The 133,076-nt window shown below is 34.0% G+C and overlaps 13 protein-coding genes across 19 annotated transcripts; 9 read left to right on the plus strand and 4 right to left on the minus strand.

The window, feature by feature from the left end:
- Positions 1–13,509: 13,509 nt before the first annotated feature.
- LOC104894898 (probable indole-3-acetic acid-amido synthetase GH3.1) lies at positions 13,510–19,210 on the plus strand. Its single transcript, XM_010681261.4, has 4 exons — positions 13,510–13,949; positions 15,426–15,527; positions 17,320–18,126; positions 18,442–19,210. The coding sequence occupies exons 1-4, from the start codon at positions 13,666–13,668 to the stop codon at positions 19,007–19,009; spliced, it is 1,761 nt and encodes a 586-aa protein (XP_010679563.1). The 5' UTR covers positions 13,510–13,665; the 3' UTR covers positions 19,010–19,210.
- A 1,760-nt stretch (positions 19,211–20,970) lies between these two features.
- LOC125499068 (LRR receptor-like serine/threonine-protein kinase SIK1) lies at positions 20,971–23,081 on the plus strand. Its single transcript, XM_048647488.2, has one exon. The coding sequence runs from the start codon at positions 21,046–21,048 to the stop codon at positions 22,033–22,035; it is 990 nt and encodes a 329-aa protein (XP_048503445.1). The 5' UTR covers positions 20,971–21,045; the 3' UTR covers positions 22,036–23,081.
- A 5,521-nt stretch (positions 23,082–28,602) lies between these two features.
- On the plus strand, positions 28,603–37,860 carry LOC104894899 (E3 ubiquitin-protein ligase APD2). Of its 4 annotated transcripts, XR_008969789.1 has the most exons (5): positions 28,603–28,956; positions 29,204–29,298; positions 30,778–31,083; positions 35,437–35,503; positions 37,251–37,265. XR_008969789.1 is itself a non-coding variant. In XM_048646254.2 (3 exons), exons 1-3 carry the CDS (start codon positions 36,971–36,973, stop codon positions 37,731–37,733), a joined length of 561 nt encoding a protein of 186 aa, XP_048502211.1. In that variant the 5' UTR covers positions 35,527–36,970; the 3' UTR covers positions 37,734–37,860. The 4 variants fall into 4 exon arrangements, 1 of the variants encoding a protein (XP_048502211.1); XR_008969787.1 differs by lacking the exons at positions 30,778–31,083; positions 35,437–35,503; positions 37,251–37,265 and adding an exon at positions 29,833–30,191 and having other exon boundaries at positions 28,607–28,956; XR_008969788.1 differs by lacking the exons at positions 30,778–31,083; positions 35,437–35,503; positions 37,251–37,265 and adding an exon at positions 29,853–30,191 and having other exon boundaries at positions 28,607–28,956.
- Positions 37,861–46,778: 8,918 nt separating this feature from the next.
- LOC104894900 (metal transporter Nramp3.2) lies at positions 46,779–51,079 on the plus strand. The gene is made up of 4 exons (XM_010681263.4): positions 46,779–47,450; positions 49,059–49,195; positions 49,308–49,960; positions 50,404–51,079. Exons 1-4 carry the CDS (start codon positions 46,903–46,905, stop codon positions 50,623–50,625), a joined length of 1,560 nt encoding a protein of 519 aa, XP_010679565.2. The 5' UTR covers positions 46,779–46,902; the 3' UTR covers positions 50,626–51,079.
- A 1,454-nt stretch (positions 51,080–52,533) lies between these two features.
- Positions 52,534–62,196, plus strand: LOC104894901 (FRIGIDA-like protein 3). Of its 2 annotated transcripts, XM_048646252.2 has the most exons (5): positions 52,534–52,737; positions 58,775–58,889; positions 59,857–60,948; positions 61,157–61,317; positions 61,467–62,196. In XM_048646252.2, the coding sequence occupies exons 2-5, from the start codon at positions 58,880–58,882 to the stop codon at positions 61,923–61,925; spliced, it is 1,722 nt and encodes a 573-aa protein (XP_048502209.1). In that variant the 5' UTR covers positions 52,534–52,737; positions 58,775–58,879; the 3' UTR covers positions 61,926–62,196. The 2 variants fall into 2 exon arrangements, with proteins under 2 accessions (XP_048502209.1, XP_010679566.1); XM_010681264.4 differs by lacking the exon at positions 58,775–58,889 and having other exon boundaries at positions 52,535–52,737.
- A 1,633-nt stretch (positions 62,197–63,829) lies between these two features.
- Positions 63,830–70,496, plus strand: LOC104894902 (aspartic proteinase 36). Its single transcript, XM_010681265.4, has 12 exons — positions 63,830–64,269; positions 64,354–64,474; positions 65,958–66,385; positions 66,477–66,633; positions 67,171–67,253; positions 67,343–67,439; positions 67,599–67,671; positions 67,798–68,013; positions 68,989–69,113; positions 69,406–69,507; positions 69,593–69,690; positions 70,068–70,496. Exons 1-12 carry the CDS (start codon positions 64,034–64,036, stop codon positions 70,243–70,245), a joined length of 1,914 nt encoding a protein of 637 aa, XP_010679567.1. The 5' UTR covers positions 63,830–64,033; the 3' UTR covers positions 70,246–70,496.
- Positions 70,497–71,807: 1,311 nt separating this feature from the next.
- LOC104894904 (U-box domain-containing protein 4) lies at positions 71,808–75,365 on the plus strand. 3 transcript variants are annotated; one of them, XM_010681266.4, is made up of 3 exons: positions 71,808–72,250; positions 73,235–74,332; positions 74,864–75,365. In XM_010681266.4, exons 2-3 carry the CDS (start codon positions 73,439–73,441, stop codon positions 74,924–74,926), a joined length of 957 nt encoding a protein of 318 aa, XP_010679568.1. In that variant the 5' UTR covers positions 71,808–72,250; positions 73,235–73,438; the 3' UTR covers positions 74,927–75,365. The 3 variants fall into 3 exon arrangements, with proteins under 3 accessions (XP_010679568.1, XP_019105580.1, XP_019105581.1); XM_019250035.3 differs by having other exon boundaries at positions 73,331–74,332; XM_019250036.3 differs by having other exon boundaries at positions 71,808–72,231; positions 73,331–74,332.
- An 830-nt stretch (positions 75,366–76,195) lies between these two features.
- Positions 76,196–77,974, minus strand: LOC104894905 (peamaclein). Its single transcript, XM_010681268.4, has 2 exons — positions 77,680–77,974; positions 76,196–76,712 (listed from the first exon to the last, which is right to left on the minus strand). The coding sequence occupies exons 1-2, from the start codon at positions 77,780–77,782 to the stop codon at positions 76,528–76,530; spliced, it is 288 nt and encodes a 95-aa protein (XP_010679570.1). The 5' UTR covers positions 77,783–77,974; the 3' UTR covers positions 76,196–76,527.
- A 4,491-nt stretch (positions 77,975–82,465) lies between these two features.
- Positions 82,466–90,248, minus strand: LOC104894906 (hypothetical protein). Its single transcript, XM_019250037.3, has 10 exons — positions 90,017–90,248; positions 88,369–88,435; positions 86,912–87,165; positions 86,348–86,678; positions 85,090–85,746; positions 84,265–84,705; positions 83,732–83,926; positions 83,564–83,620; positions 83,245–83,442; positions 82,466–82,890 (listed from the first exon to the last, which is right to left on the minus strand). Exons 1-9 carry the CDS (start codon positions 90,034–90,036, stop codon positions 83,296–83,298), a joined length of 2,169 nt encoding a protein of 722 aa, XP_019105582.1. The 5' UTR covers positions 90,037–90,248; the 3' UTR covers positions 82,466–82,890; positions 83,245–83,295.
- A 13,544-nt stretch (positions 90,249–103,792) lies between these two features.
- On the minus strand, positions 103,793–106,317 carry LOC104894907 (uncharacterized). Its single transcript, XM_010681271.4, has 2 exons — positions 105,550–106,317; positions 103,793–104,079 (listed from the first exon to the last, which is right to left on the minus strand). Exons 1-2 carry the CDS (start codon positions 106,213–106,215, stop codon positions 104,002–104,004), a joined length of 744 nt encoding a protein of 247 aa, XP_010679573.1. The 5' UTR covers positions 106,216–106,317; the 3' UTR covers positions 103,793–104,001.
- A 12,952-nt stretch (positions 106,318–119,269) lies between these two features.
- LOC104894908 (upstream activation factor subunit UAF30) lies at positions 119,270–122,726 on the plus strand. The gene is made up of 2 exons (XM_010681272.4): positions 119,270–119,745; positions 122,294–122,726. The coding sequence occupies exons 1-2, from the start codon at positions 119,437–119,439 to the stop codon at positions 122,408–122,410; spliced, it is 426 nt and encodes a 141-aa protein (XP_010679574.1). The 5' UTR covers positions 119,270–119,436; the 3' UTR covers positions 122,411–122,726.
- A 3,674-nt stretch (positions 122,727–126,400) lies between these two features.
- Positions 126,401–127,026, minus strand: LOC125498916 (uncharacterized). Its single transcript, XM_048647246.1, has 2 exons — positions 126,973–127,026; positions 126,401–126,829 (listed from the first exon to the last, which is right to left on the minus strand). Exons 1-2 carry the CDS (start codon positions 127,024–127,026, stop codon positions 126,401–126,403), a joined length of 483 nt encoding a protein of 160 aa, XP_048503203.1.
- Positions 127,027–130,452: 3,426 nt separating this feature from the next.
- LOC104894909 (uncharacterized) lies at positions 130,453–132,674 on the plus strand. Its single transcript, XM_010681273.3, has one exon. The coding sequence runs from the start codon at positions 130,594–130,596 to the stop codon at positions 132,292–132,294; it is 1,701 nt and encodes a 566-aa protein (XP_010679575.1). The 5' UTR covers positions 130,453–130,593; the 3' UTR covers positions 132,295–132,674.
- The last annotated feature ends 402 nt before the right edge of the window (positions 132,675–133,076 follow it).

Raw genomic sequence — 133,076 nt, forward strand, 5'->3', positions numbered from 1 at the left:
CCTGTTCATTCACTGCTCTTTTGCTCATAGCATTTGGTCTTGGTGGCTTGAAATCTGGAACCTTCATTGGGTACTACCTTCAGACTTGCAAAAAATGTTCCTTCAATGGTCTCCACCGCTCAAGGGAGTCTTCATCAAGAAAATCTGGCTCTCCATTTTTTCAATAATTATGTGGTCAATTTGGAAGGAAAGAAATGCGAGGATCTTCCAAAACTCCTCTTCATCCTTAGACCATCTAAAGGAGCTTGTGATTCTTCGTCTTAGTTGGTGGATCAAAGGATGGGGAGATCCCTTCCCTTACAATGTGGAAGAAATCTGGAGAAATCCGAATTGCTTACATTGGACCCCCTCCAATGCCCGCCACCTTCAAATCCCCCCTCCTATGGCATGGTCTCCTCCCCCCTCAAATGCTTTAAAATGGAATGTCGACGCCTCCTTTCATCCCTATCTACAGAAATCGGCAATTGGTGGGGTCCTTAGAGACTCTTTTGGGAATTTCAAATGTATCTTCTCCTCCCCTATCCCTACCATGGAGATAAATTTGGCAGAAATTTTCGCCATCCATCGAGCAATTCAGATTACAGTAAGTTGCAGCATTTTGAAAAACCACCAACTGATAATTGAATCCGACTCATGGAATGCGGTCAAATGGTGCAATAGCAAATTTGGAGGTCCATGGAACATCCATTTTATCCTCAATTTCATCCGCTCATATATGTCATCAGGGGTAGTTTCCTCAATCTCACACCAAAAACGAGCTTCGAACTCAGTGGCAGATTGTCTGGCAAAGCAAGGGCTTAATAGAGCCGATAATTTCATTGCATGGCTATAGTATCTTTAGGGTCCCTTCCCAAAATTTGTAAGATGGTTGTCCAGTAAAACCATCACTCCTCTAGTGCCAGTAGTGCACCTGAAAACCTTACTGTAATATTGATGTAAATCCTACTGTATTGTGCTGAATTTTGGAATTTATGGAATTACCGAATTATCAAAAAAAAAAAAACTTTATTAAGATAAAAATTGGTGGGAGAGATATGGAGAGAATTATTATAAAGAAGGTTTTGGTAAAATTGCAAAATACTCCCTCCGTCCCAATTTATTTGCTACAAGCACTTTTTCACAAAGACCAAGGAGGGAGTGGGGACCATTGACATAAATGGAATTAACAAAGAAGCAAATAGGTAAATTGTGGGACCTATGTATTATATATGGAAACATTTACAAAATCAAGAAGGGAGTGATGGCAAATTTGTAAATAAAGTGTGGGACCTATGTACTATATATGGAAATATTTGCAAATGTAGCAAATAAATTGAGACATCCCTAAATGACAAAATGTAGCAAATAAATTGGGACGGAGGGAGTAACCTTTATTATAAAAGAACCATATATGTGGAACATTTTTTAACTTTTTTTTTCTATATGTTTTTTTGAACCTAAGGTATGCAATTAGGCTGGTCCCCTTGGACTACAATATTTTGGAGCAGTCTATATGGTGTAAATTCTCATTTTAAATCTCTAGTTTCCTTGACCTAAAACCCCCCTCTCTATATATAGCTTGCCCATAAAATGCATATATAATTGTTTGCCTGAATAAAAGGTATATAATTGTAAATCTTTGGTAGGTTGACATTTTTTAATAAAGACTAATGTAAATTGTATCATGTGAAACTTATTTGAAGCAAGACTTTAGACAAGAATACAAAAATTGACAGCTTCATTTAGCACTTCAAGAATGATTCGCAGTGTCTGGCCTCATGAATGCCGGCATACTGAATCCAGTAACAGTAAGCAGTACTAAACACTAGCCTTTGCTACGTACGTAAATATGGACTGTAATGCAATATGTGAACTCCAAAAGCAAATTTAATGGATGATTTCAAATATGGAATCATCAATTACTTTTATTATTTCTTCATTTTTGCACCTCAATCATGATCTTCTATTGATTTTTTACAAATTATTTATTTATTCTCATAAATGATCTACGATTTTGGATCTTCACATTCACCCTTCTCACTTCTCACTTTGTTCGTCTATCAATCAGTAGGTCGGTGAGCCCTGCATGGGCTTTCTCCTATTGCGAAGTGTGTCTAACTTGCTAGTTGCTTATTACTTTTTTATTTTCCTGTGTTTTGCGTTAAATAATAACCAAGTCACTTGGACGATTTGATTTTGGCTCTCTCTCTCCTTTTTTTTCTCTTCTATATACGAATATATATAAAATATGCTTGCTTTTTTTTTCTTGCCTTTACAGAAGGACTAATATAACTGATGACATGTTCTATATCACAAAGAAAATGTCATCAAATCCTCGTGTAACAAAGTTTTCTTTTAAAAGAAACTTAGTGAAGTGAAACTTCTTTTTCATACAGTTACCATTTCATTTAATAAAACACGCATGTTTTATAGAAATTTGCTTTGATCACAATAATATCTTACATTATGACAAATAAGAATTTAGCAAATACCGTGACATTATATTCGTCTTACAAATTATTTTCATATATAATATCTTTTTTTTACAATTTTTATCAAGAAGAAGAATTGAGATTAATTAAATGTCAAAGTTCGTTCCTAATTCATTGTACCACATCTTAGTGGTATGCATGCCTTTTTTCTTTCTTAATTTTTCACTTTTACTTTTGTGCTCCTTTACCTCCGGCGCTTTGAATGTACATCTCCAACTAACCATGACATGCACAAGTTAATTGGAGTAGTTATAATTGTCATACCTAATAAGCCTATCACTTTCAGTTAATGTATTTATACTCTTGCTCTACTAAATTGTCATTAAGGGCGGCATAAGTTTAGTTAGTAGGAGACCATAAATAAGTATCAAAGTTATTTTATAGAAGTAATCATGTAGCCAAAGATAATTTTTTTCAACCAAGCTACTTCTTACAATTCAAATGCTACATAGTATAGCTATATTTTATGTAGTTTGAAGTTTGAAAAACTAGTTAATATGTTATCTTATGACTGAAAGAATCTTTTGAAAGTTGCTAGCATTATACATATACCTATATGGCTATATTAATCTAAGTTTTTGGTCAAGTTGTCTAGATTGATTAGTTGGATAATGGATAATACAGTCCACTTACGTGATTACAAAAATGTCGATAAATGGAATATTTCTCAACTCTATGATGTTAGCATGATTCATGCTGCAAAATTAACTAGCGACTAAAATGATTTCAAAGTTGTAACTTGCAAGGAACAATTAACCTCCGTTCTCCGGTGTATTTGTGGTATGTGGACACAAGTAGAAGCTTTCGTGCTAGCTCGGATAAGTTAGCCAATAGTTTACCTTTTTCAATAATAACTTTACGAGCTTATTATACAATATCTTCAATATTTCTACCATGTTTTATTTTGCAAAGCCTATTTGATACACCTAGAGGTGGGCATGGGCCGGGCCGACACGCGTGCCAGCCCGACCCGACACGAGCATGCTCGAGCCCGACATGGCCCGTTGTCTCTGCTATGTGCGCCGCTGACCTGTCACGGTCAAGAAATTTTATTTCAGGCCGCACCGACACGAGTCTGCCTAGATGGCCCGCGGGCCCGACACTCATTTCCTTTGTTTTTTAGCCTTAAACTGCCAAAAATCCAAGAAAAAACAACATAAATCAAGGGTCAGCCCGCAGGAGGCACGAGACCGGCCCGCAGGCCCATGGACAAAATCTGAAAATTTCAGGTCCAGCTCTGCCCGTCATTTCCCTAAGCCCGCGGGCCGAGCTCGTGAGCAAGTCCGACCCGGCCTATGTCCAGGTCTTCATACACTCGAGGGACCATACACACCCCATTTCGCATGTATTATAATCCCAAAGCTATATTTGCTCATTTGAAGCATTATAGCGTGCAAAAGAAATACACTTAGGCATGCGGGTATACTCTTTTCTTTTAGAAATCCTTCCCCCAAGTCTATTAGAAAAAAAGGTTAAATACCTAATTGTTAGATATGTAAGTATAAGATTAAGAAAATGGTGAGTTTCACATATAATACATCTACAAAAAAATGCCTCATAAAATATCAAGTTCTAAAATTTGATTATCTAATAGCTCACTATTTTATCCATTTTCTTATCAATTCCTAGTCCTAATTTGAAGGCAAAAATCATAATTGTGGCTTTGGAAAGAGAACAAAGTTACCCGACTTTATCTAATCAGTATAATGGAGTAATTGACGATCATTGTTCAAATTTCGATGTGTAATATCATATGCTCTTTTTATTTCAGTTGTTCAAAAAGATGAAAGATAATAATGTTTTGGGAAACAATGACAAATACTCAAAATTCAATTTATAGATTGTTGAACAATTAAAAATACTCAAAAAAACAAATCACAAACGAATCTTTCAGATTGTTAAACAATGACAAATACTCAAAATTCGTGATTATTATTTATTTAATACAAAAAAGATTTAGGTATCGTTTGGTTGCACTTGGGAAGTTGATCTTCCCTTGATTTTTCACTTCCCATGAAATTTCACTTCCTAGGAAGTAAACAAAATTGTTTGGTAGGCTATGGGAAGATAGAATTCCCAGGACATTGCTTGAGTAACCCACCGGGTAGACTACCCGCTACTAATAGACAATTAAAATATTAGCATTTAAGTCTAGTTGGATTCCACTGTCATAATTACCACAACCTTATATTATGGGGTGGGTAGTCTACCCGGTGGGTTAACCAAATTTTTTCCGAATTCCCATGGGAAGTGACACTTACCTAGGGGGAACTAGGTAAGCAACTTCCCCCATTGTGTGAGAAGTAGAACTTCCTAGGAAGTGCAAATTCCCATGATTTTGCCAACCAAACAATTTCATATATTTCTACTTCCTAGGAATTTGCACCTCCCATGATTTGTTTTGTCAACCAAACAAGACCTTAATTTCCTATGTATACTTACCTTGTGTTTAATATCGAAATTCGCTCTTATAGCTAGGCAAGATTTATAAGATTTAAGATGATCATATTAACAAAATGTTGATATTAACTTTGACGCAGACATATTCTTAAAATTTATTCACTTGGTAACTACCCATAATTATCATTATTGGTTAGAAAACTCATAACTGTCATTGTTTATAAATTTAGAGTGTCTATGTCAAGTAAAAAGCAAAAGAAAAAGAAAAGCATAGTAACTCACTTTGGATAGTGAGGTCATTCTATAAAGAAAATATGTATTCCTACAAGTTAACATGAAAGTAAAATTATTTTAGCCTTTTAAAGGCAAACATTACTTTACGTAGTGAAGATGATGCTGGTTAAAACTTGAAAGTATGGGTAATAAAAAGCTTATCCAACTAACAAAGATCGTCCTTGTGTTGGAACTTCAAATGTGGTTCTTCGATCAGTCAATTTCGATTTTCAGGTTCAATGTTTTTAATCGTAATTTGGTCCTAGTTGGGTCCAAAGTCATGTCACAGACTTACAGTACTTTGTCCCGAAACATTAAACACATTCTGTGCTGCCTTACTGTTCTATCAACAAAAAAGCTCACTAGTCGCTACTACAACTTTTGCATGGGCTTTATATCGCACAAAAAAGGGGGAAACTTTGGAAAATATAATTATTTGCAGTGGCAGAGTCAGGATTCTCAAAGTGGGGGGACAAAATTTGACCGTCAAACATTCGGAAAAAAAATATGTAAAAAAAAACAATACAACACAAATTGTTTAATTTTTTTAAAGATAAAGTGTCGAAGATCGGGTTGTTTTCCCTTAGCCTTGGACTTGTTAGAATTAGGTGAATATGAATCACTTGACATTTCCTATTAAATTGGTAAACATTTATCAATTACATATCAAAGTATTCCTCTTCAAACCAAATTATTCAATATTTCAATTATAAATCAACTCATATTTATAATTTCCTAATTAGAAATTTCAAATTGCAAACTAACAATTTCCCAAAACATGAGTTCATGACCAATTCCATTATTCCAATTTCCAAACCAATAACAATTCAACAAATCAATCAACAACCATAAATGATAAATCCACAATCACAAATATCATAATTCAGTAATTCACAACCAAACAATGTAAATTGTAAATATAAAATATTACCTTAAATTAAAACTTAGGGTTAGTTAAGAAATAAGAAAACTTACAAACATAAACTGACTGAACAATGTAACAAATAGGTGTCTTGTCGGGAGGCCGGCGAGTCGGCGTCGGCGAGTGACGGTGCGCCGCTTCGCTTCAGCAGTTCAGCCCGTTGCAAGTCGCAACTCTTCGCTTCGCTTCGACGCTTCCTGTTCGACTGTTCGTGAATTCGTTCCTCACCAATCACCACTCGTCGTCGTCGGCTCCGACGAGTCGACGACTGTGAATCTGCATTCGACGGTCGGCGTGAATCTCCGCCTTCTCCGGTCGACCGTCGGTACGCCGTCCGGCCGTCGACAACTTAGGGTTTCTACTTTCTCTTTCTTCCTCAAAGACTCAGTCTCTCTCTCTCCTCTTATTTCTTAAGCGCTTCTTTTCTTTCTTTCAAAAAATTCACGCGTTCCACTCTGACTGCAGCGTGTTTTTTTTTAAAATTTTTTTTTTTTTTTAAAGAAATTATTTTTTTAAAGTGGGGGGACATCTGTCCCCATGTCCCCCCAGCTGGCTCCGCCACTGATTATTTGGGTAGTCTTTCAATTGCAATCTCACTAATTTTTTTTGATTGCCATCGGTTCACAGCCGACAACATCTGAGTCCGATCCGGATCGCACACCTGGCGTTGGTGGGTGAGTCTCCCAATAAGAGTTTCTGCATACGGTGAGGTTGGAACTCGAGACCTCTCTTAAGCGACATCAAGTTGTTTACTACTTGAGCCAACTCTAATCTCACTAACTTTATGTGACTTTATTAGGATATATTGTTTGCACTTTGCACTGGAAGTATAGTAGTATACGATAGTATTCTTTGGGGAAAGAAAACAACTAACATTAAAGACAATATGGCAATCAATTTTGATAAAGTTTATGGATCATAAATTTAGAGCTGAATTGTTTTTTTTTTTTTTTCGTCATATCTATGTACATTCGTAGAGAAAGGCTTGGTAACCAACGGTTTGAGTCCAAAAAAGATTCAAACACCCAAAATAAAACACAATGGTACCATTATAAGCTGACATTGGTATCAAATTGTTATCAGGACTGGTACCAAGGTATCAATATTTTCGGAGAATGGTACCATTATAACCTAGCATTGGTACCAAGCAAATGTCAACCACACGCGCGTGAAATCTTCCAACGCATAAAATGACCAAATTACCCCCGTTTGAGTCCCCTAAGAGACTCAAACAGTTGGTTGCCAAGATAAGCTCTACATTCGTATGATTGTATCCTATTGTAGATTATGGAATTCTATCATGTACCAAATACGTACATGTGGATATAAGTAAGAAAGAATGAGCGACGCGGCATCGTGATAATCAGTTTTGATGAAAAGAGGATTTGCTACAATTTTACTTTAACGGTCAGTTTGGTAGTCGTTAATAAATTGCAATATTGGAAATGAATTTTAAGTGTAATTTTATTAGGTAATCACCCTTAAAATTTCTATGTGGAGGCATTTTTTCTCCATAGGCAAGTAATTTCACCCCCTAAACTTGTGTTTTTGTCTCCAAGGGAAAACAATTTTCATTACCACTCATACCACCTACAAGGTGGTAGTGGATGGGAATGAAAATTCGAGAAGGAAAATGGACACTTTAAGATAAATTAACATTACAATGGGAATGAACAATGATTTTCTTCACAAATTTACACACAAATTTATTCCTATTACCACCATTTATAACCAACTACAAAACCGGCCGAGGTTAGCTCATGCACTTGTTGCTCTATTTGGTTCGAATGAGATTATTGGGAATATGACAACTTTCAGTTCTATACTAGTTCTTAGGCACGGGCTATGCCCCGGGTAAGTAACATATTCATTTATTAATATAATATTTTATAATAATAACACTAAGTACAACTTAGCCTAGTGATTAAAACTTTAGTATATGTTACTTGAGGTCTTGGGTTCAAACCCTATACTTTGCAAAGAAAGAAATCTATTCTAATACCAAAGAAAAGAAAGAAATCTACTTATAAAGTTATAATATATAATACCGTGATACAAATTTTAAGGTTTAGTTGACGTTCCAGCTCTACAAAATTTTAGCAAAGATTTTAAATTTTTTAAGCTTATGATTGTAATCCTCTTCAATTAGCCTTTCCTTAGGCTGTGGAGATTTCCTTCTCCTCTATAGGAGTTGTAAGTATGGTTTTTTTAATTTTAGGTATGAGAAATTATTCTCATTGGTTGAAGTTTGAGACTCAACATAAAGGTATTGAAATCTGGTATGCGGTTAACATGGATCAATCAATAATGCTCTTCCCAAACTATGTAAGATTGATAGACTTCCTCATCAATAGCTGCTTGATTCAGCAAATACAAGGGGGCTGCGCTGTATTATTCGATCTGGTTCATTATACTTTTTCCGAAGACGAATTTGATTTAACCTTGTTTAGCTGTATCTTGTTTTTCTTTAATATCTATTTTACATGCCATTTGATATTCAATTAATGAAATTTCTCTTTAAAATTATAATTCCCTTATTATTATTTTTTACTCATCATCCTCAATTCCATTCATCCTTGTGTTGACTCAACATCCTTCATATTTTTCTCCTTGCATTAATTAACACATCAATAATAATATGGCATCTACTACCTTCTCCTATCAACCATGGTCATCTAGGAAGTCGAATCTTCCAAAATTTCACCTCCCCCTCATTCTAATGACTATCACCCACCCAACGCTATTAGCTAGTAATATTCTAAACAAAACTGTTAACGAAATTTGTTTTTAAAAAAATTGGAGAAACATATAACAAAATTTGCAGGTAAAGATCCCGATCATCAATGGCTAGAAGGAAATTTGAGAAAAGATGGAGGAAGAATAGAGGGAAGAGAAGTAGGAGTAGAGAAGAAACAGCATGAGAAAAGAAAATTTTAAAATAAACTAGAAAGATTTTGAAGGATTTTAGGTGTTTGGTTTTGAAATATTAAAATAATTGGAGAATAGTATGTTTTGAGCTTAATTTTGGAAAATTTTACATGGTGAATTTTTGAAATCTGGATTACACAACATGATCCTATGGTATTATTTTACAAAAAAAAAGTGACATTAATAACTATTTCCATCCATTTTTGAGGTTATATTAATTTTTAACCCTTTATTCAAATTTAAACTTCTTTTTTAAAAAACCTAAACTATCCAACCCCCCCGCCCCACCCCTTCCTCTGTTCCCATCCCAGCCCCACCCCTGCCTTGTTCCCACCCCAACCCAACCCGTTCCTCTGTTCCCACCACAACCCCGCCCCCGAAACTACCCCCCATCCAACACCACCCCCATGCATCTTCTCCCCCACCCCCGAAACCACCCCACAGTCGAAACTGTCACCTCTCATCCCCCTCCCTACCCACTAAATCAACCCCTTCTCTCTCTTTATCTCTCTCAAAATTTAAAAGCAACATAAAAGTTTTAGGGGTGGGGGAGGGGTGACAGTGAATGGGGAAGTGGTTTCGGGAGTCGGGGAGGGGGATGTGTGGTAATGGCTAGGGGGATGGTTTTGGGGGTCGGGGAGAGGAAGGGGTGTCAGGAAGAGAGGGTGTGGCTGCATTAGCTACGAAGGGAGGAGGGAAGATGGGGCCAGGGTGGCAGCAGGGGAGGGGGCTGGTAGAGGTGACAAATGGGTCGGATCATATTCGTGTCAACTTTGTGTTCGTGTTACATTGGGGTACATGTGTCGGATTGGGTACGAGTCCATTAGATTTTGGATCGTATTTGTCGGGTTAAAGCAGGTCGGATTAGATCAGCTCGGTTAAATTGGGTGTTCAATCTCGCAAACATATAAAACACATATAAGACTAGTGAGAGTAGTTTAAATAATTAATGGCAAAAGGCTAAATCATTTATAGCATTTGATGACAATTTTTCCTCAAATTTGTGTAAAAATTAACTAATATGACAGCTTTTCGGATCAGGTTCGTGTTAAATTTCAGGTCGGGTCACTTATTGATCAGGTATACTCAGGTTCGTGTCATGTTCAAATCTATTTTACTTTCGGGTTCGGGTCGGATTATTTCGATTTTATTCGGGTGGGAGCGGGTCTCAAGTCGGTCACTAGTACGGGTCTATTTTGCCGACTATAGGGATGGGATGTGGTTTAAATTAGTTTTTTAAAAAAAAAAGTTAATTAAGTATTTATTAATTAGATTTATGTGTCTTGAAAATTGATTAACTACAAAATTGGATGGGAAAGGTTATTAATGTCAATTTTCTTTGTAAAACAGTACCATAGCGTCGTGTTGTGTAATCCGTATTTCAAGAATTCACCATGTAAAATTTTCTAAAACTAAGGGCCACCACGTAGAATTTCCCAAACAAGCCCAAGAAACTTGTCAATTTCAATCATTTTAACCACTTGAAATTTTATTTTAAATTTCCTCCCTACACTCAAATTCATTCTAACATTTAAACATTTTAGCACCTTTAATTTTAGGCACCTAAAATATTTCCCCAAACATACCCATGGAACTTGAGACTTAACTCGTAAAACAACAATGTGTCACATGACAATGACCCACCCTATATCCGAATTGAAATTCAATTCCCATGTTTATCAAACGAGTTTAAAAAACTAGTATAAAATTCAATTCCTATGTTTTCCAAACCAATTCGAGAAAATGAAATTATAATTATTGAAATAAAATTCGAATTTTCAAACACTACTTAAATAAATTAATTTCAGTTCAGTTTAGTCGATAAAAAAAAAACTACAAAATGGACGGAACTTTAATGTTGACTCCTGTTGAGAAAGAAAAGACAGAATTCAAAGAGAATTTGTAGTGTACAAAATACACATGCAAAATGACCTCGTAATAGCTACAATACTATGCGTGTCTCTTGTGCCGTTTACGCCGGCAAGCCGTCGTTATCACGGTCAGCAACCTCTTCCAAAGGTCTCCTTATTCTTATCCTCTGAATTCTGATACCTCCGTGGTCCACCCAATAACCGGTATACCCGACAAGATCACTCCTTACTTGACCTCTTCAAGGGTCCCACATGTCCCCTAACCTTGTACCTACTATGGCCCATGTGTCCCCCTTTTAGCCCTACCATCTCTGCTGCAAATCTGTTTCAAACAAAAATTTCATCATCACTACTAATCTCTTCTAGGAACATAAGCAAGAACATTGAATAAAAAAACAAGGGATTTTAGTTAGACACTCAATACTTAAGGTCAACATTTTGATTTTTTTTGGGATTTATGGAAGATTCTTACCTAGCTAGATAATGTTCAATTGTTAATTATACATGGTTTTAGACATTGGTATCTAACATTGATTTTAGACATTGATCTTAATTTTCAATGCTTTATTTGTTTAAACATTGTTGACAAATATGTTATTGCACATTCATTGTGCATTTGGGGTCATTTCAAATAGTCTTCATATTATTCTAGTCTTCTAGATTTGATACATTGGTATTCTATATGCATTTGGGTCTTTGGCATTTCAATTATATATTTTTACAAAAAAATGGCATTGGAAATTGAAAATTCAATCATAAATAACAAGTTCTAAAAACATTTACATGCATCGTCATTGAAACTATTTGCTTGATTGTCAATTATTTGATAGTCATATATAAGACATGTTCGGTATCGTTTTTTATTTCGAATATTTAAAAAAACTAAAAAAAATTATGGAAAACAAAATCATGTGGTTTCTTTTTTTTGTTGTTGTCAATGTGAAAAAAATGTCATTCTTAGTATGAGTATGACTCATTTCAAATTCATTATATCTATTATATTATATGACTTTTATATTCATGAAAACAACTACTGAAAAACCGAAAATAATCCTGAACAAATGTGTTTAAGTTTGAAGTTGGTTGCAATTAATGGCTATAAAGAAATCACTAACTTAATTTAGCGACCAATTGTTGCATGTAGTTTTAAATTTGTTCCACGATTAGCCGATCACTAATATCACAATTTCTTACACCATGTTCTACATATTCTCATTATGATTCTAAAATTCCAAATAATTTAGCTGTTGTTGCTGGCGATATAGCTCTTTTAACGTGTTTGAAAGAGATCAAAGTTGCAAAACAATCAAGGATGATTAAATTTTTCAACCAAATTAAATATCACCAATTAATGAATTTCTCATTTTGTATTATCTTTGTTTCTTTTGAATCTATAGAGTTCAACCCTGAACTCTTATAATTTGCGATGCACACCTTTATCTTCAATTAAGAATAACTATAAACTATAAATAGTTGATAATTTAAAATTTTATGTTGAGACAAATCTAACATTAAGATCACGCATGAGTACATGACAATGTACTCCCTCCGTCATTTTTTAAATATCTTGTCATTCACTATTCAAGAGATAATTAATGCGACAAAAATTATTATTATATAGTAATCGTGGCAATCCATATCTGCGAAAAATATCATCATGTGATTTTTCAGTAGATTCTTGTCAATGTATATTTTTATAATTTTCATTATAAATACAAAAAAAATATTAATAATTAAAACAATACTCTGCATAGAACCTATATAAAATACAAATAAAAGATCTTTGAAGAACGAAACGTAAGTACAAAGTTAGTTAACGGAAAAGAGTATTACCAAATAGATTGTCTTGTAAGAGGCCGTCTACTTTTAAATTAAAATTAGACAATTATAAGCCCAATATTAAAAAGAAAATTAGTCCAATAATAACTAGGTTAATTTCTTTCGATAACTAGTTTAATCTATTTTGTAACTAAATCTACTTTTATATTAAAATGAGACCGTCTCTCAGGGCCGTTCCTGATAATTTTTGGGCCCTAGGCGGATCTAAAAATAAAGGCCCCTATATGAGTCGATCCTAATATTTTATAGGTCATATAATTAAAACCTTCGTACCTAAAACTATAATCTATATTTTGTTAATGATACCAATAAAAAATAAGCACATAATATTATTAAAAATTGCACAAAAATAGCACAAATTTCACTAAATATTCAAAAATTTTATCAATTTTTATTTAATTGGTCATAGTTAATTTCTTTTTTTGGGCCCCACACGATTGTGGGCCCTGGGCGGTGGCACTCCTTGCCTACCCTCAGAACCGGCCCTGCCGTCTCTTTTAATAACTTTTTATTACCTAATACCAAATCACCATACCACATAGTCTTCATTGACCACTATTGTGATTTGTAAATTGTAATAATAACTCTAATCAGACCATCATAAATTCATAAGAAGTCACCAATAATCCAATATGATATATTATTATATGTGCATGTTTATATAAATTGGACGTATTTGCCAAGAGTCACAAGTCATAAGTTACTTGTCCCTCTTCTTTGTGGCAACTTTAGACGTGTACCATGACGTCCCATGCCTACGTTAATATCTTCCCGGGACCCCGCTCTTCTATATAAACCATCTATTCTCCCATGCTCACTTCAACAACTACATACAAAAACTTCCCTTACTAAGCTACTCAAAATTAAACAAAAAAAACTTGCTTAAAACTGCAATATTATTATCCATTCTACACTTCTCATCTTACCATTTTTTCATCCTCCACCATTTTTAGTACTTACGATGGCGAAGAGAGAGAAAGACCTAACGGCGTTACAATTTATAGACGACGTGACGAGCCAATGTGATGAGGTACAAAGGAAGGTTTTGGCTCAGATTTTGAGCCGAAACGCAGAAACGGAGTACTTAAAACGACATGGAATGAAAGGGTGTATTGATCCTGAAACATTTAAGAATAATGTTCCTGTTGTGACGTACGAGGATATTCAGCCTGATATCCAACGTATTGCTAATGGGGATTTTTCCCCTATTCTTTGTGCTCAACCAATTACCGAATTTCTCACTAGGTAAATTTTTACTACTATCAACAATTTTTTTTTCTTCGTTCTTATTTGTTCTTCCTCGTTTTCGACTTTTCGTATTAGGAAATTACTTCTCATTGTTACTATTAGCTAAGTATTTCCTTTTATGGCCAATATATATTTCTCCATTTTATATCCTCAAATTATCTGAAGTTAGTGATTGCTGCGTTTATACTTAGTTCATATATAACCGTAGAAATAAATGTTTATATTGCTTAATTGTGCACCTTCAGCCCTATAAATGTAGTTATGTGTATTATTTGTCAATCCTATAAATGATTAAATGTATATATTATATATACATGTAAATATGTAATCATCAAGTTTTATGATTTTTTTTTTGGGTGCAACGGTTACGATACCATAATTTATAAAGTATAACCTATAAATAAGAAAAAATCAAATGACATAAAATAAATGGCAAAACGATATGAAATTAATGTCATATTTGTATGATCTATGTCATTTTTGTTGAATTATATGTCATTAAGTGTGTTAACACAATAAATTATAGTATAACATCTTATTGTCCAATATGCAACTCTTTTAGGTGATGCATCATTATTAGCTTTAAACTTTGGGTAATGTTATATGTAGCCCTTAGGGCTACATATAAGCATTAAATACATTTCTTTAAATAGAAACAGTTTAAGAATTCAAGACACATTTTCACATCAACTGAGGTAATAAATGCTTGATTCAATATTTTATTTCCATTTTAAGCACCTTATATGTAGCCCTAAGGGCTACATATATCATTTTCCTTAAACTTTATCCACTAACTTACTTTTAGTAATTTTTCAAAAGAACATGTGTTTTATTTTTATTTTTTGAAAAAAAAGGTCACATTCACGAATTTTGAGTGTTTTACTCTCATATGATGCTCTTACGTTGTTTCTGCACTTACATGTCCAACGAAAACGTGGAATTTGAATTTTTAAGTAAACGTCCGTGTGACCGTGTGGTCCAATAACACGCTTTATAATTTGCACCACATAGTCACAAACTTACAATAATTTAGTGATTTGACTTGCGTTAATCAACGCAATAAAAGGGCTTAGATTAGACAAGCTCGTAAATGATCACCTCTAATATAAAAGCATGGTGTGACCAATTGGTTAAATTATTCCTAATTACTATTTTCTACTTCTCAAAACATAGTTTTTATTTTTATTTTTATTTTGGGGAGTCAAATTTTAAAATTTTTGACCAAATATTCTCATTTGTATATAACAAAATATACTAATATAATATCTTGCTAGATTCGCATGTGTACATCTATAATATTAACTTTTTTATATTTTTGTACTAATTCGAAATAGAAGATATCATAGATCAAATGTGTTTTTCGAAAACTGTGTAAAAAAAAAATATAATATATTTTGGGATGTAGAGACTAGAGAGTAGAGAGTAGTAAATAAAAAGGTTTGATTTGTAATAATGGTGATGATTATGTTGCAGCTCGGGAACTTCAGCAGGTGAGAGAAAGTTGATGCCAACAACTGCTGAGGAAATGGATAGGAGGCAGCTGCTTTACAGCCTTCTTATGCCTGTTATGAACCAGTAAGTTGTTTTTCTCTTTTGCTTTTGATTATCAGAAAAATATCTCCTATCACCATTCGATATTTTATGGAGTAAAACCAAAATTTATTTTAACTAATCAATATTTTTTAATGGAAATTACCCTACTTTTTCGAGGTTGTAAATACATTTTTGCATTGTCAGTTGTCACAAAATTTCATAAAATAACAATTGTATGAAAATTATTCAAATTACAAAATTACAATTGCTTAAGTATTGTTCGTAGAGTACGTAAATTATAGATAAACAACTTTAATCTGATACTTTGTACTTTTCATTGACTTGTCAAAATAGAAAATTGTAGAATTTTATTTCATTAAGCTAAAAGCTCCATATTTTTAACGAATTATAAGAAAGTTGCACTAATATAGTAATATATGTGGTATATTATCACAAACCTTTTACTTTTTACCTTTACCTGTCTACTATTTTACTTTCTGTTTTACGGAAAGAGTTCAATTTATAAAGAGATTCAATGCATGTACTACTTTATTGTACTTCAATAATTCACGTGAACCATTACCATCTTATCTTTTACTTTGACCCTTTCGGAGTTTCGGTGCTTAATTCTACCTCTTTGTTTGTTCGCTTTCGTTTTATTCCCTGGTTATGTAATGGACCCGTAAGGTGACGAGTTCGGATCTTTTAGAGTTTTAGTGGTAAAATTGTGATTATTTTCTATATTTTTTAAATTTATTATTGTCACAAATAATTTTACTACTTCCATTTTTCAGTTAAAATAAAAAATTAGATATATTTCGATCTTACTCTTCTTTGTTTTCTCCACATTACATCAACCCTTTTCGAAAGTAAGAAAATGTAAAGATTAGGCTACGTAAAAATGTCTTAAGTTTCTAGAATTGGAACAAACTAAAGGATAAGGTTTGACACCGAATTGAATCTCTTTGTAAAATTGAATTATTTCTAGAATGTCTAAAAATATGTTTCTAGAAATAGTAGGACTAAATATTTGACACCGTACAAATTAAAGGATAAGTCCAAATATTCAGTCCCACTATTGGTTACTTAAAAATAAAGAGTTTGTTTTGTAAGAGACTGTCTACTTTTAAATTAAAATTAGGTAATCGTAGGTTCAATATTAAAAAGAAAATTAGCCCAATAGTGACTAGGTTAATTTCTTTTGATGACTAGTTTAATCCATTTAGTGACTAGGTCTACTTTTATATTAAAACTAGTTATTAGGCCCATGCTATGCCCCGGGTAAGAAAAAAATTCATTTATTAATATAATACTTTATGATAATAACACTAAATACAACTTAGGTATCGTTTGGTTGCATTTGGGAAGTTGATCTTCTCTTGATTTTTCACTTCCCATGAAATTTTACTTCCTAGGAAGTAAACAAAATTGTTTGGTTGGCTCTGAGAAGATGGAATTCCCATGGGAAGTGACACTTACCTAGGGGGAACTAGGTAAGCAACTTCCCCCATTGTGTGGGAAGTAGAACTTCCTAGGAAATGCAAATTCCCATGATTTTGCCAACCAAACACCTTCATATACTTCTACTTCCTAGGAATTTGCACTTCTCATGATTTGTTTTGTCAACCAAACAAGGCCTTAGCCTAGTGGTTAGAACTTTAGTACATGAACTAAAACTCCCTAGGAAGAGTGCCACGTGGCACAGTTTCATGTTTTCGCACGCCTTTTAATATATTTGTATAGATTAGACCATTTCCTTTAATAATTTTTGAAAAAAAAAGTGCATGCGGATTCTCCCAAGTCTCTAATTATATGGTTATATTTTGTACAACAGATACTTACCAGGCCTAGACAAAGGAAAGGGCCTCTACTTCTTATTCATCAAGGCGGAAACAAAAACTCCAGGAGGTCTAGTAGCTCGTCCAGTTCTTACAAGCTACTACAAGAGTAGCCACTTTAAAAACCGACCTTATGATCCATACAATGTTTATACTAGCCCTAATGAGGCCGTACTTTGCCCTGATTCTTTTCAATCCATGTACACTCAAATGTTATGTGGACTCTACGAACGCCATCAAGTCCTCCGTGTAGGGGCTGTTTTCGCCTCCGGCCTCCTTCGTGCAATCCGGTTCCTCCAAGTCCACTACTCCGACCTCTGCCACGACATCGCCACCGGAACCTTAAGCCCTAAGATTACGCACTCGAGCCTACGTGATTGCATGGCTAAGATCATTAGGCAAGACACGGAGCTAGCCGAGTTTATTAATCATGCATGCAAGGGTGAGGATTGGGAGGGGATTATTAAAAGGATTTGGCCCAATACTAAGTACTTAGAGGTTATTGTGACTGGTGCTATGGCCCAATATATACCTACATTGGACTATTATAGTGGTGGCCTACCTAAGGTATGTACTATGTATGCTTCCTCTGAGTGTTTTTTTGGGCTCAATTTGGACCCAATGTGTGCCCCATCTGAGGTCACGTACACTATCTTGCCCAACATGGCGTATTTCGAGTTCATCCCTCTAGACGACTCGGTTGGTTTGACTCGTAACTCGGTGCCTCGCCTTGTCAACTTGGCTGATGTGGAGGTTGGAAAGGATTACGAGCTCGTTGTCACCACCCAGTCGGGATTATACAGGTAATTAATCGTAACAAAACTATTACGATATTTAAAGTTACTTAAATACCCTTTTTATCGTCAAGTATCTAACAGCTTGATAAATGAATATATATTCAATAAAAACAAGTATCAAAGATGTTAATTACTTTTTCCGTTATGAAATAAGTGACATGCTTCTTTTAAAAACTCTCACGTAAAAATGAGAAGTATTTTACACTTTTACTTATTTCAGAATGGATGAAGTATTAGAAATAGAAATTACAAATTTTAGCCCACCTCAATAAATTCTTACGAAGATGAAAATAATTGAAAATTCGATTTTTGTTTGTATAGGTACCGAGTTGGGGACGTGCTACATGTGACAGGATATTACAACTCGGCCCCACAATTCAAGTTTGTTAGGAGAAAGAATGTGCTACTTAGTATAGACTCGGATAAAACAGACGAGTCAGAGTTACAAAATGCGATTGAGAGAGCATCTATTTTGTTACAACCCTTTAACACAAGCATTGTTGAGTACACTAGTTATGCTGACACCAAAACAATTCCAGGACATTATGTCATTTATTGTGAACTTCTAATGAAAGACCCCACAAATGGGCCGGGTAATGATGTATTGGGCCAGTGTTGTCTAGCAATGGAAGAGGCCCTTAACTCGGTTTATCGACAATGTCGGGTTGCGGATCGGTCAATTGGGCCGCTTGAGATCCGAGTTGTGAAGAATGGAACATTTGAGGAGTTGATGGACTATGCAATATCAAGAGGAGCATCTATTAACCAGTATAAAGTGCCTAGGTGTGTCAATGTTATGCCCATTGTGGAGTTATTGGACTCTAGAGTAGTGTCGGCCCATTTTAGCCCTTCATTACCTCATTGGAGCCCACAACGAGGCTCGCTTTGAGCCCAATAACTGCATAATAGAAAAATCATCACACATTCACACTATGTCTTGTGTTTTGATGGGTGGAATAGAAATTTCTGAATAAGAATAGTAGTACTAGTCAGTGACTCATACAAGTAGTAGATTATCTTTATACTTATGTTCACAATTATTTCTCCTTAAAATCTCGTTTCAATATATATATGTGCATTGTTATTCAAACGTCTAATGAAGCAAATATGTTAAATTCTGTAATATATCACAAATTTTAAAGGTTCTATTAATTGGATGTCATAGTATAATACATCATTTTTCAAAATTTTATCAACTAAACTAGGTTATATCTTTAACGTAAAGTTGTTGTCATAACTTCTAGCTCTACATCCTAGACGGCGGTTCATATCTTAGTCAATATTTATTAGGTGAGACATATCTATAATAACTTATCCTAATGATCAAACGTGGTCTACCTCTCAAGTTTCAACAATCTACTAGTAAACTATTCACGTACGTATTATTCGAGAAAACATATCACATTCCAAAATAAAGTTGTATAAAGCAATACCCTTAACAAAACTAATATAAATCTAATATAATATTATTTTTTCGACGACACAAAAAGTATAGTACGTATATATATGAACCACCATCAATTACTTAGATGACTTCGATACTAACTTCTTAGTTGAAAGAATCCAATACCTACAATTCCGAGGTATACGAACCACATGATAAATTTCAGATTATATAGTATTCCTAATTTCCTACTAGTAGATTAGTGCCAGTACCCTATTTCTAGCCTAGAGGTATGTGTTTCCACTAAACTTGTTTTTTGAGCTCCCTAGTTGTATAAATATATGCATGAATCTTTGATCATTTACACATCCCATTTTTATCCATCCCATTTCTTGTATATCTTAATCATGTTACACTTAAAGAATTATCTTTTTTTTTTATATTACAATCTTGGTTAACACATATTGTCCCTCTTTAATAGAATCCTGCCATCCCATAGACAAAGAAGCATTACTTAGTTTCAAGCATAGCATCACTCAAGACCCATTAGAACTACTCGGCACATGGCTACCCACCACCAACTGCTGCACGGCGTGGGAGGGCGTTGGTTGCCACCCGGCCAACGGTCGAGTAGTTAACGTCTCTCGCTCCGGCTTTCAAACAGGGGATGGTTGGCTTTATGATGCCTCCATGTCAGGTAGTCTTTCCCCTTTCCTTGGCAACCTTACCTATCTCCAACTCCTTGATCTTAGTATTCTTAAGGAACTAAGTGGTCCAATTCCTTCTCAATTAGGTAAATTATCATATTTGACCCATCTTTATTTAAACAATAATAAACTAAATGGTTCAATACCCACTTCTTTTAGTCACCTCATTAAGCTACAAACCCTTTATCTTGGTCAAAATAACCTCTCCGGAATCTTACCCAACTCTCTTTTTCAATCATTAACATCACTTTCACAACTTATTATATCAGGAAATCAACTTTTTGGTCCAATACCATATTCAATTGTTAATATGACTTCACTTACTTGGCTAGACCTTAAGGACAACGAACTTTCGGGTACTATCCCAAAAGATTTGGGCAATTTAATGAGTCTTACAGATTTGGTTTTGTCAAATAACCAAATTGGAGGAAGTTTACCTTATTCTATAGGTAAACTCTCCAAATTACAAAATCTATTGCTTGACAATAACAAACTAAGGGCCTGTTCTCCCCAGCTTATTTTCAGTTCAGTTCAGTTCAGTTCAATTCAGTTCAGTTCAGTTCAGATCAGTTCAGTTCAGTTCAGACCAGTTCAGTTCAGTTCAGCTCTTGACAATACTTTTACTCTCACATATCACTATTCATTTCAGTTCAGTTCAATTCAGTTCAGTTCAGTTCAGATCAGTTCAGTTCAGATCAGTTCAGTTCAGTTCATTTCAGTTCAGTTCAATTCAGTTCAATTCAGTTCAGTTCAGCTGTTTTTTGCCGAAGAGAACATGCCCTAAAGGGCTCAATTCCATCATCAATTGGTCAGCTTGTTTTTTTGGAAAGTTTAATGATGAATAACAATAAACTAACTGGTATTTTACCAGATTCCCTTGGTAATCTTCTTAAAATCAATAAAATCTTCTTAGGGGGAAATATGATCACAGGACATATTCCTTCAAGTTTAGGACGTCTAACTACATTAGGAAACTTGGACTTACAAGACAACCAATTTATAGGACTCGTACCGGCGAGTTTAGGCAATCTCAGCCTCATGGGATTGAGTCTTTCCAGGAATAAACTTGTTGGCCCGCTTCCTCCTCAAATTGCTCAAATTCAAGGATTGAATTACCTAGATTTATCATATAATCCACTTGAATTAGGGCAAATACCAAATTGGTTAGCCAAAATTAATCTCTTTTCACTAAGGTTAGTCAACACTAGAATCAAGGGAAATTTACCTCAATGGCTATCTTCATCATCAATAGGTACACTTGACCTATCGTGTAATGAACTTAAAGGTACATTACCTACATGGTTAGGTAACATGAGCATATTATGGTCCCTTAACTTATCTAATAATGGATTTTACTCTACCATCCCTAATGAATTCAAAAATTTGTCTTTGCAATCCGTTGATCTTCACTCAAACAACTTCTCAGGCCCTTTGGAATTTCTTTTTGATCTTCCAAGGGCGAAATATTATTACTTGGACGTGTCAGGTAACGCGTTTACAGGTCCGATTGACAAAGATATTGGTAGCAAGCTTGCCATGGAACCAATTACTTCCTTAATATTGTCAAATAATCCATTGGGAGGGAGGATACCTGAGTCAATTGGGAACTTGACTCGATTGCAAGTGTTAGAATTAGCGGAAAACCAAATTTTAGGGACAATTCCTAAGAAGGTGTTGAATTTGGAAAAATTGGAAGAATTTGATGTCTCAAGGAATAGATTATATGGGGAAATTCCACCCCATAAGGCTAACATTCCTACTTCTTCATTTTTAGGTAATTCTGATCTTTGTGGGACTCCATTACCTCCTTGTAAACATTTATAGTTAGCTCAGAAGCTTTGTTATTGATTCCATTATCTCCTTGAAATTCGGTTTTCAGTTATGTAATAAATAAAAATGATTTAATAAGAAATAATATGTTGATTGTTTATCATGCGAGAAATGGATTGTATTTGTATTACCTAATCTGTCTTTGTTCTCGTTTTCCTCATACTCGTTACAAGGAGATTGCTACATCTACCCACTGGGTAAACTACCCATTAGAAATAGACAATTAAAAAATAAATAATTATATTGAGTTGGACTCTATTTATTATTAATGTCTATCTCTAGTGAATAGATTATCCGGTGGGTTGACAAAGTTTTTTCCATATTACAAGGACGCATATATTAGTGGCATGTTGTGGTCCTTGTGGAGTAGATTACAAATGTTACATTATAGTTGTATTACATAGTTTGATTGATAATTCACAAATGAGACAATATTATGAGATATTGGACTAGTTAGATCCAGCATGGGATGCAGGAGTAGAGCTTTTTTTTTTTTTTTTTTTTGGTGAACAACCAAGGTATCCACCGCGATAGCAGTGACTAATCCCCTCGCCCCGGGTGCTCCACTTAAGGGTAAAGGCTGGCCAAGAATCTCTTTCCATTCCCAAAGGTTGAGGATCGAACCCCCGACCAATTGGTTAAGGGACAAAGTGAACAACCACTATGCCAAGACCACTTGGTTTCAGGAGTAGAGCTTTGCTACTACATATATACTTCCTTCGTACTTTAACAATTTCAATGTTTTCTATTTTGGGATTTCGTTATTAATCAAGATTCATTGAGAATATCTACTTCTTACCCATGTCATTGTACATTATTTGTCTCTCTCACATTTTTAATTTTCCTTTTTTAAAAAATATATATGATTTGTCCAAAATATTCATGTTGATAAATTAAGAACAGAAGAAGTATAATACTTAAATGCTGAAATTCAACAAAATAGGGTAACTTTAGCATTTCACAATGGAGTTGATGAACATCTATTAACGAGGATAAAGTGCTTAGGTGTGTGGTGTGTCATGTACTCATATCTCATATGTGACTTTAAAATTGAATGCCATCTCCGTTGTTGTTACTGGACACTTGGTATAATCTTGGCCCATTCTAGGCCTTCTTTTCTAGTTGAAGCTTACATTGTGGCCAGCTTATTGAGTATTGACCGTTCGTGGACACCATTTCGAACTCAACCTGTCTTGGTCTTTGTTTTTCAAAAATGACACAACACTAGTATATAAATATATAATCACAACACATAATACTGATAAACATTACAAATTTTATCATACATTTAGGTGTATCGTGAGCATGGTATACCCATGCACGATTATTTTTATGTTCGTCATCTAAATGAGCAAAATATAGTAAAAAATTAGAGTTTTAAATGAGAAAAAAGTACACCCAAATGTGCAATAAATGAACTCCTTATTTGACATTCGTTTTGCCGTTAACTTTTATAGTGAAAAATACTATGGAGTGGAATTGTGGAGTCTAGATTTGATTGTAGAATGAGTCGAAAATAATTAATAAAGTAAAAAAAATACACTTTCTAACTACTAGGAAGTCATGTACTCTTAGTAAGTATTGACTACTTGTTCAAGCAATTACATCAGGAGGAGAATTCTCATCCTCTTTTCAAGTTCAACTTTATTAGAAGCATAGATTACTATCATATTGTAGATCCAAAACAAACTAAAAGATGTATAAGGGGATAGCGACTTCTTAAATCTTAAGTGTAATATCTCCATATAAATTCAGACGCTAAAAGCGCGAATTCTTGTTGTGACGCCACATATCGATTGTCGCCTCATTATATATACATATTTTTAGTAAATGATAAAATAAAATTATATAGGAGGCCTTAAATCTGTGACCTCTTACTTATAACAAAATTTCAAGCCCAAATTATACATCATTTTTATAATACTAAATAACCAGATGCGTCGTTCTGGTCCAACAACTAATTTTTAGTTTCTAAGATGATAAGTTTCGAAGAATCTCATGTAATGGATCAGGGAAAGAAAAAAAATGAAATGATATAAATAAAACAAATAAAGTGAAAGTCTGGTAGAATACATATTACAGATCTTTTTGTCTATTAAAGTGTTGTGAAGAGTAATAACTTTAGAATAATGGCTAAAGCTACATTTCTATTAGTTTCCACCTTCAACTATTGAATCCAATACACCTTTATGTAATTGATCAAATTGTAAGTTGTTTTATATATTTGATTGGTAAGGAAATTGTTGTTTCACTACTCAATTATTATATAACTTCCAAATTAGCTAGTTTTCACTTTAAACTATATAATCTATTTTACACTTTTATATAGATGATGATAATATAAGTTGTTTATAAATATAAATGACAAAGCAATTGTTGCAATTTATATTGTACACTTACGGTCCGTTTGATAGTTGGTCATAAATGGTGGTAATGGGAATGAATTTGTGTGTAAATTTGTGAAAAATATCATTGTCCATTCCCATGGTAATGCTAATTTATCATAAAATGTCCACTTTCCTTCTTGAATTTTCATTCCCATCCAATACCACCTTGTAGGTGGTAATGAGTGGTAATGAAAATTGCTTCCCTTTGGATCCAAAAACACAAGTTTAGGGGTGAAATTGCTTGCCCATGGAGAAAAAATGCCTCCCCATAGAGATTTTAAGGATGCTTCCCTAATAAAATTACACTTAAAATTCATTCCCATTACCGTAATTTATTAACGACTACCAAACGGGCCGTTAGGTGTACTATACACCCAAGAGTAATTCTTTCCTAATTACTTATTTGCAGTATTCTCAATGAGCAAAAAATGAGAAATGAGTAAAAAAAATACCATCGAGTATATGATACATTTAGATATACTCCTACGACATAAGCTCTGAGCAACAGTTAAGTCTTCGTGATTAATACTCCCTCTGCGCTATTGGTATTGTCCCTTTATTTTATCAGTCCAAATTCAATCCATTATTAACCATGTTCTCTATTTTCTACACTCATCTTAAATGTGCAAAACAGCAATGCCACAATGAAATTAAGATGAAACAAGTAGCTGTAACAATTATAGCAATATCATTATAAGCCACGACTTTAATGCAAATGCTTGTATTACTTACGTTTTTCTTTTTAACTAAAACTCAATTGCCAAACATGAACTTTGACAATTTCAACAACTGATTTTGTCAAAAACATTCTAATTAAACAACTACTTTAGATATTAATTGCTAACAACTACTAGTAGACAACTAGTAGTTAGCCCCAACATATATAGCTACTGGAATAGCTAGTTTTACTAAACACATCTTAAATCTCCCAATACACAAAAATCAACAAACTAAAATAATGGTGAAGACATAAATTTATTTATCAAACATGACCGCCATAATCAAACCCCAATTATAAATCAACCAAACTAGACCGGATTTCATTGATCCCATCGTGTGTTCACCTAGGGGTGACAATGAAACGAGACAACTTGCGAACTACTCGAGATCAACTCGGTCAAAACTCGGTCAAAGTTCAACTCAAGCGAGCTCGAATCGAACTTGAGCTCGACTCAAGATTTTGGTGAGTCGAGTTAAAGCAACTCATACTCAACTCGAAAACTCGTGAGAAGCTCGAATACCCAATTATCAATATCAAAATACCTAAATTTAACAGTTTTCTACCTTATTATTGCTTATTACATGAGAAACTTGCAAACTACTCAAAATCTACAAGGTCAAAGCTCGACTCGGTAAATGCTCGACTCAGTCAAAGCTTGGCCAAACTCGATCAAAACTCAACTCGAATGAACTCATACTCGACGCAAAATGCTAACGAGTCGAGTCAAGCTTGCTAGCTCAAACTCAAACTCGACTCGCATCATTGCCACCCCTATTCAGTATCCACCACCTACATTATAAGGCACCATACCCATTACACCTAAAAAATCAATGCAGCATTACCCACACTAATAATTTAGTGTTCTTTATTTTATATATTTTTGCAACAATAATTATGTAATACTCAAAAAAACAAAAAAATCATGATAGGATTCCCCTCAAAAATTCAATTCCCCTAAAGAAAATAACACAACAAAGAATTAATTGAAAAAGTGGGGCCAATTGCCAAGGCCCCCTCCCTGGATAAGGAGAATCCAATAATATATAGCCATAAACCATGTTAATCCCAAACCTACCATTCTCATCAAATGCAAAACTGTATGAAAATTCTCTTCTTAAGTCTTAACCACCCGCCAATATACCGCCTTACAACATTTTAAAAAAAATTATCAACTACCAGTCTCCCTCTTCCCCTCATTAGTGGTGTCAAAACAGGTTAGTAAACAGGTTCTGGGTATACCCACGGCGAACCAGGTCATACCCGGACAGGTCAGGATTCTGATTGTCAGTGCCCCGGGTCATGACTGGTCAGGTTTTGTTCAACTGGGTCGAACATATTTGAATCATTAGATTCCCGGGTGCCGAACAGGTCTGAACGTTTCGTTTACAGGTCGATTCATTCTCGGGTATAATTGCCCTTTGACATTTTTTAGTCGGGTTTGCGAAGATCGTATTTAGGTTCCATGTGCGGTTGAGTTAAGTGAAATATACTCGGGTTGAATTAGTAATGATCTTACTCATCTTAGTTCGATCATTGTGAAACATCGGGTCCATTCGCTGTTGAACGCCAATTCAACTCCGGGTAACTCCTGATCGGATCATCTTGATTTTGTTATGTATTTGTTATTGAATCATATTAATAAAAGTATTAAGATCGATATATATAATATATATAATATATATAATATATATAATATTATATAATATATATATATATAATACATAGTGTGTGTGCGATAAATATAAGGATGACAACGAAAAATAAATAAAAACACTATATTGATTACCGTGATGTTTAATGTAGTCTTTAGTCAACTCTTATTTATCAACTGCGTAAAACGACTCTAATGAGTAAAGGAGTAGAACGACTATTCATATGTTTTAATATATATATTATAACCAACGACAATATAACGAGTATACGACCAATTCCAAACTTTATATAAATGATTTATTATTATAAGCATTATGATTGATATATAAGTTTGTAAATAGCTATGATGGTAATGAGAACAATACTACAAATAAACATCAAATGAAAATGATAATAGTTAAACATAAGAACATGTAACAAGTAACAACCATAAGTTAAGTAAAATAGTTAATCATAACTTATTAAACAAGTAAAATATAGTTTAATACTAGTATAAGATTAACAACAATAACATTCCCTTGTCTTTTAAGCTATAATATTATTTAAGTTAATTGTTTTTATGTTATACTATAGTTTAATACTAATATAATATTTGTGGTCTTCTCTTAACTTTGTATATATATGTAAATGAATCGTATTAATAAAAGTATTAAGATCAACATATACATACATATGTGTGCGTGCGATTAATATGTGGATAATAACGAAAAACCAATAAAAACACTATATTGATTATCGTGATGTTAGTGTATTCTCTTAGTCAACTCTTATTTCGACTAATCAACTGCGTAAAACCACCCTAATGAGTAAAGGAGTAGAGACGACTCTTCATATGTTTTAATATTATATATCATAATTCATAACCAACGTCAATAATAACGAGTACAAGATCAGTTCCAAATTTCATATAAAGGATTTATTATTATAGTAATACAAATACGAAGAGGAATAATAGCAATAACAATAACAATAACAATAACAATAACAATAAATAGTATAACAAATGATAATCATACATTCATAGATTTACAACGAGGTTGATATGACTATATGAGGTCTACCGCCTACGTGATTATAACGCAGGTTCATATGTTGCACAATACTAATAATAGTAAATTATATCCCTATATCATTACCCCATATAAAAGCTAACTATAACTTATTAAAAGTAACATCAATAAGTTAATTGCTAAAAAGTACTTACTAGTTACTAAATATAGTATTTATGGTATTCTCTTAACTTTGTATATATATATGTGACTATAAAGAAACTATTTTATCAGTAGGCTTAAATGTATTAGGACGATTATAATATTGGAACCATTATAGCGAATACGTGATTGATTATTTGATTATTAACGAGTATGAGGAGCATCGACTCTTAATATGCTCTAATAACTTAACTACGGATAACATAATGAGAATTATATATTAACAACAAATATACGATCAATTACTAGATTTATATAAAATATAAATGACTCGATTATGGTACGCATTACGATTTGAAATAATAATAATAAAATCACATGATAACTATAATAATAATAATAATAATAATAATAAATAAATAATAATAATAATAATACTAATACTAATACTAATACTAATACTAATACTAATAATAATAATAAAATCACAACCGTTAGATCTTGTTGATCTTGTTGATCCAATGGCCGAAAATGGTTCAATCCCCCCTTATTTTCAGAAACCCTAATCTCTCATCTCTTTATCTCACAACCGTTAGATCTAATCCAACGGTTTAAAACAACACTAAAACCACCCTATAAAAGCCAAACCCTAAATGAAAACCTAAACCTCTTACCTCTCCTCTCTCAATTCATCAGAAACGGCGCCTCTCTCAAACTCTCTTCTCTCAGTCTCTTCTCTCTCTCACTCTCTAGTCTCTTCTCTCTCTCGATCTCTAGTCTCTTCTCTCTCATCATTCATCAACTATTCAACTCTCATTTGTTAGTTTTCTCGCCGGATCTCGCTGCTCACTCTATCGTCTTTAAAGAAAACTTGCCGGAAAACTTCTCGCCTGAAAAAGAAAAAGAAAACTTGCCGGAAAATCGTAGACTGTAGAGATCTTGCCGGAAAACATAAAAACTTAAGCCGGTGTTTCTCTCTCATCCTTCTACTATTTTTTCTGAGGTTTGTTTCATTTTCATATTTTTTTATCATTTTTATTTTAGTTAACATGTCTAATTTCTGTTAGGTTTTATCTTTTTTGATTTTAGTAAACATGTCTAATTTTTTAATCTATTTTATGTTAGTTAAAATGTCTATTTTTTTTGTATTTATATCAGTATTTATTTTAGTTAAAATGTCTATTTTTTTTGTATTTATATCAGTATTTATTTTAGTTAAAATGTCTAATTCATCAACTCTCATTTGTTAGGTTTCTTGCTGGAACTTGCTCGCTCACTTTAGTCTCTTGCTCTCATCGGAAAACTTGCTTTTTGCCCTTTTTTTCTCTCCTACTGTTTTTCTGAGGTTTGATTCATTCCCATTTTTTTTTCTTTTTTATTTTAGTTAACATGTCTACTATCTTTTTTATTTTAGTTAACATGTCTAATTTTTTTTATTTTAGTTAACATATCTAATTTTTTGTATAGTATATCAGTTCTTTTTTGATTTCTAGAATATTATCTTTTTTTATATTATCAGTTTCTAGCATAGTATATCTGTTTCTATATTATCAGTTTCTAGTATAGTATATCAGTTCTTTTTTTATTTCTAGCATATTATCTTCTTTTTTTATTTCTAGCATATTATCTTTTTTTATATTATCAGTTTCTAGCATAGTATATTTGTTTCTATATTATCAGTTTCTAGCATAGTATATCTGTTCTTTTTTTATTTCTAGCATATTATCTTTTTTTTATATTATCAGTTTCTAGCATAGTATATCTGTTTCTATATTATCAGTTTCTAGCATAGTATATCTGTTCTTTTTTTATTTCTAGCATATTATCTTTTTTTATACTATCAGTTTCTAGCATAGTATATCTGTTTCTATATTATCAGTTTCTAGCATAGTATATCAGTTGCTGCTTGTGGGCTGCTGTTGCTGATGCTTGAGTCCTGCTGCTTGTGGGCTGCTGCTGCTGCTTGAGTCTGCTGCTGCTTGTGGGCTGCTTGAGTCTGCTGCTGCTTGTGGGCTGCTTGAGTCTGCTGCTGCTGCTGCTTGAGTCTGCTGCTGCTGCTGCTGCTTGAGTCTGCTGCTGCTGTTGCTGCTTGAGTCTGCTGCTGCTGTTGCTTGAGTCCTGCTGCTGCTTGAGTCTGTTGCTTGCTTTGTTAATTCTGCTTGAAGTTTTTTGTAAATTTGTATGATAGTGACATAGATATTCTATTTTGATTTAATTTATAATATTATTTTATCTCGATTCAATTGCCTAATTTCGTTCTTCAATCAAAGTATCAAACAAGCTAAATTCTTAATTATATGTTGCGCTATAGTTAAATTATAGTATTTTATGGAAGCATTTACATTATGCAAAGCAACAAGTAAATTAATAAGACGATATTAGTAAGTAGTAAGAAACTAATAGTCGAAAAGAGATCAAATAATCATATCTACAGACCACAGTTAAAAAACTGACTTGTAGACAGTTGTAGTATACTTCAAACATTTGGATAACCGAAAAAGATATTTACTAAAATTACATTAAAGGTTTGGATATAAAAAAATGTTAAAATAATGTTGACATTGTGACTTTAATATATAACATCAATATATGTCAAAGTAAAACAATGTACACAAATAATTCAAAAATAAATAAAAACCAATACATGATATTGAAAGTGTAACCTTTAAATAATCAAATTGAATGTAATTTAATTTTTATTTAATTAATTATTAAATGTAAGCAAATTTATAAATTAACATATTTAAATAATTTTGTAGATAGAAAAAAAATTGAATTTTTATAATATCTTGTTGATTATGGTCGGGTTCGGGTTTGAAAGCAGGTCTGTCTGAACAGGTCAGGATATAATCTTGCCGGGTGCCGGTCAGGTCTGGGTAATCCCAGGTCAGGTTTCGGTCAGGTCTGGAGACTGACACTCCCAGGTCGAACCAGGTTCAAGTCAGGTCAGAATCAGGTTGACCCAGCGGTCAGATCTGTTTCTGACACCACTACCCCTCATTCTACATCTTTCTATTTCTCTCTATTTCTCTCTCCTTAATCTTCTCGACATAACCTCAAATGACTCCACCAATGGGCTAAAACTTAACGCAAAGCTTGGAGAAATAAATCTACTCATCTTCTTTTTCAGGTATATATAAAGATCTCAACTTTTTTTAGATTCTAATTAATTATCCATTTTTTCTTGTCTTAATTACATATATATTGCGTTTTTATGTTTTGAAAATAATAAATTGTTCTGCTTCTATACACTTATACAGTTATACAGTTGTACAGCAGTATAGCTACTATATAAATAGTTGCGCCATTTCTATTTTTTTTGCATTATTTACATTTTACATTTAATTATTTTTGGTGATTTATATTTTAGAAAAAACATGAGTATGTGAGTCTTGTTAGATTTGTGTTGATGTAAATTTTTTTAAAATAAATTTTTTATAATTTTTATTTATTGATAATTATAATATTTTCTATCAAAGATGTTAATGGTTGAAATCATACATCGACATACGTAAAAGTTAGAAACAGTGCAACTATTTTAAACAGAGAATGAAAATATTTGTAATGAATGAGCAGTGATTAAACTATTCGATAGATAAGAATGTTTGGTGTGGAAAGCTGTGCAAAGATTCACACATTTTGTATTACCCAGTATATTTCTTATTACAAGCAAGAAAGCGGCTAGGTAACTATATATATATACATAGTAAAGAAAGATAAGGAAACCTAATTAAATGACAAGGCTGTAGGCCCAAAGGATAGACAGGGAGAGAGAGCAGTACAAATATATACATTGGGCCTGATTATATAGGAGACCTCTTTTAGAGAAAGTATTAAGATGAAATTCTGAGTCTTTCCTCCGATCAGCTTGTTCTGTTATTTTAGGTTTCGCTCTGTAAGCAATGTGTAATTGCTTGATTGGTCTCCCTCCCTAAATTGAAATGGAAAAAACTGAAAAAATGATGTTTGTTTTCAAGCACATGCCACAGGCCCTTGCTTGCTTAATTAATAATAGAGTATCAATTACACAGACAGTGCCACAGTGGAAATGTGGAATGAAAAACTGTGGGAAGACTAAAACGTACGTGCAAGTTACAAATAAAATAGTAAAAGAAACTTACTGACAAAGTAAATTAAAGCAAGTTGAGTACGAGGAGGGTGGACTAAGATTTAAGAATACTACTACTTGCATCACACATGAATCAAAATTTGGAGCGTGAAATGCAATTAGATCTTTTTTTTTAGTTTTAGGGGGATTCAGATTAATTCATTCGTTTTTTTTAATGGTTACTAGCAATTTAAGTATGTGATGCGTGCCTCTTTTTTTAAAATACAAATTCTACTTTTTTTGGACATTAGCAAAGGTAAAATTTGAATATTAGACATACTTTTTTTTTTGGCTAACTAGATTTCGTTGGTTAAGCCTATATCACTTAGGGTGTGCTCTCTTCACCTTAATAAATTAAGTTTCAGGTCCAATAAGTTCAGATAAGTTTCAATCAGGTCCAATCAGGGCAATAAGTTCCAATCAGGTTTAATAAGGTCCAATAAGTTCCAATGAGGTGCAATAAGTTCCAATCGAATCTAATAAGGTCCAATAAGTTCCAATTAAGTCTAATCAGGTCCAATAAGTTCCAATTAAGTCTAATCAGGTCCAATAAGTTTCAATAAGGTCCAAATAGTCAATGATCAATAAATATTTATATTAATTTATTATTCATATCACTATTAGTTGATTATGATATTATTAAAATTTTAATTAAAGTACAACAATGATTATATCATATAAATACTTGTATTATTGTCTATTATTTAATTAAAAGTTTGTATTATTGTCTATTATTTTATTATTCATATTACTATTAGTTGATTATGTTATTATTAATTTTTTTGAATTAAAGTAGCACAATGTATAGTATTATACTTGTATTATTGTCTATTATTTATTATTCATATTACTATTAACAAGACTATTAGATATATTAGTGGTGAAAGTTTAGATAGGCAAGTATATAAATAGTATATTTTTTTGGTTAAATTATTTATTGTAAGAGATAATTAATAAATAAATACTTTTTAAAGGGTAATTTTTAATAATTATTATTTCATAATAAATTTTGAGAGGTAATACGTTTGGGGTAATATTTATGTTATAACTCATCAATAATTTTGTCTAATAAGGTCAAATAAGTTCCAATTAGGTCCAATAAGGTCTAATAAGTTCCAATCAGGTCCAATAAGGTTTAATAAGTTTCAATAAGGTTTAATAAGTTCCAATCAGGTCAATAAGTTTCAATCAGGTCAAATAAATTCCAATAAGGTTCGATCAGGTCCAATAAGTTAAATCAGGTCTAATAAGTTCAATTCAGGTCCAATAAGTTCAATTTAGGTCCAATATGATATTTCTATTTTGGAAAATTAAACTGCCAACTTTAAATCATTTATGACATCGATTGATGCATAATTTTTTCATAAATTCACAATTTATTTTCATTTTAGGTAGTGTATTTATGTCTTATGTGCATGTTTAAAAACTATATATAGCATATATTTTTTTTATAAGTAAAATAATCATATGTATCTTTATTAGATTTGTCATATGTAAATTCATAATATTAACTCATGAGTAGTAAATATGTTGAAATGGGGGAATGAACTCATGAGTGATGCCTCATAAGTCATATTGTCATAACCACATTATTATTCTTGAGTGACTATGAAGTTAAAACATTGATTGGCAAATTGAATCATTGAATGTTATAAGTATACAGATATGTATGGGCCCTAAATATACTTATATTTTATCCTCTTTGTTACGGCGTTTACCAAGGGCCCAAATTAAAGACAAGAGTGGAAAAATTATTATTTGCTGCCAAACAAGAAAATCAATTATTAAACATGGTTGCTAAATAAAACATCATGTGTGCATACTAGATACGGTTTTCCTAAGCAAAATTTTACTTGTTAATTACTTCCTTCATTTTCTTTATTTACTCACCTTTAACCTTTAAGGGCGAAATCAAATTTGGCTAAGGTCTTAAGAAGGGAGGCCAAATATATTTTCTTTTTAATATTATTACATTTGGAGGGGATATTTTACTAAAATTCTTAATTTTCTTTTATTTGAGCTTTTTATCTATTACAGATACGGTTGGGCATAGTAACAGATCCATGATTCTTATATAGGGTAGGCCAAACTTAATGTAATAATTTTGTTTCAAAAGTTATATACTAGGTCACTTATTTTTTTAGTGAATAAGAAGGGACAAGACCCAATAACAAAATGGTCACTCATAACTAAAGTATTTATATATATCTTTTTTTTGTTATAACATAAATAATACTCATTCAGTATGAAAAGGTAGATATGATTAGAGACATGGGTTATTTTCCGATTGAGTAAATAGATATAATAAGGAAATAATAGGATACATTTATTTGAGTGAGAGAGTGGGTGACCTTAACGTTTTAGTAGTGGGACGATTATCATGTATTAAGATAATAAAAACATTATACTGAACATTAAAGTGATAAAAATAATATTAAGTGACAAATGAAACTGAATAGTATGAAGAGTATTATGATATAAAGGTGTACTAAAAAAAAGTATTTACTAACTGTAACGGACATTGTTCTATACTACTATTATGTAATGATAATATGTTCATGCTTGGAAATTTTATTATTCCTATAGCAATTAAGTACTACTCTAAGAACTAAAGATAATGACAGAAATTATTAGGAAATGAAAACCAAATAGGAGATCATGTTAAGCAATCATAGTTAAGCCAAAATAAAAGGAAAGAGAAAAAAAAAAGCCTAAACTACAAACAAGAGAGAGCCAACGCTGAAAACAAGAAAGCAAAAAAAGCACAAATTGATTCAGTCCGCTGAATCGAACACGCAACCCTCTGGACATTTACCATGCGCTTGTAGCCTTGTACCATCAACTCTAACAAACTTTATAGTGCTCAAATTTTCCAAATATTATCCTTAACACGTTTCTAGGTTAGTAGGAGCCATGACTCTTCTAGGCCCCTTAATAACGTCACCCTTGTCACCTGACTTTCGGAGAAGAAATATAGATGAAATACAAAAGTATGAAAAAGAAATTGAAAAGGTGGAGAGGAAAATTGAAAAGTATTTTTATAATTACTTACAATTATACGATTTTATTATGTTTTATTTTGAAACATTAAGCACTCCTATTGTAATAGATTAGTAGTTTAACTCTCATATTTCATTTCAAAGATCATGTGTTCGAATTCTAGTAATTACACATATATATTTGTATAGATAAAGATATAAATTTTGACTCTTAATTTTTTCAAAATATATAAATAAATTAATTAGATTCCTCATTAGAATTGTATCTAAAATTATTTTAATTATACTATATTGTTCTAATTATAATGTGTGTATAATGAAACAAAGGAGCATTCTATGTAGTACATTTACGATGGTCTCTTTCAAATGTTTCCAGCATAATACTTCGACTGTGACCAAAATCGAAGCAAGCACAAGAAGTTATGTTGGAGTGGTCTATTGAGGTAAGTTTCCTCACCTTGGCAATATCTTCCCCTTAAATGTGGTAGGAATTTGGACAAGTTGCCCTCTAAAGTCTAATATGAAGTAGAAAATATCTATTATAAGATTTTTATGTTTTTTTTTTCTAGTGCAAGAAAGGGTACAAAGCCCTGAACTAAATTACATAACTAAGAAATAACAACTTGCGGCATGAATGTATGATAAAAATCTACTTTAGAATCTTGTTTAATTTCGAAGGCACGCCTTCAATTATGTCACATTAAATGATTAACCCATATAATCATGTCACACTTGAGAATGTTGTTACTTGTTAGACAAGAGATTTGCGGTCTGTCAAATAGGCTCACTTTTTTTTTTTTGGAAAAGTTAGACCGAAATATTATTTCACATCAAACTCTGCCAAAGTAAGAATACTTTGGGGTAACAGAACCATACAAACAACTGAACAAGTTCATTACTTCTACTTGTATTTCATCTTGTCACTAAATGGGCTACAGTGTTCTCGATTCTTTTCACATGAGCAAAAAAATTATTTTTCAGAATGCATGGGTAATACATTTTGAACTTAAGTAATATATTAAGAATTATTGTCAGCCAAAGAAAATAATTTCAACCTTTTACAAATCAAAATAGAAAATAGTTTTTCTCGCAACTCAACACAGTCCTTATCTTCCTTTTTGATTTATAGGAAAAATAGTTTCTCTAACTTTGGAACTAATTTCATTAAATATAAGATTCGATATTTTTTCAATCAAACACAAATAAATTATATTTAATTTAACGTATAATGTTGCTCATGAATAACATGAACACATTTTGTGTAATTTTTTTTTGTGAGAATGGTGGAAACAAGAAAACAAGACAACAATAAAATTAAATGAGAATGGTGGTGAATCCAAACAAGTTCGAGCACTATCATTCGCTAAAGTGTGCGCAGTATGAACTTGTTCACGATTTACTTTCAAAATAGGGCACCATTGAAATTCTCTTGCAAGCAAAATAATGTACGTATACACGAGTTGAGCCATGTAAGACTGCAGTTTACGACTATACGCACGTGATGTGCGCGTATCTTTTTAATTAGATACATGAATATTATGGAATGATATACACATGAATGATTATATATGCATATCAATTTTAATATATAAACATCATAATTCGTAGGAAACATGCATTACATGATTATGCACATGTGACATACCATAGAAATTTACACAAGGTGAAAAATTACTCCTATTTACTTGGGACTCCAACCAGTGTGACATAAAGGTTATCGGTTCAAATCTCGTCCACCCTTCCTTTTTAAGTGAAATATCTAGCGCCAGGTATGAGGGAGGCCTGTGTTGCATTATTACTTTAAGCCCAAAAGGCTCTTGTGTGAAGGAGCATGATAGAGTATAAAAACTATTCCTTAGCCTCAACTAATAGCTTAAGTTTCTTAACTCGTAACTTCACACCAATATGAAATGATTTATATAAGTAAAACCCAAAAGAAGTATTACACACAATTTGTTGCTAAAGTTTCCATGTCTCCCCATTTTCTGATGACCAGGACTATGGCATGTGCTGTTTGCTTCATCTACTTTTTTGTGATCCGCTTGATTGCATATTTTGCAATTTTAGGTAAATACCAAAAACCTTGTGTACGATATTAATTTACATTATATTGTACTCATATGTCTGTTGAGAGAAATTAATTATTATGTTTCAAGTTTCAACCTTGTTATTGCAATAAAATTTTGGCAGCATTGCTAGTAATCATAGCTCTCATAGCCCTCAAGTGTCTAGGAGAATGGAGACTGACACATCCAGATGAAGAAGAAGGTGAAAGTAGACCTTTGATCTCCCAATGTAACTCTAGTAAGATAGTAACAGCTAGCTATGGAGCATGCCAAGAAGATCCCGAGTTCGAAAATTGCAGCAGTAGTAGTAGCAGTAGCAGTAGCAGCAGCAGCAGCAAGTGTTCAACATTATATGATGTTAAAATTTGTATCATATGCTATGATGAGCAGAGGAATTGCTTCTTTGTGCCGTGTGGTCATTGTGCTACTTGTTTTGTGTGTGCTCAAAGGTACGGTCTTTTTTTTATTCTTCCTTGTTACTTCTTTCTAGTTAAAAGAATGTCATCTAACTATGTAGATATCTTGCAGGATATTCCATGAGGAAAATAGAAACTGTCCAGTATGCCGAAGATACATTGGCAAAATTAGAAGATTGATCGAATTTTAGTATGATAATTCCATGTATTATGTCCATTTTTGATTTATACCCATGTTAGTAAATAATTTAGAAGCGTTATATCAATTGGCTTGTTACAATGATTAAGTAATATCGAGTGATGAGTGTATTATCGGTTTCCTTTGCATCCCCAGCACACATGATAGACGTCCAGCAATACTCACCCACCCATGACGCATGAGGAGTCGAACTTGGGATCTCTGATAAGTTTAAATGTCCAAAATCACTTATAGTATGTTTAAATAGGGGATTTTGTGTTGGAACATCTATAGGGTGATGGGTTTTATAAGCTCATATGATTCTATACTGGAAGAGGATAGAAGAGGAGGAGGTCTAGTATGTTAAAGGTTAGAATACGCAAAGTTACGTGGTATAGATCAAGCAAAACAGAAGATCAGTCACGGGTCGCGACCTGGGGGCCGTCGCGGGTCGCAACACTTGTCGCGGGTCGCAACCAATGCATTGTTGCGACTCGCGATCTGTATCGCGAGTCATGACATGTTTCCTATTTGGAACGTGAATCGTTGCGTGGACATTTTATAACCGTTGTATTGTGTACGTTATCCTTTTAATGACGATTAAGGACTCTTAATCAAAGGATTAAAGGGAGATTAAGGCACAATAACAACTCTAAACTATGAAGGTGATATTTATATATGACCTTTGTCATTCTTACGAGGGGGTGGAAAAGAAAATCAGTTTTTCATATTCCTAACTACTTGCTTTGCTTGAGAGAAACCTTGCTAATTTCTTTTTAGTGTTCTTCACAAACTTCAAATACAAAGTTCTTGTTGATTCACATAGAAGATCATCTTGTGAATTGTTTTCTCCATTGTATCTCATTAGTTATTTCGTGGTAACCCGGTGATCCAGATGGGCAAAATTAAATTAATAGGAAAGCGTAGTTTTCGTGCCTTGAAGTGGTATATCCGATTCCTTGTTTGATCATACTTCTAACATTTTGGAGGGAAAGGAAGAGATGCGAAAGTTGGATACAACATGCAGGAAGGGAAGGGAAGGGAATGGAAGGATCCATTTCATCTTCTCTCTAAACAAACCAAATCCTTCCAATGTTGGAAAAATAGAAAGAAAAAAAATCTAGTTGTCTCTTTCCTATCTCTCCTTTCCTCTCCTCCCGGCTTCCTTTTCCTCAGTCGTTGGTATCCAAACATGGTATTAAGTCGGGAGTCTCCCTAACAATAAACTAAGTTACCTTAATTTGTTGTGAACGATAGGTTATAGGTTCGAATTCTCCCTCCTCTTTGTTGTACTTTTACTGACTTCGTGGCTCATATGGATAAAAAAATTTAAGTATTTAAGTTTTTCTTTTCTTATAGAAAAGCAAATTCACAAGGAAATAATGTATGGTCAATGGTGCCGAATTAGATAATGCTTTAACCATGGATACAAGACCTAAATATATTAGGGCGAAATTTTTTAATTACATAATATTCAAAAATGTGATGAAAACTTAAAGTTAAGAAGGACCCAGTTAGGACACTAGATCTAGCGAATCTGGGTCTGAGTCTGAAAAATCTAGACCCAACGCATCTGGGGCGGGTCTGGGTCTGTAAAAAGTAAAACGGGTCTAGGTCACCCCTAATTTCGGCTATCCCGGACTCAAGGGAGATGAATCGAGATTCCCCATCATTGTCGGAGGAATTTCCTTTCCTTCGCATGGGATCCGCCGAGTTTCGGGAGCTGGCGGACACACTTCGGGAACCCCCATTAATGGAGGATTCGGTACGCCGCGAGGAGCTGGAAAGCTTCCTTCACAAGTGGTCGAGCATGGGTTCGAACTAGACCTGCATCATTGCCATCCCTACTAGTAGTGACGCGCGTCTGACGCGTCAAAATTTGTCATCAATATTGTTGTTGAGCTGATGCACGCGTGGCACAAGGAGTTTTGTTCTCCCATATTTTGCACCTCAAAACTTGACGTTTTGAATTATTGCCAGCCAAATTTGAGAAGTTTTTTGTGAGCTCTTTCCTTCTCCTTTTACATGATTTGATCTATATTTTGGGTCATAGAATGCCCAAACATGAATTGAGTCATTCTACGACCCAATTCAAAACATGAAAAATCCATGGATGGAATGCAAAGTTTTTTTTGACTTTGATGGATTACCCAATTTCATAGCCAATTCTAACATGAGTAGGCATGTTCTAAGCCAAATTTGTATTGGACTGGGCTAGCCCTCATGTCGGTTCCATCAATGATCCTGGCCAATATTAGTTATTAAATTATTATCATGAAAAATGTCAAAATCAGAACCATTTTGAACATGTTGACATATATTAACAAAAATAATACTAGTATCTTTATTCTATATGGGAAGAGGGGTAGGACACCAAAATATTAGAAACCCATTTTACCCTCATTACATCTCTCTTCTAACTACTTTATTTAATTAAAAAAAACCTACCTAATTAATTTAAAAAAATAAAAAAAGAAATTACAAAAAGAAAACCATCAACAATTCAAATATCTCTAATTTACTCGATATAATTAACAATTAATTTAATTTTCTATGTTCCCTAAAAAAAATTAATTTCCTACCTATTTTTGCACGCATCGCGTGCATATAAAAACTAGTATTTTTTACTAAAAGTATTACTTCATTTAGAAAAAAGGTTTTTTTTTGAGGGGATAGAAAAAAGGTAATAATATACAATCAAAATATATAACTTGATCATATGTATTATATTATGACAATTAATGATGTTTGCGCAAAAATTGAACAAAGCTCTATTATCCTTCTTCCTTTCCCATGGAAAAAATAAAGAAAGAGAAAAAAAAGTGTGAGGTAAGTGAGGAAAAAGTGTGATGTAAGTGAGGAATCGTGGGCTTGGCACAGGGCATCAATGGACAGTTGACAACGAAGTATATTTAACTTGTGGTGATCTTCAACACTTGGCGCCTTCTGTCCCCTCACTTTCGTTCTTCTTTCCTTTTCTTGGACTCAATCTTCTCCAAGCTCTTACACAAAATCAAAGAATAAAAAAACAGCCAATATGATTCCTTTCTTCCCAAATTTTGCCGGAACATCTTTTTCAGTAGAATGAAATCTTTCTAGTAATTGGAGTAAAAAAGACTGCTATTGTATGAAGAAAAAGTAAGCGGTTTAAAATAAACAAGCATCACCTTCAAATACTAACCACAAGGCATAACTCTAGTCATCTCTACTCTTATACTTCCTCCGTTTCTTTTTACTTGCAACAGTTTGACTTTTACACTATTCACTAACTCTACTTAATTTATGTTTGGTGATTTATAGTTAAGGAAAAACATATTCATGTGGGATCTTGTTAGATTCGTCTGAATGTATATTTTTTCGAATATATACTTTTTATAATTCTTATTTATCGGTAATTAAACTTATTGATGGTTGAAATTATGTATTGGCAAGCGTGAAAGTCAAATTGTTGCAAGTAAAAAGAAACAAAGAAAGTATATCTTTATTGTCATCATTAGGAATGGCAACGGGTCGGACTTGGACCGGATTATGCATAATCCGACTCCGACCCTACAGAAAGTCGGATTTTAAGTCCGAGTCCGACTCCGAGATCCGACTTTGAAAATCTGAATCCGACCCGACCTAAAATCCGAATATCCGACCCGACTTAAAATTCGGACATCCGACTTAAAATCCGAACATCCGACTCCGAACCTGATCAGACTTATTTTTCTTCCAATTGTTTAATCATTTTTTCTGTGGGAAAAGCCTATATAATACAACTGGATGAAAGCTGAAGTCAAATTATATATAAATAATACATTACATAAATAAGAAAAAAGGATTGATTGACTCAAAGTCGGAGTCGGATGTCGGATTATTTTATGAGATCCGACTCCGACCCTCCTCCGACTCGAAGTCGGATTTTTTAAATGGAGTCGGAGTCGGATTACTTTTTTGTCGGAGTCAACTCGGATTTTTTCTTTCGGATCGGAGCGGACTAGGGTCGGATTCGGATTGGATTGCCATCCCTAGTCATCATCTTTGTATAGCATTGTATTCTTATACTAGGCTACGACATTAGTGTAATTTTTTTGGGGGTCCTCTTTCGGGATCTCTAATCTGCTCTCGCATAAGAGTCGTTCTTTCATAAATTCAGTAAGTCTTAAATCCACCACACCAAGATTTGAACCTTGATCTCACATGTGAGAGATAGGGAGTCATAACATTAGACCCAATAGTTCTTAATACGATATTAGTGTACATGCTCAACTTAATTTATTGGTAAATAGAGATACAGTGTAGGAAAAAGGAGCGTATAATTAAAAAAAATTAATACTTCCATATTTTACTTGCAACTTTTGGCTTTAAACTATTTATGTTCTTATTTTGACCGGAAATTTATGAACAAAATATACAATAAATTTTAGCATGTGAGGTGTTAATGGATTTATCTCAACATATTTACAAGATTTTAATTTTTTTTTTGAAACTTCGCAAATAATATAATTAGAGATATTAATGATCGAAACCATAGACATGCGTAAAAGGCGAAACATTGTAAGTAAAAAGAAGGAGAACGTATAATAATAGTAAGACTATTTCTTTTAAATGAAAGTATTCAAACTAATTTAAAACAAATGAAAATGCAAAATTTTCATGCTATTTTTGGAATGAGGAAATATATTTAAACTTTTACAAAACATTAGATGAGTATGAAATTTAATTCTCACCTTTCCTTACCTTGAGGGGTCTACTGACTAGTGACTACTATACTGAAAGATATACTTCACCATACTCGATATTTGATAGGTACTCTACCATAAATCTCAATATGTTAAAAATATGAGAAAATAATTTGAACATATGTTATTATGTTGAGTCGTTGACTTAATTTAACGTTGTTATCTTTATCTCAATTCTTCTCATCTCCTCAACACAGAAACATATGTGGCTTGTATAAACTTGATTTTAGCTGTGAAATAAATTATAAGAAAATCTCATAGGAATTTATTATGATCTAAATAACAAGATTATCCGCAACCCAAACCGTATTTGAAATTATTATCCCCTTCTAATATGCAATTTACATGCCACATATGATGAGGACATTATGACAATATTTTCTTATGAGATGGAGAATTCGTGATAAGCACAGCTAGTAAAGTAGTAACGTAGAGTAATCTACTTCCTTTACCGCAGCCGTTGTCAAAAGAACAAAACAAATTAAAAGTCTCACACAAGGACCAAGTACATTTTTACTACAAAATCACACCCCACCCCTCTCCGATCTTATTTGCCTCTATCGGGTAGATATCCCATGTGTTTTTATACAGTAGAGGTGATTATAGGTTGAGGAGTACTTTGCTTTGGACCAAAAAAAAAAAAAAGTGGCGTGTTTTGGGCCAACTTTGCGCTAAACTCGTTATTTTAGACAGAGCTAAAACTAGTCAAAATTTTCAGATTCATATTATTTGTGGTCTATCTTTTTTAATTTGCTTAAGAATCAGGTCGGATCAGACTCGAATGACGAGCGAAAATTTCTTGCCTAAAAACCAAGTAATTTTGGGGACGGGTCAAATCGATATTGATCAGTCCTATTGTTGGAAATTTAGAGTATGAAGAAGTTAGTTAATTTCATGATATATTGTTTGAGTAATTGGTAATGGTGTTATTACTCAAATGATATATGTTTGTTCAATGCTATATAGAATGAAGAAGAGCAATGTTTGTGTGAAGCCTCGCAAGCCTAGTACTCAAGCATCGTAGTGCTGTAGTTTATCGCACAAACACAAGGAAGACAGTGGCTGGTCGCGACTCGCGACCTACGTCGCACCTCGCGACAGTGCTGGAAAGGACGAAGCAGGGCAGAAGCTTCTCGCGACTCGCGAGGGTGGTCGCACCTCGCGACTGGGCTTCGTCGCGATTCGCGATGATTATCGCGACTCGCGATATCCTTCTGTTTTTCCGCTGCTCTATGCGTGATTTCACGGTTTTGACGGTTTGTCAAATGTGGCGATTCAGTTTTCTGAAATAGTGTAGCATTGATATAAATATGAGCCCTCTCATATGATGAAAGATGATGAGAAATATAATTCTCTCTATTTTGCATAAAAAACTTGAAAGGAAATTTAACAAGTTCTTCATCTTCACAAATACTCACAAATTCATTTTCAATTTGATAGTGTTCATAGTAAGCGTGACCACTATTGTTTTTCTTCTTTGTATCTCGAAGGTGAATTCCGTGATACCCGTGCTTTACGAATAGGGTCGGAATATTACTTTTGGGAAAGTGATCCACGCCTAGAAGAATTGTTCATCTTGTGACTCTTGTTCATTTCGTAATTTTTTTTCTGACACCTATGAAATAGATGTTTCACTTTGACCTTATTTTATTTATAAAATCTAATGTTGCATATACAAGACGTTGATTTCATCTCGGTGAATATTTTTAAAACATCAAACTTCTTTTAATTTTTAGTAACGTTTAATTAGAGATACTTCCTCCGTTTTAGAATAGATGGTATACTTTCTAAACGGACTCCAAAATAATATCTTGCCTGGCAAGAGAGAGATAGAGAGAAAGAAAAATGGGGACCCGTGTGATAAGTGAGAGATTGAAAGGATTTATTTCTCAAAAAAGAAAAAAAGGAGGAAGTATTAATATTCAACGCTATGCATTGGTAAATTCATAAGTTATTTTTTTTCGGAGAAGACAATGATCGTTAATAATAAGTCAAACGGCGCATACAATGATGATTAAGATCTAAAAAATACAAATTTAGCAAATTGCAATAATTTTCACAATGGAATCAATTAATTTTAAGTATACTCGAGCACAACTCCAACTCCACCGCTTCAAGCTTGACGCAAGCAGACAGAGCAGCTTACTTCGATGTATTTGCCTCTTTCCAAGTAGAGACCTTCACAATCTGATTCTTTGATATAATTGTTCCCAGACGAATTGATGAAAAAACCTAAACCCTCATGGATCCATAACATCTTCCAATGTATTAACACCGTGAAAATAAGAAAACTCATACAAAAATGAGAAGCAACCACCAAGAAGGGGGACACAAACTCTCACAGATGAAGAGAGCTGAACAAAAGAAAGTAATAAATAAGCCAATAATACTAAAATATAAGGAAAAAGGGTAGAAAATAGTCTAATTTCTAAAGAAATTAGGGCCTGTTCTCCCCAGCTTATTTTCAGTTCAGTTCAGTTCAATTCAATTCAGTTCAATTCAGTTCAGTTCAATTCAGTTCAGTTCAGATCAGTTCAGACCAGTTCAGTTCAGCTCTTGACAATACCTTTACTCTCACATATCACTATTCATTTCAGTTCAGTTCAATTCAGTTCAGTTCAGATCAGTTCAGTTCAATTCAGTTCAGTTCAATTCAGTTCAGTTCAGTTCAGCTGTTTTATGCCGAAGAGAACATGCCCTAATAGATTATTTTCAGCTAAGGAGGCCAAAAAAATTAAAAATCCTAGATAGAGAATTGGAGAGGGAGAGAGGAGACGACTAGGGTCTCGGCTATTGTGTGGTGCAAGTCAAAAGCCGATAAATTCGTAATTTTTTTTTTACAAGAACATCCATAAGTTAAAATAAAACATCAACTTTAAAATAGAGGACAATTAATTAGTGTATATAAGTTATATTATATTGTTACCAACATAAGCATCTTGGAATTGGTATACTTAAAGCCCAAAGCTACAAAATGACACATATAAGAATTTGGTATTGGTTTTTTTTTATATAAGTTTTTTTTGGGTACTAATCAAAGAAATACTTGATATCACATTCCCGGTCTCTCAATTGGGGATGGTAACAGGTCGGATTTGGACTAGATTATGCATAGTCCGACTCTGATCCTACAAGAAGTCGGATTTTAAATATGAGTCTGACATCCGAATTCGACCCGATTTGAAATCCGAACACCCGACTTTGAATCTGATATGACTCAAAATTCGAACATCCGACTCTGAACCCGATCCGATTTGTTTTTCTCCCCATTTTTTATAATAGAATAGTCTTGTATAATACAATAATCTAATCTTTACAATGTATTCTAATAATCAGATGGAAATCTTATATAGTACAAATAATCTAAACATTACTATTATTTTTAACAATCATTTCTTCAATGAGAAAATCATATATAATACAATTGGCTGAACGTCGAAGTCATGTTATACATAAATAATACATTAACATAAATAAGAAAAAAGGATTGATCGACTCAAAGTCGGAGTCGAATTATTTTATGAGATCCGATTTCGACCCTCCCCCGACACGGAGTCAGACTTTTTAAACGGACTCGAAGTCCGATTATTTTTTGTCTGAGTCGACTCGGAATTTTTTTTCTTTTGATCGGAGTGGACTAAGGTCGATCCGGATTGAGTTGTCATCCCTACTCTCAAGTCTCAACCCATCTATAATAGATTGGTAGCTATTCAAATCCAAATCTAATTTTTTTTTTTTGATTCAGTAATTAACTAGTCCAAGTAGTATTAGCCCTTATAGCGGATCATTTAGGCCCTGCCCGTTTTTGGGTCGGGTTTTGGGCAGAATTTTTCGGCCCGCGACCTGATCCGGCCCGACCGTATTTTTTTGACTTTGAGCTTACCAAAAACGACTTTTTAGTCTATTTTTTGGCTCGGCCCGTTTTGGCCCGCAAAGCCCGCTATTGCAGGCCCGAAATAGCGGGCTTTGGACACAAAAAATTCGGCCCAAATTTAGGCCTTGCCCGACCAATGGGCATAATTTTTGGCCGCGGCCCGACCCATAATCACCTCTATTACCCCTCATGAATTGAAGGTAAGAAGGAGAATCCCAATCTATAAAAAAAACTTTTAGAGACTGAAAACTGGAAATTTACACCCAAATCTGAATCAAGATCTTGTTAGCAGTTAGATTACCAGTCTATGAAGGTGTGCGAAACTGTACATTAAATACCAAGTATTTATCCCCTCAAATAAAAAGAAAAATGAAATCAGCAAACTTTGGTGGTTTTTATAATTGATTAGTAGTATTTCACTATTTTGTTGGTACCAGACATTGTTAGTTACATTTTATGTTCCGGCATCTATATATTCGACTTTATCTCTCTTTATTCTCTTCCCTCTTAAAAGACTAAAACTCAACTACCTTTCTCTCTCTATCTCTAACTCTTAAGTCTTATTCTTAACTCCCCCCAAAATTATGGCAGACCCACATGAACCACTACTCACCACCACCACCACCACCGCCACCACAACCACCGAAGTAGCCGAAGAAGACGCTGATTTCGACCCATCCGAAAAAGTCCACGTTATAGGAATCAACGAAAACGACGCCGCATTTGACGACTCAAAAACGCCGTCGTTTTCATGGAAGAAACTCTGGTTATTCACAGGACCAGGGTTTCTAATGAGCATAGCATTTTTAGACCCAGGTAACTTAGAAGGTGATTTACAAGCCGGTGCTATAGCGGGTTACTCTCTTTTATGGCTTCTCTTTTGGGCCACTGCTATGGGCCTTCTGATCCAACTCCTTTCGGCCCGTCTTGGTGTTGTTACGGGCCGACACTTGGCTGAACTTTGTCGCGATGAATACCCTAATTGGGCCAGGTATCTTTTATGGATCATGGCAGAAGTCGCCTTAATTGGGTCAGATATTCAAGAAGTTATTGGTAGTGCTATTGCTCTTAAGATTTTAAGCCATGGGTTTTTACCCCTTTGGTGTGGTGTTCTCATTACTGCCTCTGACTGGTAATTTTTTTTATCATTTTTCTTAAGCTAATTGTTCTTAAGCAGACATAAATGATACTGTCTCCGTCCCAAAATATAGTTCCCATTTCCATTTTGAGTGTCGCAATATATAGTTCATATTTTCATTTCTACATGTTTCCGTAATTTGTCTAGAAAAATTGTATTCATCATTTATTTGCGTTCTTGAATTTTGTTTTTTCCTTTGTTAATTCCATCAAAATGTTACGATTAATGGGAATTATATTTTGAGACAAGGGAGTAATTAATTGAACCCTGTTTTCAATTATTTATTCATTATACTAGCCTTATATGCACGCAATAGCTTTCAAAAGCAAATAGAAAGCTCAAGTCTAATAACAGGTAGGGAAAAATTGTTCAAAAAGTTCAGTGTCAAGCAATAAATGGCAGAAATTGTAATTGTTTTATAGTTGAAAGTATAATTGTAAAAGAGGGTGGACGCCAAATCCTCCTTCGTGCAATATAGAATAGAGATATGTGTGATAAAATGGGAATATTGTCGTCAAGTGAAAGTTTGCATCTTGGATTAGTCAAGTACTATACTTTATTAGTGAACTTCTTACTTTATTTGCTGCTTTTGCTTTTTTTTTTTTCTTGAACTAGATTAAAATAAAATACTAGCTTCATTTGTCTGTAATTGCTTTTACATGCTTTACAACTAGTAGGCTAGTTTAGTTTGACTGTTTGGTGAACAGTATACTATTTCTCAGAAGCTGTTATTTGAAGTTCAGTTATAATAGTAAAGCCCAACAACAGATGACACAGGTAGGTCTGACTTCTGAATTTTTTTGGTATGGCTTGGGCGGCTTGGCCAATTGTTGGAATGTGTACGAGAAATCATCTTTGTCATCGTAGTGGACTTAGACACTTAGACTTAGTGGGAGCTTGTCTAGGCGTCCAACTGTTTGAGTCTCTTAGGGGACTCAAATGGGGGTAATTTGGTCATTTTATGCGTTGGAAGATTTCACGCGCGTGTGGCAAGGATTTGCTTGGTACCAATGCTAGGTTATAATAGTACCATTCTCCAAAAATATTGATACCTTGGTACCAGTCCTAATAACAATTTGATACCAATGTCAGGTTATAATGGTACCATTGTGTTTTTTTTGGGTGTTTGAATCTTTTTTGGACTCAAACAGTTGGTTACCAAGCCTTTCTCGACTTAGTGATCGTTTGGTTGACACTTAGGAAGTTGTTTTTACCTATTTAGTAAAAAAAATTTTAGGGAGTTGAAAAAGTTGTTTGGTTGATTAAGGATAGTAAAATTTTCCGTATGTGTCTTACTTATCTGGCGAGACTAGGTAAGCGACTTTCTTTAAGCTTATTGTGCTGTTGTGAACTAAACAACTCCCAATTTTTCAACTTCGTTGAACTTTCACCTCCCATGTTTTTGGTTTTTATTTTTATGTCAAGCAAACAAGCACTTAGACAATTAGCATTTAGCAAAGAATCTATGTGTCCTGTCAGCCTCCACTTAGTGTCTTAAAGGGTTTATTGCCTGTAGCTCCTTCATGCTCAATCTAGTAATTGTATTGCTTACTATGATGTGAGATGTTAAAAAGGGTTTCTGACTCTCTGTTGTTGCTGTAGTTTCCTGTTTTTATTTCTTGAAAACTATGGTGTGAGAAAACTTGAAGCTGTTTTCGCTTTCCTTATCGGGACAATGGCTATCTCGTTTGCTTGGATGTTTGGTGATACAAAGCCTGATGGTTCGGATCTTCTCGTTGGTGAGCAGATTTCCTTCCAACTTTCTGTCTTTTGAAACTATTGTTTGTGTTTGATGGAAATATTTTCCATTTTTTCACCAAATGTGATGTAAAATGCTCTCATATTTCACAGGTATTGTGGTTCCAAAACTAAGCTCAAAAACTATACAGCAAGCTGTAGGTGTTGTAGGCTGCATAATCATGCCTCACAATGTGTTTTTGCATTCTGCCTTGGTACAATCAAGAGATTTTGATCACAGCAAAAGGGGGCGGGTTCAAGAGGCTCTCAATTACAATTCAATTGAGTCAACTTTTGCCTTAGTTATCTCATTCATCATTAACCTATTTGTCACGGCTGTTTTTGCTAAGTCATTCTATGGCACGCCAGAGGCAGAGTCTATAGGTCTCTCAAATGCTGGCTATTATCTACAGAATAAGTATGGGGGAGGGATGTTCCCCATACTATATATATGGGCTATTGGTTTGTTGGCAGCTGGCCAAAGCAGCACCTTAACTGGTACTTATGCCGGACAGTTCATTATGGGCGGTTTTTTAAATCTTCGGCTAAAGAAATGGATAAGGGCATTGATCACCCGAAGTTGTGCAATTATCCCAACTATCATTGTTGCTCTTATCTTTGATAGGTCCGATGATATGCTCGATGTCCTAAATGAATGGCTAAATGTGCTGCAGTCTATCCAGATACCTTTTGCCGTCATTCCACTACTTTACTTGGTTTCCAAGGAAGAGCTCATGGGTGTTTTCAAAATTGGCCCTGTTCTCAAGGTATGCTCAACTTAGCATATTCTGATTGTTAGCTGGAATTTTTGGTTTATGTATATCATATGCAGACTGCAGTCTGCTTATCTGTTTAATTCAGCCACTGCGCTTGCTCTGTCTACCAGCAGCTTAGTTATACACTTATACTTAGTATTTGAGTATCTACAAGGTTCAAGTTTGTTTCCAATTGCACCATTGTCCAACATAAGTTTTTCACCACACTCTTGAGTCTTGCCCCATAAATTACTTTTTGCTTTGACGACTAATTTCTTTTATATAATGACAAATAAAAATAATACCATGAAATCTATCCAAATATACTTCCATAATATCATTATCTTATGAATTCATCAATGTGTAGTGAGAGTAACTAATTGTCAAAGTTCAACTCAGACTCTTTTGTATAAAGGCTAATCATGTAGATTTCCATTTGTTTTTTCTGTTTACAGACACTGGCTTGGCTTGTAGCAGCTCTGGTGATTGTGATCAATGGATATCTAATAGTCGATTTTTTATCCGAGGAGGCAACAGGGTGGTTGTTTGGCTCTGTTATATGTGCTGTCACTGTGGCATATATAGCATTTATCATATATCTGATTTGGAGGGGTCTCACCTTCTCATCCTGGTTTCGCTCCAGTAAGTCCAAGAGTGTTGCAACCATAGTAAACTAACTACATTGCCCAGCTCTAACGTTCTTCTTTAAGATTTAACTGCATTCCGCTGCTCTTAACTCGTGTTTCATACCTGTGTCCGGATCGAGTTTGGCTAAATTTTCTTCCTAGATTTGCACCTTAATTATTATTCGAGGGCCAGTTTTGTACAAATTTAAGGAAGTGGCCTGCTGTATTTTTCTGTGCCATATATATTAGAACAAATTGTATCACCTGACAGTGGTTGATGTGCTCCCTTATTAGTTGAACATTGATTGGGAGCTTATTTAGTGGGTCTTCTGTTTTTCAGCAAATTTGTAATACAAGTAGTGTTTGAGTAAGATGAAGTATAGAATGAAATAATGTACTGCAAGGCTTGCAGCAAGTGCATAACCATCTTGCCAACCAGTAGAGAACACTGTATATTTGTGAAAGTTGTTTATCAAATATGCACATGCTTAGCTTTAATTTTACAGATTCCGAGCTTTTCTTTTGCTTTAAGTCTGATATACATTAACATGAATCATATCTCATTTGCTCTTCCTTTGTTGTTGTTGGATTTTGATATTATTTTCAATCGATTTACTGTGTGATTTCTACAATAACCAATGTTGTTTCTGAGTTCTGACTTCTGAGTATGGTTGTTTTCTTTAATGATCCAAACAATTTGAATTCGACTGCATTGTAATATACTATATATCCTACAATTTATTACCTTAAACTACATGGTTCAATAACTATTTACATCTTTTAGAATTGAAGAAGTACTAATTAATAATGATGTGAAAAAAGGTCACAGAGTAATAAACTAATGTTTTATTATGTTAGTAATAACAATAATCAGGTGGCTCACATTACTTTGCAAGGTGGCAAGCGGTGGTGGTGTTGTGGGCAGTAGCCCAAAACAGAGGAGAAAGAGGATCCTTGAGGCTTGTTTGGGCTATGTTTTTCCGGTGGATTCAAGAGCTAATTCCGACGATCTATTAAGGAAAGAAGAACTGAAAATGGAGAGTTGTGAGGTGAGTGGTGGTGACTCTGGTGAGATGACTAAAACGGGGTAAAAGGAGGGAAATGAGGGAATTTGGGATGAAGAAAGTATGTCTGGTGAGTCAATGCCGGATTCCGGTGAGCCAATGTCGAATTTCTGGTCAAGGTTGTTTTTGACAAAAAAAATTAATTAAGGTCTGAAGTTGCCCAAAAAATTTAAAAAGGTTGTCTTTCGTAAAAAGTTGTATTTAAAAGGTTGTCTTTGACAAAATACCCTTAAAAATAAGCATCAAGTTTGGCGCAATAGCTGGACTATAAGTCTTTGAGGGGCACTATTCGGTTGGATGTCAGCTATCTGCACTAGTATACAAAGGCTATGTTCTTTTCAACTTATTTTAGCGTTTTCGTACTTATTTCATATTTAATTAGATCATAAAAGTTTAGATCAGATCAGAAAAAAACATATTAGATCACATCAGATTAGTCCAGATCAGAAAAAATTAAATCAGATAAAAAAAAGTTCAGATCAGATCACATCAAAAAAATTCAGGTCTTATCCTTAATTCTTTTTCTAAATAATAATAATAATATCCTTAATTGTAAATAAGTCCAAGAACAAGGTCTAAGGGATTGTTTTACCCAGTTTATTTTCAATTCAATTCAGTTCAGTTGCAATCAGTTCAGTTTAATTCGATTTAGTTCACTGCAACTCCAATTATCATTTTTATTAGTTATAATTTAATTCAGTTCAATTCAATTCAATTTAGTTGCAATCAGTTGGATCCAATTCAATTCAGTTCAGTTGCGATTAGTTGGATCCAATTCAATTCAGTTCAGTTCAATTTTAATCAGTTTCAATTTAATTTATAGTTATGTTATTTTATGTCGAAAAGAACAAACTCTCTTAGAGAGTAATATTTTTAGAGTCTCACATTTTAGGGCCTTTTGCGTAAAAAAATCTTAAAACTATCAGTATCATCATTGCTTTGCTTGATACAGAGTTGAACTTGAACTACCATAACCCAAGGCCGAAAACCTTGCACTTTTCAGTTGCTGGTGCCCAACCTGCACCTAAGAGACCTCCCAGCTGAAATTCTCTCACTCACACGGAAATTCCGAGGCTCGAATTGCAGAAGCTCGTTCCAGGTTCTTCTTTGTTCCATAGATGAATCTACTTGTTTTTTGCGATTTTTTTAGGTGAAATTGCGATTTTTAAGATCTACTTCATGTGATGTTATTGTTTGTTTCTTGAATTCAACTTACTTTTCTTCATCTCATATATGTTATTTCATGTATTTAAGAATAATTTACATGTTATAAACTTATGATTCGAAAATCTGGTATAACTTCTTAATTCATTTTTGTTTCATGGAACCAAATGATAATAAAATTTATGTTAGAATTTGTAGATGGCGCATATTTTCAGGCGATTGTAACATTCTTGTTTATTTCATCAGTTCAATTTTTCAACTGTTGTGGTTGGATATCTGGAACGAATGACCTGTTGGCTCAGGGCGGCCGCCCCTCCTGCCCTCGCTTAGGGACTGTTATTCGGTTGTTTGGTTGGACAAAGGATTTAGAAAGGAAAATTATGGCTCCGTTTGATAGGGCGTAAAACATTTTTCCGTAAAACTGTTTTCCTTTATATACAATTTTACATTGTTTAGTTTGCAAATGAGTGTAGAACCATTTTATCTTGGAGTAAGATTGCTCTCCTAATAATGGAAAACTATTTTCCTTTCAAAATGAAAGGAAAACTATTTTCATTTCTTTTCCTTATCTCTCTTGTACACTCCTCTCCCTACCTCCTTACTTTCACTTTCATTTCATCATTTTTCTTATATGGAACCAAACAACGAAAAACTAATTTTGGAATCGTGTTTCCCATTTTTAATATTTTTCATGAAAATCATTTTACATTGAAAATATTTTACGCCCAACCAAACGGAGCCTAAGTTTTTACATTCTTTGAAACCATTTTCCTCCACTGCATCATGTCCGATATCTCCATTTCCCTTCTTAGCATAATAGTTTTCTATAGAAACAAACAAGGTAAAACTAATATTCATTTGCATTTTCCATCAAAAACCATTTTCGATGGAAAATGTTTTCCATCAAACCAAATGGACCCTTAGTGTTAAAAAAGGGTACACTAATGAAAAAACAACTGAGGGAGCATGTTTGAGGTGTAACATTTTTCTGATGATTGTAAACTAACAAAACAAGCTGATGATATTGCGTGTCAATCAATTGTTTCACAAGTATTGGCATGTTTTGATGGGATTATTCATTAATTGTCACCTTATGAAGTATTTGGAGTATGCTAGTCTGCTAAGAAGTAGTACTTGCGAATTTTGTAAATCTTAGATTCAACAAATGCACAAAATCCCCATCCTTGTTCGTAGAATTTAAGCTTTGAAGGTAATTGATGACATGAAATTCTTGGGAGATATGTATTTCTAGAGATTAACTTATCATCTTATGCACCACTGTAAAGCTATAAAACCTTTCCTTCCCATCCGATCTAGGGGAAGCCTTTTTTTATGGGGGCATTTTCTTGGGATATTAGAAGTGTGATGCTGTTATTAGTATTTGGTTTGGCATTGTTCGCACTTGAATACAAATCATGGAGTATCAAACCCTCCTTTGGCCATTCCTCAAACGATGTTTTTACGGGATCTATATCTACCAAAATTTTTACTTCTAGTTCCGGAATAATCATTGCTCCTCTTTCCGAACAATACATACAAAGAGACCTGATAACAACCCCCCTCGTTACTCATATCTACCTTACCTTGAAGATCCTAAATTCATTTTCCATGTATACCAACCTTAGTTGCCTGCAAGAAGGAGAGGAGAGAGGTTATGACGTGTTAGGTATCATTGGTTGATATAATTTTGGCATTTTGTTCTCCAAGTGTAAGTGTAGTAGTTTTTGCTTTCGGCCTCAGCATCCATATGTTTAGAATGAACATGGGAGGTAGGATCTAGGATTGTTTTTAAGCCAAAGACACTCTAACCATCTCAATGTACCCTCCCATTTCTTCAAAAATAGCAAGATAGAGTGCCGAAAGATATATACTCTAGGCTCTAGTATAAAAACATTTTAAATTTCTTCATGTATGCATCTTAATATTTTTCTCTTTGATTTCTTGGTACCATGTGCTTTGAGGTTTCATCCCTTGAACTTTTCTGCACCTTTCGTCTATCCTTCTTTAACTAAACACATAGTCATGACTTGATTCTCTCAAACTTCCCAAAACCTTAATGACAGGTTGCTGATTTGATAAATTGGTGCTTAATAGGTTTTAACTTCATCCGATCCAATTTACTTTACCTTTTTGCTTTTGGTACAATATTGCAGGATTAGTTTTATATTGAGAAGACAAGAAAAATAAACATGATTGGATATAAAGTGTACTTATGTATCGAGGAGGCAAGAAATATATATAATTGGAGATGATAATGTTGAGGAGAGAGAGAAAAAATAGATGTGATTTGAGAGAGTGGGCACTCTTATACGTGATTAAAGATAGTGGTCCTATGCCCAAAAAAATGCATAAAGTAATTGGGACAACCCCAAAACAAAAGTTGGATAAAGTATTATGGGACACAAGTTGATTTTGTAAACGACTATTATGACAAAAGTTGGATAAAGTAACATGGGACACAAGAAGATTGTTTAAGAGACTATTCTAGAACATTATTATTCTTAATCGTTCATTTATGTTTAGGTAGACCTAGAGTTTAACATCACATATATTCAACGTAGGGAGGTAAGTTATAATAAGTTTGAAGGGATGAAATGATAAATCATTAAATCTTGGGAAAGCTACCTACACATGGATGAACCCAACTCAAAGAATATTGTTAAACACACGTCATTCACAATGATGAAGTGAGATTCTTTTGGTTGGTTTAATAATAATATGTGAAATGGGTGGATGTGTACTACTTTGGTGCCTTAGTTCTAAAAGGCACAATGTGTCTTAAGGGAGCCTCGGCACAAGGCAAAGGTGTGTAGATTCTGCAAAAAGGCGCACGTCCTCTAGATTAATAATAATGTTTCCATAAAAGAAAGGAGGGGGAGGAGGGAACATTGATGGTTGGAACGAACGTATAACAAGAATTCTTGGAATTCCTTTGGGGATTCTTGAGATGGGGATATTGCTAACTCACATGGGATTGAGGGGCTTGGGGACCTTACCTACTAACTCTGAAATAGAATGAATAAAGGGAGAGTAAATAAATAGTAGAAAGCACGCAAAGACCAACACAGAAGTCATAGGGGAAAAAGGGAGAAAGTGCTTATGTAGATTAGAGATCAAAGAGGAAGAGAAAAAGGTGATAGATTGAGACGATGAAGACAAAGAAAGAGAAGAAATGAATATTTAAGTGAAAGAGAGCGAGCGAAAAAGATCAAAGAGTCAAGAGAGGGAAAGAGAGAACTGGTCTCTATTCATTCGACCAAGAATATGTCATCATCGGAGAATTGGGGACCAACAATATGCGATTGTTACCCAAGTCATAAATTGAGGTTTTTCTTTGGTTTTGGGGCTTTTGATTTAGGTTTTTTCTTTATTTGCACTTAAGTGAGGGTTACCTTTTAATTTTTAAATATAAATATCCTTTTTTTTCGCATTTCTACATAAAAAGCACCAAGGCGTTGCTTGTCGCGTTGCCAAAGGTGGTTTAAGTCTTCTCTTAGCTTTTCTGAAGCGTTCCCTCTGTCTCACCTTTGGGCCTAGGCACATTTTCGTAAACTAAGGTTGGAAGTTGGAACAAGTGTAATGATATTCATAGATTAATACTTCGACTCTGTCAAATCCTGATTTGATGTAAAACACTATTGCGCTAAGCCTCTAAATATGTAGAATGTAAGTTCACTCATCTGCTTGTATGCATTTTCTTGGTCTAGAAAGTGTTTTATCGATGTCCGGTTTTACTCAAATTCATATTGAGCAATTCACAAGTTGCCAATGTTTTCTTTTTAATCTCTATCGACACATGTAATTGGTATAGAGTATAGACTATGTGCACACTTCCTTTTAGGTTTAACTTTCAAAAGCACCTTTTGACCATCTATTGTGATGCAAAGAGTTGGCGAAAGCCAGATTTATGTGAATGGTAGACCTTTTTTTTTTCTTCTAATAATAGCAGTTTAATGTCAATGTCAAACTCTTAATAACTAGATTGGAAGGAGAAAACGTTGTCAAGCGACATATTGGTAAAGAAAGCGTAATCTAGGCCAAATTTTTTGTCAATGCGGGGAGATGGTGAGCGTGTACTAGAGCACCCTTTTTGAAAATATTTTTTATTATTTTTGGCTAATTACACGTCATATGGCTACCTAATTGGTAAATCATAGTAATGTACTTCTTGTGTGGCTTTTTTTTTTTTGTTCTTTAACTTTATAATTCAAAGTGAAAATTGGTAAAATTATTGATCTTTTTAATTTTTGTTACTACACTATTGCGAAATTGAACCGAATAAAGACTGATAATTGTCCTAGTATTGTGTTTTTGGATTCCTTCCAATGATCATTTATTTCTAGAAAATATAAAATATTTACAATTTTTTTGACATAGTATACCTCTCCAAAACAATTGCAAATGCTAAAAAGCATGATTAGTTTTCTATGTATTATAGTTTCACTAAACTTTACTTGTAATGCAACATTCATAAAGAAAATGCAAGATAAATGGGAGAGAAGTCAAACAAAACAAGAAAAGAGAAAAAATATAATCGGAGGATATTGGCTCACCTATTCACATTCAGATTGACTCTACGAATTTAATTTGAAAAATGTGGGGTATAAAGTGAAAAATGAAGTTAAAGAAAAAGAACAAAGCGTGTCGCTGTAATGCACGTGCTCCATGATCACATATCTGGCAAATATTTGCCCTAAATTTTGCCGGAAATGTTTTTATACACTTAAAAGTCACCGGAGCATCCTTTTTACCTATGTGTTGCTGACCTCCAGTTCTCTGACCTAGCACGTAATATGGTCGTCACTATCATGTTTGGAACTAAAAGAGTTCTTTTAGCTCAATGTGGCTTTATACACAAGCTCAATATTCTTTGTAAAAAAGGGAAAGTGGATCTAAGTTGTATGATTAATCCATAACCTTGATGAGAAGGGGGATGTGTAAGTTGTTTGTTCACTTTGCAAAATGGGAATCTCGAATGGTTATTATGAATACCTTTGTCAAGTATGTTATAATGCATCAGAGTAGGTTTCTCTGTTGCTTAATGCAAGTGTGTCATGAACCTTGGTTTTCATCTCCCTCACTTCCCTTATAAAGTTTATGGTTATATCTGTTTTGCCTTTTGATAGTTGTTCTATAACCATTTAGTTGAAATAAAGTTGAACCTCCAATCTTTTGATTAAATGTTGGCAATACTATGTATTCACCACCTTAGATGCCGAGTTTATAGTTTGGCCTTATCTGATTTACGGATACAATTGTAGTCCTTTATTCATGTACAAGGAAAATCCAATTTTTTGTGAAAGGAGTTGGATGAACAGATGCCACTGTAATCACATAGGTGATTGTATCTCTTTTGGTAAAGTCTTTGCATCTGTTATGGACTACTACCTCTTTCCCAAAATAAATGCAACACTTTGACTTTTCCACAATCTACATGCATCACTTTGACCATTTTTTTACTACTATATTTAAAAAGATGTAAGTATATAAGATGTTTTTAGATTTATCTCAATGTATATTTTCAGCCTATCAATTTTTTGTGATCTTTACTAATATGTAATTAGAGATATTTGTGGTTTGTATATTGGCAAAAGGTGTTAGTCAATATGTTGCATCTATTTTGGTGGAGAACTAGGGGTTTGGGAATTGGGACAGGGATATATGAAAGAATTGTTCAATGGAATTTAAAATTAGACTGTTTGATCTAGTATTTTACTTGCGTCACTCAGATCGTTCCCTTGACTTTGCTGTACCTGTGTAAGACATGGTTGATGGGTGTAATCATTTAAGATTAGCAGAAAGTCTAGGTTAAATTTCAATGTATCCATGCTGGGACACATTGTGCAGTCTAACACTCTTGGGAAGTTTGAATAATTAGTTTGTCACTCCCTATTCTGCTTGTGGCGACTTCCTGCATCTGAAGAGTTGAATATTTTACTATCATATGTGAAATAAATCTTTTTTGGTTGTAGAGTGTGTAAATGACTGAGTGTTCTTTGTGCATGAGCTGGGGGCTTGGGGCTTTGATGGAACCCTTGATATAGAAGATATTTGGTCCATCGATCTTTTTATGGTTCATGGAAATGGGTAAATTCTAATATATACTAATTGTATTACTTATTACATCCTCAAAATTCCATGTCATGACCTTGAGGGATTTTGTATTTAGCTTTGTTACATTGACTCTTCGCAGTACCTTGCCGTACCTGTGTCTGACACATATCCAACTCAAATAGATGTGGATTGTTGCATTTGATCCTTGAAATATACTCCCTCCGGTTTTAATTAGTTTACCCACTTCTTTGGGCACAAAGTTTTAGGAAAAATAGGTATGTCGGTCATAGAAGTAAAGAGAAAATATTAATTCATTGGCATATTGTATTGAAATTAATGTTGCGGGGCAGAAAAAGTAGAGTGAGAAGGTAAAGATAATAATAAGCAAATTGTGGGACCATTCCAAAGACAAAAAATGAAGAAGTGGGTAAACTAGTAAGGGACAACCCTAGTGGCGGAGCCAGGATTTTCAATCAGGGGTAACATAAGATAACTAACCAAATAAAAAAAAAAGGGGAAAAAAAAAGAATGAACAAAAAAAATGATGTGGGTAGTCGAACCTAAGACCTCGTTGTCTTCGGACTCTAACAAAACGAGCCTACCACTGCGGCTAGTAGAATTCTTCAATCACATATTGCAAGATTTTGTATATATCAGTTCTTTTTCTTTTTTTCTTCCGCCATTTTTTTTTAGGGGTAGCATGTGCTACCCCTTGTTACTTAGTAGATCCGCCCATGGACAACCCGACAAGGAAAGTGGATAAACTAATAAAAACCGGAAGGAGTAATTAGAAAACATAGATCGATATGCATGCTATATACTGTTTGACTTGTTATGAGTTATATAGTTCTGAATAGCCTGAATAACATAGGCATTCTGCTGGAATCCTTTTTTCTTCTAGTATTATGATGTCACATCTGCTGAACGAATGTGTTTTAGCATTCTTATTTATAAAACCTCAAATGTATCTTTTGCTAATATGCATTAATACATATTGCAGCCTTGGCGAACAGTCGGACAGAAATGGATGATACTGAAAAAGCTGTTGAGATCGAAATGACATCCTCCATTGAATTGAGTTCATCTCTATTAGAGCAGCTTAAAGAGGCATTTACCGAGCTGGAAACTCGCAAGGTTGCTCCTAGCATCCAGGTACCGTGGAGTGATGTTGAAGCACATTTCTGTGACTTGGAGTCAATGATGAAGAAAAAACTGGAAGAACTTAAAGACAAGGAGAAGGATTTTACACAGAGAGAATCTCACAATCACATGCTGCTTGCTGAGAGAGAGGCAGCAGTTGTGGCTAAGGAACTAGATTTGTTAGATAGGGTGCAGGAACTAAAAGATGCTGCTGTGGCTGCCATCTCTGAAGCTAGGGCAAATATTCCAGAGTCTGTGGAGTCAGCTTGTGGTGTGGATGCCAATAGAATTAAGGTAAGCAGGTCTGTTGATGAATATGCATCACTTGACACCCAAGAAGAGAAATCCCCTCATGAACTGGGAGAAAATGTTGAAGGTTTTGCTGACGAGGTTAATCCTCGTGCAGAGCTGATACAATTTTGTGAGCAGATGGAATCTATAGGACTTCTAAAATTTGTCATGGGAAACCTAAAAAACCTTTCTTCTGTTTGGAAGGAACAGCTGTCAGTTGCACTTGGTAGTGCGACTGAACCAGCCCGTTTGGTGCTTGATACACTGGAGGGATTCTTCCCTCCTAAAGAATTGACCCAGGAAGGGGATAATAGTGATGCTTCCCTCCATGACATACGTCAGTCTTGTATAATCCTTTTGGAAGCCTTGTCTGCCTTCTTGACAAAGGCTGACTGTGCCACAGATAGCTTTCTTAACCCTGCAATGCAGCAGCAGGCAAAATCTATTGCCAATGAGTGGAAACCTAATGTGACTAGGGACAGCATTAATGCTGCCAATGGAAATTCATTGGAAGCAGAGGGATTTTTGCAGCTGATTGCAACTTTTAGGATTACCTCTGAGTTTGATGAAGAAGAACTCTGCAAGTATGTTCTTGCAGTTGCTCATCACTGGCAGGCAACTAAGCTCTGCCGCTCTCTTGATTTGTCACAAAAGATACCAGGTTGGTATTCTTTTAATAGTCCTGCTGACTTCTGAAGATTGGACGAAAAATGTGTCAACGTTATATATAGGTTTATTCCCTCGAGTAACATAGCCAATTTCTTAGATTTGTAAGATTAGGGCACGTATTTTATTTTTAAAATGTTTCAAATTAGCTACTCCTCAGAACTCAGAAGTGTACCTGTACTCAGCCTTAAAATCTTTTGCAGGTTTAGTTGAGACATTGATTAAAAGTGGGAGGCAAATTGATGCTGTTCATTTCATTCATGCATTTGAGCTCTCCGAGGCTTTTCCTCCTGTTCCTCTTTTGAAAGCCTACCTGAAAGACCTAAGGAGAAACTCGCAAGGAAATGGTAGTGTTGCCTTACAGGTATTTATAACACATTCCCAGTAAAAAGAATTAAAAGATGTACTTTTCTTGAGTTTTTTTATTGGGGTGATATATAGAGTCCTTTTTTTTGGGTAGAATCTATAAAGTCCTTGTTATCTGCTTTTGTTGCTGAATTACGTCATATTCAGAATAATTTTAATGCTCGAGAACTTGAAGCACTAAGGGCCGTCATTCAGTGTGTTGAAGAATATAAACTCGAAGCTTCATACCCTCTTGATCCACTCCATAAAAGGGTTGCCCAGCTAGACAAATCTGTCAAAGGTGATAGAAAGAGGGTAGTTGAAACCAGTAAACAGCAACATCAGCAGAAAAGGCCAAGGTCTGATGGAGGTTTCCAAGGGTCCCGAGGTCGGGGTTTTGGCCGTGGGAGACATGGCCCACCGCAGAGGGCAGCATATTCCGGACTTTCAGAGAGATACATTCCTGCTGTTCCAAGTCCATATAGCTATCAAGTCACTGCACAACCTCTATATGCTACTCAGCCAAATGATCAAAGATTAGCTTATTATCCTCAAGATGTGAGGCCTAATGTACCTTATTCTCCGGCTGCCCCAAGTTATGGTACTTATTTGCAGTCATCACGCTAACCATACTCCGAAGTTTCAGTATTTTGCACACAGTAACCAGCTATAGGCTAGTTTAGGCAAGAAATTTCATGTTAGGGTTACATTTTGCTTTTAGGTCACTGCTGGCCCACTTGTAAGGGTGCTGTGCTCAGCAACCAACTATACAGGCTTGCTAGTTGCAACTTCTCTTTTAAGAAGCTGAGGTATATTTTTTCCCCCCTTTTTATTTTGAAACTGTTGAACTTATTATACAATGCAAGCATTTATCATGAAGTCGCAATTTCTATGTGAAGAGGATCTTCTTACGTAAACGTGCAAGTTCGTCACTGTACTATAACTTCCTGACATGAAGCCAATTTTAGTATTATTGTGTAATATCATGCCGAAATTGCAATTATTTTATTCTGTACGGGCTATTTGGATTTAGAGTGAAATTCACTAAACAGCAAATTGCTCATTTAGGTTTATTTCCCTCTTGGATTGAAGCTAAAGAGTCGAGACTCGAGAGGGAAATTGCCTCTTTGGAGGTGCTTGAGGAACAACTTATAAAATGGGTTGCTTGAGTTTATAATATCACGTGGTTGATCTTCTACTTTCTATCGGCTGAGGTTTTTTCTCGTAGAAATTTCTTGTGTATTTTATATAGAAATCATTGCTTCTAATAATGCAACATTTTGGCTTTTCGCAGATAATAATGTAACCTTTTGATTATTTCTGATATACCCAATTTTCTTTGAGCAGGATATAATGATTTTTTACTTTAAAAAATGGTACTTTGTTTTTTATAGGCTCTAAGCAATCTTTTTACCATCAATTGTTCACCATTAAGTGTTCAAGTTTATCTCTTTTATAGGTTTTATTCGGCTTTATCTTACTCAAATAAAATGGGGTATAAGGGTTGCATTATTCAGGAATAATCAAAAGGTTACATTATTATTCGTAAATGACCAAAGATGTTAGCATTATTTAGAAGCAAATATTCTTTTTATATATTTCTTTTGTTGAGTTTGGAATAACAAGTATTAGCTCCATATAAATATGTCAAATATAATATATACTTCAATATTAGATTTTTAATTTAAGAATAAAAGTATGTGTATAGATATCCGACATACTAGCAAAGAAAATGTGTTATCAAAGGTCCTTATATTTATTTAACTTGAGTTTGAGATTCTTAACGAGCCGAACCGAAATCGAGCATGGGGTTGCTTGGCTCGAATGGTTACACTTTTACTCGAGTCAAGTCTCGAGATTAAATTTTTTAGTCCAATTTGCCTTAAAACTCAATTTGAGTTAAAAAATTATATTATATTATATATATATATATTATATATTATATTATAATATATATATATATATATATATATATATATATAATATATATATATATATATATATATATTCTATAAATACTTTGAATTTTTCACAAGTATTATGCACAATTTACATATAACTTTTCATTTATTTTGTATAATATAAAAAATAATATAGCTAAAATATATTTCGAGTCTGCTCACACCCTTCCTATAAAATATTAAAATTAATACAGATATATCATATAAACTTCTATAAACACTCCTTGATCACCAAAATAAAATTGACACATCTTTTAGGACCCTTCTTCCAACTTGGAGTACATTCATCATACACCCGAGTGTATCATGTTCATGGTACATCCAAAACTATTTTTTGCTCATTTGTTCATTCAAAATCTACCTAATGTATGATTATGTTCAGGTTTCAAATAAGCAATGAGCAAAAAAAATAACTTTAAATATACCATGCTCATAATACACGCGGATGGAAATTTTCAATTTCCTCCAACTTGCAAGTCTTAATACATCCCACTAAGATAGGTAGTGCTTTTTCCCTCCTTGTTATTAGCCAAATCACACTTCCAAATCTTAGATTAAGATTAAGTAGCATAGAAGCAAAAAAAACACCCCACTACCACTAGTAGTGTAAAAATTACTTAAATAAAAAAGCCGAGTCAATCCTCAATCTCTCTCTCTCTCTCTCTTTTCGTGTTTTACCAAGCATTCCGTCACTGAGTCGACACTTACGAATCGGTCAACATTTACCACAAAACACTCACACACTCGCCAGTGAATCGCCCGAGTCAGCTCACTATGACTCGGCGACGCGTCCGATTCTCCGCCATAACCATCACCATCTTCTTTTTCTCTCTCCTCACCTCCACCGTTGATTCTACCTCCGTCATCCTCGATCATCGTCGTTCACCTCTTCTACTCCCTCTCTCTCTCTCCAGAAAAATTCCCGACGCTAAACTCCGGCGTCATCTTCAAGCTAAACTCATCCCTGTCAATGCTCGCATGAGTCTCTTCGACGATCTCCTCTCGAACGGGTATATATCTATGTCTATAATTGAATTTCCTGCATTTTATTTCATTTGAATTTTGATTATCAATTTTTTTGGGGACTTTTTTAGGTATTATACGACGAGGCTTTATATCGGAACTCCGCCGCAAGAATTTGCCTTGATTGTAGATACAGGGAGTACAGTCACTTATGTGCCTTGCTCTGATTGTGATCAGTGTGGAAATCATCAGGTATTTTTCTTGTGATTTCAATTTTTTTAAATTCTGTGTTAAATTTAATGATTATTGATTATAATTTTGTTGTTTTGAGCAATTTGATTCGAAGTAACTTAGAATTAGGATTGAATTTGTTAGTGACGGTTGTTGGATCTGAATGAGGTTTTTCTTGTTTGTATACGAAATACATTATGCTGGTTTAGTGTATCACAAGCAATACTCTATTTTACTTTTCCAGTCAATCCTTAGCGTTTGATTTCTTTTTGAGAGGAATGAGAGTGCCAGTCAAGCTTCATTACTATTTGCCGTGTCGCCGGAATTTGCGCCTCCGTAGACAAGCTAGCTCTGATGCTCCTGCCATTTGAATATGGTCTTTGATATTGTAACTACACCTTGTACTTTGACAACTAAGCAAGTGCTCAATTCATCTTCTTTTGATTTATTTAAGAGAGATTAAGTTTAGATAAGTTTTAAGATAAACTCAAATATGTTAAGATGAATTGAGGTAAGTTCTGATTAATTTCAAATTTCGAATCATTTGAATAGGATACATCAAACACCCTAGGTTGATAGTAGTTAATGAGAGAAAGTGAAAATATTTAGATCGGCACACTTGTCAAAGCAAATATCTCTAATCATATATTGGTAAAATTTACATAATTTGGTATATGTTGAAAATATACATTGAAGTAATTCTTAAATTACCTTATATAACTAACATTTGTTTTGTTATACTTCATCAAGTCAAATTGTTGCAACCCCCAACTAATATGGGGCAAAGGTAGTAATAATTGATGAAAAACGTATTTTGTCTTTTCTACTCGTACAAGGTTTTCACTTCTGACATAGTGTTTAAAATGTACAATTCATCTAGCTTGTTTATTGGTCTAATACTTTTTCCATCTAGAAGTAGCTATCATATTGATAGTATAATTTGAACTGATAATGTGACAACGAAATATGGATAATGGTAATGCAAATTCTAGAAAAAGCTTTGTATATAACCCCCTATCTTATTGATATTTATATGTGCATAAGGAAATTACATTTTTTTTTTTTTTTGAATTTTCTGCTCTAGCAGGGTGGGATCTTATGTATGGTTAAACATGCATACTGGCCTGCTAGTTGGGGAAATGAGTTGCTTTATTACCTTACTAGGAAAAAAGTTGGATTGATATTAAAAGCTTCTCCCCATGCTTGTGATTAATAAGAGTGTTTATCAAATGTTGGAACTTGGACGTAACGTTTCGAAGCAAGAGGCAACTGGTGTCTGCCTAGACTTTGTTCAGCATTCGTAGAATAGAGATTTTGTTTTAAACATTTATGTAGGAACATATATTTTTTGTCTTCTATCTTTTTTCTGCTCAAATATGAAATACATGTTTGTTGTTGCCACTTGCATCCACAAAAAGGTTTCTCCATGTCACTCCTGTCCATGCGTTCTATTTGATGAAACAAGATGATTCCACAAAGTTTTCTCTAATTTTCCTATTTACAGGACCCAAAGTTCCAACCAGATCTTTCAAGCACCTATCATCCGGTGAAATGCAATCCTGATTGTACATGTGATGGTGACAATGCTCAATGTACTTATGAGAGACAGTATGCTGAAATGAGTTCCAGCAGTGGCGTTCTTGGTGAAGATATTGTATCTTTCGGGAACCAGAGTGAGCTTAAGCCCCAGCGTGCTGTCTTTGGCTGTGAAAATGTGGAAACTGGGGACCTGTACAGTCAGCATGCTGATGGTATAATGGGCCTGGGTCGGGGTGAACTAAGCATTGTTGATCAACTTGTTGACAAAAGTGTAGTCGGTGATTCATTCTCACTTTGTTATGGTGGGATGGATATTGGTGGGGGTGCTATGATTCTTGGTTCAATATCACCTCCCTCCAACATGGTCTTCACCCATTCTGACCCCGATCGCAGGTATGGGTTGGAAGGATTGGCTATCTGTATAAATTCACTATAATTTTCCTTAATATCTGACACATTTACTCTAGTTTCTGGATGCCAACAGTCCATATTACAATATCGAGCTGAAGGAGTTACATGTAGCTGGGAAAAGGCTGTCTATAGATTCGAAGGTTTTTGATGGAAAACACGGGACTGTTCTGGATAGTGGTACAACATACGCCTATTTACCAGAACCAGCATTTGTGGCCTTTTTACATGCTGTAAGGTTTTATTTTGAAGGAGCTTCTTTGTTATAATATTGAATTTATGATTCTAGATACTGCTGATGGACCTATGATAAGAAGAGTATAAGACACATGCAATTTGAATTGAAAATGCACTTTGGGGTCTGTTGTTGACTGCTTATTTAAAAAAGTTTTGCTGCATTCTTGTTTGTATGAACCACTAAATAAGAATGACTTAAAAAGAGTGTAGTTTGTTCGGTTTATACAATATCAATTATTTAAAGTTTAGGCTTAGATTTAGACTTGAAACTGAATATAGATGCTCAACACAAAGTGATGCTTAGTTTGGTATCTTCTATGCTAGAAATTTAGACTACTTCTGTATTACAGTCCCCCCCCCCCTTTCCTGTTCTGCTATTATCCGCAGCATATATGGCTAATTCCGAATTTTAACAGCTTTGGTAATACTTGTTTTTAGATTCAGTTATTTACATTCAGTTTACCACAACTGTAGAAAATATTGTATATGCAACAATATGTGTCAAATAAATCTTCTGTATGTTGTTAATGCAGTTAAGTAACGAGCTTCATGACCTTAAGCGAATCCGTGGACCTGATCCCAATTATAATGATGTTTGCTTTTCTGGTGCTGGAAGGTAGTGTAGACCGCTGACACTTGTAGATTGGCTTAACAGTTGATTTTTGTCCCATTTCTTGAATTGCTGTCATGCTTGTGTTCTCGCAGCAACATTTCAGAACTTTCAAAAGCATTCCCTGCAGTCGATATGGTTTTTGAACATGGTCAAAAGTATTCACTATCTCCCGAAAACTATTTATTTAAGGTGATTTTGTTGTCTTGTTCTTGTTTTTTCTGAACTACTTAACGACTTTGAATTTATGGCATCCAATTTCTTTAAGGATAAATCAGTAGGATGATCTCACTTCGTTGGTCTTCTATCTAGATCAGACCAAATCTTACATCTATCTAATTCCTTGTTCAGCATTCAAAGGTGCCTGGTGCGTATTGCCTTGGAGTTTTTCAGAATGGAAAGGATCCCACGACCCTTTTAGGAGGTATGCCGTGGTTGATTAGTTATCTGATCTTCTGATTTGCTCAATCCTTTCCTTTTCTTTGGGCTGTGTAGTTTTGTTTCATTGTGTGTAATCAATCTTGTTGTCACCTTTTACTTAACCCTATAGGAATAATGGTCCGTAATACTCTTGTGACCTATGATCGTGAACACTTGAAAGTTGGATTTTGGAAGACGAATTGCTCTGAGTTATGGGAAAAACTGCGTGTGTCTGGCGCTTCGCCAGCACCATCGCCTGGACCCATGCAATCAAGTGAGGAGGTTTCTGCTCCAGGAATATCACCAGCATCAGCACCGAACGGAGTACCAAGTTATGTTGTTCCAGGTACATTCATTAAGTGTTCCTTTTGCTTGTTATGGATTGAGTTTGAAAAATTCTATTGCATAAAAATTGCCTTTTAAAATGATTATATATTTGTCTTATTGGATCAGACAAGTAGGACATTCAATTTCCTTGTTTGAGTTAATACCTTCGGAAGTTTAAATATCTAGCTCTAGCCTCTAATTTAATGCTAGAGTAGTAATTTACTACAATTACATGCAGCCGTGTTAGTTGCTAGAGATCACGTGACTTAGTGGTGTTAATGGCTAGATAGGGAGGAATGCAGCATGTATAAAAACTATAAAAAGGACGTTTGTTTCTTGTTGTTCTGAGATTTTTTGATTTGCAGGAAACTCAGAGTTAATAGCATGTTAGGAGTTCCTGCACCTCTCAGAAGGCTAGAACTACTTTCGTAGGAGTGAAGCATTTCGCCTGACCTGGGATACTATTTTGTTATTTTCCTAGGCACCAACTTGAAGGAGGGCAAGATCCTTACATGAATATTAATAGTATGCTTATGGAAAATAATTATCTGGCACAATTCCAATTGCCCTCTATGTTTCTTGAGTATTTAGAAATGACTTTAGAGCTGCAAAATTAATCCTACCCTAGACTTTAAACAAATCTTGATTCAGCATGCATTAAGAGAGCAACTTTCTGTATGTGTGTCTGTGTGTGGTTTTTTATCGCCTTAGAAGGCTGTGTTCTGTTTATCCCTAAAAGGTTTTTCTACATTTGGAATGTGCTAGTGCTACACATAATTGGCTTCCAGGTAATGTGTACTTGGGTAGATGTTTTGCACCACCTAGGTGAAAGCCCAGATGCCGGTGAGGTTCCTTTATGCGTACTTTTGTGTGCGTGTGTGTTTGCGCGCGCGCGGGGGGGGGGGGGGGGCGCGTGCGTGCGTGTGTTTTGATGTTTAAATTTCGGTTATTTATGTGTCTGTTGACGTTTTTTTATTAACCTCTTCAATCTCAGGAGAAATAAAAGTTGGATTTATTACATTTGATATGTCTTTGACCATCAAGGACTCGGAGTTGAAGCCTCGTGTAAAAGAGCTATCTGGTTTCATTGCTCAAGAGTTAGGAGTCAATGTTTCACAGGTGAGCTGAGCAGAAAGTCGACTTTACGATAACAATGCTATTGAAAGAACTAAAACATGTTTTAAAGTAATTCAACTGCACTTACCTGTAAATATCTTGTCATATCATGACCCTATTTTTAGGAAACTCTTTTAGTAGTCCAAAATTATGTTGCTTTTTCCTCATGTGAGAGGATAATCTTCCAACTTGAGCTGTTGTAGTTTGAGTATCAGAAGACATTTTGGGATCGTGTACATCTTTTTTTTTCTTGACTCAATCTGTTAGTTAAATAGCATATCGTTGGTTTCTCCAGGTTCATTTACTAAATTTGACTTCATCTGGAAACGGCTCCCTAATAACATGGGGAATTTATCCTGAAAGACCAGCTAAGTATATGGCAAATACAACTGCAATGGTATGTTGTCCTTGATCAAAGATTATAACAGAGAAGAACGCTGGCAAGTAGATTTCATATGTTAACTTGTTCATTATTTGTGCAGCATATAATTGCTCATCTAGCGGAACATAATGTCCAACTTCCGGACACCTTTGGCAGTTATAAGTTGGTCAATTGGAAGGTCGAGCCACCTGTCAAAAGGTAAAATTATTTTTTCAGGTTTTACAACAACTTTTTTTTATATTCTGGTTTCTCCGGTTTTTTTGCGTGATCTTTCTCTAGTCATTGCTATAATCACTAGTACTAAGTTCTTTTTTTCTAATTTCTGTTGACCATTGAAGCTTGCGTTTTCTCAATTTATCTCCGTGATGGAGTTTGTGGAATGCTAATGATATGAAAAACACTATCCTAATTTCTAGGTGTAATATCTCTGGCCTTTTTGCTCACTACTCAGTGTTGCAATTTCGTGATGTGAAACTACGCGCTTTCTTTATGAAAATGGGCTTAAAATCTTTACTTCCTGCTTGTAATTGTTAATTTCTGCTGGTCATAATTTTGATTTTTCTGGAATGATGCAGGAATTGGTGGCAACAACATTACTTACTAGTTGTTATGGCAGTTATTGTTTCATTGATGCTGGGACTCTCTGTTTATGGGATCTGGTTCGTGTGGAAATGGAGGCAGCAAACAACAATACAATACAAACCTGTTGACAGTGATACTGTTGTTCTTGAGCAAGAACTGCAGCCGTTGTGAATGAATAATGACCTATTCTCTTCTGTTTTTTTTTTGTCCCAAATTTTTGCTTCTAGCATTATTTTTACGAACACGCTAAAAGAAATTACACAGGTTTTTATTTTAAATGTCAAATTTCAACTAGGAGATTGCTTGATTAACAAGAAATGCCTAGAGAATTAGACTATTGCCACTCTAAATTTTGTAGATAAAATTCTTAATTTCTGATAAATAATGTAATCAATAGTTGAGAAAAATGTTTCTTGTGCTAACTTTTTTTCTTTGTATTTTTTTATGTGTCTGCAAGTCGCAAGTTAAATTCACATGATGTTTGAATGACTGTTTGACACTCTTAGCTTGCAGGGTAGCAGATACGCTCGAGCTTTTGAGTGTGAATGTGAGATGTTTATGAAAAAAGGCTTATAAATATTCTTTTTCTAGATAGGTAACATTTTACATGTTGAATCATCCTGACATAATTCCAAATGAGTCTTCATAATGTTTATTGGAGAACTGGACAGGAGTTGTTATAGCTAGGAAATTACTTGTTTTGCTGCTTAGTGTTGTTTGGTTTGTGTTTATTAATTTTTATTCACCCACTTTCTTTTTTCATCAAACTCCCCCGATTGCGGCTATTGGGCTTTGTCTGTGAAATTAGTCTCAAATTGACCATTAATAATTTATATTATAAGCCAATTATTGAGGAGTTTGGTGTCCATGTAAAAAGAACAATAATAACCTTACTCACATGATAATTAAATTAAATTAATTTGAAACTTTGATGTAAATTTTATTTAATCTATAGATTTTCGTTACATATGTACATGATTATCTAATGCTTCGCTAAATAGTATTGATGTCAAATTTTCTTTCTGTAGAGGAACTTATTAAACAATTTTTCTTACCTATTCGAAGTTATTAGTTGTAATAACACAATTTTGCTTTTAAATTTTACATGTGTACATTATTGTTATGATGAACATTCAAACCCTTTACACCCTGGAATTCATGATGATATTCCACTAAACTGTCACCTTCTCTCTTAATTTACTCCCTCACGCATTACAAGCTGACGTAGGAAGGTTTGCGGATAAGTTCGATAAGGAAGCGCGACAAAAAGGCTGAAATGATTTGCACTAATCGGGCCGACGGAGTCCGATTGCTTATTGTGATACCTTTTCGGAAGCGGAACGGCCCAACGAGTCAAACTCACGGCTAATAGGCTTTTTAAGCCATCCGAGTTCGTTTAAGGCCCGAAATCAGCCTTTTAATTATTTTCGAATTTTATTATTTCCTTAATTTCGTATTAGGGTTTTGTTTTACGTATTTAAACATTATTAGGTCAATGTTTTGAGGCAGTTTTTGACTTTCAATAATATCGCAGAGTTCATACTCTTTTATGTGGATTCCGAATTTTTACAGATTTATCACTTGTAAATCTGTCTGTTCTTGATCAAGATTAGCGCTTGCTTTTCTCCATAATTTCCGACTGCGTCACAAGCATACAAAGACTAGTTAACCCCTTGACTAGTTTCAACATAATACAACATTTTTTTTCTCTCCAACGTATGAAACAAATATTAAATAAAATTTGTGGGTCAACATTATAGACGAATTTATCTTTTGATGAAGACTCACGGCTCACATCGCACATCTCACGAGTCCATGATAGACAATCGTCTTGCTTTTACACGTTACTCGAAAGAATGACTCCGCAATTGTTATCGTTGGAAGTTGGTTACAAAGACAGAGAATTGCCTAGAAAGAAAGGAACTACAACTAATAGCATCTAATAAATTCTTTATTTCTTAGGTTACTTACCAATTACCATTGACTAATTTCATCTAAATGGTCAAAAGTCAAGCAAAGTACCGTGCATTTCTGCACCACACCACATATATAAAGTGCCAAACCAAAACACACGGAAATTTAATCGACGTTTTGAAATGTCTATGTCTCCATAATCTACTGCTCATGATTTTTTGGAACACCGCCATTTTTGCTGCTGTGAGTTTTCTTCTTTAAGGTTCTACTACTTTCCTTTTCTTTTTTTTTATTGTTATCTCAATTTTGCTTTTTGCTTTATTAAAGTAAATCTGCATTAAAAAATTATTGCTTTGTTTTTTGTAATTGTTTTTTTTTTTTATATATTTATTACTTGTTCCAATTAAAAAGATTGAATTTTTGGGTAAATATGTAGTAAATTGAAGTTGCTAGATATACTATAGTTATTTACTTACTGAAAATGTGATAAGTTTTGTTTGATTTTAATGTTTGATTGAATTAAGAAAACACTTTTTATTGGTGGGTCTGACTCTTTGGTTTTTTTCAGTTTGTTGTTGCCCAGATTTGTGTTTGATACCTAAAATGTCAATGTGTATGAATATATTGATCCTTCATCCGATTTTATAGAAATAATCTGATTATAACTTATTAAAACTTGTTTTTACTGATATAATTCCTATTAAATTGCTACCATGGGATAGTTTTTACTGATTCAAACCATTTTTATCTGTCGAAATTTGTGTTGGATAATTAAAACTGATTTTTATTGAAATTGGCATTAATGAATTGAACGTAATAGGTCTATTGATACTTGAATCAGCTTCATATCATCTCAAAACTCGAAAAACAAGTCGAATTAGCAACTACGGTCTATGGGTTTTTCATGCTAACTTTTAAAGCAGATATAAACACAAACAATATCAGCATATGATGATTGAATTTAGAAGCCTTTAAAGTATGCAGCTTTTTGAATAGGTACGAGTTTACCCTTGGTGATGTTTTCCGTCCAACCAAACAAAGCCTTCGAATAGTTGAAAACCATTGATTTCTGACTAGGACAATGTCTTAGAGATTAGTCTTAACAATTATGCATGATTTTGGACTCTCAAATTTAGCAAAAGAGTAGAATCATGCTTTTTTCGTGATCATATTTCTTGCATGTTTATTAATCACTAATCTTGATGATCATATTGAAAGATAGTGCTATGTGTTGTTTGTTGTACAGACAACTTCGTAGCCTCATATAAGAAGTCCCTTAAACTCCAGTCCACCATGGTTACCCTACGAAAAAGCTGATGATCATGTCAGTAAACTATTGCAGAACTCATCACAAGCCAATGACATTATCAACAAATTGGATTACAGATAACAAGGGATTCTTCTGGCTCAGCAATCATTCAGCAGAAGGAACAACTGAAAAGATACAATTATGTTCAGTCAAACGAAACTCACATCTGTAATTGTATCTACACAAACAAAAGAAGCCCAAGATAAGGTTGATGGGGGCATTGATACCCGTATCAGGGAACTCGTGGCAAACCTGAAAACTAAAACTACTTCACTTGATGATCAAACTATAAGGGAAGCCACCTCTGAGCTCCGGCGATTGTCCAAGGACATGGAGAATGCAATTTCTATAGCAGGTTGTGGGGGCATTAGCCCTTTGGTTGACCTGCTTGAGTGTCCAGATATAATAACTCAAGAAAACGCAGTAACATCCCTTCTTAACTTGTCGATCAGCAACAACAACAAGATCAACATTGTGAAAGCCGAATCATTTCAGCCTTTGGTCCATGTCCTTCAAACAGGAACCCCTGAGGCTCGAGAAAATGCAGCTGCAACTCTATATAATCTCTGTTTTTCAAAAGAAAACAAGATTAGGATAGGAAGCTGTGGAGCTGTTGGCCCTCTGGTAGAGTTATTACGGTGTGGAACACATCAAGGTAAGAAAGATGCAGCCACTGCTTTGTTCTGCTTGTCTACATGTGCGGAGAATCGACTCACAATAGTGAGATCAGGTGCTGTAAAACATCTGATAGACTTAATGAACCCTGCCACGGGAATGGTTGACAGGGCCGTGGTTGTGCTGGCAAATCTTGCTTCTAATTACGAAGGAAGGAAGGCTATTGCTGAAGCAGGAGGAATATCTCTTCTAGTTGAGGCAATTGAGCTAGGTTCACCCAGGGAAAAAGAGAATGCTGCTGCTGCACTTGTACATTTCTGTTCAGAGAGTAACAGATACTGCAGAAAGGTGTTAGAAGAAGGAGCTGTGCCGTCATTAGTGATTTTGTCCAACTCAGGAACCTCAAGAGCCAAAGAAAAAGTACGCTATTCGACTATCCATTTCACACTCCTCCCTTACTACCAATTCTAGAGTGTAGTTTATTTTGGGATCAAAGATTTACAAGCTTAAAGCCATGAAAGAAAATAAACAGCTAACTGTTCAGTAGAACAAAGTGTATATTGACATTTTTACCTTTAATTACCTTCCCTTTAGTCTGTAAGCGAAGCGAGGTCCATAAACCCTTTGTTCTGTGGAGAACTGTCAAGTTTTTATAGCCGAACTCTGAAACAATAGGCTACATTTAACTCTGATAATCGGAGCTTGCTATATCTAAAACAAAAACTTGGCATAATGTTTATTATGTGATATTGGGATATTACTTCTATTGGTTATGTCTATGTTTCTTTGTAAGAAATGCTTTTTTAAGGTTTTAGTTAATGATATACTTAATGGTCAAAAAACTCAAATGTGGCCTATTATTTTGAAAGGAGAAAGTGAGATTTCATGTTTCATCATCCCTGATCATATACATCAAGATGCTTATCTTCCTTTTCCATTTTGTTGTTGCAGGCTACTAGGCTTCTTCGACTTCTAAGAAACCTACAGCAACTGTATATTGCTAGGGAAGGCTGATTAGTACTACACCAGGAACTTTGAATCGTCATCTTCTGCGGTAACTTTTAGGCGCCAATGCGCTTACGCTGGGGAGTATAAATGAAGTACTCCCTCCGTCTTTAATTACTTGCTACACTGTTTTGGTCACAAGTATTTTGGAAAAGATATATGGCGTGACGTGAATCATATTTTTTCGGAAAAGTGACAAATATTTGAGAGTATAGGAAGATGACAAAAATAAATGTAAATATTGTTACTTTTTGATAGGCCATAAAACCATTCATTTATGAATGATGTAACAAGTAAAAAAAAGACGGGAATCATAAGCGAAAATCATGTAAATTGAGGGATGAATTCTGTTTTATGATTGTTTGCCTCAAGTGTCACTAATTTGTGATACGTTTATTATGTGGAAACGATACAGAAATACAACTTACTACCTACTTTTGCTAGACTAGTTCAAAAGTGTATTATGGTCTATGGTAATTGTACCTTGATGTAGGGGACTAACAAATTACGCGACACTAATCTGCTTTATCGAGCACAAACAATAGTACATTTAGGATCTGTTCTCCCCAACTTATTTTCAGTTCAGTTCTATTCAATTCGGTTCGGTTCAGTTCTATTCAATTCGGTTCGATTCAGCTCAGCTCTTGACAATACTTTTACTCTCACCTATAACTATTCATTTCAGTTAAGTTCAGTTCAGTTCTATGCCGAAGAAAATAGACCCTTATATGGTCTTTTATGTGAACAATGTAAACTAATATAGAGTTCATAATATATACTACTCCCTCTGTCCCAAAATACAATTTCCATTTTCGTTTTGAGTATTTCAAAATATAATTCCCATTTCCATATTAATTCCACATTTTTCGGTAGTTTATGTGGAAAAATCGTATCCTATCATATATTTGCTTCTTGATTTTATTTTTTCCTTTGTTTATTCAACCAAAATATTACAATTAATACTCTTTCACCAATTATTCTCCATTCTCTCTCCTAAAATCATTTTTTTCCGTACAACATTTATTTAAATAAACGAAAAATCTTTACTATCTCTTATATCATACTCCCTCCATCCATAATATAGTTCCCATTTCTATTTTGAAAGTCAAAGTTTAAAAACTTTGACCAAATATTCTTACTAATATATACAAAAAAAACATATTCATGAGAAGTCTTGTTAGATTCGTATCAATGTGTAAATTTATCATATCAACTTTTTATATTTTTTTACTAATAAAAAATAAAAGATATCATAAGTCAAAAATACGTCTTGGAAACTGTACAAAATGAAATGAGAACTATATTTTGGAATGGAGGAAGCACTTACATAAATTACCATAAAAAAATAAAATAAAAACTATATTTTAAAACAGAAGAGGTAAAACACACTTACATGTTACATCTTATATTACCAATACCATAAGAAATTCGATACGCTACACTATTATGCAATTGCCTAAATTGATGTTCATGTGACACCAACATTTATTTCGCACATAATGACTAATTACTCTTAAAATCATATTATCTAACTCCGGATTTAGTTGTCATATTGCCAATTAAAATAACTCTATGACAATTAATTTGTAAGATTACGGTAATAATCATATTTAAGGGCACTTTGAAGTGCCCTTAGAATTCCTCATGTCTCTGTAGCAAGGACATTCATGTTTGTTGCCATAAGTCCCTGATGGAACACAATTGCACTTCTCGCAGCAAAGTAAGCAAAATTTCATGCAGTCTTCATGTCCAGATTTACTGCATCTAATCCCACACTTGGAGCCACAAAACGAATCTGCATGCATCACATAATAGAACAAAATTCCACACTTGATGTCAGGTAATAAGAGAAAACAAGTGCAGTATAATTTATACTTTCTTTTGTTTCATTGTACATGTAACCAAACTCCTTCTAACACTCAATTTGCAAACAGACAAATTAATTATACTCAATTACTTGTCTTAATAGGAATTGAGGTTGACTCAAACGATGAGCTTTCCCATCTTCCCTAATAAGGTTTAAGGTTTAATTCATATCCTATGCATTTGTTTGGGATTCAAGAGGGGAAGGGGGTTGGAGTATCTGATTTGTAATGGGCTTTTGAGTGAGGACTCTATACGATGGTAGTCCAGATGAATTCTTCTTACCAATTTTTTAAAATTACTTGTCTTACTTATGTTTACAATTTTTACTTAATTAGTACTCTATCGTCTACATTTTTATTTACATTTACCAGGATGTCTTAGCCTAGTAGTTAAAATTAAAGTATCTAAACAATAGGTTACATGTTCGAATTTCCTTCCCTTCTTTGTGCTTTGTACTGTCTTCGTGGCTCATATGGGTAAAAAAAAAATCTAGATTTTTATTTTTATTGGTAAAGAGAAGTGTCCTACGAATCGTAATCTCGCATAGGCTAATTCGGCCTGAGTTACACAAATTGTGAGATACAAAACTTATCACTACGGTTAACTGGCCAAATACTACTTGGTTGTCTATCATCTACATACAACAGCATATAAAGGAGCTTAGTTGTACGTATGAAACAGGTGAAGTATTTGATATACAAGTATTTGAGTTAAGCGGAGGTTGATCTTGAGCTTATATGGTTAGTCATTTTCCTACTCTTTTTTTTGATAATATCACAAATTTACATGTGTGTTCATCTTGACAGATTCCTTGAAAGTGGCCCAAAAATGGCAAATTTTACCAAAAACAAAAAAAAATAGGATTACAGTAGTAAATCAATGAAGAAAATACTCACTGGTGTTGGACTTGACTGCATCAGCAAGAGCCAGAGATGGATGAACAAAGGATGAAGCAAGAACAAGGAAAAGAAGAGAAAGAGTTGCTATAAGAAACTTCATATTTCTATGATGTATTTAGGAAATTAATTGCAAGTATTCTAAGGACATCATGGTGGAACTAGATATATAGCTGAAAAGAACGGTGAAAAGATCAGGTCATGCAAAAATTATACACATGGCTAGCTAATAGTAAGGCCTAACTCCTAACGAGTGTAAATCCTCTCTAATCTCTAGCATATGACCTGTTATTTCAGAGGGTTCGAATTTCACGTTGCATAAATATAAACTATACACATAATTACTTTCAAAATATAAAAAGGACTTTTTTGTGTCAAAAACCACTTTATAAAACATTAAATTTTTGAAAAATCATCTTATATATATTTTTTTTAACAAAAACAAACCTTAAACATAAAATTTTTTATTTTGATAATTGATCTAATGTTTTGGCATTCATGGCATGTGCAAGGCAATTGACTTTTTAAATCCAACAAAATCCATGACATGGACAATGCCCGGAACCTTGGATCAATTATCGGAATAAGGTCATAAGGTTTGTTCTCAAAAGAAAATTTTTGTTTAAGGTTTGTTCTTGCAAGAAATTTTTTGTTTAAGGTTTGTTTTCGCAAAAAAATATATATAAGGTGGTTTCTCACAAATTTCATACTTTATAAAGCGATTTTTTAATAAGTCTATGTAAAAATGTATTGTTCGTTACGTGTTAGTATCTAACTACTAGATTTTGGACACATCTTCTATTGAATATTGATAGTGCAAATTAAAACATTTGTCGTAAATCTGCATAATTCATCATATATCTGCGTATACTATGAGTATGTATGGTGTATTCAAAACTATTATTTGCTCGTATTGAACCATCTAAAATGATTAATGAGCAAAAATGTAATCTTAGGAGTATGATATTCATGGGGCACTCCAATTTATAGTAGAATTTGCCTTGGAAGTGGCTATATGTAGTACTCCCTCCGTCCTATAATATAGTGCTCACTTCTCATTTTTCACAAGAATTAAGGAAAATGGAAAGAGTTTTAGGATTTCACAAAAATATATATTTAAGTAAGTGTTTATTGGGTATTTTTGTCTTGGAACTAGTTTTTTTCTTCTTTTTCTTTGAAAATAAAATGAAAGAGCAATAAATATACCTTGGAATAGTGTAAAACAATGAATAGGGGGACATATTTTAAAAGAAAGTAGGGGTATTTTGGAAAGTTTTATGTAGAAATGAAGGATAATTTAGTCTAAACAAATTGATAAAAAAGAAATAGGCACAACATCCAAAGAGAATGCAAGCACTATATTATGGAACGGAGGGAGTAGTTGCAAAGGCCTAACTAAGAAGAAAAAGTATCTATTGGAGATATTTTTAAGATTGTAATTTCTTACATTGTTGGGCATCTGAATTGACATTGAAATTTATGTGGAGCCTCATTTAATTTCTCATTTAAAGTGTAGATGCAATGGTCGTAAGCTTTAACGACAGAATCACATGTGTACATGACAACACAAAGGTACAGATAATTGAGAAATGTGGTCCTCTGTTGTTGTCAACTTGTCATACAGGATTTTGTATTTTTTCTCTTGTTCGGTGAATGACCGATTTTCTCTTTCACTCGTGCATGCCAAAACATTGGCAGTGGTACGTCAACATTTTGGTGGTTACTAAATACTAGCTACAGAAATGCTAGTACTCCCTCCGTCCCATAATATAGTGCTTGATTCCATTTTTTCACGGGAATTAAGGTAAATAGAATCTAAGAGGAAAGTAAAAACTTTTTATTATTAAAATAAATATTGTGTGGAAAAAGGTGATCTTAGGAAGAGAATGAAGAATAATTGGTGAAAGAGCATTAAATGCAACCCTTGGGTTGAATGAACAAAGCAAAAAGCTAATTTCAAGAAGCAAATAAATAATGATGACACGATTTTTCTAGGCAAATCACAAAAAATTATGGAATTAAATATAGAACCAAGCACTATATTTTGGGACACCCAAAATGAAAATGAAGCACTATATTATGGGACGGAGGGAGTAATAAATTAATAATGCACTTAAGGTGGAATGTGGGTGTGTCTAGAAATGAGGGTAGATCGAGTTCCTTGCACAGAAGTTGAAGTGTCCTCGTAGTAGGATAATTATGAAAATGAAAGAAAACAAAAAAGGTACGAATTAGGCTATTTAGAGAGCATGAAATTAGATATATCAATGGACTATGTATTTTTACTTTGAACCCAAAAAAAAAAAAAAAGTTGGCTTGTCTGTTAATACTTAATAGATATTACATGGTTAAATGAGTAAAGGATATAATGACTGTGTAGTTCTTGTTCTCCACCAAGTTGTTCTCCAAGGCAAATAGCCTTTGTCAAAAAGAAGGCCATGCATCACATATAGAGACTCGAGTATGTTGGAATAAAAGATTCGCAAAGGTAGAAATAGATAACTTTCAAGGCTGTGCCGTGATAGGAGATCACTGACTTGAAAGCAATTACGACCCGACAATGGTGGTTATCAATCTTGGCCGGAATGCACCCCAAGGTTTACACAGCATCTAAAAATGCCACCACTAGCAAACTGAGCTTTAGAGAATAGCACGAAAACCCAGGAAGAGAGAAGAGAAGAGTGTTTGTTTTTGTGTATTCTTGACTGAACAGAAGGCACTGATTTTATAGGGAAAAATCAGGCCAAAAACGGGCAACAATCAAGACAGAATTAATTGGGCGGATAATTAGGAATTGTCATGAATAATGTAACGGTCAAAACGTTACAGAATTCCAACAGCCACACACGCATAGCTCCCGGGTCCAAAACTTTAGTTAAGTTAAGTTTATTCCCCAAAGCCCATGGCCCTGGCCCGGTCCGAGCGGCGCGCGTGTGATAGCAAGCCCAAACCAAACATATCATCCAACCACAAAAGCATCTCTAGAACCAACTCAATAGATGAAAGGAGGGAGGAAATATATAAACATGAAGAAATTCCCTCCCACAAGCAATGTGGGACAAACAAGAAAATGAGCCAAGGCTTTTCCAAGCCTTAACTCCAACAGAGTATATTGATGCATGTAATTTTAGGTGCTAGGATCTTGGTAATTTATCTTACTCATCATAACCCGAGTGTACCACTCCGATAATTCTCAATTTCTCAAAATACCTTTTCAAAATAAAACTCGGAGAATTATCAAAGCATTATCACCTGTGTGATAACATATCGGCTTATTCGAAATTTTACAACGGAAATAATAATAAATAAACTTTGAAAATAAAACATAGTCAACCAAAAAGTTAACTCCAAAAGTCAACCATCATAGTCAAGGTTAACATGAAAAGTACAAAGTCAATATGAAATGTAAACTCAACACAAGCTTTCCAAATTCTCGAACCCATCATACACCATCTTTAAACCTGTAAACGACGATGCTTTATTGATCCCGAGCGACTGCTCACCAATTGGGTCATCACAGGATCAATAAGGCATAGCCATGATCAACACATACATAAAGCACGTAATCAGCAAAGCTAAATATATACTCCATGGTAAATAAATAAATAAATAAATAAAACCTGACGTGATACTAATAAATATTAGGTAGGGATAAATAATAATATAAAATTATCACAGATTACTTTTACTGAACTAAACTCCACAACTAATAAGTTAATTAATTTAGATGGAATAGTCAATGGAACGAGTTTTCTAAACCAAAACCAGTCTTCAATCTAGAAGACGAAGTACGGGCGCGACTCCGTACTCCCCTGACACTAGCGATATCGAGGAACCTCTAAATTAGAAATAGGACACGGTGATCAATCCGGTCTCAAGAAAAGTCATAGACTACCACCATGTACTCCAACTCATACTTGTCCAACACTTCAGATGTACACAAGTCTAAAGTGATTGTTATTCACGTTTCGCTTTACATGATTAATAATTTATTCACTTGTTATAATCATCAAAGAATCATAAACTTCCATTTTTATCTTAGGATTGGATAATGTGATTAACAACTTCTTTTTTTGACAGGTGATTAGAGTAGTTGGGTTCCTCTAATTTAAAATTTTTTTTGCTAAACCAAAATGTGTTTTAAGCTATTTAAATATATTCTAAAGTATGACTATATAAAATGTTTGACTTCTGCAAATCATTAAATGATTCCTTTGACTTTCAAATAGTCAACATTTCAAGAAATAAATTATATAAATATTAAAGTATACTGAAATATATATAAATATATAATAAAATATATTTATAAAATTAATAAAATACGGGAATTACACTGAGAGACTTAAACCTTAGCTTAAATTACATGATTTAAAACTAATTTGACCAAGCCATTTGACATTTTTAGATGCTTGGATGTTGATAATATTTATCTTATGTTGTGTAGCTCTCAACACGGAGGATATATATGTTTATAAGATTTCAACTTTTTATAATTTTCACAAGTAGATAATTAGAGATATTAATGATCAAAGATGTATTTTAGCAAATGTGAAAGTCAAGACTTTATAATTATATTATAGAACGAAAGAAGTAAAATTTAAGCACTTTGATTTTGTATTAAACATTACGAATCTATTTGGTTTGATGGAGAACATTTTCAATGGAAAATAGTTTTATATGAAAAAAGATTCCGTTATTTGTTTAGTATGATGGAAACTATTGAGCTACGAAAGAATTAAATGAGCGTCAAAAACAAAACAAAATGGAGATGTTGGAAATGAGAGAATGGAGAAAAATGATTTTCCTTTGATTGTTACCAACTTGAATACTGGACTTGCTTATTGACCTTATTTTTGTACCTACACATATATAGAGCTATATACACAATACTACACATATATAGAGTTATATACACAATACTACACATATATAGAGCTTACACAACTTTAATTTACAAGTAAACTCTGTCTAGTTGCACCAACTTGTATAGAATATGAATTTCCATATATAGATGCACCTGCAAAAAGCTTTGCTAGCTATATCTGCAACAGTAAATGGTGAATGGTGTTCACTGATGGTAATTAGTTCAACTCAACTACTCAAGTGCTGCTCATGTAGATGTTGAATGTGCGATTTGCAATTTGTATTGCCTACCATACGAACATTGAGCATTTTAAAGTGTGGACATCATCAACGACGCAACAAGTACAACTGCAGCAAAGTGAAGAGAGAAAACTTATAAGAGGAAACGTATACATTAAAAAGGAATACCATGGTAAATAGAAATATAGTTTCGTATAGGATAGACGTAAATTATATTCCCTGCATTCCTAAATAATCGGCTAGACAGAACTGTTTGGACATTTTTCAAGAATTTAAGTAAAACACTGTAACTATTCTTCGCCTTTTGATATTTTTTTTCATCTCCGCTATACCAATTTAGTTTTGATCTTTTAAACCTTTGGACAGTCTAAGATACAAAGCAGTCGTTTTTGAGAATAGAGTGCAATCTAATTTAATTTACTAACTAAAATATGAAGATGCACGATAGATACTATATCTTACCATAATACATGAATGTACTTGTGTACATTATACACATATGGTTCACTTGGATCAACCGCCGAGACTGAAGGATGGGCAAGACTGCTGTACATAAGGATCTTCTTCACTATCCTCGCTCGACGATAGCAAATTTACCTTGATTATTTCACACTTGGAGTTTGATTGTGCATAAGATGCTAAGATACTCATGTTAAACGGCTGCCATTAACAAGATTAAAGAACTATGTCAGTCCATAATCACCATTACTCCCAATAATATCCTTTTTATATTAGCTTATTAAGAAAAAAAAGAGTGACAAGAAAAAAACAGAAGGGCTACCCTGAAAGGATCGCTTCTCAAGGACTGCACAAACATTGCTTTATCAGAGCCTCTTCCCTGCAAATAAGCCACAAAGGAAAATTAAGAAAAGGGGTAAACAAGTTATTACTACTTACTAATCCCCCGTTCTAAAATATTTGCCTGGTCAAAAGTATGTTCAAGAATTACCTCAAAATAAACATCTCTCAGTCGCCTTCCTGTCTGAGCACAGCAAATGCGGACAACATGCTCGTCAGAACTGCCCGAGATAATATAGTCCCTCCCGTTCATATAATATGAACGAGTATAGTTATGTGCACTTCCACTTGAAGCTATTCCAAAATCTGTGTGCAGTCTCCCATCCACAGATAAAAGTTGTTTAACCTGGTAATAAATTCCAAGAAATAAGAATTTAATCTTCAATGGGCCTATACAGGGGCCTACGTCGGACGAAAGCTTGACCACATATAAGCCCCAAAGGGTTCTATTCTAAAATCAATTGGTAATGCGTGGAATAACCCACTTAACTTTTATGTTAGTCATTCTGTGATCTCTTCTTTTTTATGTGGGACAAAACCAACTCACAACAAATTCAGTTAAGTTCTGATAAAATCAGAGAAGGGTCAATAAGTTAAGATAAGCGCTGAGGTGTTTTCATTTCAAGGCCAAAATCACAAAGCCTAACACGGTAATTACAACTGAAAGGATACATAAGAAGCTACCTCATTATCAACAGCTGACACGAGCAGATAGTGGTCATCAGGGGAGAAGCAGACCATCACATTGCCTCTTGAGCTAGTAGCTGTATAACAAGGTCGGTCCATCCTTTGTCTGATATCCCACATTTTCACATCATGATCAAATGATGAAGTAGCAAACATATATGGAGAGAGGTTTGAAAACTTGGCAACATTAATGGGCTCTTCATGCAGATTACTGAACAACTGTAAGCGCTTTCCTGCAACCATATCATACATGGCTATGTTTCTTGTGTAACCACTCACAAGAAGCAGTTCATCTGTTGAGTTGATATGAACTGAAGTTAACTGCTCAAACTTATCAGAGGTGGTAAAATCACCATCATAACAGGAATCTGCACTCTTAGGTGAATTGTTACTGATGTCATACAATCTCAACATACCATTGTCAGAACCAGCGAGTACCTGATCACAAATATGAAAATAGCTCAGCATCATATTATATGCAAGAATGCCATGCTGAAACTATGAAATATAGTCTAATAAATGAAATTACACCCCTTTTATTTTATATTGTTTAAGAAATTAAGAAACAAAAAAATATATACAAAAGTAAGAGCATTTCTTATGTAATGTATATATAGATGATTAACCTGTGAATCATGGACCGACTTTTATTGAGAAATAAGATGGTGTTTTCCATCTCATGTCATGAGACCATCTCATACGAGAATTAGCCAAAAAAAACATGGACAACTTATGCCTCAAAGACCATATAATTATGCAAAAAGTAGGTAGGGGACAGAGGGGGTATCCAAAATGAGCTTCAAATCCGAACTAGTAGCATACCTTGGAGGGGTACTTCTTAAGCCAGCAGAGTCCCAAAATGCTATTCCTTGCTTGCAAGGGTGGCATGTAAGCAAGATTCTTCCCATTCTCATGGTTGATCACTACCACTTCTCCATCCAAAGTTCCAAAAGCCATAAGGCTAGAGTCAGAAGGATGATACTCGAATTGCCTCGGACGGAACCTCCTGCTCTCTTCATTTGGAATGCAACTAATATTAGAGAGAGAATGTAAAAGTGGCCATGGTGAAGCACCTAGCTTAGCTGCACAAAGAGACCTCGAGAAACTATGTTGATTATTCCTATGAGGAAACGATTGTTTCGACTTGAAAGGCGCCTGGAAAGGAGTTCCACGAGATGCTATTTCACGATTATGAAGGATGCAGGAAATACTCTTTTCAGTGTGTCTCTTATACGGCAAGTACTCAAAATATGTTGAATATACTACTTGAGCTAACTTTTTGTCCTTTCTTCTGATGGGTAAATTGTCTAAGACCTCTAATCGCGGCAAGGAAGCAATCAGGAAGTCCCTGTAATGTCTCTCAAAGCATATAGGTGAAGGATGGTGTGATATATACTTCTTTCTTGCAGGTAAGACATTTAGGCCTTCGTTGAGGCCATCGTCATACTCATCTTGTACATCGGACTCATCACGAAAACTCTGTATAATATGTATACACATTAGTGAAGACACGAAAATGAATGTATTGATAGTTCAAAATAGAAAAAATTGACATCATAGGTCTAAATTCCCATATTAATCTACAGTGTAATTATTTTAATACTCTCAATATTTTAGGTACCCTTATCTTTCCATATTGTTCCAGGTAACCTACTTTGTTTGACCTTTTTTTTTGGTCCACATTCTCATTCTTCTCTCTCCTCTCTTCTCTTCCCTTCCCACCCAATAGGCTACCATGACCAATTAGAGGATGACAAATGTCTTTTCTTTTAAGCTGCTGAATTGGCCAACATCTATTGGAACCAATATGGGAAAGGTAATCCCAAACTTGGATTATACATATATATATCAAACATAAAATCAATATGGGAAGACACTCCAAACTTAGTTTTTTTTCATTTTTGGTAATGCATCGAAAGGAGAGGGAGATGGGACACAAGATGGGACACCGATGGGACATAACATTTCAACTAAATTAGATAAGCATAAAATGACCATACGTCAGATCCAATAAACTTAAAGTTTGCAGATGATCTGAACATGTAATAGTCTGTCCAGCAGAATAACTAGTGTTACTGACCTGTAAACCGAATTTATCGCTAGAATATCCAGTGCATGGGCCAGTATCTTGGCAGCACAGACAGTTCTGAAAGCGAAGTTCTACGAGTGAAGGAAGCTTAGACACTGCAACGCTAGTTGTCCAAAGATTAGCGATTCTTGTCTCGCACATAGAGAGATGCATTAAGTTGGGCATGTGAGAGAAGCAATCCTTGTGTAGGGTAGTCAGTGAGGTGCAGAAGTCCAAATTGAGTTTTCTTAATTGCATAAAGCTTCCAACCATGTCAAGCTTCTGAAGACTAGATGAGCTCAACTTCAAAACTTGACAGCACAAACCGCTTCGAAATAGATACCTAACAGCAAGTACTAAACATCAATTTTATACTTTTATTCAAAAAGTATCAGTTTTCATCAATCTATATTAGAAAAACACACAATTATCACCTAAAAAAGTTTTCAATCAGTAGAAATCAGTTTGGTTAGTAAAGATAAATTCTGAGGGCCACCATATAGTACACGAGACTATAGTTGGAGTGCCACCATAAACACAAATGAATACATAATTCTTAGAGCCAGCACAACAAACCTCAAGAAGCGCTTAGTAAATGGCAAATCTTGAAGACTAACTGTACGGAGATTCTGGTTGGCTGCGCACATCAGTGAAAGAACCTGATCTTCATTAAGAATGCAAGGTGATTGATTGAGTATATCAACAGCATCCACATCGCATGAGGACATTGCATTGATCATATCAATAAGAGGAGAGAAGTCAGCATCCTTCACGTTGTCTAGTACAATCACAAGGGTACTGCGCCTTTGAAATGGCTTCTGACACTCAGCCTGCACATATGGGATACCCAGATTTGCTTCTATAGAGTTAGCATGTAATATGCATGTATAAACAAATTGTTAGCCACACAATCTATTAGTATGAGACCTTAACAGTTAACACTAGTACTATACTATAATACCATGTTCAATTATAAAAGGAACTGCTTTCTCTATGAAGAAGCAACTGAATGTAGCTTCTGAAACTCTCAGAGTAAGATCCCCTGTATTCCTAACAAAGAAACTGTAGCTCTATCTAATGTTCTACAACATAATCGGAGTAACAAGACTATTGAACAAAAGTTCTGGAATGCCACACTTTATTCTTCATATCCCTCACTTCATTCCATCACCTCCCCTCCATTTCCCTTTTTTCAATTCTCAATTACTTATATTTTATCAAGGAACCAAGCAAAGGATAACGAAGTTTGAAAGAGAATTTCCATTGAACATAATTTACAGTCCAAAATGTTTTCCTTTGAGCCAAATACAGCCTATCTATAAATGTATTTTTGAATTAGCCATCTCTTCACTACTTCTATAAATCTATGTGTGTATCTGTTACATTGTTACAACCATTTTGCACCATTACTCGGACAACCTGAAAGCTACCTGAATCTGAAAGGATTCCATCTTTTAACTGTTGAAAGTTACCCATATACAATGTACACTATAACGAATCAGTGAAGAACTATGCATAGTTCTTCTGGTGAGGCCCTAGTCATTTTGACTTGCCAGAATAATATTCAGTAAAACTCATTTTCTATATTCTATCAGTAATAATCAACAAAAATCAGCATACTGCATAACGGAAAAACACAAGAGACAGAAGTCGCTTTCAAGTAAGAGTCAGTTTTCTGGTAAAAGATCAGGTGAAGTGCATGGCAAATTATTTTAAGAATGTACTGCGTTGTTTTATCCTTTATAAAGAAGCAACTGAATGCAGCTTCCCAGAAACTTCCTTGGAGTAAGATCACATGTATGCGTTAATAACAAACTTTGACCACAACTAAATTTCAGTTACTAAGGCCATGTTTGGTTGGCTAGAATCATTTCGGTTATCTACACCAACGGATCAAAATGAAGGCGAACCCCTTGATTCTATCATATTGAAAAAGTTGAAGTCCTGCGTTTGTAAATCATCACAAGACAATTTATCTACACCAAAGATCAACTTCGTTGGATATAGAATATTGATTATAGCTCAAAACATACCTTGGAAAGAGAACTCAAAATTGTAGGATTAGGCAACACCTTATGCCGCTTGCAATGACCCAAATACCTGATTCCATATATGGACAAAGTTATAAGTAATAATCTTCCATTAGCAGTCACATTGTATTAGAATTCTGAATGGTCATGTTATTTCTGTATTTTTAACAAGAAATGTGACAACTAAATTTGGACAAAGGGAGTAATTCATAAATCATAATGATAGCGAAATAAGAGTTCATTGATCGGAACATCTGCACAAAATGCATCAAACTGTTAATAAGTAATAATGTTCATATGACAAAGTTCTAAAAACCTTTAAAGTTCAAAATTTGATTCAGCTATGTGGGATGTGAAATACCACTACTTTGGTTCTCATGAGACAAATAAGGTAGTCAATTTGGACCCAACTTAAACAAATCTTCAAGTTAGGCAGTAAAGTTTAGTCAACAATTACAATCCTCAATCGAAGATAATGTATATTAACACTAATTCATTCAGCACAAAGAGCAATACAAGTTCTAATGTGCCAGGTCAGCAAATTTCAGCACCCCATTCATATATGCTAATCAAATACTTCCTTCGTTTCTTTTTAAATGCAACAAAGAAATATTTTATATCTCAAAAAAATACCCATTTGTTGCATTTAAAAAGAAATAGAGGAAGAAGTACTAGATTTTCACATTTCCAAAATGTTCTCGTTTCCAAAACTAGGTTGTTTCCATGCTAATAGAACCCGAAAATGGCGGTTAGGACACGAGTTTCCTCGTTTCCGTGCTAGATAACCTCGATATAACAATATCACATTAACATAATCAACTTATCTACTACTCCCCCTCCTTACCCCATAGCTGATCAACTCAGCCCGGTCCGATTTTTCGGAGGGTTTTGGGTAGAATTTTTTGGCCCGCCCGATTTTTTTTTGCTTAGGGTCGGGCTTTGGGCAAGCCAAAAATGACTTTTGGCCGGCCCGAAACAGTGGGCTTTGGGCACAAAATTTTAGCCCAGCCTGGCCCGACAAATGGCCAATTTCTTTTTGCACGGCTTGGCCCGAACCTAGCCCGACCCATGATCACCTCTACCCCAAAGGATTTCCCATTTCTCTCGTTCACGTTTGCCAATGCATGTTTACATTATTAATATCTTTAATTACATGTTAGCAAAAGTTTAAAAAATATATATAATATATTCGTTATGAATCAAACAAGACCCCACATCTGTTTTTTTTCCTATATATTGTAAAGAATGTAAAAAATTCTATTTACTTCTAAATAGAGCCAAGATTAGAAATGAGTAATCGTTTTGTGGACGGATAGAGTATATTCTAAATATAGAAATTCTGAAAATATACTTCATGAACTCATTGGATTATTTTTTGGCTCAACAGAGGAAATATTCGAATAAAAGCATATTCATTAAGAAGAAGAAAAAAAACGAAACCATATCGAATTTTAAGCTTAGGGACTAAAATTAGAAAAACGCATTAATTTGTGATATTCAACCCAAATTTCTCCAATTACTTGCAGACAAACATACTAAAAGACCAACATGCAAGAACTTAATTTCCCAGTATAAATTTAACTAAAATTAGAAGTTTGAGCAGAAAGTAGTAGAGCAGTGTTTGGGTGTGTAAGAGAGAGAAAAATAGTACCTGGACTCCAAATTTTCCATGGAAATGATTAATGAAGTGTTTGTTCTTGCTTGATATATTTCCACCTTCTCTCTCTAAAAAAGAAGAAAAAAGGAATATAATTCCACTTAATTGAGGAACTTTACTTAATAGTTGAATCTGAATCTGAATCTGAATATGATTTTGGTTGAAGCTTTAAAGTGTGAGAGAAAAGTGTAATACTTCATATAACTATATAAGCAGACTGACTTTTGGAATGCTCATATCAAGGACAAAAATAAAATACTACTCTAGCTAGAAGAAATGATTTTTTTAGAGCTTGTTTGATTAACGTTCAAATGCACGGAAAATTAGAATTCTTAAAAAGTAAATATATGTGTTATTGTTTGGTTGTTAAAAATATAGGAAGTACAAAGTTTTATTTTCTATAAAATAAAGGAAATAATTTATGTTTAGGTAAGTGGAAATTTTCATGAAAAATAATATTTCTTTGTTCAACCAAACAAAAAAAAATGTACGTTCTAGAAAATAAAATTTCATGAACAATACAAAATTCATAAAAAGTTATACTTACCAACTTCAACTAAACGAATAGTTCTCTCTCTCTTTTTCTCTCTCTCAAACCCTAGCCTCTTCTACCCTTTCTTCATCAATTAGGGGCTGCCATGGATGTTTTCATCCATGGTAAGCCCCTTTTCCCCTTTTATTTCCAGTTTTTAATTTATTTTCTTGTTTTGTTCAATAAATTAGTATCTCTTTATGAGATTTTCTCAAACCCTGTTATGGGGTTTTTAGTTTCTGTTTTGGAAATCTCCTTCTCCCCTATGGGAGTTGTGAGTATGGATCTTTTGTTTTTATGTATGAGAAATTATTCTCATTCGTTGAAGTTCGAGACTCAACATGAAGGTATTGGAATCTCAGATGCGGTCAACCTGATTCAATCAAGAATGTTCTTCCCAAACTATATCAGAATGATAGACTTCCTCATCAATAGCTGCTTGATTCAGCAAATACAAGAGGGCAGTGCTGTATTGTTCGATCTGGTTCATTGTAGTTTCTTCGAAGACGAATTTGATTTAGTCTTGTTTAATTGTATCTTGTTTTACTTTAATACCTATTGTAGATGCCGTTTGGCCTTCAATTAATGAAATTTCTCTTTCAAAAAAAAAAAACTAAACGAATAGTTTTATGCTATACCAGCCGAAATTAGTAGAAGATAAGGAAAATATGGTGTCTTTTTTTCTATAATTATCTCGTGCAAGAATGGTTTAGGACAAAACTAGGGGCAGAAAAAGATGAAAAACTGAAGATATTTGCAATTTTATGAAGATATTTGCAATTTTATGAAGATATTTGACGAGGACCAATGTGCTTCTCTCCCTTCAAATAATTGTACGGTTTGGTTGTCTCAATCTGTAAATCTTTAAGAATTTTCCCACTAGATTGATTGGCCTTTGTCACTTGTGTTGCGTTTTGATTACATACTAAAGTCAAGTTGGCAATAATTAATAAATATTTATTTATGTAATAAAAGATGTCACTAGTTCGAATCCTCACTCTTCTTCTTTGTGTTTTGTGAGTTAACTACCCAATAAGGACCTAAACTATGGGAATGTTTTCTAACAAGGACCTCAACAATTTTTTTGATCTACTTAAGGACCTCAAATTAACCATGGTTACATTTTCCATCCAATAGGTTACATTTTCCATCCAATTTTATTAACTTTGTTTATTTTTTGTTTAAAAAATTGAAAAGGCTCCACCAACTCAATTATTCTTTATCGTTCTCCATCTTCCTCCTAATTTGACGTTAACTCTTTTTTCATAAAACTATGAGTATTTTTGTCAAATTGGTACTTTAAGATACATTCTTTGATCATATGATCACTTTTAAAAAAAATCACCACATGTGTTTATTTTTAAAGATTTCCTTTAATCATATGAGTATTTCTTAAATTTCAACTACATATAAGATGTAGAAATTTATTAAAAACAAATATACCGTAGTAATTTCTTTAAATACTCGTATGGTAAGTTCTTAACATATGTTGGCGTCCACCTTTAATCATACTAGATTGTAATACATGTTCTTATTTTTCTTTATATTTCTGTATTTTTTTTTCTTTTACCCCTTATTTTTTGCCCTTTATCCTGCTTTTGTGAATAGTTGTGGCATGAATTCATTAACTACTGACCCGAGACTTTTTATTAGTGTCCGAGAGAGAAAATAGAAAAAAGGTAAAGAATTGAGAGAGATATAATTATCGATTCTTTAGAGTTCTTCTGAGACAATTACTCTAAGAATATAAAGATGTAAATAGAGGTGAATATATAACATTAGCTAAAGGGCTTATATGGTCAATGAAGATTTATTAAATACTTATAAGTAGTCCAAATTTTAAGAAATACTCATATGAATAAAGAAAATCTTTAAAAATACACACATGTGATAATTTTTTTAAATATGTTCATGTGATCAAATAATGTATCTTAAAGTACCAATTTGATAAAAATACTCATAGTTTTATGGAAAAAAAAAAAAGTTAAAGTCAAATTAAAAGAAATATGGAAAAAGATAAAGAATAATTGAGTTGGTGGGGCCATTTTAATTTTTTAAAACAAAAAGAAAACAAAGCTAATAATATTGGATGGAAAATGTAACCATAGTAGATATGAGGTCCTTAGTAGATCAAAAAAATTGTTGAGGTCCTTGTTGGAAAAAACTCTCATACTTTAAGTCCTTACTAGGTAGTTAACTCTGTGTTTTGTACTGCCTTTATGATTCATATGGATCAACAAAAAACATCTAAGTTATACCATCTAGATGTCTTTTGACTAAAATTACTCCCTCCGTTTCATATTAATCTACACACTTTGACATTTTACACTATTCACAAATTGCACTTTGACCCTCGTTTGTGATTTATACGTGAATAAAAACATAGTCATGTGGGATCTTGTTAGATTCGTATTAGTATGTATTTTATTAATATGTACTTTTTATAATTTATACAAATACAAAACTAAAAACATATGTCCTCAAAATTTTACATTGCCATGCGTGAAAAGTGTAAGTGTGTAGATTAAAATAAAACAGATGGAGTATTTAGTTGGTTAATTTACAAGAGTTTGAGGAGGATTTTTTTTTCTTTCCATCTGATCTCAAAGTTTTGATCCTCACTTACTAGTTTAGGAATTTATGACAAAATTACACGTTAATTGGTGTTATTAATGCTTTATTATTGTGTTTATTAGATTGAGATTGAAAGTTGGAAAAAAAAAAAGGTATCACAATCAGTTCAAGACCATATTATGAATATGACTTGTTAATATCAATAAAATGATTGCATTAGAAAGTTGATAAGATCATAAGACCTTATAAATTTTGGTTTGCCTTGAGTTTTCCAACGAAAGCTAAATATGATAAGCATGCAAAGTCGCAAATATATTACACAGTACGTATCTAATCATAATTTCATGAAATTATTGCAAAATAAATAACTACTACTCCCTCCGTCTCAAAATATAGTTCACATTTCCCTTTTTTCACGGTAATTTATGCAAATTGGGATAGTAAAGATTTTTTGTTTATTTAAATAAATGTTGTATGGGAAAAAAGATGATTTTAGGAGAGAGAATGGAGATAATTGGTGAAATAGCATTAATTGTAACATTCTGGTTGAATAAACAAAGTAAAAAACAAAATTCAAGAAGCAAATAAATAAATGATGGGACACAATTTTTCTAGGCAAATTACGGAAAAATGTGAAACTAAATATGGAAATGGGAACTATATTTTGGGACACCCAAAATGGAAATGGGAACTATATTTTGGGACGGAGGGAGTACTTTTTATAAGAGATATTTGGTAAAAAAAAACTATCCTTTGTCGTAAACCAACATTTATTACCAAAAGATTGTGAAAGTATATTAATATAATTTTTCAGTGCATTGACTTAGGTTTACAAAATTGGGTCACAAAAAGGTTTTTTTATTAAAATAATAATTTAGATTGCTTTTTCACAATTGTCAATGTATATCGTACATTTTCGCAAAATTTTAATTTTATCAAATTTTTTGGTTAATTCTCTCCTTTCTGTTAAATCAAGCTTAGCTTAGTGATCTATATAGTAAGGGTTTGCATAAATATGCGATCCGTGATCTGATCAATCGATTTTTTAGTTTTCGGATTAGATTTTCGAGAATTTTCAGATCGGATATGGATTGAAATTTTCAATTTCAGATATCCGAAACATGGAGTTTTTTCGAATATCTAATCCGAAATATAGGAAAATATCCGTTTCGAAGACCTGATATCCGAAAATTTCCAATTCCATGACAAGATATGCGAAAATACCAGGTGATCTGATACGAAACTTATTTTATTAACTTTTCCTCTAAAAAATTCAATTTCTTATAGTTTTCCGATATCCTATCTCCGACTTGAGATTTCGAATATACGATTATTTTTTTAAGATCAGATTTATATTACATTTTTTCCAATTTAAAATTTTAAATATTCAAATTTTTGGATTGGAATGAATTATCACACTTGGATGTATGTTTTTATCGTGAAAGGGTTGACCAAGATTCTAATAGTAATAAGTTGAGAGTAAATTTGTCCTTTCCAATTGCATTGTGTTTCTTTTATCCCTTGTAAGTTAAACTGACGTGGAACATCGGAAGCTTATGGTCATAATTTTGAAGATGTATTCCTCAACGCAAGTGGCCAAGTGCATATTGATATTATATACTTCATCGAGCAAGTAGCTAGTAGGAGTTAGGCCCATATGGCCATATTCCTTTGTTAATAGAAGTACTTTTTTACACATGTGCTTTGCCTGATTTTTATCATGATTGTTTTCTCCTCTTGACTAGATAAGGCTAATTTGGTTGTGGTCATTTTTTTTTTGGTTTTTCAGCTATTACGAAAGTACGAAACATATATAACATCACATCAAGAAAAACTTAATCTATATTTGAGTCTATGTTATGTCTCACAAATGTGTAATTGATACGCCTTGCTTTATAATGTTGATTCTAATTTTTATGGCGTGTTTTTTTTACCTGAATAATCTTAAATTGAACTTATCTAAACTGAATTTATCCGAATTGAATATATTGGACCTTATTCAATTTATTGGGCTCGATTGAACCTGGTCAGAACTTATTGGACTTGATTGAAATTTATTGATCTGATTGAAACTGATTGAAGATTATTAGACCTTATTGAATTTGATTGGAACTTAGTTAACCTTATTTAACAAAATAATTGATGAGTAATAACACAAATATTACCCCTAATATAAATATTATCCCTCAAAATATATTATAACATAATAATCAAGTAATTGTTAGTTATCTCTTATGATTAACAATTTAAGAAAACAAAAACTATTTACTTTCACCACTAATATATCTAATAGTGTTGCTTTAATTTCATAAAGCACTAGTAGGAAATCAAATAATAACAATTATATCTTTCATTGTTATTTGTAACAACAAAACATGTTATATCTAATCAATTAAAGACGAATTGCAAAATATTATAATTATGATGATTATTATTGTTAACCTTACTTGACCATGTTTATAATGTTTTTAACAATAACATAATCACCCAATAGTAGTATGAGTAATATAAATAATAATACAAATATAATACTATATAATCATAGCGGTACTTTAATTACAAAATTTAATAATAACATACCAGTTAATCGTAATATGAAAAATAAATTATTAGATAATATTACAAATACTCCCTCCGTTTCCTAAAGATCTTCCCTCTTTCCGTTTAAGTGCGTTTCCAAAAGATCTTCTCTCTTTTACTTTATTCCTTATTTGGAATTTTTTTTCCTTTTTACCCTCTCATGTCCCTATCATATGGTCCACCATTACATTATTAATTCAATTTTACTCCATTTCTCTCTCCTACTTTAACTCTTTTTTATTTGTTTATTTATCTTAACCCCTTTCTCTCTCCTACTTTACCCACCCCACACCCCCACACAACTTGATTCTCATTGGTATCTGTAGTAACAGTAACAAAGAAGATCTTTAGGAAACGAATGTAGTATAATACTATATAATAATCATAGTGGTACTTTAATTAAAATTTATTGATCATTGACTATTTGGACCTTATTGGAACTTATGGGACCTGATTGGAACTTATTGCACCTGACTGGAATTTATTGGACTTGATTGGAACTTATTGAAACTTATTTGTACTGAACTGAACTGGACTGAACTAAATGAACCTGAAACTTATTTTATTAAGGTGAAGAGAATGCACCCTGAGATTCCCCAAGAATCAATGAGTGGTTGTAAGGTCTTCCTTCTATCCTATGATAGGGATTCGATACTCACCCCTTGCAAGAAGGATCCTCAATATTCCCCCTCTTTGAAAGAGAATTCTCCTTACCTTAAAAAAAATCTGAGACTCAATGAGTGGGGTCCTCTAAAAGCCTGCTGGTATTTTTGCTCATATTCGGTTGGTCCAGGCATAATTTCTCGAGGCGAATGTGTGAACCATATCCAGGAAATCGGACTAGGTTAAGTTAGCTTTGTTCATATTTGAGGTAAAATTAGATTAAAAGTGCATTTTGGTCTTTAAAACTATGTCCAAAGCCTGATTCAAGATTGGATCAAGCTCAATCGAAACCCGGATCAATAAATCATTCCCAGCTAAATTCAAGTTGATTAGCTTTAATGATTTATCTTTAAAGCAGGGAGAGAGTATATGACAAGTTATTGTAAACTGTAAACACTATATATTGCACGAAACAAACGCGTTGTGATAATTATTCAATATTATTTATGTAATACCCCTCATGATTGCTTTAAAGGGATTTAGCAGGCTACTCATTCCAACAAGATGCATCTTTCTTTTAGGGAGCTTATTTCCTTAGTTACTCCACAGTTAAGCGTGCTTGGCTGGGAGTAGTCCAGGGATGGGTGACCTCATGGGAAGTTTTCTCAGGGTGCGCATGAGTGAGGACAAAATGCGCCGGAAGAACTTGTGTTGGTTATTGAGGACAGTTGTTGGCCCTGGATGCGCATTGGTGACGATATACTCGACTCCGTATGGGTCGGGGTGTTACAAATGGTATCAGAGCAACCCTGCGACCACGTGTTGGGGCGACCCTAAGGCCGTCAGGCCGAATATTAGGAGTCCTCAAGCGCCTAGTGGGGGAGGATTCTGGGGCTGCATTGTCATATGGAACGACCCAGAGGTCGTCAGACCGAATATCTGGAGTTTCTGGCGATCAGTTTCCAGGCTGGGGCGACCCACAGGTCGTTATGGCCGAATATGTGGAGTCCTCAGGCGCAACGAGGGCGTTGCTGTTCTCAAGTGGGGGTGTATGTAATACCCCTCATGATTGCTTTAAAGGGATTTAGCAGGCTACTCATTCCAAAGATGCATCTTTCTTTTAGGGAGCTTATTTCCTTAGTTACTCCACAGTTAAGCGTGCTTGGCTGGGAGTAGTCCAGGGATGGGTGACCTCATGGGAAGTTTTCTCAGGGTGCGCATGAGTGAGGACAAAATGCGCCGGAAGAACTTGTGTTGGTTATTGAGGACAGTTGTTGGCCCTAGATGCGCATTGGTGACGATATACTCGACTCCGTATGGGTCGGGGTGTTACAATTTAAGTGTAGATAATTATAGCTAATTTTTTCAAGTTTAAGCAAGTGATGCTCTTTCTTTATTGTTGCACACGTGCTACTCCTCAATTTTCATGAACTGCCTACTGGAATATAATTTGCAATACTTCATCCGTTTTTTTAATAAGTGACACATATTACTTTGAATTTTTTTTCAAACACATCCCTTTAAAGTCCCGAGTTTGTTAATTGTAGCATCTATATTTGAATCTATTCAATTGCAGCCTTTAAAAACTCAATCACTTTTAAGTTGCAGTTCAAATTCCATTTCAGATACCAAATTGGCCTATATATGACGTAACTATTTTACCCTAGTGATAGGCTGTCGTACACCCGTAAAAAATAATTCCTGCAAAACCTTCTAACAATGTAGTAGGGTAAGTAGGGTCGAATCCACAGAGAGATGGTCGTTTTATCTAGTTTCTAAATTATATAGAAACTAAATAAGATCATAAATATTTGAATTAGGGCATGTTCTCCCCAGTTTTTTTTTTCAGTTCAGTTCAGCTCTTGACAATACTTTTACTCTCACATATCACTATTCATTTAAGTTTAGTTCAATTCAGTTCAGATCAGTTCAATTCAGTTCAGTTCAGTCCAGTTGTTTTATGCCGAAGAGAACAGGCCCTTAAAGTTCTAAACTAATCAAACTACAAAAATCAAACTAAAAATGATCTAGGATAATGGTTCACCATGTTTATAACGATAATCTATCAAAATATCATTACTAGTTCAATCAATCAGATATCTAGAGCAGAGGTTAATCCTTAGTCAGGCATTAACGCTCTCAAATCAACATATGCTAGTACGGTCGCTTAACATAATCAGATTTGCTAATTGTAGATAAGCCTCTAAAGAGTGTTATCTCTCAATCTATGACTCGATATTAACAATATTTAATCAAACAATTGATCGGATTGCAAGATTAACAATAAAACACTAATTAATTAGAGAAATCAATAACTAATCAAACCACGAATAAATATCAATCAATAATCATAACATATAAACATGGATTCCCAATGTAATATCCCGAAAATTTAAAACTTCCTTAAATTATATAATAATAATTAGTGGCTAATTATTTTCATCTAATAATAAGTTATAATCGAAATTTCGTTAATTATGGCTAAGTAATGGATAAATAGTTCGTTAAATATATATACACATTATGGTCAATAGTTACAAATAATAACAAATTATGTTAGATTAAATAATTACATTAGTAAGAAAACAAAAAACAAAATAATAACCAAAACAATTACTTGAACCTTACAAGTTGGGTCAAATTGGTGTTGTTAATAACAAGAAAAAGAAAAGAGAAAAGAAAAGAAAAGGAAAAAGAAATAAAGATTAATGAAAATAAAATAAAAGAAAAACAAAATAAAATAAAAAATGATGAAAATGGAAACAGTAAGTTTCCTTCTCCCTTGCTCCATGTCAGTTGACTTCTTCAAAAAAATAAAACCCACCCATGGATTTCTAAATCCAAAATGGGTTTCTTGCACAAAATCAAATTCATCTTCAAATAAAATTCATTCCTCAACCCAAATTACCCAATAACCCATTTTACTCTCATTCAATTCATCAATCCAATTGGGTAAGATTTGGAACTCAACTATGGCTATAAATAGCCATGTTTACTTCCCTCAAACCGCACCACCATCACTAACAAATACACTCCATCTTCCTGAGATTATCGCCGGAAAACAGCCTCCAAAACCACCCCATAAACTCCCCTGTTTTCGCACAACTCCTCCCTCTCTCTCTCCTCTGTTTCTCGCAACTCTCCCTCACCCCTCTGTTTTCTGTTCAGCCACCGTAGCACCACCATCCTCCGCCGACAACCACCTTCGTCCATCACCAACAACCACCGCGGCGCAACCCAGCCTATCCCCTTCTCCGTCGCTCAGCTCCTCTCTTCTTCGCCCAGTTTCTTTCTCTCTCTCTCTCTCTGCTTGGTCTGTGCTACTCGCGCGCACCGCCCAGCACCACCGGACCACCGTCGCGCGCCACACACAGGCAGCTTTCTGCCTCGCCGCACCATCAGTCGCCGGAGCTTCGACCTCCTTCGTGGCAACCCTCTCTGTTGTGCTTCACTAGTTGAAGCAGAGGTATGTTTTAACATACCTCTCCCCTTTATATGCTTAATTCATATTTTGTTGAATTGGGCTTTAGAGTTTAATAGTTTGATAAATTATTTGGGCTCAATAAATTAAATCAGTAAATGAAAATGGACTAAGGGAGATAGTTAGACTCTTTAACTCACTTGGATATTAATATTGATGTTTAGTTAAAATATAATAAAAGACTCACTATATAATACTTGTGATTCGATAATTAATAAATGACTAAACGATAATTTATGTGATAATACTTAACAATATATGTCATATAATATATATAATCCTTGCAATCTGATTATTATGAGACGAGATTCTGACTAATAAATAATTAAATTATAATTTATATTTGTTTTACTAATTGGGTTGATTTTATTAATCAGTAAATAAAATTGATCAAGTGAGATGGCTTAATAGTTATTTGGATTAAATGTTGATAGATTCTTTACTTAGTATCTAAAATATAATAAACAACTCACTACATACAATATAATACTTATGATTCAATGATTAATAAACGATTAAATAAGGATAATACTTAAATAGTGTATTTCATATAACTCTAATATATCATCAACTAAAGAGTAATATTAATTAAGTATACTTGTTAAATTTATATATTATAAAGTAGCAGACACTTAATTATAGAGTTCAGATTTCAAGAATTAAAGTGTTATATTACAAGGTCTATAACTACAAGTTATTTAAGGTGGATTCATGAATCATGTGATTAATGGCTATTGTTTTAATTAAATAACGAATATGTTAAAAGGGGGTCTTATGACTAATAAATAAATATGAGTAATTTATGATTAGTTAGGCTACGATAACTTAAATTATTATAAAACTTGTTGAAACTAAATTACTTATTAAATTAAATAAGGTACCTATAGTATAAATATATAACAAGTAAATTGTATTAATCAAAGTAACGTAGAAAAAGTTAATCATAAAAGCTTAATAATGAATATATGTAGTGTCAACAACGATCTTCGATAATAAAAGTAATAATAATAACAAAAGGTCAGTTGTTAAAATAAATCGAATATTTATATTTTGTTGCGTCATTTCATGGTTAGATTAAAACGGAAAGGATATTACAGCCTCCCCCGGCTTTCAAGGTTATTAAGCAGGAATCGAGGTAACATCTATTGCTAACACCCACGATCCCCTTCGAAATGTGTTTATGAAATGATGTTTATAATTATGTAAAGGATTTTGCGATGTGATTCTTATATGGATTGTGGGATTAAATTGTTTTCGAATGAGTTTCATAAATGATGATCTTATGAGTTATTGATGCTCAAGTATGATTGAAAGATCTATGGCTTATGCCGATGAATGCTAAACGAACGAAACATGATAAATAAAAGTGAAAGAGGTTCTGGCAGTATAATGTTACGCTTATCTACTTTATGGTCGTGCACGTACCTTCGCACCCGTCGTACACCCGAAAAGGGAGTTGGGCTCCTTGAGGGGTACTGCATGCTATTTTGGTGCGAGCGGTGTATCCAAAAAGGGAGCGGGGCTCCTTGAGGATCATCGCATGGTGGTGTATCCAAAAAGGGAGCTGGGCTCCTTGAGGATCATCACATGGTGGTGTACCCGAAAAGGGAGCTGGGCTCCTTGAGGGTCATCACATGTCTATACTCGCCAGTTACCATGTTAAAAGATGAAAAGATAATGGGAACTTATGAAGTATCGAGATGCTATTCATAAATGTTTACTTTGCTGTTATTTCATTACGAATTTGAAATATGTTTTACTATATTCTCTTCTCCCTGTTTGCAAATAAAATGAATTGAAATGAATTTACGCTGTTAGGGTAGAATGTTACTGAGCTTCGGCTCATGATGTTTTGTTTTCTGTTTTAGGTATGAGCATAGCCATTGCAAGCGCGCTGTTAATAAAGAACATGTTCATGGGAAAGTGTGGGGCATCTGGTGTTAGAGAAATTATTATTATTTGGGTCGAGTATTTATGTATAGTTATCAAGGACTATTTAAGGTTGCATTGTATTAGTGGGCTATATCCCACAGGCTTAAGTTCCATTTCCGCTGCTAAAATAAACCAAGTGGTCTTGGCATAGTGGTTGTTCACTTTGTCCCTTAACCAATTGGTCGGGGGTTCGATCCTCAACCTTTGGGAATGGAAAGAGATTCTTGGCCAGCCCTTTACCCTTAAGTGGAGCACCCGGGGCGAGGGGATTAGTCACTGCTATCGGCGGTGGATACCTTGGTTGTTCACCAAAAAAAAAAAAGGTTATGAATTCTCGGGGCGTTACACCCAAACCCTAGAAAAAAAAACTCTTCTATCATGAAATAAATAATGAAATCTAAATCTACCAAGAAAAGCATAATCAAAGAAATCAAGGTAAGAAACTAATGAAACTCATGAATTAATGAAGAAGAATAAAAACTATGATTTACAAATAAAACTAGAGAGAAAAAAAGATGAGAGAAAACTAAAACCTAAAACCTAAAAAATAACGTGAGAGAGGGAGGAGAGAGAAAAAGAATGAAAACCTATCTAAATAATATTCACCTAATATGACTAGGAAAGTAATTTACAAGATAAGAAAAGTCTTAAATAAATCATTAATTCTTCTTTGCTCTTTGTTTTCTATTATAAGGTTGAACTATTGTTCTCTAGTTTGTTTATTCATTTCAATTATGATTGAGTAGTTCTTTTATATATGACTAAGTTAAACTTTAATATGATTTAATTCATGATTATTTCTGTAAATTCTCATATTAATTGTTGATTGTTCTTGCTTAGTTTATTGTGCATATTCCAAGACTAGATTAGGAATAACTAGTATTGTTCTAATTCCATTGTCTTGATCACAACGAGGGTAGGATTTTGACGGATTTGAGTTGTTTAATTAAGGTCATGAAGTTCTCCATGGGACTAAGTAGAATGGATTGTTAGGAAGTCAGAGTGTCGCGTTTAATGTCTTTAATTTGCCTGATTCCACGAGAGTAGCCTTGAGTGCATATTAGGGAAGCCATAAATACTCGGGGGAGCTTTATGATATTTTATAGGGTGTACTTTTCCTTGTGAGCATTTAATTGATTAGTTTGGGGTATGAATTATTTTATATTAGTACATGCTAGTGAGGATACTTAATTGTAGAATATTTTATTTATATATTGATTAATATAGTTTATTTGACTATCATCGATATTAAACTCTTTTGTCTTACCATTACATAAAGACTAATAGAACAACTTTCTCTCTGTGAGATCGATTTTGGACTTACCCTACTACATTAGTTAGGAGGTTAAGTAAGGTTATTTATTTTTTTAAGATACACAACACGTCTATCAAATATATATTACGTAACTTAGATCTTTATGTTAAAACATGTTTCTTTATTCATCCACCATATTGCATATAATTTCACTTGATGTTATCCATTAATGAAATCTACTGTATTGTATATAAGTTCAGGTAAAACTCACTATATGAAATTAATATGGTGCACACTAAAGTTAGTGTGCACCGGGTCCATTTGAGTTTTTTTTATAGGTAATAACATAAGGGTTGAGAATAATCCCGTATTAATCTAGTTTTTGTAATTGCAGTATCTAGCACCTTCAAAAATACATACGTGAATTTTCTGTTGACATAACATAATACCAATGGTATTGTTTCTTATCTTCTACATGGGAGACCAATGTTCAAATCTTGGTGGAAGAAATTTCAATATTGTTGTGGCAGGAGGGGTTGGGGCTCTAGGTAAGTGACCATGTGCGTGGGCAGCTCAGAGAAAATTTATCTTACCACGAGTTCTTGAAAGGGGAAAAAAACAATAGCTTGTCACTGACATGTTTTACACTAGGACTACACTCCTAAAGCGATTGAAAAGCCTAAATAAATTCACAAGATCCTAAGGTGAGCAGACAGTTCAAATCCAGAAGCATCCCTTCAGATATGCCAATTAAGAAGGTATCACAGGCTCACAGAGAAACAAAGAAAAAAACGAACATGGGGATTTGGTAGATCTCTGAATAAATAGGATTGAATATTAAATATAACCTCAATAATAATAATAATACAATCAATGTAAGTATAATATAAGCTCAAGTTGTCTAAGTATGATCTCGTGATATCAATTGTACTGAGCCAAGAAATGAATAAAAAATTCATTAAAATATTAACTCAAATGAAAAAGAGAAGAAAGGGGAGAGGAAACTACTGTATCTAGAAACTTTAGAAAAGAAGCACAGCAGCGCAACCAAATGCTAAGCTGACCATCAATTTAGCTGCCCATGTGATCTTTTCTCCATTCTGCAAAATTTGGATATAAAACACCAAAATTATTCACCAAACACCAACATTTTTGCAAGTAAAATTTGGAGTAATTAATTTGGTGTAATCATTGACTTTATGATAGGTTTTTGTACTAATTAGTGGAGTATTTACGTTATTTTTTACTGACTATTTTTGTTTCTTATAGAGATTTAATTAAGAGCATTAGGAGAAAGGAAAGGCAGTAATGAAAAATAGCCATCGGAGTACAAGTGTACAACATTAGTTTTGGCAAAGCTTTCAATTAAATAATACACCCGCTACTCCGCTAGTATATAGAGTATGTGCATGTCAGCTCATGTACATTAGTGACAACTTGACAAGCCAAATAAATATATATACATTATGACAATTGACAAATCAAATAAATACTCCATCCGTTTCAAAATATAATTCTCATTTTCTTTTTTTACGGTAATTTATGCAAGTCAAATGAACATATATACTTCCTCCGTTTCAAAATAGATGCTACATTGTTGAGTTTTCCACTATTTATGAATGAGGTTTGGCCATGCATTATTTACTATTAGGTAAAATCAAATGTTATAATGTAATATGTTGTTGAATTTGTCTTAATGTATATTTTCAGAAAATCAAAATTTTATACTTTACTCTAATACATAATTAAAGATATTAGTAGTCAAAGTAGTGCCTCGACAAGCGTTTTAGTCAACAATGTACCATCTATTTTGAAACGGAGGAAGTACATCTTTAGTGGGTAGTAAATACATGTTCATTGATATTAGTCTTTGTGTATACTTCCTTCCATTTTAATCTACACACTTACACTTTTCACGCATGCCAATGTAAAACTTTAAAGACATATATCTTTAGTTTTGTATTTGTAAAAATTATAAAAAATACATATTAATAAAATACATACTAAGACGAATCTAACAAGATCCCACATAATTATGTTTTTATTCACGTATAAATCACAAACGAGAATCAAAGTGTAATTTATAAATAGTGTAAAATATCAAAATGTATAGATTAATATGAAGCGGAAGGAGTATAATCTAGTCCTTCATGTTTATCGTGAGTGAGTAAGGTTCTATTTTTACAAACGTGTTACGTAATAAGTTGGACAGCTTTGGCCTTGGGTCACTTTAGCCACACACTTACTCGGTGTCTCGGTTACTCCAATTTGGAACCTTATAGTTAAAATTCGTTACCAACTTACCACTCTTCATACTTACTTAGCCTACATTAAGCCAGTTCAATTTTGGATCATACCTAATCAAATTATAATTTAAAGAAACGCTATAAATAGTATTCTTGCGATATAAAACAAATATGATTTCAAATCCTAATTTTCTTTTAAAAAAATCCTTATCTAAACATGGCACATTATTCAATTCCCACTTTTATAAATATATAATTATTATTTAAATAGGGTATCAAAATCAAGAAAAAAAAGACAAAAGAAAAGTGGGCTAGTGGGCTCACCGACGAATCATCTTCAGATGGGCTTGGAGCATAATCATCAAGGCTATCACTATTAGGCCCAGGAGCCTCAGCTGGTGGCGCAGGTGGGCTCGACAACTCAGGAGCCGGAGCCGGTGCCAAATGATGCTTTTTACAATGCTTCTTATTCTTAAACTTGCAATGGTACGGCGGCGGCGCATGATGCTCCTCACTTGGAGCCGGCGCCGGAACCTCCTCTGGAGCCGGTGGAGCCGCCTCTGGAGCCTCTACTGGAGCCGCCGTCTCCGGTGGAGGAGCCGGCGGTGAGCTTTCTGGAGCCTTAGCCGGTACTTTGGCTGGCGCCTTAGCCGGCGCTTTGGCTGGCGCCTTAGCCGGTGCTTTAGCTGGTGGCTTAGCGGCTGGAGATGGAGCCTCAGCTGGTGTTTCAGAAACTACAGGAGCCGAAGCTGGGGATTTTTCAGGAGCCGGTGATTTCGGCTTAGAAGGAGCTGGAGCCGGTGATTTCGGCTTGGAAGGAGGTGGAGCCGAAGCTGGTGTTGGTGAATCAGCGGCTTCGATAGGAGCGGCGGCTGGAGCCGAGGATTTAGAGGGAGTTGAGGATTTAAGTGGGGAAGATGCGGGAGATTGTGCATTTGTTTGTAATATGATTAAAAATAAGAAAGCAAGGGAAATAATTTTGAAAGCCATTTTTAGAGAATAGTGAGAGAGTGGTGAAGATGGGTGGAAGTAGAAGAGAGAATAAATAGCCGTTTGGGTTTGTGAAAGATAGAAGAAGAGTAGGAAATGGTGAGTTGGGCCCACACGTCTGAAACAAAAGAATATAAGTTCAAGCTGTGATATATAGTGTCGGTTTCAAAGTGAAATTATATTATGGTGTATGTTTGTATTCTTTTGAAAGAAAATATTTGTTCACTTCACTTGTTTTGTATTTTCTCGCATTAGGGAGAAATGCAACACTTGCATTTTAGAGTCGAATTTTACGAATTTTGACCAGGAATTTTCAACATTATATAGATAATAATATGGTTGTGTGAGACATTGTTAGATTCATGTTAATGCGTAATTTCAAAATATAATTTTTATTAATATATAATTAAATATGTTTGTGGTTGAAGTTGTGTATTGGAGGCCGTAAAAACTCAAATGTTGTATTCTTTGTAGAGTGGAGCAAATACGAAATTATCTTTATTATATAAGACAATAAGGGTGGCACATGAAAAAAAAAAAAGGAAAAAAAAGGGGGTGTGTAATAACCTAATTAAGTTTAAAATAAAAAGATAAAAAAAGGCACAACAAAAAGAACTTAGTGAAGATTTACAACACACTTACTTCCCTCTTAACTAATTTGAAAAAAAAATTAAGAACCTTGATTTAGTAGGATAAATTGATTAATTAAAAATATATAAATCTCTAATTTATTAGATGTAATTAGCAATTAATTTAATTTTTTTAAATTTTCGTACATATCGTGTGCATATAAGGCTAATACATCATTATATGAGCTTATTAGTGTCTTTTTAAATTTATTTTGTCTGAAAACAATATATTTTGTTCTGAATTGTCTTATTGATGTGTTAAATTGTTGGAGATTGTCTAAAAATAACTTATTCTATTTTAACTTATTTTGTCTCAAAATAAGTTGAAGCGAACATGATCTAAGTAACAATAATTTGAGTAAGGTTGAGGTGGTGGAGTAATTGCATCGCTCCCCACTTCATATCCCTAAGATCGAGGGATCAAATCTTATGGGACTCATTTGAGGATTCTCTTTATCTTTCCCCAAGTGAATCTCTTTCATCTTACCCTAAAAAAAAGTAATAATAATTTAAGTAGAACATAGTCTTGATTAGATGTTTTTTATTGTACCAATGTTTGTTAGAAGAGGTTTTTCTCCAATTAGACCCGTTCAAACTCAAGTGATTCATCCATTCTAAAACAAGTGTAATAATAGTTTTTTTTGGAAAGTCATAAACTAAATGCAACATTTTTTTTGTCATTTTTTTTTTCTAAACTGTATCAGTACATAAAAAGAAATGGAGGATTCGAACATGTGATCGTTCACAACACTTCAATCTTAAACACTAGACTAAGACATACTTGATTCTTTAAATCCCTCTATCTCTATTTTTATAGTGGATTTTTTGAAAAATGTGCATCTTCCTTATGTTACACCTATCATAAAACGATTAGGAAGTATTATAAATGAGTTTGTATCCAATAAACACTCGAGTATGCGTTGTTTGAAAAATATAATTAGTCCAAGTCCAATAAACCCACAATTATGAGTAGTTAATTGTTTTACAAAGAATAAAAAAAGTGAGATGTAAGAAGGGTGGCTATATTATTTAGGAGTACTAATTGTTGTGGTTGAGGTGCATGTGATAAACAGGTAATCCAAGAATTGGAGTACTTTGTCTACACTCTAATTTTTTGTTGTGTGGCGGAGGGGCGAAGACTAGAATGGATGTCGCCGCGTTTATCAAATTGGCTGGAAAACGGCGGAGTTGCTTTTTTGGGGGTTCAAAGAATCGAGGAGTAGGTGATGAAATCTTTAGTTTGGATTTCACTAATAATTTTAATATTTCTTTTATGAATAATATAATCTCAATATGTTTTTGTCTATGGTATTCATTTTAATTGATGTATCTGTTGTATTCCATATCTTGATGATATCAAATATTTAAGCTGTATATAGTTTTTATTTTGCAAAAATATTAAAAACCAAAAACAATGTAATATTAATTATATATATAGAGAGAAAACTGGTCTTTAGCGACAGAACAATTTCGTCTCTAAATTGACCTTTTCAAATCCGTCGCTATATGTGCCTAGTGACTGATTTAGAGAGAAAACCCCCCGTCGTTAAAAACTTCGTCACTAATTTGAGTTAAGGACGAAAATCCATAAAATCCGTCTCTAAATTTAGAGGCGAGACTTGGAAATCCGTCCCTGATTAAATTCACTGAAAATAAAAATAGGAAATTAGCAACTATAATTTCGTTACTAACATCAATTTTAGTTGATTAATTTTAATCACCTATTGTTAGTTGTTCCGTTCAACTAGGTCCCGTTATCGGTTCATAATCTCGCTCAGGTCAACCTGGTCCATTTTTGCAAAGGGGTAAGGGGAATCCCTAGTTGCAAGAATCGTTGCTGATAGAAATCGAACATGTGACCTCCAAATTACAAGGAGAAACTCCAACCAACTAAATCAAGTACCACTTGTATACTTCTATGTATGAAATTCATAATAATTAAAAGAAATATTAGAAAAGGATCTAGAAAATCAGTTTCTAATTTAGGGACGAATTTGAATTTCCGTCTCTGAATTAGAGATGGATTTCAAAATCCGTCTCTAAATTGCGTTGTAAAAATATGGACTTGAGTAAAATTAGATACGAATTTCTAAATCCGTCTCTAAATTAGATATAACTTTCTTTGGTAAAGTGTAGGAGAAATTAGCCCAAGACTTTAGAGACAATTTTTTTAGATTCGTCCCTAAATTAGAGACGAATTTCAAAATCCTTCCGTAAATTAGAGACAGATTTAGAAAGAACGAAGGAAGTCCGCAATCATTTGAAAAGATAGGTTTCATTTGAAAATTTACATACTCACTTGACTTTAGATGTATATATAGCTATGTGATACAATATATATACACACTACAAGTTAGGCCTCCGATATTGTGAAACATGTTTAGATATAAAAAAGAAGAGAGTGAGTTATAGAATGTCTTAAAACTAGGTAATCAAATAATTCCACTTGTATGGACTACGGACACGCAATCAATTTTATCTTTTTTCTTCGCCAAATAAGGTCATGTTCTTTTGAACTTATTTTCAGTTCTGTTAACGGGGGCTAACGATTTGTCCATAATCTTCGGTAAAGAACGACTAGCAAAGAGATTACTCAGATAATGTAAAATTTCAGATTACATGAAAATGGTCACTCAATAAGAAAGAGGAGAATAATTTAGCCCACTTACAAGATCAAAGATATTTCATCCTAAGATTAATTAGTGATATAAAAAAGAGTAACTCTAAAACTTATAAACTAATTTTAGTCGCTTTTTTTTTTCTTTTAATATGAGACACTAACATGTGATTATCACTCTAATTCAAGAGATAAATAAAACCATAAAATTCATCAAGAAGCTACGATTATTCTTGGATAGCTTGTGATGATTAGGTTTATAGTGGAGTGGGGCCAAGTGTACTACGAAGCTGGAGCCAAGCTGTGATTGGAGGGACAGCTGTTGGAATGTCAAATCATGCTTGGCCTTGCATATTACTTGTAATTTTATGGCTGGCAATGGCATTTCTGCTTTTGCTTGATTATAAAGCACTGTGGCATTTGATTTCTACCAAAAGAAATAAAATAGGAGAAAAAAAGAGCACTAAATCTAGCATGGCCCTAAAGCTAAGATGATTAGATGACTAGATGAGTTTTCAGTTTTTTCGCGGGGCATTGGGTTTTTATTATTAGTTGTCCAATCTTTTTCAAGCTAGTTTTGTTGCCTCATGCCTGTTAATGTGAGTATATGACCGTTGCCCAACGTTCCAAACCCACGTGGATAGATGCTACAATATCTATTCTCTAGGGCCTTGTTTGGTGGTATATAGAGAGCTTGTCTTGGCAACCAACCGTTTGAGTCTCTTAGGGGACTCAAACGGGGGTAATTTGGTCATTTTATGTGTTGGAAGATTTCACGCACGTGTGGCTGACATTTGCTTGGTACCAATGTTAGGTTATAATGGTACCATTATCCGAAAATATTGATACCTTGGTACCAGTCCTGATAACAATTTGATACCAATGTCAGGTTATAAATTTATAATGGTACCATTTTATTTTATTTTGGGTGTTTGAGTCTTTTTTGGACTCAAACCGTTGGTTACCAAGCCTTTCTCGGTATATAGAAGTCATACTTTCTAGGAAGTTATTTTTTCCATGTATTTGAAATTTCTAAAAAGTGTAAAATTGTGTTTGGTTGATAATGGTAAGTAGAACTTCCTATGGAAAGCTCTCCTTACCTAGAGGGACGTAAGTAACTTCCTCCATTTTGGAGAAAGTAGAACTTCCTAATAAGTGCAAATTCCCATGGTTTTGCCAACCAAACAACTTCATATGCTTCTATTTCCTAGGAATTTGCATTTCCTATGATTTGTTTTGTCAACCAAACAAGGCCTAGATATGGGTAGAAACTTGAACCAATCGTATTCACAATAACTTAAAATTATCGGAATTTATATGATATAATCAATTTTCATTTCATATGATCAGTTTTGCTTGATATAGTCAATTTTTGTTTGATACAATCACCTTTTATATAGCTATTTTATTGTATGATATAATCAATTTTCGAATATAGTCAATTTTTGTATGATATATGTCGAGCTTAATTAAAGTTTTGTTCAAACTCATCATGTTTAGCAATTATCGTATTCGGACTCTATTTATATGTGACTCATTTATAATCGATTTTCAAGCTAATATACTAGCTTATACTATTTATAAACAAGTTTTTACAGTTTATAGCTTTTTTTGGGAGGGAATCTCATATTTATAGCTTATCCAATTAAAAATATCAAATTCAATAAGTAAAGTGAAAGTATTGGGTCAGACCGTCTGACCCAATAGCTTCCGTCGGACGGGCTTAGCCATCAAAAACGCGCGGGCTTTCTTTTTTTTTCATACTTGTTTTGTTGATCAGCAGTTTTGTTTATTTTTAGAAAAACATATAACGGTTATTAGGTCATTATCTTTTTTCGATTTTGAAACTGTTTTTTGGATTTCTACTTGATTCTCGCTAGTTTTAAAACTGATTCTTCTTCATTTCAAAGAAACCGATATATTATTTACTGATTATTTCTAGAATTTTTCTGCTTCTCTGCTTCTCTGCTTCTCTGCTGTTGAAATTTAGCGTGTTTTTTTGTTCGTAATTCATTACGTTTGCATCGCAAATATGGTGAAGAGGATTAGAAATGATGATTCTAGGTATAATTTCGTTTGTTTTTGCTGCAAATTTTTTTTTGTTTTCAAAATTTGAGCGTTTTTGTTGTAATTGTAATGTAGCCCGAAGTCAAAGAAGGTGAAGAGTCTGCATCTTCAGGAAAAATTTTGGCACTGTCTACTGCTGGGAAGAAGAAAGAGAAAGATGGTGATTATGATCCAAGGTAGATTTCAAGTTCTTAGAGTAGTTTAGATATTTTTTTTTCTATTTTTGAATGTTTTCAGTTTATCAGAGTATTTATTTCATGTTTTTAGGGTTTGTGTTTCAGTTTTTGTTGTTTTATACACATGTTTTCAGTTGTTGTTGTTTTTCAGTTGATATTTATATATTCTTTCAGTTGATTATAATATTCTTTCAGTTGCTACTTGTATTCTTTTAGTTGATGTTGTTTTCAGTTGATATTTATATTCCTTCAGTTGATTCTTGTATTGTTTCAGTTGATTCTAGTATTGTTTTAGTTGCTTATTATATTCTTTCAGTTGATTTTGTTTAGTTTCATTTAGACATTTCTACCTTTCTTTTGTTGTTTTTTAATTTGTTTTTGTTTACTTTTTTTAAAAAAATAAAGATGTAACTGAGAATGAAGTAGTGTAACTGAAAAATGAAGTAGTGTAACTGAAAAATGAAGTAGTGTAACTGAAACAATGTAAATTTTAACTGAATATTTTTAGTCTAATTGGAAAACAATGAAATAAAGAGTCATTATACTAAATGAAGTAGTAAGAAGACCAACTGAAAAGAAAATAAGTCTAGCTGAAAACTAAATAAGTCTAACTGAATCTGTCTAACTGAAGAGCAAATAAGTCTAACTGAAGAGCAAATAAGTCTAAGTGAAGAGTTAATAAGTCTAACTGAAAACTAAATAAGTCTAACTGAAAACTAATTAGTCTAACTGAATCAGTCTGAAGAGTAAATAAGTCTAACTGAAGAGAAAATAAGTCTAACTGAAGTGTAAATAAGTCTAACTGAAGAGTTAATAAGTCTAACTGAAAACTAAATTACTCTAACTGAACACTTAATAAGTCTAACTGAATCAGTCTAACTGAAGAGTAAATAAGTCTAACGGAAGAGTAAATAAGTCTAACTGAAGCGTAAATTAGTCTAACTGAAGAGTTAATAAGTCCAACTGAAAACTAAATTACTCTAACTGAACACTTAATAAGTCTAACTGAAAACTAAATAAGTCTAACTGAAATCTAAATAAGTCTAATTGAAAACTATATAAGCCTAACTGAAAACTAAATAAGTCTATCTGAAGCACTATATAGACTAGCTGACAAAGGGAGAAGTCTATCTGAAAAACAAACAAGTCTATCTGAAGCACTATATAGACTAGCTGAAAAACGAACAAGTCTATCTGAAGCACTTTATATACTAGTTGAAAAACGAACAAGTCTATCTGAAGCACTTTATATACTAGCTGAAAACGAACAAGTCTATCTGAAGCACTATATTGACTAGCTGATAAAAGAAACAAGTCTAACTGAAGCAATGTAAATTTTCAATGAAAATTTTAAGTGTAATTGGAATAGAATGAAATGAAAGAATAATTGACTAGCTGATAAACCAACAAGTTTAAGTGAAGCACAATAATGAAGTTACTTTGAATGACTGTAGAGACTAGCTGAGAAACAAACAAGTCTAACTGAAGCACTATATAGACTATCTGAAAAACAAACAAGTCTAACGTAAGCACTATATAGACTAGCTGAAAAATAAACAAGTCTAACTGAATTATAAATAACTCAAACTGAAGACTAAATAATTCTAACTAAAAACTAAATAATTCTAACTGAAAAATACCTTTTCAATTGCATTGCCCATTGCCTTATCTTGATCAGTGAAAATTGTCTTTGGCTCTTGTTGGCACATTGCTCTCTTGAATGTTTCTAGTAGCCATTCAAAGCTCTCTTCCTTTTCATTAGTTATGAAAGCACATGCAAACATTGTTGTTTTCCAATGGCAATTTATGCCAACAAATGGTGCACATATCAGTCCATATTTGTTTGTCCTATATGTTGTGTCAAATATCATAACATCTCCATATGCTTTGAAGTCCTCCAACATCATTGAATCTCGCCAAAAGTAGCTGACAATGTTGTTATGTTCCCCAAATTTCAGCCTGTAGAATAATGCAGGATCATCATCAGCTCTTTGCTGAAGTAAGTCCAACACGCTCTGCATATCCTTTCCTTCAACCAATCTTGTTCTGTACTGTGTGATATAGTTTAGATGGTCCCTTTTTGTGTGGCCCACTACTTCTTCTGACCCAGCCTCATGACACAAAAAGTTGTATGCATGCATTGGCTTTATGCCAGATTCAACCATTGTTTGTATTAGTTGTCCTTTTTGTTCAGTTATCTTCCTTTCTGATTTCAGATGATGTATTTCTTGTTGTATTACCAACTCATGGTTGTGCTGCAACTCATGAGCTACTACAACAAAGTCTTGACCAGGTTTTTCTTGCTTAAATCTGACCATGGCTTTGCATGCTGTTCTTGTTTCATTGACTACTCTTTCCTTTCTTTCTTGGTTGGCTGCTCAACATCTGGTATCTGAAAACTTTTTCTTGTTGTGTGTCTTTTTCTTTTGGTTCTGTTATTTTGTTTGTTGATTTTGAGCCTCCTTCCTTTGAGCAAACCAAGTAGAATTCGTATATTGAATTATCAATTCTCCTCCTCCTTAGAGTTTGTTTCCTAATACTAAATCCTAATGCTCTTGAGTGTGCTTGATACAAGTTGTAACCATCTTTGTGATCTGTAACATGTCTCCCTATTAAACTGCTACTGATATTTTCGTCATTGATGTACTTGAGATATTCATGTTCAGCTGTTGAGTTCATTGTCAAAAAATTAGGACACTAACTTAAAGAACAAAAGCACTAACTGAAAACTAAACAAGTGTAGCTGAGAATGGTTGTAATAGTATCAAATGAAAGAATAATTATACTAAATGAAATAAATTAAGGACCAACTAAAAAGAAAATAAGTCTAACTGAAAACTAAATAAGTCTAACTGAAAACTGAATCAGTCTAACTGAAAACTAAATTAGTCTAACTGAATCTGTCTAACTGAAGAGCAAATAAGTCTAACTGAAAACTAAATAAGTCTAACTGAAGAGTTAATAAGTCTAACTGAAAACTAAATAAGTCTAACTGAAAACTAAATTAGTCTAACTGAATCAGTCTAACTGAAGAGTAAATAAGTCTAACTGAAGAGAAAATAAGTCTAACTGAAGTGTAAATAAGTCTAACTGAAGAGTTAATAAGTCTAACTGAAAACTAAATTACTCTAACTGAACACTTAATAGTCTAACTGAATCAGTCTAACTGAAGAGTAAATAAGTCTAACGGAAGAGTAAATAAGTCAAACTGAAGTGTAAATTAGTCTAACTGAACACTTAATAAGTCTAACTGAAAACTAAATAAGTCTAACGGAAAACTAAATAAGTCTAACTGAAAAGTATATATTAACTGAAAATTAAAGTACTCTAACTGAACACTTAATAAGTCCAACTGAAAACTAAAGAAGTCTAACTGAAAAGAATTAACTGAAACTAAAAGTACTCTAACTGAACACTTAATAAGTCTAACTGAAAACTAATAAGTTAACTGAAAACTATATTAACTGAAAACTAAAGTACTCTAACTGAACACTTAATAAGTCTAACTGAAAACTTAATAAGTCTAACTGAAAACTAAATAAGTCTGACTGAAAAACAAGTTAATGAGTGAAAAATAGACTTTTGTTGCAATGTAAATGCTAATTTTACATACTAACTGATACAATCAAAATTCTAACTGAAAATGAGTAAATGCAATTGAAAATTAATTTTAGACATACACCTGTTGCTTTGTCTTGTATTCCAGCTGATTCTTCATGTAATTTCTTTTTTTTTTTTTCTGATGTGATATCTGTGTTACGGTTTTCATTGTTTAGTTCAATTTGTAATGTGAGATCTCTGTGAGTATTCTCATTGCTCAGATCAATTTGTAACGAACTTGCGATTTGTGAATTCGAATCTTCGGTTGACATTCTTGTTCAATTTGTAACAAACTAGATTTCAGTAGTGGAACTAGATTTGTAGTGAGAAAGTGGATCTGTTGGATATGTTTTTGTTCTTGAACAATGGCGGATGAAAGTGTTTTTTTTATTTTTTTTTATTTTTTCGGTCTTTAATAAGTCGCGCGCGTTGTGTTGCGTTGCTCGTCCGATGAGAGTGTTGTGTCGGACGAGTCCGACACAATACGTTCTCATAAGTAAATAGGCACAAAATTTATAAAATTGGTTAATGTTTTTGATTAATGTCAAAACTAACCATCATCACATAAATTGTATATCATATCAAACATAAGATGAGCTTTTCTATTTTATGAACATAAATACGAGTATTAGTGTTCATGTTCATGTTCAAGTTCGTTTCTAGACCATGCTCCAAAATATATTGAAACTCAAGTAATTTATTAAAATCAAAACGAGGTTTGACCAATCTTGAGTTGTTCGCTAAGGGTCTCAATTCATATAAGTGCACGACTACGTCTACTTAGATAATAATACTAATATTATACTACATTTTTTTATTAATAAGTTGGATGTTTTGTTAGTGATCGCCAATTAAATATACGATTTATTGACAATTTTGCCTTCATATATAAAAAATTTGTTCGCTTTCTTCATAAATCTAATAAGACATGATATTTCCCCCAACATACGAACTAACTAATGCAATATTGGTGAATTATGTAAATTTATTTGTTTAACGTTTTGGTTTCGGCACATTCTTGTCGCCCTCTCTCCTGGTGGTATCCGTCCTATGCCTTTCTCAGTCTGGTTATGTTGTGAATTCTATATAAGAAAAAATAAATATATTATATTAAAATAAAAGAATTTCCTAATTACATTAAGATACAATTGATTAGTGGCAATGGTAATGATGGTTTGGACTTACGTGGACCAATAATAATTCAACAGATTGGATGGAATTAAAATGATAAAATCCAATATCCATTTAGGAAATTAATATTTGCTCCGTTGCTTGGGTAAACATGGATGGAAAGTTTGGAAACTTGTCAACTTAAACACTTATTCATCAACCTTAGACTTTAGTGCATACGAAGTAGCAATATACTTGGCTACTTTATAGAAAAGGTTGAGGTGTTAGCATATCATTTGGTCACGTTTTGCTCGTTATCTCTTCAATCTTCAAGGTGAAGAAAGAAAACCTCGTAAGCTGTAGTGAACTTCGAAAGGAAGTAATGAAAGGTGTTGGATACTTGGATGGTATAAAATGGTCTATAAAGTACTTCTAGGGACTAGGATAATGCTACGGTGCATCTTGATTTCAAAGTTTGTCTCCTTTGTGCTAAACTTCTAGTAATGACACAACTTGTGGTCCAGTAAGCTATTGATTCTGTAACTTCTTTATTGCATGCTTAAATATTTACATCCGTGACTTGTTATTTGTCCCATATTTGATTTTTTAGAGTCTTCAAAATATACTTTTTATTTTTTAATTTCTTTAATTATATATTGATAAATTTATAAAAAGTTAATATATGGATAAATATGTGTTACAAGGTATCTAACAAAACCCCACATAAAAATAATTTCTATTTCTTATATATCGATGTGAATTTATGGCTAAAGTTATAAAAGTTTGGTAGTAAAAATGCAAATCGGATAAACAATAGGAGATGAAGGGAGAATTTTCATTAATCAACTGATTTTATGCTGATCACCTTTTTTTAAAAAAAAGAATCCATGATAATTTGCATCTAGGTCTATGAATTAGGGCATGTTCTCCCCAGCTTATTTTCAGTTCAGTTCAGTTCAATTCAATTCAGTTCAGTTCAGTTCAATTTAGTTTAGTTCAGTTCAATTCAGTTCAGATCAGTTCAGTTCAGACCAGTTCAGTTCAGCTCAGCTCTTGACAATACTTTTACTCTCACATATCACTATTCATTTCAGTTCAGTTCAGTTCAATTCAGTTCAGTTCAATTCAGTTCAGTTCAAGTGTTCAACTGTTTTATGCCGAAGAGAACATACCCTTAGACCATTTTCAATAGAGGGTTTTACCTGAGCCTTTACATGAGTGAAGACTAAATTTGAAACATGTGCTTTTCCATAAGTTATGAGTCTCTACTGGCCGCTCAAGTCTATCAATTTGGCCAAACCTCAACTCTCGTTGTTGAAGCCTGGGGATTAAGAAATGGATTGATACTTGCCATTCAGCAGCATATTCAAGATCTATATATTGAAGGAGATAATCAAGTAGTTATAAGAGTGTTGCAAGGGTATTACAATTGCCCCTGGACTATCCAAACCCTAATTGATGACATTCGAAATTTGCTTCGACAGTTTAGATGCTACACCATCAAACATATTTTTCGGGAAGCTAATCGGGTAGCAGATCTTCTATCAAAAAAAAGGTCACAATAGTTCTGCTGCTTCGGTTGACGTGGATGTTTCTACGGAACCTTTGTTAAATAAATTAGTTCTTCTGGATTCGTTAGGAATCTCCCTTGAGAGAAGGGTGTCCTAACTTTCTTTATGTACCCAAAAAAAATAAAAAATTATGAGTCTCTACAGTCTTATTTATATATAAATATCTAAAATCCAAGAAAAATATATCATGTTGCCGCACATACTTCCCCCCTTTTTCACACAATTAAATGAGACATATTTAAATAATTAAAATGTATCTTTTAAGATTCGAACATGTAACCTCTCATTTGAGATACGAAGAACTAACCAATGCGAAAAAAAGAATTATTTAAGGACAAGATATAATATCTCTATTTTCAAAATAATTAAATATAAATGTATATATTAATACTCATTAAGAATGTCCTACCTTTTAGTACTCTTACATTAAAAAAAATTTCTTCAATTTGTAATTATTAATTAACACTACTACACATTTAATTACATCGATTATATAATTCTTACATATTAACCTAATTTTTAAACACAAGATTGTATCGTATTCCTTGTAAGTAATTAAATATTTATTTATGTACTTATAATTCGAGAGTTATATTGATGAATATTTCATATTATAATTTACTATGTAGAAATTCCAAAAGGAACTAGAAAATCATTTTTTGAGCATAACCAAATGCCTATAACTCTTTTTTCCCCACTCTCTCAAGTTTCAAGTGTTTGATTTAAGTCTTCAAATTCACATTGTTAAATGATCCATGGCAACGTCCAAACGAACAACTAGTTGTTACATAAAACATATTAAACCTTTTGTTGCCAAATAGAGGGAAGAAAAGGTGCATGACGTTCACACATATGAAATTATCAAAATGACATTTTTCTCCCTCATTTGTTAACAAACTTGTTTGGTATTTAGTCCTTATTTTTTAGACATCGAGAAAATAAGCAAAAAAAGCCCTTGTTCGACAAACAAAAGATTGAGAAATCAATTAGAAATTTTGATCGATTAAAGAGGATTGACCAGTCATATACTCCGATCTTAACGCTTGATATAAAAGAGTAGTTTGGACCCAAAACACTAGAAAAAGTATTCGAGTATAGTGAGGTGAAGCATAGTAAAAACTAATAATCGACATGAAATCCAACAGCAACAATAAGAAAACATGCTAAAACACCAGTGGCCCAAATCTTCATATCTCCATTCAAAAAGCCCATCTTTGAAATAAGACAAAGACATTGAAATAATAAGAGTGATAGTACATCATTACATCAATACCAAGGGTCAGGATAAGGTGCAGAAACATCAAGGGTCAGAAATCAACAAACAAGCATAACACAATTTGCAAAATAAAATTTGAAATAAAAATCCTTCTATCAAAAACGTTATCCAAGGAAGAGGAAAAGAGCGCATATTCCTAAAACCAAATTTACAAAACTAAGAGAGAGAAAGAAAAATGGCAGGAGCTATAGGATGTGGTATGAGGACAGTGATACTTGGGGCGAAGAAATCGTCAGTTTTTATGGGTGGTTTTCCGGTGAAAACTCCGGTGACAAGTGTATGTTTTCTGGCGAAAAATAGCCGGAAAAGTGGAGTGGCAGCTTGTACGACGTCGTCTTCATCGCCGACAACAAGGAAACCAAGAGGAATAATGAAGCCTAGACCAATTTCACCTGTTCTTCAAGAACTTGTTGGTGCTCCTGAAATTTCTAGAACTCAAGCACTTAAGGTTATCTGGGCCCACATTAAAGCCAATAATCTTCAGGTCTTCTTTCTCTCTTTTTATATTCTTAACATTTTACACTTTTTCTACTACTAATTTCAACCACTTTATTTGGAATTTGGATTTTCTCTGTCTATATTTTTTTTGCAACTTTTTGAATTAGCTATCATTTACAGTTGTTATCCACTTAATTTATGTACATAAACTTATGAGTTACATTCATTTTTTTTTGGGAGCCAACAATTATTAACTGTGTAGCATGGAAACGCTGAAGCCTCATGCCCCTAGTTATTTTCGGGCTTCGATAGCACTAAAAATGGTTGGAGTTTGGGGAATAGTTATAGAAAAAGATCTAAGAGGTTTTTGTGCTTCGTAGTTTATTACTACCTCTAGTCTTTATTAGTTTATCGGTTTTCTTTGAACAAAGTTTTAGGAGAAATAATATTTTGTGAGATATAGAAGAAAAAGAAACTATTATCTTATATTAAAGTTAAATGTATGTGTGGTGGAAAGGTAGTGGTTCCATTTCAAAATTAGAAACAAAAGAAATGGGTAAATTAATAAGGGATATCTCAAAAGGAATGCTGATAAACTAATAAAGACTTGAGGTAGTAATTCGTTATGTCTAATTTATTTATCTTGACATGTCTATCTAGTGAAGAATACTATTGATTTATTTATCATCTCATGTTTGTTTGTTGATGTTTTCTTGACTAATTTATATTAGTATAAATTAGTCAAATGTAAACTAAAATGTTTTAGATTGATATACATAGATATGTGTAGTGTAGTGATAGTGGTCTAGTACCCTTAATTAAGACCTACAGAGAATGAAAAATATGAAGGATAAGGCTATCTTCTAAATTGTGAATAGTTGGGGGTTTGATTTGTTCATATGCAATAATGGTTAAGGCTACAAGAGGAAGAGCCACGCAGCTTCCCATTTTGTAAGGCTGTGTACATCCAACTCCTCGACAAATTTGATGATTTTGATTGCCGAGATTCTTATGGTCGGATGTGGGATTCTTATGGAGGAACGCATTTGGTTTGGAAGATAATAGTGGTATTTAGCTATTTAATTCTTATGATTGTGCTCGAAATTTAGTATGTTTGAGAGTCAACTTTGCTTCAAAATCTTATAGCGACTTCTGAAGTTCAAACCCTTCTTGTCCCTAAGCTGTTGCTGCTCATAACCTGTTTTTTCTTTGTTAGCAAATAATCCAGTTGAACGCTGAAATGTTCGCTTTTGACCAAATGGTTTGTCTCAATTTGTGAATGAGCGAAGATTTTATGAGGGAAGGATTTTCTTAGCAGATTCGATGAAACTAGTTGAATGCTGAAATGTTGTTTTAATTGGGGTTTGACCAAATGTTATGTCTCTACTTGTGAATGAGCAAAGATTTTCATAGCAGGTTCAATGAAGGAGATTTTTGTCGTGTATCGGCAGTAAATATACTCCCTGCAGCTGGTTATAGCAATCACATATACTGTTTTAGGATGTCTGTAGAAAGCTCTTGCCTGTATGTCATTGGCCAAAATTCTGCTGTACTTTTTTGGATTATAAAGATGGAGGAAAAGTAGGTGATGGAATGGAAGGGAAGAGTGAGCTTCCATCTTCATTCCAAATCTATCCAGCAATCCGAGGATTTGGTTTACTAAGACTTAAGAGGGGTAAACAATGAACATTCTAATTCCCTTCCATTCCATTCTCACATGCCATATCCAAAGAAAAGGAAAAAAATGCCTCTCATTCTCTTCTCTCCCTTCCTCACAAATTCCCCCTATTATAACAAACTGTTACTAAGAATTCTAAGATTTAGTTATGATGATTCAACTGTTTTTAAAGCCTTAAGGGTCTTCTTGTAAAGTGGTATAAACTATAATCTACATAACTATTAGTGGTCAGTACACTGACAATTATCTGTGAACAGAGGGAGTATATTTTCTCAAGTGTAGTTATTGTAGTAGCATATATCCATATTTGCCTTCTTCCCACTTTAGGTATGTCAGAGTACTAGGCTGTCAATAATGAATGGCAACGCCGCTGTTGCTGTAGCCTGTAGGTACCCATCACAGATTTACAGGCATTTTAGTTCCAATCGCTGTTAGGAGCTTAATGCTCTATTTTTTTCAACCTGAAGCTTGAAGACTTGGCCATATATATTGGATATATGCTTTTAGTTAGTCTAATTCTTTATTTTATTTTAATTTGTATAATTGTGGTCTTTTTATAAACTCTATATCCAAGTGAAAATTTTGAGCACGGATGTGCAATCGAGGAATTAGTAAGAAGATAATCAATCAATGACATGTTGAAAATGAAGTTCTTACATACAGAAGTCTTTTTCAAGTATAGACGGAAGTAAAAAGAAGGGGGAGAGAGGTGCTTGTGTGGCAGTTGCATTTGATTTTTGCAATTAGCTTTTACTGGAATGTAGGCCATAGTATGTTCAAGTTATGACATGGAACATCTAGATAACTCATTCTATGCTCCATATATATAAATTTCAGTTGGTAGTACCATAGTAATTATGTTATGTTTTCTAATATATGAGCTTTTCAGTATTGTTAAATTCTGTCTCATGTTCAGGATCCCAATGACAAGAAAATCATTGTATGTGATGAGTTGCTGAAGAAAATATTCGGCGGAAAAGAACGCGTGGGGTTTCTCGAGATCTCTGGATTGATCACTCCACACTTGCTGTAGCTGTCCAGTACTGCCGACTGCCGAGCAAGGAACCTACATAATATCTATCTGGTTCTGTTAGTGTTTATTAGAATATGGAGCTGCAAAGTCTTTGGATTAGATGAGGCTTTATGGATCTGAGCATCATTTTTTGAAGTTTTTGACTTGGAACTCAGTAGTACAGTAGTAGTATATTTGCTACTCAAGGTTGCTTGTGTCTTTTCCAGACAATGATCAAGGGATTTAGGGTTCAGAAGATGATTAGATGCTCAAAGTTTTCAGTTCAGATTATATAAATCTAAAAAAATGTCATTACTAGTTAAGTTTTTATTTTTAAGCTCCTTGCTAATATATCTTCTCATTCCCCTTGCTTGTGATTTGGTCGCTAACATGGACCAAGATAAACTTCCATTTGTGCCGAGTTTTCAGCAGTTTCGGTTAGGGTGCGTCTCGTGTTTTATGCAACTCTTTACTCTGCAAGTGGGTGTTTCAGCATTGATAAATGTGATTGAAGTATATGATAGTTTTACAATGGCTACTCTGTTGGGTATATGGTAGTATATGAGGCTCAATGGGGTGTATGGGTGTGGAGAAAGGTTGCGTCGAAGAAAAAAACGGTGAAGGAGTTGAAAGTCGGTGGCTCGAAGTGGCTCGGAGTGGTTCGAGAGATGCTCGAGAGATGCTCGAGGGATGGGCGAGGTGCCCGCACTTGGAGGCCTGCGACCGCAGGTTGGCGAGAGAGTGACGCAGCTAGGCTGCTGTCCTACTGGTTGCCCGCAGGATCGAAGCCCGCGCCCGCAGCGACGAGAGCTGCTGAATAGTTGAAGCGTCCTGCCAGCCCGCGGGATTTCGAGCGCGGCCGCGGGATTTCGGGAGTCAAAGCCGTGTGGTTTATCTACTCGGTTTTACTCGTTTTTTTTCATTAATAATTAATGTGGGTATAAATATAAACCCTAGTTATCATGATTCTTCATCTCTAAACACATATTTGAGAGAGAAAAAGCTATAGAGAGAGTTCTTGAGTGCTTTTGTAATCTTTCTTGAATATTCATCGATTCCTAGTGCAGATTCGTGGTTTTTCTCCCAGTTCTTGGGTTTCCACGTAAAATTTCTGGTGTGTTCTTTCCTGCTTTACTATTTGATATTCTATTATTGTTTGATATTATTCTTAGATTGATAGTCAATAGAACTTACAAGTGGTATCAAGAGCTAGGTTTGATTATTGTCTAGATCTAGAATAATTAACAATGGAGGATTCAAAGATTAGAATTGAGAAGTTTGATGGGACAGATTTTGGATATTGGAAGATGCAAATAGAGGACATCTTATATCAGAAAAATCTGTATCAACCTTTGTCTGAAAAGCCTGCTGAGATGGAGGAGGCTAAGTGGAAAGTACTGGACAGACAGGCACTAGCTGGTGCGTTTGACATTGGCTCGGACTGTGGCGTTCAATGTCAAGGATATCAAAACAACGGCTGGATTGATCAAAGCACTGTCAGATATGTATGAAAAGCCCTCTGCATGAATAAGGTATATCTGATGCGCCGTTTGTTTGGTTTAGAGATGAATAATGGTAGTTCTGCTGCTGAACATATTAATGAATTTAATTCATTAATAAGTCAGTTATCTTCGGTTAATATTGCCTTTGAGGATGAAGTGAAAGCCCTAATTTTGTTGTCCTCTTTACCTACTGCTTGGGAAACTGTTGTAACTGCTGTTAGTAATTCCTCTGGTAAAGAGAAATTGGTTTATGATGTTGTCCGTGATCTGATTTTGAGTGAGAGCATTCGAAGGAAGGAGAGTGGAGAATCATCTGGAGCATACAGTGCAGAAGGTAGAGGGAGGGGAAAAGGGAGGAACTTTCAGGGAAAATCGGAGTCAAAGGGGGACCGGAGTAAGTCAAAAGGCAGAGGTAGTGTTACTTGCTGGGGGTGTGGTAATGAAGGACATATAAAGAGAGATTGTCCTAGGAAAGAGAATGGGAAAGGGAAGAAGAAGGTTCAAGAAAGTGATGATGAAGAAGATGCATCAACTAACTTGATTTCTGAGTACGATTCCGATGCTTTGATGGTAAGCATGGATGATCAGGAAGAGTTGGTTGGGTGCTCGGGATCATGGGTCTTGGATTCGGGTTCTTCTCATCATTCCTCACCATGCAGGAGTTGTTTCGGAATTTCAAACCGGAAAACTTGAAAAGGTCTACCTTGCGGATGGCAAGGCAGTGGAAGTCATGGGGAAAGGTGATGTGAGTGTGAAACTCACTCATGGTGGCTCGTTGGAGTTGAAGAATGTCAAGTTTATCCCAAGGTTGAAGAAAACTTGATATCAGTAGCCCAACTTGCTACATCGGGTTACAAGGTTGTGTTTGATGGTGGTTCTTGGAAAATTGTCAAGGGAGCAATGATCATAGCTCGTGGGACAAGGACTGGAACACTTTACACCATGGGAAGCACAATAAAAGGGTCCGGGATTGGGATGAGAACTTCATGTAAGGTGTCGTTTGGTCGGAAAACTATCGATAGTGGGCCAAGGGATGAGAACCGTGGTGAAGCGGTATCCCGGTGGCAAATTGACCGGTAAGCGAACAAGGTGAAGACGGCACACAAGCATGTAGTGCCGGAAATCCTAAGTGGAACAAAGGGTGTATTGTTCGAGTGGGAGCAATGTGAGTTTGCTTTTAGAACAATGAGAAGCTTCTTTGGCTTAGGTGGTAATTAGTTTTTTTTTGAAGTTTGATGAGATTTCAATGTGCTTCTTTGGTTGGAGAAGAAGTGGTTATCTTCTTTAGTTGTCGAGGAAGGGATCTTCATTTGGTTGTACTTGTCTCTAAGGTGATCCGACCTCCAGTAGGAGGGTGTGTAGGTTCATGGAGTGATGGTGCAATGATTTGGAGATTAGTTATTAAGAATCATAGTCGGTGTAGACTTTGATATCTTTTGTATTGGAGTTGGTGCAAACTTCAATGTTACTTTCCTTGGTGTAGAGGATATGTTGTCATGGGATGCTTGATGTATGTCATGATTTGGGCACAACTAGAGATTGCTTTTGCAGTGGGAGTTGAGATGAATGAGAGGATGATGAAGGTATGAAGGTTTTTTTTCTTCACTTACACCTATCTCCAAGTGGGAGATTGTTGGGTATATGGTAGTATATGAGGCTCAATGGGGTGTATGGGTGTGGAGAAAGGTTGCGTCGAAGAAAAAAACGGTGAAGGAGTTGAAAGTCGGTGGCTCGAAGTGGCTCGGAGTGGTTCGAGAGATGCTCGAGAGATGCTCGAGGGATGGGCAGGTGCCCGCACTTGGAGGCCTGCGACCGCAGTTGGCGAGAGAGTGACGCAGCTAGGCTGCTTCCTACTGGTTCCCGCAGGATCGAAGCCCGCGCCGCAGCGACGAGAGCTGCTGAATAGTTGAAGCGTCCTGCCAGCCCGCGGGATTTCGAGCGCGGCCGCGGATTTCGGGAGTCAAAGCCGTGTGGTTTATCTACTCGGTTTTACTCGTTTTTTTTCATTAATAATTAATGTGGGTATAAATATAAACCCTAGTTATCATGATTCTATCTCTAAACACATATTTGAGAGAGAAAAAGCTATAGAGAGAGTTCTTGAGTGCTTTTGTAATCTTTCTTGAATATTCATCGATTCCTAGTGCAGATTCGTGGTTTTTCTCCCAGTTCTTGGGTTTCCACGTAAAATTTCTGGTGTGTTCTTTCCTGCTTTACTATTTGATATTCTATTATTGTTTGATATTATTCTTAGATTGATAGTCAATAGAACTTACATACTCTTCATGGCCTCCACATATATTTTTTTTCACACCTTGAAGAGAAATCTATAACCATTACTACTCTAATACTACTTTATTTTATGATTATTGCAATGTTAGACTTTTACACATGTCAATATATAACTTTGACCTCTAAAATTTCCAAATATTTATTTGTGGAAATTATTAGAAGTTCAATTTTTTTTTTTTTTTTTTTTGATAAAGAGAAGAAACCTTAGGCGAAGCCTCTAATCCGGAGGCCAACCTAAAACATCCTTACGGATGAGGAGAGAAAAATCCATATCATAAGGAGGGAAGCTAAAACACAAAGAGGAAACCGCATGACCCCGATGAGCCATGAAATCTGCCGCTCGATTAGCCTCTCGAAAACAATGCTTCATAGACACCGAATTGAACTTCAAGAGCTCCAAACCTACATCACAAATAATATTGTCAATTTCCCAAGGAATCTGCCAAATCTTATTGACCGCATTAACGACTACAAGGTTATCCCCCTCAATCACAACATTGGAAAGATTCAAGGAATGGGCACCCCGAACAGCTTCTAGCAACCCCCAGGCTTCCACTTGAAAGATAGAAGTGTAGCACCCTAACGAATTAGAACCAGCCATAATAACATCACCCGTAGCATCACGGATCACAAAACCCAGAGAGGCCTGACCAGAACTAAGTTTAGAGCCATCAAAATTGAGCTTAAACACACCACTAGGCGGGGGAGACTAGCAGCTACCCGGGCCCCTACGGGGACCACCCCAAAGACCCCCCCCCCCGCCCACACTCTCCTTGAGCTTGGACTTACAGCCAGCAGAATAAAACTCCGCAATTGCAAAACTGGCTCTTCGCGAGGAAACATATTGAAATAGATGTAACAATATTTTACATTTATAAAGTTTGCATATCTTAACCATAAATTTTCGATCAAAGTATGTAAATAGTGCAAAGGTCAAAATATTACAACTATTAAAAAATAGATAAGGTTTCTTTTTAAAAAAACAAAAGGAGACTTATATATCTCTATTAATTAGAAGATCACAACCATTATTTGAACATATGATTTAGTCTTACAACCCAATTAAGTAGATTACTTCAAATCAAAAAAGTTTGCATGAATAGTCTCTTCCCGACCTATTTCTATCACTAACCAAATAAGGCATCAACAATTCATAAATTTCCAACCATTACCAATTTTCGTTGCACTCTCTAATTTACAAACTTTCAAATTCCATGTTCCCAAACGTCCTATAAAGGATAGTTAGTGGCCTTCTCGTTTCTTCCCTTATAAGGGTTGGTTCAAAGTTAACCAAACTTTTTTTAGCTTCTCGGAGTACAAAATTGCTAGATGGAGGTGATTCACTGTTTTTGCAATATATTACTTCGACCGTCATTTGTGCTTTAAATGTAAGGAAAATGTAATCATGTGTGATATTGTTTGATTCGTCTCAATATGTAATTTTGGAATATTAAATTTTTATAATTTTTACAAATACATAATTAGAGATATTATTACTCAAGGTTTTACATTGATAAATGTGAAAAGTTAAAAGGGGTAAACTAATAAAGGACGGGGGGAGTATTTGATAAGAATTTTTTTCTCCTAATACATCTTGTTTATTAAGCTTTCTAATTATTTAACAATTTACATAGGTTTTGCTGTTCTTACCCAGGCTTATCTTTAATTAGTGAGATACATTCTGTCTTAATCATGATTTATTCCTAATTTTGAAGACAATGTGCCTAATAAATTGATTAATTCTCATGCGATGGACCATTATCACTTAGATTAGACAGATGGCATACGCAGAACTGTTGAGTATAGATCTAAGATTGACATCTTTTCTAAAGAAGTTGGAAAGTACACTTTGGTTTTAATTACACAAGTAATTTAATCTAAAGTGAAGCACACAATTACCCCTTTTGAAACTTTACCAAGCTGTTTATGGCAGGCAGCCGTAATTTCTCGAGACAAACCCAATTGTACTTGGATCCTTATATTTTGGTAACATTAAGACAACTTTGTTTGAGTGGGAAGCTCATGCAACTGATGAAACTAGGTTTTGTCATAGTAGATGATTTAAAGAAAGCACAAAACAGAGGTGGAAATGAAGCTGCCATTCTTGTCATCACACATTGCATATGGGAGTCATCATAACACTCATGATATATTTCTATAGTTCTATGCATTAAGCTTTGTGGTTTTTTAAAACACTAACTTAAACATGATATTCATATATCACAAAACTTGAACTTTTTTTTGGATTGATAAGATGATGAATTGTCATAGCCGAGTATGACTTCGTACAGGTTAACTCGATCTGGGTTAGCGGGCTAGACACTTTGAGAGTAAGGAGATGTTAGGGAAAATCCCTATCCTTGAAGTACCCCTAGCGGGGAATTGAACCCCCAATCTCAAGATTGAAGATGCAATCTCAACCACTAGATCAAACTTAGCTTGGTATTATGTCGTTCGTATTTATACGATATTTTTTTTCTCATTCCTTTACTTCTTCGTCCATACCTACCACCAGCAAACTATCACTGCCGTCACCACCATCATACAACCTTATCCCCTCTGCCACCACCCCAACCTAGACACTTAGCTGCCGCCTACCCCCACGCCTTCCTCGCTCCCCCCTTCAACCCCCCACACGCAGCCCCACTCTCCCAGTCCCACCTCACCTCACCTCTCCGCAACCCCCAACCACCCTACTTCTGTTTCTTTTCAATTCATAACCATTGGGTTTATTAGAAAGTAATTCTAATCAATAAAATTTAATTTACCGTAATTCTATATGGTCCCTCTCTATTTTTGACTTTTCTATGTAGTAACCTAACATGTTTTTAGTATTTTAGATGGTACCCCTTAATTATTTCCTTTTCTATATGATACCTCTTGAAAGTCCAATACTTCCTCGCTCTTACCTTCTTAATAACTCGGTTAATCACATCCTATGAGTTCTCACTACTATTGTCGCCATCAATTAGACCCACTAACCCCCAATTCGTAACCTTTGACCCTTTATTTATAATGATGTTAACTATTGTAAAGTATCATCCGAATGCGTAAAAAGGATGCGAAGAGGAAATTTGGCGGGTCTAGGTGGTGGCAATAGTGAATGTGAAAATTGTGGCCTTGTGGGAAGGTATTGATGAGTGGTTAAGATGACAAGAGATTGAATTGCTTTTTTTAAGGTCGTACTACATATGAATGTCAATGGTAGAGGGCATGTAGAACTTTTAAATTTGAAAGGTACCAAATAGATAAGTAAACATAGAGAGGTATCATATAAAATATCCTTTTAAATTTATGAAGCAAAAGAAATTAGTTTTTGCATTTTTTTAATTAGTAAGATACTCCCTCTATTTTATAAAATAATTATCTTTTCTATCATCTTCAATATATATATATTTGACCAATAATATTTCTAATACTTAGTTGAAATTACAAATGTTGATACTTACTCCCTCTATCCAAAAAATGTTGCTACATTTTGACTATTGACATTATTCACTTGGTAACTTTGACTGTCTTTAGTTGATGTACATAAGAAAAAACATCATGTTGGATCTTCTTTGATTCGTCCCAATTTGTATTTTCCAAATATATAATTTTTATACTTCCTCCGTTCCGTTTCAAATGAAACGTTTGCTTTTTCACGCAACCCAACACGCTTCTTTAGTCATTAATATCTATAGTTGTGTACACGTAAAAAATATAAAAAAGTTATAATTTGATAGTATGCATCGAGACGAATCTAACAAGATCTCACTTGACTATGTTTTTCTTTATATAATAGCGACAAATTGGAGTCAAAATTGATCAATGAATAGTGTCATTTCATCCAATGTTTCATTTAAAACAGAACGGAAGAAGTATTTTTTTATATGTAACTCAAGATATTGGTGTTTAAAGTTGCATCTCGTAAACTATAAAAAAAACAAATGTAGCAACATTTTTAAAATAGAGGGAGTAATACTTTATATCGAGTCTCCCAATTAGAGCACATTTCTGTAAAAATTACCAGAAAACTAATTTCTAAAAATGTACAGCTAGGTCAAGGTTGACTCAACCATTTGTCTACATGATTAATTTTTGTCCAAATCCTCGAGCTATATTCCCCTTTGGGTGACGTAGATATCACTTTGCCTATTTTTAATGCCCAATTGCATGAAACTATATTATTTTGAATGGTTATGGAAGTGTTTTTTTTTGAATGTGCATGAAAGTATTATCTAATCCAGCTTATTTATATACTCTTCTTTATTATACCATACCAATCAATACATAAAAGAGCCCCCTAGATAACAACACTATTACAGTATTAAAAACTCCCGTTGATTACAATTCATCTATCAATCATTCATATCTTCTAGACTTCTACCCTCAGGATACTTCCCAAAAACCAAACAAAAGGATTTGGAAATGAACCCACCACTTAAATCATGCAAAAAACTCTGTTGTTTCTTCTGTGCCATGAATGAACCAAACCCACTTCTTAGAACTAAAAAACTTGCCAAATGCTTCAAAGAAATGCCCTTTGTAGATGACCAAGAACATGTATTGGTTTTAAGCAGTTTATGGAACTTAGCCATGAACCAGCCAAATGATCCAGAATTCCCTTCCCTAGGAATTTTCCAATGCATGGCCAACTTTATTCTCAAAGGTATAAATCACAAAGATTGGCTTTTTAAAGATCAAAACATCTACATACCATATTATGCAGCTCATATTATAGGTTCATACACCATGAACAAGCCCAAGTTTGCTGAAAAAGCTGCAAATTCGGGTGTGATTCCTCCATTGTTGGAACTTCTAAGAGGTAAAATCAGCTGGGTTGAGCAGCGAGTCGCGATTCGAGCACTTGGGCATCTTGCAAACCATGATATATCATTCAAGAAGCTCAAAGATCATGAAGTGGAAATAATGGAACTTTCAATGAATATATCTTCTACTTGCTTAAAAGTGATATATGATAGTTTTGTCAGAAAAGGAGAAACAGAAAGGTTGAAGTATCAGTGTGATTTGCTGACAAGAGGAGTTGATGGGTTGGAGTTTGAAAATAGAAAGGCAGAAGAATGGGTAAGTCAGCTTCAATGCTGGTCTCTTTCTCTATTAGACTGCTTTGTAAAGAGACAAAAATGCCTAAAATTGATATGCAACAATCAAAGTTTTTTGAAGGATTTAAGTAAGATGTGGGGTGGTTTAGTTAACAAGAAATCTCCTTCTGGTATTGGTTTAATAAGAAGTTTGTGTTATTCAAAAACTGGAATAGTTAGTATTCCAAGTTCAAAAGAAGTCATTTTAAGCCTTTGTAATACATCAAGATCATCAGATGATTGGCAATACATGGCAATTGAATCTCTCTTGCTAATCCTCAAAGACACAAATACAAGATACAAAGTTATAGATTATGCAGTTTTTTATCTCAAAGATTTGGTGGAGATTAGTAGTATTAAGGGGAGATTAAAGATTGGTGAGATAATTACACAAGTTTTGTTACAAGATTATGGAAAGATCAAATGTGGGAAGTTGAAATTAAGTGAAAAAACAGAAAGGGTATTGGAGGAAATATGGGATTTTAAAGTTGAAAAGAGGAAAAAAGAGAGATTAATGAGTGAAAAAGAGATTAAAGAGAGAAAATATTTGGCAACACAAATGAAGAAAGAAGGAAATGAATTGTTTAGGGCAGGAGATATTGAAAGTGGTTTGTTGAAGTACACAAAAGCTTTGGAATTTTGCCCTTCAAAGTATAGAAAAGAGAGAATTGTTTTGTATAGTAATAGAGCTCAATGTTATTTGCTCCTTAAAAACCCAGAAAATGTAATTAGTGATACAACAAGAGCAATCTGTTTGTCATGTAAAAATAGCAAAAACCCACATAGTAAAAGCTTGTGGAGAAGATCACAAGCTTATGATATGATAGGATTAGCTAAAGAAAGCTTGATGGATTGTTTATTGTTCATTCATTGCAAAAAGAATTCAAAGTTCAAAGGAAGAAATGGTTTCAATGTCCCATATTATGCAGCTCGTTTGATAAGTAAGCAGATTCGCGCCACGTGGCTGTTTTCTGGTGTTGATTTAAGTTCATCTCAATGTGATCATCTTGAAGAGATTCAAGAGTAGATAGTGTTTAGCTAAGAGCATTTTTGTTTTTGGGTTGGGAAAAATGATTCATTTTGATTGATCAGGTGAGTTTTACTATTGTAATGGTTCAATAATTGGTGTTTTGTTAATATTAGATTATGTTAGCAAAGTGGGGAATTTGCTGTTCCTAGTCTATGTACCTCCAAATCATCCTTGCTTTTCAAGATCTTGGTGGTTGGTTTTTTTTTTTTTTTGTAATATTCTACTTTTGATTTGTAAGAATTTTAGCCGTTTGTAGAGTAGACATTCTAAGCTTGAAAGTCAAAAGTGTGAGTAGTGAATGTTTTCGCTCGGTTGAAATACTATTAACCTATTTGCTTATTGTATAAATATATTTGATTAAATTACTTGAAAGCTAACATTAGAAAAAAATAGGAATTGAGGTTGGTTCAAGTGGTGAGCTTTCCCATACTCTCTAGCAAGATCTAGGATTCAATTCCTACCCCAAGCATTTGCTTGGGATTTAAGGGGAGGAGGGGGTTGGGGACTTGGGGTGTGGCTTGTAATGGGCCTTTGGGTGGGGGCTCTATGCGAGGGCAGCCCAGAGGAATTCTTCTTATCAATTTTTTTTTTAAAAAAAACATTAGAAAGCAATTGAATTGTTTTTTTTTTTTGACATCGAGAAAACGTGCATTGTATAAATAACGAAGTACAACCTATTACTAATACAACCATATAGAAAACAAAGGAAAACCTACATGAGCTTTATGAGCTCTTACATTCTCTGAAAAACAAAAATAAGTAAAGCCAATAAAGTGTCG

This window comes from Beta vulgaris, chromosome 6 (genome assembly GCF_026745355.1).
Source record: "Beta vulgaris subsp. vulgaris cultivar EL10 chromosome 6, EL10.2, whole genome shotgun sequence".
Classification (NCBI taxonomy): Eukaryota; Viridiplantae; Streptophyta; class Magnoliopsida; order Caryophyllales; family Amaranthaceae; genus Beta; species Beta vulgaris.

Coding starts and splice junctions, on each gene's coding strand:
- LOC104894898 (XM_010681261.4), top strand. CDS start 13,666: ATGGCGAAGAGAGAGAAAGACCTAACGGCGTTACAATTTATAGACGAC. Junction 15,528..17,319: donor CTTATGCCTGTTATGAACCA/GTAAGTTGTTTT, acceptor TTTGTACAACAG/ATACTTACCAGGCCTAGACA. Junction 18,127..18,441: donor ACCCAGTCGGGATTATACAG/GTAATTAATCGT, acceptor TTGTTTGTATAG/GTACCGAGTTGGGGACGTGC.
- LOC125499068 (XM_048647488.2), top strand. CDS start 21,046: ATGATGAATAACAATAAACTAACTGGTATTTTACCAGATTCCCTTGGT.
- LOC104894899 (XM_048646254.2), top strand. CDS start 36,971: ATGATTTATATAAGTAAAACCCAAAAGAAGTATTACACACAATTTGTT. Junction 37,128..37,250: donor TGCATATTTTGCAATTTTAG/GTAAATACCAAA, acceptor AAATTTTGGCAG/CATTGCTAGTAATCATAGCT. Junction 37,576..37,654: donor TGTTTTGTGTGTGCTCAAAG/GTACGGTCTTTT, acceptor GATATCTTGCAG/GATATTCCATGAGGAAAATA.
- LOC104894900 (XM_010681263.4), top strand. CDS start 46,903: ATGGCAGACCCACATGAACCACTACTCACCACCACCACCACCACCGCC. Junction 47,451..49,058: donor CTCATTACTGCCTCTGACTG/GTAATTTTTTTT, acceptor TTGTTGCTGTAG/TTTCCTGTTTTTATTTCTTG. Junction 49,961..50,403: donor AAATTGGCCCTGTTCTCAAG/GTATGCTCAACT, acceptor TTCTGTTTACAG/ACACTGGCTTGGCTTGTAGC.
- LOC104894901 (XM_048646252.2), top strand. Junction 60,949..61,156: donor TTTGTCACAAAAGATACCAG/GTTGGTATTCTT, acceptor AATCTTTTGCAG/GTTTAGTTGAGACATTGATT. Junction 61,318..61,466: donor ATGGTAGTGTTGCCTTACAG/GTATTTATAACA, acceptor CGTCATATTCAG/AATAATTTTAATGCTCGAGA.
- LOC104894902 (XM_010681265.4), top strand. CDS start 64,034: ATGACTCGGCGACGCGTCCGATTCTCCGCCATAACCATCACCATCTTC. Junction 64,270..64,353: donor GACGATCTCCTCTCGAACGG/GTATATATCTAT, acceptor GGACTTTTTTAG/GTATTATACGACGAGGCTTT. Junction 67,440..67,598: donor CCGAAAACTATTTATTTAAG/GTGATTTTGTTG, acceptor TTCCTTGTTCAG/CATTCAAAGGTGCCTGGTGC.
- LOC104894904 (XM_010681266.4), top strand. CDS start 73,439: ATGTTCAGTCAAACGAAACTCACATCTGTAATTGTATCTACACAAACA. Junction 74,333..74,863: donor CCTCAAGAGCCAAAGAAAAA/GTACGCTATTCG, acceptor TTGTTGTTGCAG/GCTACTAGGCTTCTTCGACT.
- LOC104894905 (XM_010681268.4), bottom strand. CDS start 77,782: ATGAAGTTTCTTATAGCAACTCTTTCTCTTCTTTTCCTTGTTCTTGCT. Junction 76,713..77,679: donor TGCAGTCAAGTCCAACACCA/GTGAGTATTTTC, acceptor TGATGCATGCAG/ATTCGTTTTGTGGCTCCAAG.
- LOC104894906 (XM_019250037.3), bottom strand. CDS start 90,036: ATGGAAAATTTGGAGTCCAG. Junction 84,706..85,089: donor TTAAGAAGTACCCCTCCAAG/GTATGCTACTAG, acceptor ATTTGTGATCAG/GTACTCGCTGGTTCTGACAA. Junction 83,443..83,563: donor TGAGAAGCGATCCTTTCAGG/GTAGCCCTTCTG, acceptor TGTTAATGGCAG/CCGTTTAACATGAGTATCTT.
- LOC104894907 (XM_010681271.4), bottom strand. CDS start 106,215: ATGGCTTTCAAAATTATTTCCCTTGCTTTCTTATTTTTAATCATATTA. Junction 104,080..105,549: donor CATCTGAAGATGATTCGTCG/GTGAGCCCACTA, acceptor CAAATTTTGCAG/AATGGAGAAAAGATCACATG.
- LOC104894908 (XM_010681272.4), top strand. CDS start 119,437: ATGGCAGGAGCTATAGGATGTGGTATGAGGACAGTGATACTTGGGGCG. Junction 119,746..122,293: donor TTAAAGCCAATAATCTTCAG/GTCTTCTTTCTC, acceptor TCTCATGTTCAG/GATCCCAATGACAAGAAAAT.
- LOC125498916 (XM_048647246.1), bottom strand. CDS start 127,026: ATGTTTCCTCGCGAAGAGCCAGTTTTGCAATTGCGGAGTTTTATTCTG. Junction 126,830..126,972: donor GGAGTTTTATTCTGCTGGCT/GTAAGTCCAAGC, acceptor AGTTCTGGTCAG/GCCTCTCTGGGTTTTGTGAT.
- LOC104894909 (XM_010681273.3), top strand. CDS start 130,594: ATGAACCCACCACTTAAATCATGCAAAAAACTCTGTTGTTTCTTCTGT.